The following is a 144,179-nucleotide window of genomic DNA, read 5'->3' as shown; positions in this document are numbered from 1 at the left end:
ACTGGACACCAGAGAAGCTCCTTCTACTTGCAAGGGTCTCCTTTGGCTTGGGGCATATGACACTATTCTCACTTCTTAGATACTTTCGTATACCCTTCCTTTTCCTCTATTGTGAACTGGCTTTTGGCGTTGTTTTTTCCCTCTTATAACACTCTTCCTCAGAGGAGAAAGACAAATAATAATAATAACAAAGTTGGCTTCGCTTTTCTTTTTATTCCAAGAAGGAGTGTCAAAAGAAAATAACCACATATATTTAAATTAATCCATCAATAGACTAGAAAATCCCGTGTGGTAGTAGTTTAAGATCAGAGGTGTCACAGAAAAAAATAAAACATAGATTTGGTATTTTTCTGAAGGAACAAATGGATCTTTAAGATATCCAAGATTACATTCCAACACTTATTGTATTGAGTTTAAATTATACCCAACAGCATTGTTAATCTCCCAAGACATCTAACAACTTTCTCCTACCTTAGACATTTACTCAACAACAACAGCAGCAAAAACATCTAACTATATTCAACATTCTTATAACCCAAACTCCTGCACAATCCCACAACTGTCAGTCCTTCTTTATTCACAGTCAAGCAGGTATTACATTCGATGGGCATGGGTGGCTCAAATGGAGACCATATGGTGGGAAAGGACACAGATTAAAAAGAGGACTTTCTTCAAAAAGAATAGAACAGGTTGTAGCAGATAGGGAGTAGGAAACAGTGAACTCAGTAAGAAGAAGTGTAAAATTGAGAAAGGTCAGAGGAAATTTGTGTGTGATTCCAAACCCAGAACAATTTAGCAAATTACAGCAAGGTGTGAATGTCTGGGGACAATGACTGTGTCTGTGACAGGTTGCATAGCTTAGAGGCTGATAGCACAGGGTCTGCAGACATGTGGCTTTGTTTTCAATTCTAGTTTAGCATCTATCAGCTGTGTAGCTTGGGCAAGTTACTTATCAGTTCTACGCTTCAATTACTTTATTCATATAATGGCAGTAGTAATATCTGTTTACTACTGCTGTGACAAATATTAAACATGTTAATACTGGTAAACTAATATGAAATAGTTAAGTATTAACTTATATTCCTAATAATATAGATTATATTAGTACTAACACCTAATACTAATTAATGTTAAAGCAATTTCTGGCACATTCACATTTGAAAACTAAATAAATTAACAAAAAATAATATAGCACTTTGCCATTAATACACATTTGTTCTTGGTCTTCTCAATTTCTCTGCCCTTTGGCTGAGCACTACCAGAAGGAGGAGGACTTCTCTCTGTTACCATAAAGTGATTTTCGACACTCCCTAACACAGGTAGAGGAAGGACACATGGGGAATTTGAGAATCTCCTACACAGAAAGGAAGGCAATAGTAGCAACCACCTCCCAAGTAAGTAGGGAGGAAAGCTTCAAACAGAATTCCTGGCCAGACACAGAGGCTCACGCCTGTAATCCCAGCACACTGGGAGGTCCAGGTGGGTGGATCATTTGCGGTCAGGAGTTCTAGACCAGCCTGGCCAACATGGTGAAACCCTGTCTGTAATAAAAACACAAAAAAATTAGCTGGGCATGGTGGAAGGCTCCTGTAATCCCAGCTACTCAGGAGGCTGAGGCAGGCAAATCGCTTGAACATGGGAGCCAGAGGTTGCAATGAGCCAAGATAGTGCCACTGCACTCCAGCCTGGGAGACAGAGGAAGACTCTGTCTCAGAAAAAAAAAACGAAAACAAAATCAAAACAAAACAAAAATCAGAATTCCTTGCACAACGCGTTTCTTCTGGGTCAGCATTGAAAGAATCCCAAAAGGACTGAATCACAAGCCTGTATCGATTCTTAGAAATACCAAATTACTTTAGTAGAAACAATTCCATGAAAAAAAAAAAAAGCTCATCTTGCTACATAACCAAAAGGCACCTTGGAATTATTTCTTTTGTCAGTATTCAGGATGCCATTTTATTCCCATTTTCATGCTGATAAAACCTGTGATGTACTATGTAGACAAACAAAAGAGGTTTTATTTGAAAAATAATTCCAAGTATACCAGAATAGAAAGCAAGGAAGGTTACTGCTTTCTTGAAGAAACAACATGTGGGTAAAAATAAAAAGGGATATGGAGTAATGTGGGAGGCAGTTCAGCAATAGGGGGCTGCATTATCTATAAAAAGTTTAAACATGATAATGTCCATTAAAAGTTGGCCTTTTTACCATCCCAATGCATTAGAAATCTTAAACAATGGCAGTGACATGATTTGCCTCCCCTTTTTGTTGTCCTAAGTTATAAATAATTTAGACACACATGAACTGGCCTGCACACGTTTGCTTAGAGAATAAGCTCCTCATTATTTTGAATCAACTGGATTATTTTTAGGTGGAGCTTATGTCTCTACTCCTGTGCTAAGGCACATTCTCATGTTTAAACAGTAGATGTGAGCCAAATAGTAGCATACTAATCCTAAAGAAGAAGAAAAAGAACTTTAATTATTCAAATTCTAACATTCTCAGTGCAAAAATGTTCCTGAACCATACCGAGTTTTCTCTTTTTGGAAGCATTTCTTTATGCAACTCTCCATCCTTTTTATTTTTTCAAAATACACATTAACGTGGTTAAAATAGTAACTAATCGCTTTTGTATTTTTATTTCATTTTAATTACTGGCTACACACACATACATACACATATTTCAAGAAAAGAAAATTTCCTTTCTGCATTTCCTCTCTGGATAAAAATATTACTTAGTTTTTCATGGAGAGTTTTCTAGGGCTACCATAACAAAATACCACAGACTGGATGGTATTTAACAGCAGAAATTAATATTCTCACAGTTCTAGAGGCTAGAAGTCCAATATTAAGGTGTCAACAGGGTTTAGCTTCTTCTGGGAGCTCTCTCCTTGGCTTGCAGATGGCCTCTTTCTGTTTGCTTTCCTTCTGTGTGCATCTGTGTTCTAATCACCTCCTATAAGAACACTATTAAGATAAAATTAGGACTCATCTGACCTAGACGACCTTATTTTACATTAGATACCTCTCTAAAAGACCTATCTCCACATCACATTCTGAGCTAAGGGGGGTTAAGACTTCAACATATGAATTTTGGGGCGACACCATTCAGCACATAACAAAGGGAGTGTTCAAAAAATGTCTAACCCAATTACGAAATATGGTAGGTATGCCACCAGTCGACTTCAAAGGAAACTTTCTTCAGTTTGTTTTTTCCTCAGAAATGATTTTCCTCAAAGCCAACATTCATTCTTCTAGTCAATTTGTTCTTAATATATTGTGCCAGGAGAATGCAAAATTATGTTTGTCCCAGTGGGGAGTCAGAGCAGTGGAGTTCCAGGTTACTTAATTATGTAGGTGTGCAATTGATACCCTCGAGTGCAGGAAGTGTGATGGAGCAGCTGAGACTTTAGAGCCAGGCAGCATCTTCCAAGTTATATAAGTTTGGCTAAACTAGGTGATTCCTCTATGCCTCAGTTTCCTCACTGGTGAAATGAAGATTCGTTCATTTAGCAAATATTTAGTAACAGTAAGCTATATGCTAGGCACTGTTCTAGGTGCTTGGGATATATCAATGTATTAAATATGGATTCTTATTCAAAAGGGATGCTAGGATGCCACTAAACTGTAAGGCAAAAAGCAAAAGAGTAAGGTATAGAAAACAGAACGGGAGAGTGACAACTTGACATAGAGTGGTGAGGTAAGGCTCATCTGAAAAGTGAAATTAGCAAACGGCCTGGTAAAAATTGCTTAAAATGTGAGCCAAATAGAAAAGTTGTCTCCTCACCTAAATAAGAAGGCAAATATATGTTCTATAATTTTTGCATGCTCCAATGATCCTAATGGTGAAGAGAAGGATTATGAGCCAGTGATTATTAGTTAATTGTTTGGAACTTGTCAAATAAGTCTCAGAATAAAAAACGATTAAACAGTTGGAGAAGTAAAGCCTACCTTGAGGTTATTATTTGTTTTGTTCCCCAAAATGTTACGTTTAATAAACGTTGGCAGATGGAGAAATGAAATAAAAGAGAAGTGAGCTGCGTAATAATACATAGGTGTATTTATTATTATTTTAAAGAGTACCTGTTCATGTATTCCACTGCGGAAAGCATGTGCTAGATGAGAAAGAAGGTATACACACTCCAGTGATTATGTATGCATGAGCCAAATATCAATTAACTATAACTTATAGTAAAAGAGCTCTGTAATTAGAAACAGATGAGAAAGGTGCTGAATTGTTAAAGGACTAATTCTCAGGTTCATTGAACTGAAAGAAAAATACCATTTTGAACCAACAAATAAATCTCTGCATTTTAAAAATAAAGCTTTGCTTTTGGATATGAATTATGCATTGCCTATAGGACTTGATTTGGTATGTTACGCATTTGCTCCTTCCGGCCATTTCCTTATCCAAATGAAAGATTGTAGGCTTTGCAAAGAAAAAAGTGAATAAGAAATAATCCACTAAATATTTCACCAGAGAAAGAAAACTCTTTCTTTTGTATATTAAAGAGAAAGCAAATGTTATATTTCGAACTTTGAGCATTTTCTCACCTAAGACTGAAATGCTCTTATTCAACAATTTGTAAAAGTGTAACTAGGCATCAGAAATATCTATAACACTCCTTGGACTTTAGTGAAAAAAAGAGAAATATCTATAACACACTTAATATAAGAACTCTTTTCAGCAGCAAATGATTGTGAAGTAAAACCAGTGATGACAGTAAATCAGTTTTTTATTAATCACATAGATAGTTGTGTTTTTAAGTGTTTTAGTATTCATAATTTATATTTGGAGTTTCTAATAAACCCAAAAACTATATAGGACAAAATCATAAATGTATGTATTTTAGATATGTCATAGATATATAGGAACTTCATAATACATTTAAAATTTCCCCAAAAGATCATTTTTCATAACTTTTATTTTTCCAACCTGTTTCTTCTGCCTGCAGAAATCATTAATGTATATGTCAGGTGGAAGAAATTTCTTTGATTCAGTTAATGAAAGCATATGTGTCTTATGTCATCTATCCTAAATATTCAGGCTTGTCTATTTTTCTGGTAATTTTTAGAAGTATTACGTTTTTACAAAATTTGGAACATTATTAGGACTGTCTAGCTAGACATCATAGCTGATAAATGACTATGTCATTTAGATGCATACAGAGCAATAAATCAAATGATATATTCTGTTTGTCAATAGATTTGAACATGATATATAGTAAAAGGGCTCTCACTCGATACATTTGCAATGGACAAGATTCTCCCTTCTTACCTATGCACTGTAGGCTCCAACTAAGAAGGAAAGATTCTATTTTCATCTTTGAAAGATTAACTACCACCTTTCAATAAGAAACATGCCTCCATCAAGTGAGTTCCAAGAAATGGCCTAAGTGCTGATATACACAGCTGTAGGGGGTAATGCAGAGCCAGAAAGGGCTGAACAGAGGGAGACCCTGAATGTGAATGGACAGATTATATCTAGAAAATTCTAGAAGTAGGTTTTTTTCTTTCTTTCTTTCTTTTCTTTTTTTTTTTTTTTTTTTTTTTGGTCATGTTTGGAGAGTGTCCAGTGGAATTTACTGGTCAGCAGTTTACTGAGAGAGATGCCAATACCCAAAGCTCTAAAATGCCAAGTCACTGCAATAGAGGGAATGTTGCTGCCTATACCCATCACACAGTAATGTCCTATAGTCAACTAACCCACTTGTCAAAGATTCATAACTATGAGATGATATTTATCTCATTTGTTATCTAAGTAAAATGTCAGCATATAAAATATCATTGGTGTGGATGTTGGTAATGGAAGAGACCATGCATGTGTGAGGGCAGCAGGTGCAGGAGGATCTCTGTACTTTCTGCTCAGTTTCCTGTGAATGTAAACTGCTCTGAAAATAAAATGTGTGAAAAAAGATCATTTCCCTCTGGCCTCTGGGAAGTTGTTGTAATAAATGAACACAAAAAGTTATTATGATTATTCATATTATTCATCTATATCCTTGCAAAGATGCTATTCTGTTTACTGTACACCCCTAAGATTCATATGTATGTGTGTACCTATGTATATATTTGTGTATGCATGTGCATGCTCCTGTATGTGTCTAGAGAAAAAACTTCCCCCTTAAAACAGAGTTCAAGATCCCACAGAAAAAGTCAATGAGAGGTAGCAGGGCATAACTGCTAAATTTGAAGTATTGGAAAAAATAGAATTTGGTTGAGTTCCAGGTCTGCCATTTGCTGATAACATAACCTTGAGGATCTCTCTTAGCCCAAGCTGTACTTCACTGTAATGAAAGCTGGGGATAACATGTGCCTCATGGAGCTGTTGTGAGGAATCAGTTGATTAATGTGTATAAACTGCTTGTGTTCTGTTGCTGCTTCTTTTACTATTTCATTTCCTCTAAAGTTTCTCTCATAGTTCTTAACATCCTCCTCATTTCTGTAAAGTGAGAATTCTGCATTCCAGCAAACAGCAGAGATAGATAACACAAATGACATTTATAAGCATCTCCCTAAAAGCTATTATGGAACCTGTGCGTATGAGGCTGGGAGATGAGGAAAGGGGTTTAGTGTAGAAGTGGGTTTGTATTGTCCTTTGTATGTTGCTTGATTCTTTTTCTAAGAACAAGCATGCAACATATATTATTTGAGTAATATTGAATAGATTAACATTTAGGGCAAAATAAAATTTATTAAAATTACTTAAACTATCCTTTGAACAACTTGTAATGGAAATGATATCACCAACAGAAAAATATGAAATTTTCAAACTAAGTATAGGATTGTCCTTTGGTTTCCTGATAAATTATATATACATATGCAAATGTAGCTATTTTTGCAGTATTCTTTATTCAGTTAAGATAATCAAAATATCTGCTGAAGCCAGTTTCAATTCTGTTTTCCTTATTGCTTACACATAGTTTTATGATTTGCTCATTGAGCAAATCAAAGGTCTAGGGAAGATCTTTATTTAGGAAACAATGAAATTAAACAGCAAAGTGGGAACTTGAAAGTCATTTAAATGATCAGATATTAGTCAGTTCTTGTGGTATATTAGGATTGCCAGGATTCCATTATCAGGAGAGAGAGATCTTTTACTATTAACTTCTAGGTAGCATATTTTTTAAAAACCTTCATTGAATGCTCTTGCTTCTCCACCCCCCCTGTCCCCCATAAGAGCACTAAGCCAGACAAAAAAAAGTCATTCTTTTTTTTGTTTGTTTTTGAATCTTCTAAAAGGACTATATCTGTAAATATCATACAAATAAACTGAGGGGACAAATAAAAAAATAGATGCCTGTGACAACTAAACAACCAAACACAAAACACTAGAAATGCCTTCTGAGTACTTCCAATGTGTCAGATGCTATATTAGGCGCATCACGTCGCTTGCTTTAAAAATACTATCAACTATTTAATGAAACTACTTTTTGGTATCATCCATTATTCATAAAGGAGGGAAATACAGCTTTGAGAAGTTTAGGCACTTGTCTGAGGTTGCATGACAAATAAGTGGCAAAGCCAATACTAGAACCTCGGAGTGTCTGATGCCAAAATAAATAAATAAACAAATTTAGATGTCATGTTTGAATTGATCCTGAATTTTTTTTAAAAAAGGCTATAGAAAATCATTCCCTTGAAACAACTAAGTTACTAGAAATGTTCAATAAAACATAGAACATAGATTATAGAACAAGGTTAAATAACTAGAAAATAGAATTAAATGCCAAAACTTTGGGTTATTTCACATTTAGGTTATATATTTTTAAAATTATGATCAGTTGACAGTAAAATATTTAAACAAATATTGCAGCAGTTACATGGAGTGGTCTATTTATTTTCAATATCAGTGTACATCAGTAAATAATTAGCTTTCTATTTTTATTTGGATAAACTGTCAGACTGACAGCTGTCTACTCTACTTAACTACTGATGGCAGTAGCAGCCCATCCAGAGTGACCACTGACATGATGCCAGCTGCGGTGGGGGAGGCACCGCTAGGCTGCCCACTCCACAGAGCTGGTGGAGCACCAATCTCTTCTGAGTCAGCAGGATGGGAGCTTTGTGCTCCCCAGGTGCAGCTGCAGCTGTAGACCCAGGCATCCCTGAGTTCTTAGGGCTGGCAGCAAACAAGAGTGCCACCTTCCTGGGCACAGCTGCAGCCACCCAAGCTTCAGCTGGGGACCCAGGCATCTCTGCACTCATGGGGGCTGAGGAAGATCCCCTGACCCTCGCAAGCTCGGAGGTGTCTGTTCCTGCTGCCTGACCTCTCCCTGCTCCCAGAGTCCACTCTGATCTCGGAACAAGGTTGGGACTTAGCCCAGGCATTGTCACAGCCCGGCTGGGTATGTGTTCACTTGGGGCAGGGCTGACATGCCAGCCCGTTGCTGCCGTGGCCCGCTTCAGACTTAGGACACTGACAAGCATGGGAGAGAGGCTGAGGGGGAAACAGGGCAGCTCGGCGCTGGCCTGCAGGTACACCTTGTCATGAACAGTCTGGGTGCCATGAGCCGTGGCAGGAGGCAGACAGGCTCCTAGGTGGAAGCGGGTGGACCCCCAGTGAAGCCCCACCTTCAGGCCGTGAGGGCCTGAAGCCTGGGGTTCAGGCTGCCGATCCGATGACCAGAGTGGAAGCTTACGGTGCTTTTTCCAGGCCCGCCCATGGCTGCCCATCGACCAACTGATACGTGCTTCCTCCCTTCTGAGGCCCATAGAAGCCCTGGACTTAGCCAGACTCCAGGAGATGATGGGACTACCAGCTGCGAAAGGAGCTTCCCACTCCAAGGGCTCCTCTCTGCTGACAGTTGAACACTGATCAAGACACCTGCCTGCAGTGAGGAGCTACTAAATGCAGGTCTCCTCTGAGCTATTCCATTGCTCAATAAAGCTCCTCTTTGCCTTGCTCACCCTCCAGCTTCTGCGTACCTAATTCTTCCAGGACGCAGGACAATAACTCTGGATGTGCAAAAGAGCTGCACAAAAACAGGGCTGAAACACATCCCTTGTTCATCATTCTGTGGGTGATAAGAAGGAGAAAAGAGCTCTAGCCCTTCTCAGAGCCCAGACCTAGGAGATCCTGAGCCAAGGCTGTGACACCCTCTTTGGGGCTCTAGGGTTCACGGTGCCTCCAAGCTTCTGGCCGCCACCGCATTCCCCAGTGCCAGCTGCGGAAGCTGCTTGTGGTATATTTGGCCCAGCCACAACCTCGCGGGAAACCGGCACCCATGCAGGTGCCTGTAGCTGCCCAGCCCACCGCAGTAGGCTTGCCTGGCTATGAACAGTGGCTAGCCCCAATGTTCACTCATGCATCCCTCACCTTTCCACTCCTGGCCTGCCCTTGGCAGGTATGGGATCCAGGGATCCAGCCCAGCCGACTGCAGTCTGCCTGGCCGAGTGGGCCGAATGAGCTTGTGGGACCAAGCAAAACTCAGGCAAAGGGACCACTGGCCACACAGGTTTCCAACTGGTGAAGTGACACCCGGAGAATCCATCCACTCTTCTTAAAAACTGAACCCGAGGGAAAAATTGATACCCTTAAACAGTGAGGGATAATGTAAGTTATTGTATTATTTAATGATTTTTATATTTATTACTACTACTTTACTGCCTGTAGCAGCGATTACAATGTACTGATTTATTAGGCTGCAGTTGGAAAACAATTGCTTCCCTTCACATTATAAATATAGCCTGGCAGTATATTTAAATCTAAGAACATACATGTTTTTAGTACTTAAATTTCAACTTAAGAGAGAAAAAAAGGGTGTTTATAATATGTTCTATGTTATACTAGTTTGACGGACTTTTTAATTAATAAACACTAATATGTAAAGATAATTCGAGGTAAAACGAAAAAATCAAAAGTTCATGTAGTAGTCAAAGCATCTACTCTGACTTGTTAAAAATAAGAATATCTTGATAATGATTTTCTTATTCTTTAACACTAAAGAGTTTTACCTTGGATTTTTAAATGAAACCTTCAACATAAATATTTGCAATGTGAGTTTCAGAGCACAGGCAGGGAAAAGACAAAAAGCTTAAGACATTCTTCAGACCATATTATCAGTTCCTATGTTAGTGTATAAGTTATATAATAAAATATTTTGCTATTAATGTCCCAAATACAAATACATGTGTGCATTTATAAATGCAGGCATATGAAAAGAAAGATAAAGTGTTTTTACTGTAAGATTTTATAGCAAGTATGCAAATAATGATTTCATGCCATGAAACAAAACTAATGTATGAAAAATGAGGCAGAAATGAAAAAGAAAAAAATGTTTTGGTAAATTCAGCAAAAGTCAACAGAAATAATTTTTTAAAAGACTGAAAATTTGAATATTGGAGACAGCAGATAAAAATATGAATTGCTGAGGATAAGAGGCATCCTATCTGAGGTCACACAATCAAGAGGAAAGCATGATTGGAGTCCAAAAGATTTGGGAACTAGCAAGGGAAAGACAGCAGTAACCATTGAGGCAAATCCTTAAGAAACAAACCCCTAGCTACACCACTCTAGACTAGTATGGAGTTCATGTAGGGGTAGAGGTGACTTCAAGCATTTGAGTCAAAAGAGGATAGACACAATTAGAACCTGGTGGGGTGGAAGGTGGGGTGAACTGAGGTGGGTGGCTGAGTGGAAAGTAAAAAATCACTTCTAGTTGCAGTGCTTCCTGCACGGTGAGTGCAATCTGAGTTGTTGCTTGAAAGATCACTTTAGAGTGAGATAGCAGAGAGCACTACTGGCAGATCATGGAGTGACCAGGGCGAAAAGAGCAACGTGCTATCTGTCCATGTGTCCGAGCAATACTATAGTCGGGTTAAGGCTTAGCATGTACTGGGGTTCTAAGACTAAAACTGTGGCTTGTAACTAACTCATACAAAGATTCTTTCTACAAATGTGTCTTCAAATGTATTGTTAATAAGTGTGTAATTTAATGGAGTGCTATGCTGGAGGTTACGGACAAACTAATTTGGTAATGGTATTGAATCAGTGGCTCTGTCATTTTATTCAAATTACATTAGGCAGCTAAAATTGGATGCTTACATTTTCTCTTCAAATTGACACTTTAGCAAAGCCCAGAATTAGGCATTACTTAGTGTCATGACTTGAATCTTTTTCTATAACTTTTCTCACAATTTGAAAATGATTTATTATACACTCTTATCTTTTCTTACAGCTTCAGAGACATTGGAGAAATTAGAGAAACTTATCTACTTCAGATCACTAATTTTACATGTAGAGAGTGAATTTATCAGAGAGAAGATGAAGTGAACTGCCGAAGTAACAGAGCTAACTAATAAAAGAGGCAAGAAACTAACCAAACCAACAGGTTTCTAGAGTTCTAGTTCTACATTCCCTTTGTATGGATATTAGGAGAAAATAAATGAATGATGAATAAATCTCTGGAGGTTGTGGCTTTAGACAAACTTTGGATAAATACACTTTTGAGGAAAGGAATGAAAAGCAGGGAACAGGCAATGAGTGTGATGCTGTGATGTATATCTTGCTTATGCTTTGAGCTTCAAAATCTAACCAGGTTCTGAATTATTTTCCTTTTGAAACAAGTGACTAAAATGGGGATCCTGGCAGTCAATTTGTTTTCTAAAATTGGTTATTTATGTCCCCCCACCAGAAATCCAAGATTCAATGCCCAAATTGTGCAACTAGCTTTTTTTTGGATCTTGACCCTGGGAGAATTGATGAGGAATGGGGATGGGCACCTCCATTTAGTTCTTTGCAATTGACCTCACAGTGTTTGCCACAGTCTTCAGTTTGATGGGCCAGTGTGGTTGGTTAGGGACAATTTATTTTCTATAAACTATTTACCCTATTTAGATGTACCAGCTAATTCTAGAAAGCCATCTACAACCCCTTGGACTCTCAAATTCTTCATGTATTATAACTATGTTTTTATACTTATCTCAAGAAGCTCTTGATTATCAAGAGGGTAAACTGACAAAAAAAGTTTTGCAAATAGAAAAAAACTATAAAGATGTATTTTCTATTTAATATTTTATATAGTCCTAATTATTAATAGTGTCTTATTGTGTTTTAAACATTACAAAACATAAAAAGATATTTTTACTTATTAAACATACTTCTAATAATTAGTAAACATATAAGGATTATATGAAGAATTCAAAATATGTATTAAAAATATAGAATTTGTTTTGAGAATTTTAAACTTGATTGACATGAAGAAATATTTTTTATTTAAATGGACTAATAAAGTTCAAGGATCTAGAACTAGAAATACCATTTGACCCAGCAATTTCATTGCTGGGTATATATTCAAAGGATTATACATCATTCTATTATAAAGACACATGCACACGTATGTTTATTGTGGCACTGTTCACAATAGCAAAGACTTGGAACCAACCCAAATGACTATCCATGATAGACTGGATAAAGAAAATGTGGCACATATACACCATGGAATACTATACAGCCATAAAAAAAGGATGAGTTTATGTCCTTTGCAGGGACCTAGATGAAGCTAGAAACCATCATTCTCAGCAAACTGACACAAGAACAGAAAACCAAACACTGCATATTCTCACTCATAAGTGGGTTTTGAACACTGAGGACACATGGACACCGGGAGGAGATCATCACACACTGGGGCTTGTCGGGGAGTTGGGGCATAGGGGAGGGATAACAGGGGTTGGGGAGATTGGGGAGAGATAGCATTAGGAGAAATACCTAATGTAAATGACTGGGGATGGATGCAGCAAACCACCATGGCATGCACTTGAAGACAGAAAGATCAGTGCGTGAAGGTGCAAAGGGCTACACCCAAGTCACCTTCAGTATACTTGGGAGAACAAGCAAGAACTACATATTTTCAAAAAGTAATCTAATGAATTGCAGCATTTGAGATAGGGTCTTAATACTTCTAAAGAAAATGAGGCACTCAGTGAGACTAGAAAAGCATTAATTCTTTAATATAACTGATTAACCAAAGATCTCTTTCCTACCTTACATATTCCCAACAATGAATTCCTACTCAGCCTGTTTCAAATAATACTTATGTGGTACGTATTTTCTCTTCTGCCAATCACACGCTGCTCCCAGTTGAGCTAGTTGCTTGTCATAGCCCAACTAGTTCATCTCTAACTAGTCCATTGCTCAGCACAATTATTTTAGACAGATTTTAGCAAGAGAGTGTTATGCCTCTAAATGAATTATTTTGCTTAAATTAGATTTTCCTTTCAGCAAATCAATGGGATTGATTTTGTGGCAAAACTTCTTTTTCACTCTCTGCCTTAATTTTTTTAAGATGAAATATTATTTAATAGGTGTTTCTGTAGAACAGTTGACAATAGACAGAGAGCAGCAACACTCACCTGCTATATACGCTCTCTGTGTTGCAAAGGTTCACTATTTTTTCAAATTACATTTGTCTTGGGCTCAAATGTGATACATTATTCAAGTGATCTAATTATCCAGTGTAAAGTATGAAGATAATTTGTTTAAAGTATTCAAAACGTTGCTTCTGTAAAAATTACTTCTTTATCAGAAAGTTCTCTTTCTTTAGCAGTAACATGGAAAATGTGGGAGGTGACGATGCAAAATGTTCATTTGTTTGGCAGGAGAAATGATGACCTCATAATCTGTGCTCTTTAACAATGATCATGCCACCATTTTTTTTCTAAAATAAACTCATCTGCAAGAAGATATTTGAAATATTTGGTAGCTATATTTTGATTGTCCCACCACAAGGCACTAATCTGTTAAAGTAAAAGATGCATTTGTGTAACTACTTGGATATTTGCCAGTGGGGAGTACAGTTGTAAATCCTTGCTGCACTATAAAGGAATCAAAAGACCCCATAGCATCATCAACAAACCTTAATATCTGCCCACATTGCTACAAAACAGAGAAAAAGGAAAGGGAAGAAAATCCAGGAAGGACCTAAAAATGAATAAAAGGAATTTAATTTCCTACTTGCAAGTGTTAAAAGATATTTAATCTAACAATCAAAGCCAGGAATTTGGTATAGAATGTGCCTTTATTCTATAGACTACTTATCACCCAGATAATCGGGTGATTGCTATGTTTTTACACTTTTTACTATCAGAAATATAGCAGTTCTTTTTGAAGATAGTGAATTTTTTAAAGTATGCATGTGTTTTGCCAGTGTGCCAAGAGCTCAGAAACAAGACATCTGGCCAAATTTAATAGCTAGTTTAAGGTCTTTGGCAAGGATATTTTATGTAGGTTTTAAAACTTCAGACACTTTTTATAACTTCGACTGCTTGATACACTATCAGAGACTAACTATCCAATCAGAAAATGTAATTTATTTCAATCTTCTTCCATGTGGTTGGTGCTACTAACACAGAGGAAGAAATTTACAAGTGTAAAGGAAAGAGAAAATGGGAAAGCAATTGGAAGCAAAGCAAAAAATGAGATGAACTCCAGAGTGTTTCAATTCGAGGAGCCCACATTGAGAGAAATAAAGAAAGGCAGAATACAGGTTAATAACTTAGGTTGAAAACTGAACCAACAAGTCAAACATATTTTAGGCTTGCTGCTGATTTGCCAACAGAAACTTCACTGAACTTTGAAATGTATGCAGGAGTATTTCAAAAATCTCAAGTTTTTGGTAGAAGTCCAGACAGTAGATTTGATTTCACTCTTCAGAAACAGACTCAATGGAAAGTGATGGGATATAAAAACTACAGAAACAGTTTAGCTAAAGAGAGATCCAACACCGAGCCCTGGGCTTCTCTGATACATAAAAAAGTTGAGGAGGCTGAGGAGGATATAGCAAAGTAAAACAAGAAGCTGAAGCCAATAATGGAATAAGAATTGAAAGAGAGTAATCTGCTAAAGGATATATGAAAAAATATTTAAGAAATTAAGTGTAATACCCTCTGTTAAATGCTGCTTGACATACAGAGTGAGGAGATTGAAAATGACCATTGGCTGCAGCAATAAAATAACAGGTGACTTGGATAATACAAGTTTCCATGGATGGTAAGTCCTATTGCCTTTGGCTAGAGAACAGAAAAAAAAAAAATACGATAAAATAGGAAACATTGATAACTCTTTCAAGATATTTCATTTTAATGGGATAATAAAATTAGGCAATGCCTGGAGAAGCATTCTGTGATTGTGGGATATTTAAGATGGAAATATAGCATGCCTGAATAGAGATAAGAATGAGCTAATTATGGGCAAAAACTGTGGATGAGAGTGTCTGAAAACTAGGCAAATATAATAACATTGAATGTAGCATTCTAGGATCCCTGGAAATTAGCAGCTGTAATTTAAATGTAGGCTGGTTGGCAGGGTCATGGGCATTTTGTTTGGCAGAAGAAATGATGACCTCACAGTCTGTGAGGTCACAGATTGTGAACCTCTAGTCTACAGTCAAATTTGGAGAAACGTTGTACTGAATGATGGGTTTGGCGATTTGTTTTCCTGCTCTCCCACCGATTCAACACTTTACAAAATGATCTCAGTGAGGAAGAATCTAATAAAAATTTCATTTTCCATTGTTTAATAGAATTTCCTGAAGATTACAAAAGAGCAAGATTATATATTTCATATATTAGCAGTCTTTTATATACAATTATATATAATTTTATTTACATTTATATTTACATACAAAGTGAAAAGTCTCCTAAGATTTTGGTGGCAACAGTCTCAGTATCTGTGACTTTAGAGGCAATGAGTTTAGCAAGATAATTACCAAATATTTGAGGATTTGTTGACTTATGTAGATGATTGCATTTATAAACTCAATACTCTTGCTTGGGTATTAGATAATTGAGATTTTGATACTTTTTTCAGAGATGATTTAATTAACACATGTCATCTCCCAGTGCCGAGACCAGCTTGGTCGTGGAGACCCCAACCCAGGCGGCATCGAAGGAATTAAGAAACAGACACAAAGATAGAGTGCAAAAGTGGAAAACTGTGGGACTTCAGGGGGCTGACAGCATTTCCCAGCTGAAAGCCCAGAGCAAACTCTGACCCGTATTTATTCTTTGCAAACAAGTGATTATTTTTAATAAGCAGATGTTCAGTGTTTTTTTCATAGAATAAAGATAGACTAAACAGCAAATAGTGTCTGTTCACCATTAAAATAAAAATAAACTAGAAAGCACTCTTCACAAATCAGCAATGAGGACAGGGTTATGTATCCTGTGTTTTGGGAACCTCTTTAACTAGTACATGACCAGTACATATTGCTCACTATTCTGTAACACCCGGAGCAGTTTTCTGCCTGGGGACAGCTCAGTGTTCCTTGCCATCGTTTCTCAGTAAACAATATATAATCCATCACACACACAACAAGACCTTTTCCCAGAATCCCAGCTCAGATATTTCTTCTGGAGTCACTTACCCTAAAAAATCTTTATTTTTCCTACTGTGAACCTTCATGTTTGTATGAGGTACTTATTTCAATCTCTTCCCTATTTTAGAAGCAAGGGAAATCCTTGTGACTATACCTAACTACTCTCTCTGTCTTTCTCTCCTTTGTATTTGTGGCAGATAGAGATTACTTGCACTCATATGAGAAAGAATGTCGCAGCCAAATGATTCAGTGCTTTCCCTCAGTTCAAATCCCCTAAAATACCATATTCTGTCACCTCCTACTTTTCATCACCTCCTACCCTCTCCAGAATGCTTGGCCATCTGGGGCTTCTAGCATATGGAACACAACAGCCGGTTATATTCAGGATGCTGCTTTCTGAGGGAATGGTTTGTTTTATAATCCTCTCATCATTTGCATTTTCTTTGTAGCTGCATTTTTCACATATTACACATATTTGGCTCCCAGTTTATGGCATTATTTAAATACAAAATTTTTGATATTTTTTATTAATAAAAATACAAATGCAATTTCCCTGGCTTTCAGAGACATGCAAATGTTTGAAAAAGAAATAGACTACAAGCAAAATCTAACCCTTTTGAATGGTGACCAAGGTCAGGTAGTAAGGGCAATAGGAACATCCGTTTACAAAAGGTTGGGATATCTTATTGACCCTTATGTAAATCCTTGCTGCTCTTCTTTGAGAGATTAATTTAAAGATGCCACCTATTTATTCATATTTTAATTTTTGATGAGGTGCCACCTGTCTCTATTATTCTTAGGAATTCTTGTATTTTATGCTTTGAATAGGTAATGAACACATTTCGAACATCAAGAAGTATTAAAAGGTGCACAGTGAAAATTTTCCTTCTGCTATGGATTGAATGTTTGTGTCCCCCAGCAAATTCATATGTTGAGATACTAATTCCCAATGTGATGATTGGAGATGAGGCCTTAGGGAAGTAAATGAATTTAAATGAGATCATGGAGATGAGCCCCCATAATGAGATTGGTGCCCTTTTATCAAGATAATAGGAAGCTCTCTTTGTCTCTGCCATGTGAAGATATGATGAGAATATGGGTGTCTACAAAACTGGAAGACAGCCGTCTCCCAACACAGAATCTTCTGACACCTTGATATTGGACTTTCCAGCATCCAACACTGTGAGAAATAAGCCACTTAGTATATTAGATCCTGTTATAGCAACCTAAACTAAGATAGCTTCCCACCCAATCTACTTAGCACCTCCACTCAACACATTAATATTATTATTTATTAGTTTGTTTTTTGCAATTACAGTTGTCACTGATCTTTTTTCTGTGTGTATAAGCTATACAGATATATATTGTTTTCTCTTCCCTTTTACACAAAGGTTAGTATACTGCATGCATTTTTCTGTATTTTTAAAAATCTGTTTTGATATTGCTTTTTATTTAATATATCTGGAACGCTTTTTTTCCTATTAAGACAGAAACAGAATTGTATTCCTTTACTTGTATACCGATTATCTTATTGTACAAAAATGTCTTGTGTCTCTCATTGTACAAAAATATCATATGTCTCTTAACTAGCACTAACTTCTGAATGTTAGAAATGATGCTGCAATTGAACTTGTGCATAAGCTCTTTTGCATATGCAGTGGTGGATGTGAACCAGAAACTACAAAATAAGATTTGCTGTCACAAAGAGGTATGCATATTAAATTTTATGGAGACTATAAAGTCATAATAACATATGACAATGCCAGCGCCTCCGCTGCCCCTATGGTGAGGACCTCCTTATTGCACAACTGCAGTTAAGTAGTGAACAACCATTCACAAAAGCTATAATATGAATGAAACCACTGGAAGAGGGCAGTCACTTGGTTCTGCCCACAACTTTACTAATGTTAAGGTGCTAAGTTAATAAACTTTTAGATTTTTGTCAGTCTGATAGAATAAAAGAAATGGCATTGTGGTTTTGATTTGTGTTTCTCTTATAATGAGCTAGATTTTGCATCTCTTCTATGCTTAAGGGCACACTTCCTTTTCTGTGACTGTTCTCTTATCTTTTGCCTGTTTTTTCTATTAGCTGTTGTGTTAGTCCATTTTCATGCTGCTGATAAAGACATACCTCAGACTGGGAAGAAAAAAGAGGTTTAATTGGACTTACAGTTCCACATGGCTGGAGAGACCTCTGAATCTTGGCAGAAGAACAAAGATACTTGTTACATGGCAGTGGCAAGAGAAAATGAGGAATATAGAAAAGTGGAAACCCCTGATAAACCATCAGATCTCATGTGAGACTTACTCACTACCATGAGAGCAGTATGAGGAAAACCACCCCCATGATTCAAATTATCTCCCACGAGATCCCTCCCACAACATATGGGAATTATGGGAGTACAATTCAAGATGAGATTTGGGTGGACACAGAGAACCAGACCATATTCGCTTTCTTATCTAATTGTAGATTTCTTTATATATTGTGAGTCCTTGTATGCAATATTAGTTATTGATATTTTTCTGTTTGGTCCTTATCTTTTGACTGTGTTTTTTGTCTTTTGTCATCTAGTAGTTTTTGATCTTTATATCATTACATTTATCAATCTTTTTTATGGCTTCAGAATATTTTTGTCAAATGTGTAAAGGATTTCCACTCTCTGGGTTTATGAAGGAAATCTCCCATGTTTCTTCTCTACTTTATGGCTTCTTATATTTAAATCATTACCACATTTTGAATTCATCTTTGTCCAAGTAGGAACGCAGCTTTTTCCCCAGAGCTCAACATATTCATATTTGTTGAATGGGACGTCTTTCCACTTCAGATTTATTTAATGTATTACGGTAACTTTCTGAGTATTTTGTTATGTTGCATTATTCTATGGACAGTTTTTATAACTGACATTTACATAGCATATTAATATGTAAAAAAGTCCCTCATTGGTTTTCTCTGCCAGAATTTTTATTTTTTGAGTATATAATTGTCGACTGTACCTAATAAAGATTTAAAAGATGAATTAGTATTAATTATTCTTCAAATATTTTGTAGAATTCATCCTAGAAGCCATCTGCTCTTGGATTTTTCTTTTTTGGGAGATTTTTGAATACTGGTACAATTACCTTTTTGCTTATTGGTGTGCTAAAGTTTTCTGTTTCTTCATGATTCAGTTTTGGTATGTTGTATGTTTTAAGAATGTATTCATTTTTCTAGGTTATTCAATTTATTGCTGTATAATTAATTGTTCATAGAAGTCTCATATGATTCTTATTTCCGTGGCATTAGTTGTTATGTATTCTGTTTCAATTCTAATTTACTTTATTTGAAGCTTACCTTTCTTCCCTCTTTAATTTAGTTAAAGGTTTATCAATGTTGTTTAACTTCCCAAAAAACAAACTATTTCATGAATCTTTTTGTTGTTGTCTTATTGTTTTGTTTATGCATCCTCTAATTTTTATTATTTTCTTCCTTCTGCTAAATTTTGGCTTAGTGCTATTTTTTTCTAGTTTTTTGAAATAGAAATTTATATTGTTCATTGGAGATGATTTTTTTAATGCTGGTGTTTATCTCTATAAACATCCCTCTTAATTCCACTTTGGCTGCATTCCATAAGTTTTCACATGCTTTATTTTTATTTTCATTTGGGAAATGGGATACTTGCTAAATTTTCATTTGTTTTGTCTTTGGTCCATTGGTTAAGACTGTGTTGTTTAATTCCATGTATTTGAGGGATTTTTCAGCTTACTTCCATTATTGACTACTATTTTATTCCATTGTGGTTGGAAAACACACCACTATAATTTCAATCTTAAATTCTTAAGACTTTTTGTGACTTAATATGTGATCTATGCTGGAGAATGTTCTATGAGCCCTTGAGAAGAATGTACGTTCTTCTGCTCTTGCTTGGAATGCTCTATATATGTCTGTTGAGGTTGTTTGGTGTATAGTTCCGTGCAAGTCACTGTTTCCTCATTAAATTTTCTTTTTGGATATTCTAAAATTCAAAGCTGGATATGGAAGTATCCTACTATTATATTTCTGTCTATTTCTTCCTTCAGCTCCATCAATGTTTGCTTTAACTATTTAGGTTCTCTGATGTTGGGTGCATATATATTTTTAATTGCTACACCTTCCTGTTTGATTGATCATTTATCATTATTTAATTGTTTTGTCGTTTATTACAAATTTTACATTTAGGTTATACATGGGCAGATTTGTCACATGGGTATATTGCATGATGCGTCTGATAATCGTGTTGCCCAAGTAGTGTGCAAAGTACCCCACGGGCAGTTTTTCAACACTTACGCTTCTCCCTTCTTCTCCTTTTTTGGAATTCCCCAGTGTTTACTGTCCCTATCTTTGTGTTCATAATGTTTAATTCCAATTTATAAGTAAGAACATGTGATATTTGGTTTTCTCTTTCTGTGTTAAGAATTTTGATTTTTTAAACAAATTCTGTAGGAATTTGGTATTAATTTGTGTAATTAATAAATGGCATATTAGTTGAGATCATGATTATTAATGTACTTGGAGAAGATTGTTTCTTTTTCCGTTTCTCATTTGTTATATTCAAAAATTTTTAGCGTTTTTAATATGGTTCTATATGTTCCTCATATGTTCCTAGAATTTTTAAGTTTCTGGAGTTTTTTTCCAAGTACATTTTCTGTTATTTTAGTTCATTTGACAATTATTGATTTGTCTAAGTTAGTGTTATACTCTACTGTATGCTGAATTACTGAATATATTGAGGAGTTTTAGTTGATCCCCTTGCCTTTTCTTTGTATATAATCATATACTCTGCAAATAGTTACAGCGTTATGTCCTCGTTTCTAACTTTTATGACTTTAATTCTTTTTCTTATCTAATTGGGTATATGGTAATAGTAGTATCTCAGATATTAGTAATAATAGTGTCTTAGAGGAGTGTTAAATAATAGAAGTTACAGGCGCTATTTCTTATCGTAGAAATTTTTTAAAAATATTTTAAAACTAAATACAACATTAGTCTTAGTTAAAAAAAGGTTTTTACTCCACTGATAGAGTTTCTATTATCTTTTAAAACTATTTTCAAATCAAGAATAAATTTTGAATTTTGACATTTTTAGAATATATAGAGATTATATTTTTCTTAGACTTATTAATAAAGATTTTTAGTGTTCAATTTTTTACTTACAATCCATTTTTCTATCTTTCAGTAGGAACAAACTATTTCACAGAATCTCCTTTTTTTATAGATAATCTCATTTTAAAACTTCTTATTCTTCTCTTACTCAGAATAAACTCAAAGCATGATTAAAGAGACATATCATGGAAATGTAATATGAATAGATGTGAATGTGTGTTTATTTCTTTGTTATTTTTTCAAGTTCTGGTTAATGCAGAGTTTAAAATTCTAAACATATGGAACTGAAGAATTAACTAGGGAAGCAGAAAAAAATCACTAATCAGAAGTGGGGAGAACATTTTCATATTGTGCTCTAGACCCAGGGCAAGGGGCTTCAGCAAATGGTAGGAGCAACAGTACATTTGGAAGGAAACATTCAGTTTTACATTAATGTGACCTGTGAGCCTTAGGTTTCTGGTGAAGAACAATCACCTTTACTGGATAGGAACATCTGTTAGAGTCACAATGTAGCAAATAAACAGCACTATCGTCATCATCAAATGGGTCTATGGAGTGGATAAAAGATATATTCTCTAACAACAGACTTTATAACATAGGAAGACAAACATCTTAAAATAACCATGGTAGAGCATTGGCAGGCAAAAAGCAAGGTGGGACAACAGAAACGCAAATGGTGATTTGTGTTCCCTGGGGCATGTGCCGGACACCGTTATGCTCTTCTACTTCCCACCTCCACATCCTTCATTCTGCAGAGCTTAATTGCTTCACAAGCTCTCAATACATAGTGAATTAAATTGAATCGAATAAACTGTACCTGAATATACTTAACATATTACCGGATTCCTGTTTGTCTCTTTGTCAAGTTTTTCAGGACAACAGATGTGACAGTTAAATATGAACAGTTTGAGAATGATTTACTAAAAGACTCACATATAAAGCTATAATCAGAGTGTAAGAAAGTCACAAAAAGTATCATCTTAGACTAGTGCAAAAGTAATTACTTTTAATGGCAAAAGCTGCAATTACATTTACACCAACCTAATACATCTGTGTTATCCCATTTTGCACTGGTATAAAGGAATACCTGAAACCAGATAATTTATTTTTAAAAAAGAGGTGTATTTGGCTCACAGTTTTGCAGTCTGTACAAGCATGGCACCAGTATCTGTTCAGCTTCTAGTGAGACCTCAGGAAGATTCCAATCATGACAGAAAGCAAACGGGGAGCCGGCATATTCACATGGTAAGACAGACAACAAGAGAAAGGCAGGGAGGTGCCAGGCTCTTCGAACAGCCGCTCTCATGTAAACTTATTACCACAGGGAGGATATCAAACCATTCATAAGGGATCTGCCCCCATGACACAAATACCTACCACTAGGCCCCACGTCCAACATTGAAGATTACGTTTCAACATGAGATTTGGAAGGGACAAACATCCAAACTAAATCCACATCAGTAGTAGTGGTAATAGAAGAGTTGCTGCCACTGCAGGTGCAAATGGAAGGGGAAAAAAGTGGTCATCATATCTTGAAAAACAGAATCCTGTAGAGAAGATTGGTTGAATGAAGCAACTGTAGTTGATGAACACAGGTAGCTTAAGCATGAGGGAAGCCAGAGGAACAACTATCCAACCTCACTCTATCTCCTAACTCATCTCTAGCTGGACCACACCATGGCCAACCAGCTGGAAATGAGAAGTCAGGGGAGCTCCCTGTTTGGTTTATAGAGCTCCTCTAAGGTGGAGGAGAGGACAGAAATTGGGAAAGAGATCTAGGGGGTAACCAGATGTGCTCACAGTCCATCTTCCCTGACTATTCTCAGAACCGACAAACAAGGACAGGTAACATAATATAAAATCATTATAACTATCAGCCATGATGGAACTATTTTTTTCTTCAGGAAGATGAAACCAGGCAATTACTGCAATGACTGAGTTGCATGTAATTTTACTTAATGTTAGTGAGGAAGTGGTTGGCAAAACAAAACATACTACTTCCTGTTCTTTTATGAGATGGAGTCTTGCTCTGTCACCCAGGATGGAGTGCAGTGGTGTGGTCTCAGCTCACTGCAATCTCTGCCTTCTGGGTTCAAGTGATCCTCCTGCCTCAGCTTCCCAAGTAGCTGGGATGACGGGTCCCCGCCACCATGCCTGGCTAATTTTTGTATTTTTAGTATAGACAGGATTTCCCCATGTTGGCCAGGATGGTCTCAAACCACTGACCTCATTTATGGCCCTGCCTCTGTCTCCCAACGTGCTGGGATTAAAAGTGTGAGCCACCATGACCAGCCAAAACATCCTACTTTCAAGAATACATTTTATAATTCTTTTCCAAGTATAAAAGGTTGCTTTATAAGTACTTCATATTTTAGGAAAGGTCTATGAATTACTTATGATAATGTGGTTTAAGATGTTTAAGTAACTATAAATAAAATATTCATAAGTTGGCTACCATTAAAGATTTCACTGCAGGATTTTTTTCCCAAAAATTTTTTCTTTTTCTATCAAAATCTCTGGTCCACCTCATGCTCAGTAGCCTAAAACATATAGCAAAAAATAGAAAAGTTAACTACCTTTAAACCTTCTCCAAGCATCCTTTACACATAATTCAGTGGAAACATATAATTGAAAATAAACTCTGTAAAAATGCTGTCTTTAGCATTTTCTCATATCTGCTACTAGAAATAACTCCTCCAATTGCTAGCAGAAATAATATGCCTTATCAGGAAAATAGGGAGATAAGCTAGTGATATATTTGGTTATCCTTTTGGGTATTGTGATATATAAAAAGAATTCAAATTTCTCCTTTGAAGTTTGTTTCTAGTCCCCAGAAAATGTTATGTAAATTGAATCAGTTTTAAATGTCAGTACTCTTTACAGTGTTCAAATGTGCTTCCTGAAATAAAAGACATACCTTTTTTACTAAAGGTACTTCTAAAAATACTGTAGTTTTTCAAGGATGAAAGCATAATAATTTTAAACAGTATTTTATGGTTAATTCGAAAAATTAGTAGATAAGGGTTCTGAAAATACTAGAGAAACATAGAAGTAATACTTGGTATTCACTCTGGAAACCAAGATAAAACCTGTCTCAACACTGATGGTTTACACTGCTCCAGCTGAAGTATGAAAGACTATAAACAAACCTCTCAAACACTGCACTGGGAAGGAAGTGGTGGTTTATTCAGCCTGGAGCTGCAGTGGGCCTGAATGCCCCAATAGCCAAGTTCCATGACTAGAAAATCCTGTCCCCTTTAAAGGCTCACAGTCTTAGAAATTACATGTAAAAAGTTCTTGATCCATGAAGTAGGCATGGGGTATGTGACTTAGGCAGGGGTCTGATTGTGTTTAAGCAAAAACAATGCCTTCCGGAAAGACTCCTCCATGCCATGCCTGCTATCTATAGGGGTGTGATTAACGGTGGTGCCTGGTCTGCTAGTTTTTACCTCTCTTATTGAAATGCAATGCAGAAGGCTAGGGGGAAGTGGTCTTAGAAGTTGAAGAGGATTAAGGGTTATCAAGGGTCTCTTTCCTCACTCTCACCTTTGAGAATCTCACCTATAACATCAGTAAGAGTTCTCACTCTCATTATTTTCCTGTTTTAGCGATTAATTTAGTAGGGCTGTTCCATTGTTGTGGGTTACAGTACTGAGTACTGTTATATAAACAGGTTCCTTTCTGTGTCCCTGCACATTCATAATAACTGTAGAACAAGAGTGGCAGTAACTTTCTGTCCTACCTCAGTAACCTGGTGCACACACTGAGAGTGTTCTTCAAAATTAATGTCCCTACTGTGTAAGTCCAAATCCTAAGAAGAAGTTCCATGATGAATTTCCTCATGCTTTGGCCATCTGTGGACCAGCCAGCTTCCAGTATGTGGCTGGAGCAAGGCTTGTTGTCCTTCTTAAGGTGATTCTGCCGTCGTTGTCTAGGTCTGGTCTAGCTTCCCAAGTTGCTGCAGATTTTGTGCTGCTGTGGTGGATCCAGGCTGGGATTCCCTCCACCTTTACAGCTGTGGTAGTGGTCAGGATCATGGTCTGGGGTCCTTTCCACTGTGGATTCAGAGGAACTACATTCCAGTCCTTTATCCACATATAATCACCTGGTGAGAAAGGGTGACCTGGAGAGAATAAGCATACAGGACCTGTTTCATTTACCCAGGTTGAAATATCCCGAGTGATTTTTTTCTAGAACTTGTAGCTGTCTTCCCAGCTCAATTTCTCCCCATTGTCAGGGAGTTCCCAGGAGTGCCCACAGTATGGGACGGGGCCTATGATATAAGACTTCATAGGGGGATATTGGGAATACATCTAATTTTGAATAATGCCAAGGGAAGGGCCTGCACCCACTTTAATCCTGTTTCCTGACATATTTTCCCTAAGCTACTCTTAATAGTCCAGTTCATCCATTCCACCATTCCAGAACTCTGTGGTCAGTAGTGCTACTCTTCCAACTGGTAGCTGGATCCATTCCTCTTTAATTATTTGCTCCCCTTCTGCTTAGAGAAAGTCCTTTGGTATTCACTAGAGTCACTACTGCATGGGGTGCTGTGGTATTTAAGTTTTGCCCCAGAGTTAGCTTATTAGCCTCTTGTGCTAGCAGAGCAGTTGCTGCCAGGGCCCTTAAACATGGGGGCCATCCCTTGGAAACTCTGACCAGCTGCTTGAAGAGATAAGCTACAGGCCTGGGCCAAGGTCTCACTGTTTGTGTTAGAACTCTGACTGCCATTTTTTTTTTCTCTTTCTGACACATGCAACATGAAGGTAACCCCGGAGCTGGGGTTGATATGAGTTTCTCTTTCAGTTCCTGAAAGGCCTGTCTCTGCTGGGATCCCCATTCACAAGGTTTCTTGTCTCCCACCTTAGTGACATTACAAAGGGGTTTGGCAAGTACTGCAAAGTTTGGAATCCAGTCTACACCCACAGCTCCCGGGAACTCTCTCACCTGCCTGTTAGTCTCAGGTCTTGGGAGGTTGCAAATGACTTGTTTCCTTTCTGCTACTAGGCTGTGCTCTCCCTGCCAGATGGTGAACCCCAGATACCACACATGCTGTCAGCAAATCTGGGCTTCTTTTTAGAAACTTTATATCCACAGTCCTCCAGGTGCCGAAGTAAGGCACCTGTTTCTTTAGCTTCTCACCCAACTGCCGTGGAGTGTCCCAATAAAAGTCCATTAGCATATTGGAGCAACATGCAGGAAGTTTCTTAGCAGGAAACTTCTGAAGGTCATGGGCTACTGCCTCCCCAAAGGTGATGGGAGAGTTCTTGAACCCCTAGGATAGCTGGATGCAGGTGTACTGGGTGGTTACACCTGTCTCTGGATTTTCCTATTGAAAAGCAAATTGTCTCTGACCTTCTGAGGCCAGTCCAATGCTAAGGAAAGCATCTAAGTCCAAGCAGGTGAAACAACTATTCTCCACTGGCAATAATCCCAACAGCATGTACAGGTTAAGTGCAGTTGGGTGCAAAGTCACTGTAGCCTGATTAATCAAACACAAGTCCTGCACTGGCCTGTAGTCTTTGGTCCCTGGTTTAGGAACAGGCAAGTAGGGGGGTGTTCCATGGAGACTGTCCGGGAACAAAAATTCTGTATGCCTTTATGTATTTTAGGTGGATCTGAAGCCTTCTAGGGCCTCCCTGGGAACTGGATATTGCTTTTGCCTAAATAACTGAACTCCAGGCTTGACTTAAATGAGCGCAGTGGCATGTTTGTCGGTCCCAGAGGACCATCCTCTGCCCAGACCATAGGCCATCGTTTTGCTAATGCAGATTTTATTTCCCAGTCTCGTTCAGCTAAGAAGAGCCTCCACTCTTTTTCACGAGGCACACTGAGGGCCATTATGACTCCAGTTTTAGGCAATGTCAGCAATAAAGTGCCACTCTTGGTGAAGGTGATGGTTACCCATAGCTTACTGAGCAGAGCCCATCCTAGCAAGGGCAAGGCACAATCAGGCATGTATAGGAACTGGTGAATCACCTCATGCCCCCAAACCTCACAAGTCCAGGGCAAGTAAAAAGACTGTTCCTCTGACACCCCAGTAGCTCCAACAATATCAACCATTTCTCTTGTTAGGGGCATTACAGGACTGTCATCCAGACCATGGGCTCTTTGGGGGCAATTGAGCCTGGCCCCCTTCAGTCCAATGGTCCTTCCATTGAATTGAACAGAGCTCCTTCACTTTAATCTGAAGCCTCATGCCTAAGATCGCCCTGTTTTCCTGTCAACTGGGGGCACTTGTCCTTCCAGTGTCCCACTTCCTTACAGTAAGCACACTGGCCATGCTGCAGGCACAGGCAATTAGATGGGGTAGCCTTCCAGGAGCCCCCCTTTCCCATCCTTCTGGGGTCACTCCTCTAATAGTGTCAGCTATCAAGTTGGAGCTCTGTTGAGCTTGACTCTCATTTTCTCCACAACTTTCCCTATGGCTTACTGCATCTCTATTCAGAAACACCTGGCTAGCTATTTCCAATAACTGTGAAGTATTCACGCCCAGAAATCCTGCCTGCTTCTGTAACGTTCACCTAATGTCTTCTGCTCACTGACTGACTAATGCCATATTTACCATAGGTTGGTGTTGGGGGCTCTTAGGATCAAAAGGAGTATACATGCAACAGGCTTCACATAGCCTCTCATAGAACTGTGCCAGGCTTTCCTCTTTCCCTTGAATGACCTCAGATACTTTATTAATGTTTGTATCCCTCTGGGCTCCCTTCTTCAATATTTTGAGTAAGGCCTCTCTGTACCAGACTAGACTTTGCATGCCCCCTAGGATGTTTGGATCCCCTGGGGGTCAGTCCCTGGTAACTGGACCCTGACATACTCTTGGGGGTTCTGGTAATATGCTGGAACATGCTCCTCCAACCATTTGGAAGCAGCTTGGAGTACTCTCCACCTTTCATCCATGTTAAAAAGATACATAAGCATTCGGTGGCAATCAGCCCAAGTGCGATTATGAGTTTGGACAATAGTTTGCAGTAGGTTAATGAGAGGTTGTGGCTTCTCAGTATAAAATGGGGTGTTATTTTGCCAGTTGATAAGATCAGCTGAGGTGAATGGTAGGTACATGAAAACACATCTTTCCACCATGTGGCCACTCTCATCCACTCCCATATATCTCTGCTCTCTTAAAGGCCTCTGTACACCTGCCTTGGGTCACACACAAGCTGCTATAGGAGGAGTTCTTCCTGGGAAGCAGGCAGCTATGAGAGGAGTCCCTTCACATTCTCTTGTCTACTCTGGGTGGTTTAGGGGTGTGCAATTCTGGTGGAGGTGCTGAGGTTTCAGGCCCAGGGGTGAGAAGTCCTTCCTCCAGATCAAGGGGAAGGGTATCATCAGCAAAAGCTCTTCCATCACTGGATCTGCCAGGACCTTGGGAGTCTGCATCCCTTGGCAGGTGGAGCAGGGTTTCTTCATAGCTGTCTTCCCCTTTGTCATCAGTACAGTTGCTACCTGTCCTCTTAACCACTGTGGAGGGTTTAGAACTAGCTGCAGCCACAAATCTATGTATGGAAATTGATCAGGGTATCCTGGCTTGCATTTAACATTATGTCATACTTTAGAGACAAGAGACCTGTCTAGGCTCCTTTCTGAGGGCCAATCCACCCAAATGCTGGCCAGTCTACCTCATATAAAATCCTCAGCTTTCCTTGTGTCAGAGTCACTCCACAATCCCCACTAAATCCCTTCTTGAGATTTTTCAGCATAGTCCCCAGAGAAGTAGGCTTACTATGAGTGTGTCCCATGTTTTTGGCACAATAAAACAGCACTCACAGGCAGTAAAGAGAATTTTACTCCACCCTCAGTTTCTCCCACCCTGCATGATACAACACACAGTCTGTTTCACTTTTGCTTCAGGCCAGTAGGATTATCTCCCTTTGGGGGAGTGTTTCAGATACTGCTTGGCATTGGAGAGTTCATTAATCCCCTCACACTACCTAGATTGTGAGGGCATCTCCTTCCAGCCATATGCAGATTGTCCCTAATCCCAGGCAGCCCCACAATTCTCCCAAAGCTTAGGGTGCTTTCTAAAGGACCTGCTGCTTCCACATTTCACAGCTGGTGAGTCCAATTGGACCCCTCCAATCACACACAATCATACACTTCCCCCAGTTTACCCTGCCCTGTATGACATGACACACTCTCTGTTTCACTTTTGCTTCAGGTAAGTAGGATTGTCTCCCTTTTGGCAAGTGTTTCAGATGAGAACACTTTGGCATCAGAGAGTTTGTTAATCCCCTCACAATATGTAGATTGTGCGGGCATCTCCTTCCATCCCTATGTGGATTATTCCTAATCCCAGCTGGCCCCATAATTCACCCAGAGCTTAGGTCCCTCTCTACGGACCTGCCGCTCCCACATTTCATGGCTGCTGAGTCCAACTGGACCCCTCCAATCACTCACACGATCACACTCCTCCCTCCATCCAAATTGAAACCGAAAGCAAGACTTTCAAGGTTAGTTACACACACAGAGAGAGAGAGAGAGAGAGAGAGAGAGAGAGAGAGAGAGAGATGAGTTCAAGAGTGACAAATCCAGCACATGTGAGTGATCAGGCAATGCTTCCACCTAAAGGAGGTTGCAAGTTTCTCAGGATTGATCCTACCATGTTTCTGTTTTCTGGACACTCATGGCACCTGTTCCTTCTCGGTATTCAGCCACTGGGTGGATCCACTGCAGGGACCTACACTGTGTTGTTCTGGCTAGGCATTCCACTGGGGCCAATACCTGCCTGGGAGCACACTCAGGACTCGTGTCTCCCAAGCTGGCTGGTTTCCTCTGCAGGGATGCTCCATAGGGCAACGAAAAACACCTGAAAGACTGTTTTGGCTGACTGCCTACTGAAACTCACTTTCCAGTCAGGTAACAAAATAATGAAGTAGAAAAGACTGCAAACAAACCACTCAAACACCAAACTTGGAAGGAAGTGGTGATTTATTCATCTGGGACCTGCAGTGGGCCTGAATGCCCCAATAGCTGAGCTCCGTGGCTGGAAAACCCTGTCCCCTTTTAAAGGCTCACAATCTCAGAAATTACATATGAAAATGCCTTGATCCATGAAGTAGGTGTAGGGGTACATGACCTGGGTGGGGGTTTGATCACGTTTAAGCAAAAACAGTGCCTTCTGGAAAGATTCCTCCATATCATACCTGCTATCTATAGGAGTGCAATTAAGGGTGGCACCCAGTCTGCTAGGTTTTACCTCTCCTATTGAAATGCAATGCAGAAGGCTAGGGACAAGTGGTCTTAGAGGCTTAAAAGGATTAAGGGCGATTCAGGGTTTCCTTCCTCACAGCCGCGCATGGATCTATCAAGTTAGCTCCATTTTAGCTTCTCAGTGAGATCTGTAAAACAATTTAAGATTAATTTCCAGAAAGATAAAATTATAACTGTCAATCAAACATAAAATATAAAATAGCAACATTTTAAAGGTTTTTGTTTAAGGCATTAGTTAATGAAGGAATGAGACAGATGTCAATTCAAATGAGAATTTACCCACATATTTTTACATTGTCTACCTGATAAATTTTGCTTGCATTGTCAAAAAGAAAAATCATCTGTGTTGTTATGGATAGGTAACACTCGCATGATAATTAGTTTTCTGCAACTTAAATTCTACGCCTTCAAAAATTTTAAACAGCCTGGTCATGCAGTGACATTCAAAAGTTCACACCCCTAGACAATCAGTTAATCCTGGGTGGATCCACTAGATACATACAGCATTCTACTGAACACACTCTCAGTTGTTTCCTTTTCTTCTTTTTTTTCTTTTTGTACATTTCTTGGATGACTTGTCCCAAAAACAAGGTGAAGTCAACCCCATCTAACAGACTTAGTGCTAAGTCATACTCCTGTCTTTTTAGAATTAAGTTTAGTTTTCTTTTAGAATGTTCTGTTTCCTGTGGTTATTTTACACACTGTGTGCTGATAGCAGCCAAAAGCAAAGGCGATAGCAAACATCTAGTGTAACCTTGAGTGTTGGAGCTCAGAGTCCAGTTGTCACTCTCTTTTTCAGTAAGTGAACGGCAGAGTGACATCTCATCTTGTTGAGATGGTTTTCTGCCCAGCTAATAAACTACATTCGTTTCAGCTGCTTTGTAGATCTGGGAAGCCAATGTCATGTAAACAGTGACAACTGCCTTGGAGCCGAAGAAAATTTCATAAACATGAGGCTGATAAGCAAGAAAACATTTCTGCCAGTAAACATTTCTACCAGTAAATATTCCTCTTTCTTCTACACAGAATGTACACTCGATGGCTGGATCAGAAAGAAAGAGTTTGGAACTTTAGTAATTATAGTAAAGCAGTTATACTATCTTTAGACTATTTAACTCTGAGTTTCATTAGAAGAAAAGTAAGTCACTATTATTAAGGGAAATGTTATTTTGTCACTCTGCTAGTGTCAGTTAAATGCAGTTATTAACTGATCCAGGATTACATTTCTATAAGGTTCTCTAAGTCATGCACACTAAGTGATTTCATCACCACTTAAAAACTACCTTTTAGAATAGAAATTCTGCCTTATTCTGATGTAAACAATGATGGATTTAAAAATTAAACAGATGGGTAGGGTAATGACAGCTATTTGGAGCAGATACTGAATACAGCTTGGCTGTGTTACATTTGTAAATAAGTTTTCTCACTCTCTCATGGGCATGCTGGCCAGTTTTCCATTTGTTATTGATTCAACCTTTGGTCCAAAACAAAATTCTGTGTTCTATACAGACAGTATGCAAGAACAAAATGTTAACCCACAATTCTTCAATAAGCCCCTTTTAATAGGCTTTCCAGTTTGAGTTAATTTCTTCCCACCATCTCCTTTTTTTAAAAACATTTAATTATGGAAAATTTCAAACATAAAGAATATAGTATAAAGAACTATGATGAAATTATCTCACATCAACAAGTACCAGTATTTTTCTATCTGCGGTCCCCTTTTCTTTCCCCTCTGGTAAGTCATTTGGAAGCAAATTCCAGATGTTTTATTTCATCCACATATATCTTAGCATGTATCTTTAAAATGAGAACACTCACTTCCTATTTTTTGACATAGCAGAGTTGCATGTTTTCACCTGACAATGAAAAAATTCTTTAGTATTCCTTGTTTCTCTTTCTTTGTCTTTTTTTCATCTTGATTGTTATAAAAACTGGGTCTTTTTCCTTCAGAGTTTCCCAGACTGAAATTATTGATTAAATCAACTTGGCATGGTTTTATATGTTACTTCTGTTACATATTTTTCTTGTAAATAGTAGTTGGATCTGGAGTATCGGTCAGATCTAGGACTGATATTTTTTGTGACTACATCGTAAGCCATTTTTTAGTGCTGTCGGAAGGCACATAATGTCTGGGTGACTCTTTCTATGGTGCTAGCCCTGGTGATCAATTATATCATTAGATCCATTATTTCATCAGATGTAGAAAAATGGTTATATTCTAATTTTATTATTATATTTTTTATTCATAAGTTAGAATACATCCATAAAGAAAATATCTACTTACCAACATTTGGTTAATTTGAGGTATTAGTCATAAAGCAGAGATAGAAAAAATGCTTGATTTTTATTTTTAGTTTTCAAAATAATGACTTAATGACTTAGAAAACAGATCAGCAAACTTTTTTGTGCGTGTAGGAAAAAAGAAACTTATTTTCTTCCCATCTCGTGTTCAGGGCTGAGAGCTTTATAACACAAGAGAGATTAACAATTGAAAAGCATAGAAAGTATTTAATAGAAGTTTTATGTGAGACAGATGTCTTTATAAGGAAATGAAGACCCAAAGAAACAGAGAAACCTGTGTGTTTCTATGCTGGGTCTTATGAAGAAGTAGTCAGATGGAGAGATGTATGATTGGACAAAAGGTGCATAATCTAATAATAAAAACTTGAAGAACTTAGCAGGGCTTTTTTGGTCATATCCTTCTGTGTCCCTGGGTCTTCAGAGATAAGGATGTTCCTCTTATTTGGGTATAGGGTAGGCACTTCTCACATGGTCTGAAGACCTACCTCAGAGGAGAATAGCAGGGAAAGGTGATCTTTTGCCTCTGCTGTCTTCTCAAATGCCAAGATGCTATATTTTGAAGTAATATGTTCTGAACCTACCACTTGCAAAGGGTCAATTGTACATATTTTAGGCTTTGTAAGCCATACAGCCTCTGTCACAGCTACTCAACTCTACTGATATAACCCGAATGCAACCATAGAAAGTAATGCAAACAAGTTGGTGTACTGTGTTCCAATAAAGTATTATTTACAAAATCAGAAAGTGTGACAGATTAGACTCACAGGTCATAGTTTCCAAACTCTATCTTGAAAACCAAGAGGTTTTTCATTTTTATATTGGCTTTTATTTAGTATTTTAGCAACTGGTTTCCTTCAATGTACAAGTTGTTATGATCTTTTTGGCTTTTTTTTAATAGTAGTTTTAGGTCCACAGCAAAATGGAGAGGAAGTTACAGAGATTTCCCATGCACCCCTACTCCCACACATGCCCAGCCTTTCCCATTATCTACAGCCCCCACCAAGTGGCGATTCATTACAATCAATTAACCTATATTGACACATCCATGTCACCCCAAGTTCACAGTTTACATTAGCATTCACTCTTGGTGTTGCAATGATTTGTATCCATCAGCATAATGCCATACAGCATTATCTTCACTGCCCTCAAATTCTTCTGTGCTCTGCCTATTCCATTTGTAAGTTGTGCATCTATCCCTCCTTTGGACAATAGAAGGCTCTCTAGCTAGCTACTGAGTCCTTTAAAACATCCTCAGTAGTGTTTGATAGCCTGATTTCTTATAAGGCAAATCATTCCAGATTACCTTGTATACTTTCTGCCCCAGATTTAGAATTGGCTATTTATTCCAGTATCTGAAGGCATCTGTATTTTTTTTTCAAGTCAAAGCCATTATGAGTTTTTTCAAGTCAAAGCGAACTATATCCCTGTACCAATATGTTTTCTTCACATTCAGTCACTCAAGATTTATTAAATATCCCCAGCTATTTTAAATCTGTTCCCCCTTTTTCCCTACCACAAAAAAGCTATTTTCCTGAGATTATAGACGCAAATTAGAAGTTCTTTCACAGTATTTCAGTACCTTACAGATGCACAATTAAATTATGCTATTTTATGCTCTTTTGTTTTAATTCTAATTAAAGCTTAGAATGGCAGGAATGATTAAATATTCTGTATTTCTCGTATCTAACCGAACCTCAATTTTGTTGTGTCTATGTGCCATGTTTCTAACTGAGTATAATTGAGCCTCAAACATAATTGGGCTTCTGTTAGTGAGAAAGAATAAGAAAATAGATGTTATGCAGTTAATTAAATGGAGTCAGCCACTTAAGTAAGTCACCCACTTACCATGAACCATAGCTCTGCTTATTTCTACTACCCTGTGATTGACTTAGTTAACATCATTAATGACTGCCCTTCTGGCTTCCCATTGTTACTACGAAGTTTTATTACTCTCATTTCATATTTATAAATAAATTATGTTACATCAAACATAATTTGTCTCATATTCCGCATTTGTCTCATTACCAACACACACACCACACACAGACACACACACACACACACACACACACACACACACACACAAATCTGCTTCTAATCATTATTAAATTCAAATATCCTAAAATGTTATTGTCATATTATAATTTTTGTTAATAGTAGAAAGTAGACAACTAGAAATATTTCTAAAAGTTTCTTTCATGATACATTTTTATCAATAAATATTTATACTTTTATCCATATTATCTAAGTTGTTTTTTATATGGCTGCTACAAATTAAAGAAAACAATATTTAACAAGAGAAATTATCTATCAAATCCTTGACTACACATCATGAAGAAAAGATGCAACACAATTTCTTTCTCAAAGGCCTTGCAATAAAATGCTGGAATTGAACAAGATTTAGAGAACTTACTCCTGTATTATCATCAGTGGCACTGACAAATGTGCAAACATTTAAATTTAAAGGAAACACATCCCTGTAGCACACAGCAATTTGAAAGGATAGATCTGAAGCTAGGCCCTCTGAATTTAAATCTAGATTCATTATTTTCTAGATGTGTTACCTTAATTATATCTATAAAGTGGGTATAATAATTTGAAGTATCTATAGAACCGTTAGGAGGATTAAATGTGTTAAGATATATATATATCTTAATATCTATCTTGAAATGACATCTGTTATGTTGGAGTTACTCAATAAAGATTAGCAAAATTATATTTTATTAACTAAGAAATGACATATATTGAATATGAGAGTGATATTGATTCTTTTATGATTATAAGACTAATAAAATAAAATAGAAATATTCTTCTATATATTAGGCTAGATTTTAAGATGCATAGTCACATTTCTCCAATACCACTAATTACTAATAATAGTCTTTTGGGTACATAAATTATTTATTGTTGAAAAACACAGATTTTTAGATAGGATTCTAATGAAAATAAAATATTTTGTATCAATTAAACCTATAGTTAACATCTCAAGAAATTCTTTTTTCTTATATAGGCACAATAAACTGATAGTAATATACCTTGCCAAACATAAGTAAGAGCTTATCTATGAGAGTCCTAGAAAATGTTTTATGATGATATTTTGGAAATAATAACATCAAAAACCACTCTAACGGATCTTTATCAAATCATTTTTGTTCTGTACCCAGCGAGATAAAGTAGATTTCACTTGTTCTCTGACAACTTAGAAATTACCATGATGGGTTGATGGGTGCAGCAAACCACCATACCTCGTGTATACCTAGGTAACAAACCTGCACATTCTGCACAGGTATCCCAAAACTTAAAATATAATTAAAAAAGAACAGAAAACCAAATGCCACATGTTCTCACTCATAAGTGGGAGTTGAACAATGAGAACACTTGGACACTGGGAGGGGAACATCACACACTGAGTCATGTTAGGGGTTGGGGGGCTACCAGAGGAATAGCATTAGGAAAAATACCTAATATAGATGTTGGGTTAATGGATGCAGAAAACTACCATGGCACGTGTATACCTACGTAACAGACCTGCATGTTCTGTACATGTATCCCAGTACTTAAAGTATAATGATTTTTTTAAAAAAAGAAATTACTATCAGGGTTATTTGTATTGTGGAAAGCATAATATACATCCTTAATTACAGGTATCTTCTCACTCCAATCAACACAAACTCCAGCACATATGACTGACTTAAAATAGCATAATTCTACAAACTAGACTGAAGACCCCTTTTAGGAATGGATATTTGACTGCCACAGATTGTGACATTATTCCAGTAGAAATGTGGATTGGGATTAGAAAAGACTGAGCTAGTGAACTGAGCCAAAAATTAAAATCAACCCTGGACTAAGTGCTGATGAGTAAGTTTATCTGAGGCATAGAGTTCTGCAACGAGAGGACATGGCTCTCTTTACTAACATTTACCATTCTTACTATGTTCCTGTAGCATATTTTTTGATTGACTTACTCAACATTTAGTCTGAACACCACATCCTCCTTTGTCTTTTTCTCTAATAGAATCTCAATTCTGGCATCACTGTAGGGTAACTACTGGCCATACGAAGATACTTTGAACTCCTGGTTTATACTCCAAATTTAACTTTAAATTAAAGGTCCTCCATATTACCCTTGAATTTGTGTTTGCAACATAAAGTCAAAATGAATATAATCCTATCCAGAAGAATCTGAATTATTTTTTCCTTGTCTCTGTACCAGTTTAGAACACCATGAAATGACTTCAGCTGTGTTCAGGTAGACAGAGATGCAATTAGCAACAGCAATATTTTAGAACAATTGACTATCTCCAATGTGACAAACACTGGAAAATCATTTGCTTGGTGTGGGTTGGTTGAGAGCAATTAACAATCAAATAATTTTTCAGTGGTGCATGTAGGGTGTTTTTCTTGTTATTTTTGAGTAGCAGCCATTTTAAAATCTCTTCAGCATCTTAAAATGTTAGACCAATTTACCATATTATGACACTCATAAACTTACACAATTGAGATCCCTGAACAAATTCTGACAAGAGTTAGAGCATTTGCACTTGCCCCGGTTTTCTCTTAAAGATTTTTCTTCACTGAGAATTTGCACATACTACAAAGAAATCAGCAATAGGCTATCAGTCTCATGCTGATTTTCTGGGTTGACATGAAACTATACCAAATCAATTATAATGTTAAATAAAAGGCCTATGGGTAAGTTATTATTTCTCCACTTAGGTAGTTCATAATTGTGTATATGTGATTTTTTAAGAGCAAAATATAATACAAAACAGTAAGCAAATCATCTTCAAATTAAAGCAAAACAGTGAATATAGTAATTCAGTAATACCATGTTATGGCTCCTAATGCCTTATACAATTTTTGGTAATATGTTTACCACATAACAGCAAAACCATACAAATAGCATTCATTTTAAAGGGTATTTTCCAAGGAAACAGCAATGAAGTCTACCATTTAACAAGCAGATGTTCAAAGCTCTGCTATCTACTATGTTAATAACCCCAACTGCAAAGCTTGATTTGTAAGTGGAATGCTTCTTATACCTGGTTGTTGGTCCCTATTCCCTACAGAACTATCTTACAAACATTTTCCACATGGAAAGAATGTAAGGTAACACATGGCTTTTTGAAACTCAATTACTTATAATTATGTTATTAAAGAAATCAAGATTATTAACTCTAAAGTCAATAATCAAAGGCTACAAACATTGCAAGTAGTTAATATATAAAAATTAATTATTTTTAGGAGACTTCATGTTAAGAAATATTGCATATGTAACACACATCAATAGATTAGAAGTTTTAGCTATATGATGCTTTTCTCCTAGAATGTCTTCAGTGGAGATTGTCAAAGAAAACTGGAATTTGACAGTAAACTGGTAAAAACAGATTTTATTCAGGAATTATTATAATAGAAGAAAAGAGAACAGCAGACCAGCACAGAATTGGAATCCACTTCAAATACAGCACGGACAAGTGAGGATTTATAGCCATAGGAGAGTGTTGGGGTTGATGGATGGAAAATTAGTAACAGGAAACATCAGGGATAAGAAGGCAAAGGGTATGGACAGAGGAATGCCAGTGAACCTCCCTTGACTACAGTCTTGCTGAAGGCAGATCAGGATGATCACACACCAAAGATGAGGGGATGTAGATCAGGTATTAAGGGTGCAGAATTTTCACTAAACAAATTTCACAGAATTTTTTCTAAAATTGAACAATGCAAATATAGGCAAGGAAGTCCAAGTGTTGAGGCCTAGTTGATAAGATGATTCAGAGGAACTTGACAAAAGTTTGGTCAAAGATAGATTCTTTGTCAAAACCCAATATATAAAATAGATAAAAATATAGCTGTGTGAGACAAGGGATAGGGACTAGTGATTAACCACCTATTTTAGTTCCTCTTCCTCTTTGGTGGCTTTAAGATCTCTCACCAGAAATTCCAGATATCTGTGGGTATGAGAAGTTTTGACATTTATTGATACTGCTGATTTTGAAATTACTCTTATTTTAAAATTATCTCTTCAGTTCTTATTGTATTGACTTAAATATACAGAGGCTCTAGAAATTCCAATTTCCTCAACAGTGAAATACAAATATTGTAAATAGCTTACATAGGGTTTGTAAGATGATTAAATCCAATAATTCATCAAAATATCTGATAATAGAACAATTTATATTAGTGGATTTTGTCAACATAATGACTTAAATATTGAGTAAAGAATTTACCATAAATATAGGCACACAAATTACTCTATAAAATGGTTATTTCAAATAAATTTTTTCAATAAGTTTGAATATATATTTAAAAAGTAAATTTGAGAAATGAAGAGAAAAAGGGATAAAGTTGGTTTTGTCAAACAGTAATAGTCACTAAACTAAGTGTAATGGATGGAAAAAAAGGCAGCATTAAATACAATGCATGTGTACTAGGACCTTGTACTATTGTTAGAGTCAATGTGTTTATTATAAACTGTTTTCCTGTTATATATTTAAAATGGACTGTGTTTTCAAAGCGTTTGTCCTCAAATGGGTTAAACATTTTAAAAGACACAATGTCATTTTAGCTTGGTAAGGACAAGCTAGAAAGTAATACAGCATTACATTACTCAAGAAGTCATATTACATCATGTAAGTACTTCTGTGGAGGAGGGCAAGCTAGAAAGTAATACAGTATTAAAACATCATGTAAGTACTTCTGTGGAGGAATTTCATAAAAGGTAAACAAATAATTTGTTAAAATATTGAATGAGATATCACCTTAGCCAAATTTTAAAGCACGAGTATGTCAATTAGGGTTTTTATGCAAAGAATGTAATCCTCTCTAGATTGTTCAAAAAGAAAGATTTATAATGAACAATTAAGTGAAATTTAATCATTAAGACTATTGATGAAATAGACTGTAGTCTGTGCTTCCAGAAAAATATTCTAAAACATTACAGAACTGGGTTGCCAATGAATTTACTACACTTGTCATTAACAGAAAGGCACCTGCGTGTCTGAGTAATGATCACTACAGATATCCACTCTAGAGCAATTTTTTTTTTCTACTCTAATCAGGAAGCTGCCTGAATCAGGAAGCTGATAATGCCTTTATATTATACAAATAAAAAATTCATGTTTCACAATTTGCTGCTTTTGCTCTCTCTGGTTGCTTCTCTTCTAAACTCAATATTTGCATGCCTACTAGACTTATATGAAAGTCAAAAGAGGAAAATATTTTAACTTTCTAGATTCTCTAACTCAAGAATTCATATTAGAAGGAAGTTGCAATAAATATTAAGCAAATACATACACTGTAAGAATTATCCATGAGAAATAAGAAGGAGGAAGTAACAAGGTGAAGGAACACCAAAGGTGTTAGAATATGGACTAGCACGGGATATGTAAAAAATGTAAGTATTGATATGATGACATTAAGTTCATCAGAGGAACTGAACACTTTTACAATGGAATAGGTTGGTAGAGGCTACATTAAATAGTCTGTAATACAAAATCAAAGCATTTTGTTCCATGGAGGGTTAGAATATTCTCATTAAGAATATATGGCATATAAGAGATACTATGTGTGCTGTGTTCTGAATACATGATTTATAAGGGAAAAATTATTTCCCCATTCATCCAATTCACTTTCATATTCTCTTTCCTTAATGATATTCTCTACCTACAACTGATACAATAGAGTGTTCATTGTTAATATATTTAATAGGATTCTGTTTTTAAGAAAAAGGGTCAACTTTAGAGTTTACACATCATTTGGATTCCTGATTTCACTGTATATTTAATCTCTGAGGATTTTAAACTATTTTTGCAGATTGAGTGAAGTGCTATTTCCCTCAACACTTTTAGAAAATATCATTGATAAAGTTTATAAAATATCATAAGTATAGTTTTTGGAATACATTTATAGAAAAATAAAAATATAATTGAAGAACATAGACTAAAAATCAACTAAGAGTTGAGAAGAGGAACTGAATCAAACTTTGATAAATGAGGAACCTACTAATTAAAATAAAATATTTCACTTCCAGTTAGCAAGCAGCAAGTAATGGTAGACTATTGCTCTCAGTGCAATTTAGAAAACATAGACATACTAAAAATAATATTTTGAAGACATGATAAATTTAGAGAAGCCACAAAGATGAGATGAATTCAAATTTTGAAGAAGAAAGAGACCCCTGAGATGAGCTGATGATTCTGGCTATTTTCTTCCCTGAGGACAGTTTTTGATGTTGGGTTCAAATTAAAGACTAATGTTGGCAGCCACTAAGATGACTTCCAATCATTGCTACCACCTGTATTTATTCATTTTTGTAATTACCTACCCTGAACGTGGGCTGGATTTACTGACTTGTATCTAAGATTTCGATACATCTCCCCCAATAGTGGTTAGAATAACTACTTAGAAAACTTGTAATGATACATAAGATTTGACCTACTTGGCCTAATTGACCTTTATAGAGCAATCCATTCCAAAATAGCAGAATGCACATTTGTACAAAGTGAACATAAAATATTTGACAAGATATATCACATCCTTTGTCATAAAATAATTCTTAATAATGCAAAACATGCAAAAAATCTTTTCTGCTTCAAATATAATTAAATCAACAAAATCAAAGTGTTTTGTTTCATGGAGTTCTAAAAATCTAGACTAATTAAACTAGACTTTTAAAATTTAGACTTTTAGTTTATAAAGTCTAAATATATAGAAGCTAGAAAATACACTTTTAAGTAACTGAGAGGCTAAAGAAAACATTAAAAGGAAAATTAGAAAGTATTTCATTTAAGTAAAAATGGAAACACAAATAAAAATTTGTGCAATCTGTTTAAAAATTTCTTAGGGGAAAATTCAGATCATTAAATGCATATATAAGAAAAGAAAAATGTCATAAATCATTATCTGAGTTTACCTGCTAGAAATTTAGAAACAGAACAAATTATATATATGTAAGCAGAGGAAAAGTCTTTATAAACGTTAAAACAAAACTCATGAAACATAAGCAAAATATATTGATAGAACATACATAAAATATTATTGCAGTATGAAACATTATGAGAATGTTCATTCTTTTCCAGGTCTCTGAGAGCTTCCTGAAGATATGTCTTACCAAATGTCAAGACTCGAAGAGGAATAGGACTATAGCAGAATCTAGCAATAGTCTCTACACAGAAACATCAATTTGAACAACTGTCCATGAACAAAAATACCTTCACAAGAGCTAAGAAAATCAGGTAAAAGACCACAGTACCTGGTCTTAGCACAATTATAAGGAAATATATATTAAAGATGGTAAAAAGGACAGTTTACATTATCCACACCACATGCCTCCAAACCCCAGGCAGCACGGTATGAACAGATACACCATGCAGTTGGAGAAAAAGAGTGAAGTAAGTATAATACTTTGCCTTGGACCCCAACATTGGGCCCACCACACTAAAACTCACCACCGAGAAGAACCCCATTATTCCAGGTTGCTACCTAAGAACTGAATCACTAGATATTCTCCAACACAAGGCAGAACCACACAGTCCCAGGATTCAGAACTGTATGGCAAAATCAATTTCTGGCATATAATACCTTTACACTAACATGAGAATCTGAGCTCTGGACAGCTCTCAAAATCAGATAGGCCTCAGCAGCCCTGGAATTCAGATAAGGTCCAGTACGATGCCAGCTGTAATAACCACCAGTTTATGGTTTGCTCAAACATCATATGTGCTGCAGTAGGTCCCAGATTTCTGGAAGCACCATGTCAGTCATGTCTGCTCTGGACTTCTGCCTGCCTTTGTGCCACACCTGTCACGGGAAGTTTTCAGATAAAGCTAGTGTGGAAATATTGAAATAAGTGCCTGCTGCTTCAAATAAACAGTCATCAATGCACAACCCCACAGTCCAGAACAATTAGGAAAACATGACATAACCAAATGAGCAAAATAAGGTGACAGAGACACTAATCCTAAATACATTGAGATGTAAGAAGTGCCAGGCAAAGAATCCAAAATAACTGTTTTAGGAAGCTCATAGAATTTGAAAGAATAGATAATTCAAATAAATAAAACAATAAATGATCAAAAAAATATTTAATAAACAGATAAAATAAATTTAAAAATCAAACAGAAATCCTGGAAAACACAATAAATAAAAATTTCAAAAATTCAATAGAAACCATAAATAGCAGAATTGATTAAGCAGAAGAATCTGTAAATTTATGACAGTTTATTTAGAAATACACATTCAGGGAAAAAGAGACAAAAGTAATGAAGAAATCTTGCTGGATGCATGTGATAACATCAGAAAAGCAAATATTTGAGTCATGGGAATTAAGTAACCTAGAGAATAAGAGAAAATACTCACAAACATGCATCCAATATAGGCCTAATATCCAGAATCTATATGAAATTTAACCAATTCAATAAGCAAAAAATTTAAAAACAGAAAAATGAAGCAAACAGAAAAAGACTACCACATTAGAAAATGGGCAAAAGACACGTACAGACACTTGTCAAAAGAAGACATACAAGCAGCCAACAAACATGAAAAAATTCTTCACATCAGTAGTCATCAGGAAAATGCAAATCAAAACCACAGTAAGATACCATCTCACACCAGATGAAATAGCTGTTATTGAAAAGTGAAAAACCAACAGATATTGGTGAGACTGTAGAGAAAATGGAACACTTATACATTGTCAGTGGGAATGTAAATTAGCCACTGTGGGAAGCAGCTGGAGATTTCTCGAATAACTTAAAACAGAACTACTATTGGATCCAGCAATCCCATTACTAGTGATATATTCAAAAGAAAACAAGTTATTCTCTCAAAAAGTCTCATGCCCTTGAATGTTCATCATAGCACTATTAATAATAGCAAAGACATGGAATCAACCTAGGTTCCCATCAACAGTGGACTGGATAAAGAAAATATGATATATACACACACACATCATGGAATACTATGATGCCATAAATAAAGGAAATTAACTTCTTTGTAGCAACACAAATACGGCTGGAGATCGTTATCCTAAGTGAATTAATGCAGAAACAGAAAAGCATTATCACATGTTCTCACTTATAAGTGGGAGCCAAATACTGGGCTCACTTATAAGTGGGAACCAAATATGGACATAAAGATGACAACAGACACTGGGAACTACTTGATGGAGAATGGAGGGAGATGGATAAGTGTTGAAAAACTAACCTACTTTGGTGACAGGAGTATTTATACCCCAAACCTCAGCATCCTGCAATGTACCTAGGTAACAAATCTGCATATGTACCCCTGAATCTAAAATAAAATTTTATTTAAAAAAAGTAAAGAAACAAATCTTCTTGGTATATTTAAAATAATAATGATAGTTACAGTAATTTATTAAGACATATGCATAAATGACTTGATGGTGCTGAAAAACACAGTTCAAGAACTTCATGAAACATACACAAGTTTCAGTAACAAAATTGATCAAACAGAAAAAGGATATCAGAGATTGAAGACTTAATGAAATAAAATGAGAAGGCAAGACTAGAGGAAAAAAAGTGAAAAGGAATGAACAAAGCCCCCAAGAAATATGGGATTATGTGAAAAGACCTAATCTACATTTGATCGGTGTACCTGAAAGTAACAGAGAGAATAAATCCAAGTTGGAAAACACTCGTCTGGATATTATACAGAAGAACTTCCCCAATCTAGCAAGGCAAACCAACATTCAAATCTAGGAAATACAGAGAAAATCACAAAGCTATTCCTCAAGAAGAGCAACCCCAAGGCACATAAGCATTAGATTCATTAAGGTTGAAATTAAGAAAAAAAATGCTAAGGGCAGCTAGTGAGAAAGGTCAGGTTACCTGCAAAGGGAAGCTCATAAGACTCACATTGGATCTCTCAGAAGAAACCCTACAAGCCAGAACAGAGTGGGAGCCAATATTCAACATCTGTAAAGAAAAGAAATTTTTCAACCCAGAATTTCATATCCAGTCAAACTAAGCTTCATAAGTAAAGGAGAAATAAAATACTTTACAGATAAGCAATTGCTGAGAGATTTCATTACCACCAGGCCTGCCTTACAAGAGCTCCTGAAAAAAGCACTAAATATGGAAAGGAACAACCAGTACCAGCCACTGCAAAAATGTACCAAATGGTAAAGACCATCAACACAATGAAGAAACTGCATCAACTAGCACGCAAAACAACCCAGCTAGTATCAAAATGGCAGAATCAAATTCACACATAGCAATATTAATGTTAAATGTAAGTGGGCTAAATGCCCTAATCAAAAGACACAGACTGGCAATTTAGATAAAAAGTCAAGACCCTATGGTGTGCTGTATTCAGGAGACCATCTGGCATGCAAAGACACACAAAGACTTAAAGGGATGGAAGACGTACCAAGCAAATAAAGAGCAAAATAAGCAGGGGTTGCAATCCTAGTCTCTTGATAAAACAGACTTTAAAAGAACAAAGGTAGAAAGAGACAAAGAAGGGCATTACATAATGGTAAAAGGATCAATGAAACATGAAGAACTAACTATCCTTAATATGTATGCATCCAGAGGGGAGGGGACTCAAGATGGCGCTGTGAGAACAACCCAGGATTGGAGCCCGCGTTGAATTCGCAAACGGTGAGTCAGTGCTGCATTTCCAGACTGATCTTTGTTGCCCACAGAACGGGGAAACTCCCAAGTATAAAAAGACACGGGACGCCAGGCAGTAGGTCTGCCTGGCGAAGCCGGCAGCCGGGGCGGCGGCGGCCGGCCCTACCCAGCAATCCCCACAGGGCGCGCTTGTCCGGGTGCCTTGTTGAACCGGCAACCTGAGACTTGAGAGGGCTGGACTTGAGACTGAACGAGACTTGCACAGTAGCCCAGCCCAGGGGATTGCAGGGACAGATCGTTTGGGATACCCAGTGGGACAAACAAAACCACGATTTCAAACTATCCCGGGCAGACGGTCCGAGACGCTCTGTGGGGGAGGGGCGTCCACCACTACTGAGGCAACCTGCCCCAATTGATATACACGCCCACTGCTGAGGCAGCCAGCCGTTGCCGAGGCAACCCGCCCCAACTGAGATACACGCCCACTGCTGACGCAGCCTGCCGTTGCTGAGGCAACACGCTACAACGAAGAGACTCCGCCGCAGGGCGTGGCGGAGACCACAGCAGAGCCGGCAGGAACAGCGCGAATCACACAACAGCAGGGCGGAGCCTCGGCAGCCAAACAGTGGCTAGTCTGCCTTCGAGCTGGGCAGGACACCTGATCGGACATCCAAAAATAAAGCCCAAACCCCTCAACACAGAGCAAAAAAAAAAGGGTTGTTTAATGAGCTGTGTTGCAGCAGAATCAAACATAGCAGCCTAACAGCCCTGAATGAACAACAGAGTGCACAGCTCAGCAATTAAACCCCTATAAAGTACAAACTGTCTCCTCAAGCAGCTCCCTGACCCCTCTATATCCAAAAGACTGTCATTAGGCAGGCATCATCCTGGGACAAAGAGAGCAGAAAAAGAAACTGGTAGCATCCCTCGCTGTGCCACGGCTACTAGAGGTGCACCCCAGACAAGCAGGGTCTGGAGCGGACCTCAACAGTCGTACAGCGAAGGGGCTAGACTGGTAGAAGGAAAACCAAGCAACAGAAATACTTCATCATCAACATTCTGGGTGTCCTCTCAGAGACCCAAACGAAAAGTCAGCAACTACGCAGACGACCAGCGGACAAATCCACAAAGATGGGAAGAAACCAGTGCAAAAAGGAGGAAAACACCCGAAACCAGAACACATCGCCTCCTAGAAAGGACCAAGACTCCTCACCAGCAAGGGAACAAAGCTGGACGGAGAATGACTGTGACGAAATGATGGAATTAGACTTCAGAAGATGGATAATGAGAAACTTTTGTGAGCTAAAAGATCATGTATTAAATCAATGCAAAGAAACTAAGAACCTTGAAAAAAGATTTGAAAAAAGATTCGAGGAAATGATAACAAGAAAGGATACCTTAGAGAGGAATATGAATGAATTAAAGGAGCTGAAAAACACAATACGAGAACTTCGCGAAGGAAACGCAAGTTTCAATAGCAGAATTGACCAAGCAGAAGAAAGAATATCTGAAGTCGAAGACCAACTCAATGAAATAAAACGAGAAACCAAGATCAGAGAAAAAAGCGCAAAAAGGAATGAACAAAGTCTCCAAGAAATGTGGAACTATGTGAAAAGACCTAACCTACGTTTGATAGGTGTACCAGAAGGGGACGAAGAGAATGAATCCCAGCTGGAAAATACTCTTCAGGACATCATCCAGGAAAATTTCCCCCACCTAGCAAGACAAGCCAACACTCAATTGCAGGAAATACAGAGAACACCACAAAGATATTCCGCAAGAAGAGCAACCCCAAGGCACATAATCGTCAGATTCAACAGGGTTGAAATAAAGGAGAGAATACTAAGGGCAGCCAGAGAGAAAGGTCGGGTCACCCACAAAGGGAAGCCCATCAGACTCACAGCAGATCTCTCGGCAGAAACACTACAAGCCAGAAGAGAGTGGGGGCCAATATTCAACATTCTTAAAGAAAAGAACTTTCAACCCAGAATTTCATATCCAGCCAAACTGAGCTTCAGAAGTGAAGGAAGAATAAAATCCTTTGCGAACAAGCAAGTACTCAGAGATTTTGTCACCACCAGGCCTGCTTTACAAGAGCTCCTAAAAGAGGCACTACACATAGAAAGGATCAATCAGTACCAGCCATTCCAAAATCACACTGAATGCTAAAGAGCTTCAACATAATGAAGAATCTACAACAACTAACAGGCAAAACAGCCACTTAGAATCAAAATGGCAGTATCAAATTCACACATAACAATATTAACCCTAAATGTAAATGGACTAAATGCACCAATCAAAAGACACAGACTGGCAAATTGGATAAAAATCCAAAACCCATCAGTGTGCTGTATCCAGGAAACCCATCTCACATGCAAGGATACACAAAGGCTCAAAATAAAGGGATGGAGGAAGATTTACCAAGCTAATGGAAAGCAAAAAAAAGCAGGAGTTGCAATTCTCATCTCTGATAAAATAGACTTTAAAGCAACAAAGATCAAAAGAGACAAAGAAGGCCATTACATAATGGTAAAAGGATCGATACAACAAGAAGAGCTAACGATCCTAAACATATATGGACCCAACGCAGGAGCACCCAGATACATAAGGCAAGTTCTTAATGACTTACAGAAGGACTTAGACTCCCACACAATAATAGTGGGAGACTTTAACACTCCACTGTCAATACTAGACAGATCAACCAGACAGAAAATCAACAAGGATACCCAGGGCTTGAACTCAGACCTGGAGCAAGCAAACCTGGTGGACATTTACAGAACTCTCCACCCCAAATCCACAGAATACACATTCTTCTCAGCACCACATCACACCTACTCTAAAATTGACCACATAATTGGAAGTAAAGCACTGCTCAACAAATGCAAAACAACTGAAATCATAACAAACAGCCTCTCAGACCATAGTGCAATCAAGTTAGAACTCAGAATTCAGAAACCGACCCAGAACCGCACAGCTTCATGGAAACTGAACAACTGGCTCTTGAATGTTGACTGGGTAAACAACGAAATGAAGGCAGAAATAAAGAAGTTCTTCGAAACCAATGAGAATGAAGACACAACGTGCCAGAACCTCTGGGACACATTTAAAGCAGTCTCTAGAGGAAAGTATATAGCAATAAGTGCCCATATGAGGAGAATGGAGAGATCCAAAATTGACACCCTATCGTCAAAATTGAAAGAGCTAGAGGAGCAAGATCAAAAAAACTCAAAACCCAGAAGAAGACAAGAAATTACTAAGATCAGAGCTGAGCTGAAGGAGATTGAGACACGAAAAACCCTTCAAAAAATCAATAAATCCAAGAGCTGGTTTTTTGAAAAGATCAACAAAATAGACAGACCACTAGCCAGATTGATTAAAAGTAAAAGAGAGAACAACCAAATAGATGCAATAAAAAATGATAAAGGGGAAATCACCACAGATTCCACAGAAATTCAAACCATCATCAGAGAATATTACAAACATCTCTATGCACATAAACTAGTAAACCTGGAAGAAATGGATAAATTCCTGGACTCCTGCGTCCTCCCAAGCCTAAACTAGGAGGAAGCTGAAACTATGAATAGACCAATAACAAGGTCTGAAGTTGAGGCAGCAATTAAGAGCCTACCTCACAAAAAAAGCCCAGGTCCAGATGGGTTCACAGCCGAATTCTACCAGACACACAAGGAAGAGCTGGTACCATTCCTTCTAAAAGTATTTCAAACAATCCAAAAAGAGGGAATCCTTCCCAAATCATTTTATGAGACCAACATCATCCTGATACCAAAACCCGGCAGAGACCCAACGAGAAAAGAAAACTTCAGGCCAATATCCATGATGAACATAGATGCAAAAATCCTCAATAAAATATTGGCAAGCCGATTGCAACAGCAAATCAAAAAACTTATTCATCATGATCAAGTAGGATTCATCCGGGGATGCAAGGCTGGTTCAACATACGCAAGTCTATCAACGTAATTCACCACATAAACAGAACCAAAAACAAAAACCACATGATTATCTCAATTGACGCAGAGAAGGCATTTGACAAAATTCAACAGCCCTTTATGCTAAAAACCCTCAATAAACTCGGTATCGATGGAACGTATCTCAAAGTAATAAAAGCTATTTATGACAAACCAACAGCCAATATCATACTGAATGGGCAAAAACTGGAAGCATTCCCTTTGAAATCTGGCACTAGACAAGGATGCCCTCTCTCAACACTCCTATTCAATATAGTACTGGAAGTTCTAGCCAGAGCAATCAGGCAAGAAAAAGAAATAAAGGGTATTCAAATACGAAAGGTGGAAGCCAAATTGTCTCTATTTGCAGACGACATGATAGTATACCTAGAAGACCCCATCGCCTCAGCCCAAAAACTCCTGAAACTGATAAACAACTTCAGCAAAGTCTCAGGATATAAAATCAATGTGCAAAAATCACAAGCATTCGTCTACACCAATAACAGACTTAAAGAAAGCCAAATCAAGAGCGAACTGCCATTCGCAATTGCTACAAAAAGAATAAAATATCTTGGAATACAACTCACAAGGAACATAAGGGACCTCTTCAAGGAGAACTACAAACCTCTGCTCAACGAAATCAGAGAGGACACAAACAGATGGAGAAACATTCCATGTTCATGGTTAGGAAGAATTAATATCGTGAAAATGGCTATACTGCCCAAAGTAATTTACAGAATCAACGCTATCCCCATCAAGCTACCATTGACTTTCTTCACAGAACTGGAAAAAACCACCATGAACTTCATATGGAACCAAAAGAGAGCCCGCATAGCCAAGTCAATTCTAAGCTAAAAGAACACAGCGGGGGGCATCACACTACTGGATTTCAAACTATACTACAAGGCTACAGTAATCAAAACAGCATGGTACTGGTACCAAAACAGAGATATAGACCAATGGAACAAAATGGAGGCACCGGAGGCAACACAACATACATACAACTATACAATCTTTGATAAACCTGACAAAAACAAGCAATGGGGAAAGGATTCCATGTTTAACAAATGGTGTTGGGAAAACTGGCTAGCCATGTGCAGAAAGCAGAAACTGGACCCCTTCCTGACACCTTACACTAAAATTAACTCCAGATGGATTAAAGACTTAAACATAAGACCTGGCACCATAAAAACCCTAGAAGGAAATCTAGGCAAAACTATCCAGGACATAGGAGTAGGCAAGGACTTCATGAACAAAACACCAAGAGCATTGGCAACAAAAGCCAAAATAGACAAATGGGACCTAATGAAACTCCACAGCTTCTGCACGGCAAAAGAAACAGTCACTAGAGTGGATCAGCAACCAACAGAATGGGAAAAAATTTTCGCAGTCTACCCATCTGACAAAGGGCTGATATCCAGAATTTACAAACAACTCAAGCAGATTTACAGGAAAAAAACAAACAAGCCCATTCAAATGTGGGCAAAGGATATGAACAGATACTTTACGAAAGAAGACATATATGAGGCCAACAATCATATGAAAAAATGCTCATCGTCACTGGTCATCAGAGAGATGCAAATCAAAACCACATTGAGATACCATCGCACGCCAGTTAGAATGGCGATCATTAAAAAATCTGGAGACAACAGATGCTGGAGAGGATGTGGAGAAAAAGGAACACTTTTACACTGTTGGTGGGAGTGTAAATTAGTTCAACCATTGTGGAAGACAGTGTGGCGATTCCTCAAGGCCTTAGAAATAGAAATTCCATTTGTCCCAGCAATCCCATTACTGGGTATATATCCAAAAGACTATAAATCGTTCTATAAGGACACATGTACACGAATGTTCATTGCAGCACTGTTTACAATAGCAAAGACCTGGAATCAACCCAAATGCCCATTGATAATAGACTGGATTGGAAAAATGTGGCACATATACACCATGGAATATTATGCAGCAATCAGAAATGATGAGTTCGTGTCATTTGTAGGGACATGGATGAATCTGGAAAACATCATCCTCAGCAAACCGACACAAGAACAGAAAATGAAACACCACATATTCTCACTCATAGGTGGGTGATGAAAAATGAGAACACATGGACACAGAAAGGGGAGTACTAAACACTGGGGTCTATTGGGGGGAAAAGGGGAGGGCCAGTGGGAGGGGGAGGTGGGGAGGAATAGCCTGGGGAGAAATGCCAAATGTGGGTGAAGGGGAGAAGAAAAGCAAAGCACACTGCCATGTGTGTACCTACGCAACCGTCTTGCATGCTCTGCTCATGTACCCCAAAACCTATAATCCAATAAAAAATTAAAAAAAAAAATATGTATGCATCCAATACAGGAGCACCCAGATATATAAAGCAAGTTCTTAAGAACCTACAAAGAGACTGCGACTCCCACACAATAATAGTGGGAGACTTTTACACTCCACTGTCAATATTACACAGATCAATGAGACAGAAAATCAACGAGGATATCCAGGACTTGAATGCAGATCTGAACCAAATGGACTTAACAGACATCTACAGAACTCTCCACACCAAATCCACAGAATATACATTCTACTCAGCACCACATCTCACTTACTCTAAATTCACCACATAATTGTAAGTAAATCACTCTTCAGCAATGCAAAATAATGGAAATCATAACAACCATTCTCTCATACCACAGTGCAATCAAATTAGAACTCAGGATTAAGAAGCTCACTTAAAACCACACAACTACATGGAAATTGAACAACCTTCTCCTAAAGACTGTTGGATAAAAAATGAAATGAAGACAGAAATAAAGATGTTCTTTGAAACCAATGAGAATAAAGACACAATGTACCAGTATGTCTAGGACATATTTAAAGCAGTGTCTAGAGGGATATTTATAGCACTAAATGCCCATATGAGAAGTAAGAAAAGATCTAAGATAGACACCTTGTCATCACAAATTTAAAAACTAGAGGAGCAAGATTAAAAAAAAAAAAAGCTAGCAGAAGACAAGAAATAACTACAATCAGAGCAGAACTGAAAGAGTTAGAGACACAAAAAACCCTTCAAAAAAATCAATAAATCCAGAAGCTGGTTTTTTTGAAAAGATCAACAGAACAGATATACTGCTAGCCAGACTAACAAAAAAAGAAAGAGAGAAGAATGGAATAGATGCAATAAAATATGATAATGGGGATATTACCACCTATTCCATAGAAATGCAAACTACCATCAGAGAATACTACAAACAACTCTATGCACATAAACCAGTAAATCTAGAAGAAATGGATAAATTCCTGGACACTTATGCCCTCCCAAGACTAAACTAGGAAGAAGTTGAATCCCTGAATAGACCAATAGCAAGGTCTGAGGCAGCAATTAATAGCCAACCAACCAAATAATGTACAGGTCCAGATGGGTTCACAGACAAATTCTACCAGATGTTCAAAGAGGAGCTGGTACCATTCTTTCTGAAACTATTCCCAACAATACAAAAAGAGGGAATCCTCCCTAACTCATTTTATGAGAGCAACATTATCCTGATACCAAAGTCCAGCAGAAACATAACTAAAAAAGACAATTTCAGGCCAATATTGATGATAAACATTGATGCAGAAAACTTCAATAAAATACTGGCAAACTGAATGCAACAACACATTACAAAGCTTATCCATCACGATGGAGTAGGCTTTATAGTGGGGATGTAAGGCTGGTTCAACATATGCAAATCTATAAATGTAATCCATCACATAGACAGAACCAGTGACAAAAACCACATGATTATCTCAACAGATACAGAGAAGGCCTTAGACAAAATTCAACAGCATTTTATGCTAAAAACTCTCAATAAACTAGGTATCCATGGAACGTATAACAAAATAATAAAAACTCTTTATGACTAATCCACAACCAATATCACACTAAATGGGCAAAAACTGAAAGCATTCCCTTTGAAAACTGGCACTAGACAAGGATGCCCTCTCTCACCAATCCTATTCAACATAGTATTGGAAGTTACAGCCAGAGAAATCAGGCAAGAAAAAGAAATAATGGGTATTCAATTAGGAAAAGAGGAAGTCAAATTGTCTCTATTTGCAGATGACATGATTGTATATTTAGAAGACCCCATTGTCTCAGTCCAAAATCTCCTTAAGCTGATAAGCAACTTCAGTGAAGTCTTAGGATACAAAATCAATATGCAGAAATCACAACCATTCCTATACACCAATAACAGACTTAAAGAGAGTCAAATCAAGAACGAATTGCCATTCACAATAGCTACAAATAGAATAAAATACCTAGGAATACAACTAACAAAGAATGTAAAGGACCTCTTCCAGGAGAACTACAAACCGCTACTGAAGGAAATAAGAGAGAACACAAACAAACGGAAAATCATTCCATAGGAAGAAACAATGTTGTGAAAATGGCCATACTGCCCAAAGTAATTTATAGATTCAACACTATCCCCATCATGCTACTTATGACCCCCTTCACAGAACTGGAAAAAAACACCTTAAACTTCATATGGAATCAAAAGAGAGCCTGCATAGCCAAGTCAATTCTAAGCAAAAAGAGCAAAGCTGGAGGCATCACCTTACCTGACTTCAAACTATACTACAAGGCTACAGAAATCAAAATAGCATGGTACATACCAAAACAGAGATATAGACCAATGGAACAGAACAGAGGCCTCAGAGGCAGTGCCACACATGTACAGCCATCTGCTCTTTGACAAACAAACCTGACAAAAACAGGCAATGTGGATAGGATTCCCTGTTTAATAAATAGTGTTGGGAAATCTGGTTAGCCATATGCAGAAGGCTGAAACTGGACCCCTTCCTTACACCTTATACAAAAATTAACTCTAGATGGATTAAAGATTTAAACATAAGATCTAACACCATAAAAACCCTAAAAGAAAACCTAGGCAATATCATTCAGGATATAGGTATAGGCAAGGAGTTCATGACTAAAACATCAAAAGCAATAGCAACAAAAGTCAAAATAGACAAATGGGATCTAATTAAACTTAAGAGCTTCTGCACGGCCAAAGAAACAATCATTAGAGTGAAATCATAATCAACAGAATGGGGAAAAATCTTCACAAGCTACCCATCTGACAAAGGACTAATATTGAGAATCTACAAAGAACTAAAACAAGTTTACAAGAAAAAAACAAACAAATCCATTCTAAAGTGGGCAAAGAATATGTATAGGCACTTATCAAAAGAAGACATATATGAGGCCAAGAAACATATGAAAAAATGCTTATCATCACTAGTCATTAGAGAAATGCAAATTGAAACCACATTGAGATACCATCTGATGCCAGTTAGAATGGCAATCATTAAAAAATCTGGAGACAACAGATGCTGGAGAGGATGTAGAGAAATAGAAATATTTTTACACTGTTGGTGGGAGTATAAATTAGTTCAACCATATTGGAAGACAGTGTGGCGATTTCTCAAGGATCTAGAAATAGAAATACCATTTGACCCAGAAATCCCATTACTGTGTATATAACCAAAGGATTACACATCATTCTATTATAAAGACACATGCACAGGTATGTTCCTTGTGGCATTGTTTACAATAGCAAAGAGCTGAAACCAACCCAAATGTCTATCAATAATAAACTGGATAAAGAGAATGTGGCACCATGGAATACTATGCAACCATAAAATAAGATGAGTTCATATTCTTTGCAGGGACATGGAAGAATCTGGAAACCATCATTCTCAACAAACTGATGCAAGAACAGAAAACCAAACACTGCATGTTCTCACTCATAGGTGGGTCTTGAACACTGAGAACACATGGACATAGGGAGCGGAACATCACACAGTGGGGTCTTTTGAGGGGGTGGGGGAGTAGGAGAGGGATATCAGGGCATGGGAAGATTGAGGAGGGATAACATTGGGAGAAATACCTAATGTAATGACCAAATGTAATACCTAATGCAGGAGTCTGGGGGATGGAGGCAGCAAACCACCATGTCAAATATATGCCTATGTAACAATCCTGCAAGATCTGCACATGTACTCTGGAAATTAAAGTATAATTAAAAAAATAAATAAATATAACAACATATTAAAAATACATAAAAATTAATATTAAAAAATTAAAAATTAAAAATACATAAATAAAACATAAAAATATTTTTATAAGATAGTAAATAAAATGAAACTACATTTCATGAACCTCAGACAACGTTAACTGACAACAACATAATTAGGATGATTTAATAATAAAAGACAGTAAAATATATTTTAACTATTATACAAAATAAAGTAGGAAATGTTATTAAATTTAAACTGATTGATCATTATTAAAATCAAAATGAGAATTAGAACATATTTGGAGCTGTCAATAGAAAAAGCATCTGGAAACCATCATTATCAGCAAACTGACAGAAGAACAGAAAATCAATCATCGAATGTCCTCACCCATAGGTGGGTGTTGAACAGCAAGAACACATGGACACAGGAAGGAAGCATCACACACTGCAGTCTGTTGGGGATGTCTAGAGGAGGGACAGTGGTGGGTGGGAAGGTCGGGAAGGATAACATGGGGAGAAATGTCAAATGGAGGTGACTGGGGGATGGAGGCAGCAAACCACCCTGCCATGTATGTGCCTATGCAACAATCCTGCATGATCTGGTCACGTACCCAGAACCTAAAGTACAGTTAAAAAAATATGATAGAATAAACACAGTTATACTTTTCTACATGTGTTACAGTTATAATATCAAAGTAAGACTTTTTGCAGGAGTTTTTCAAAAATAATTGCTCTCAATTCAACTGTTGGTGACCAAAAAAAAGATTTCAACCCACATAGAAATCTCTCTAATAGACTTACATAATTAAAAGACAAAACTTAAAGTGTTTGTAAATGGTTGGAGGGTGTAAATAATAAACATTTAAATTTTCAAACACATTTTTTCATGAAACTATGCTTTAGATAAGTTTTGGAATGCATATAATTCAATTATACCTTGCAAATTAAAGTCTGTCATATGATTTAACAGGACCTGTTTTTGCCAAAGTTGAAAGGACATATAATCAAATAATAAAGATCTACAATTAAAAAAAAAAGAAAAATCATCCTGTATCAACACTTGTCAGATACAGGTAAGGTAATGTTAAAAGGAATCACATAGGCTTACTATTAAAAAAAAAAAAAAGCTGAAAAGTAATGAATAAACACTGGGAAAGTAAAAGAAAAACTGTAGAAATTAATAAATCATAAAAGTTTATAATTAGAATCATATTAACCAAAATTATTCCTAAGTGTAAAATAAAATAAACTGAATCATCCTCTGACAGGGTTCATTAAGGCAAAATAAGTAATGGTGCAAATAAACTCCATAAGGAATGAAAAAAGTACATAATACCAGATACTGCAGAGATAAATATGACAAGAAAATTTTACTAACCTGATGTCAGTGCACTTTGGAACTTAGATGAAGTAGACAATTCCATTAACAAAATTAACTGAGGAAGAAATATGAAACCTGAAGGAGATAACAATTAGAGTAATCGAATCAGTAGTTTAGAAATCTTCCCACAAATAAAAAGTCACCCACAAATAGTTTTACCAGTGGGTTCCAAAAACATTTTTAAAATAAATAATGGTATACAAATTGTCAGGAGTAAAAACTGCGCAATTACCAGCGTATTTTATGAGACTAGCACAACATTGATGTCAATATCAGTCAAAAACATTAAGATAAAAGCACTATAGATAAAGCTCTATCATAAACACAAATGCAAAAATCTCAAGCAAAACATTATCTACTAAACAGCAACTTATTAAAAAATAATAATGGGGGAATGTGTTCTCTTTCTGGGTCCACAAGGGGGTGTAGTTTGAAGGGCAAGAACTTCCCAGCCCCATGCCCCACTGCCATCTCTCTCCAACCTGGAGATTTTAACAGTTTATGTTCAAATTTTGTAGGCGCGGGGAAAAAACTAAGGGTCAATCACCCTTGTGGAAGTTCTAAGGAACTCCTTTCATTGGCCAGGGTCCGTTTCTCTCTCCTGGATTTCCCCTTTGGGATCCCCTTCTACACTCTCTGGTGGAAGCCTCTCTTCCCCTCCTAAACTCCATCTTTCTCTATTCCCTTCCACTCAATGTGGAAGCTGATTTCCTCTCTTGGATTCCATCTTTCTGGATTCTCTCACTCAGTGTGAGAGTTAGCTGTTTCTTTCTCTCTCCTCCTGCTTCTCTCTCTCTTTAATTAAATCACTTTCTACAAACACCTTTGAGTCCTGCATTTAACGGCACTGCCGTGGTCCCCTCTCTCATTCTTGAGAGGGCAGGAGACCAAGAACCTGGAGAAATGTCCTCTCAGGGGAGCTGAGGGCACCCTGAACCCCTAAATCCCAATATAACAATAATATATCATGTTCAAGTTAGATTTAATTGCTGGAATGCACTTTTACCTATTAGAATATCAGTAAAAATTAAACTGTCATTGTTTTCACATGGTATAATAATGTAGCTATAAACCTACACGAAAATATGGATAAGTAATTAGTATTACTTAGCAAAGATTTGGACATAAATTTAGCATATAAGTTTACTTACATTTCTATCAACCAAAAAAATAGAGAATATAATTTTTTTAAAGGCACTATGCTACCAATCACTTTTTTTCCCCTCAATATTGAGGATTTAATCTAACAAAATATATATAATACCTTTCTGGATAAAAATAGTATTATAGGAAAACATTATAGAACCCCTAAATAGATCGTGTGTGTGTGTGTGTGTGTGTGTGTGTGTGTGTGTCCTGTACATAACAACAAAATATAACATTTAAAAATGGGCAAACTACCAGCCTGTAGTTCAAACTACTTGCTTCATCAAATAGATTGCCAAGAAAGGTTTGGAATTTTATTACAAGAAAAATTAATAGCACTGTGATGAGATACCATTTAATCACTGTACTGACCACAAAGTCTTACAAATACAAGGATGTGGCACAAGAAAATGCTCGTTCTTTCCTTGTAGTGTTGTAAATTGGCAGAAATATTGTAGAAAATTAGTTGCCATTCCCTAGTAAAGCTGAAAATAGTTCATACTTTACAATCCAATAGGTAGCTATATACCCAAAAAAACTATTGCAAGTTGTCAGAAGATATGGACATTCATGATCAATGCAGCACCTTGTATAATGTCAAAACCGGAAGCAATTCACTTAACTATGCAGTATTTCCCTTTACTAAATAATAAAGTATGGTGTGTTTATTAATTGAATCACATTCTACAGAGAATGCAAATGGTTTGTGGTCAATTCTATCAACATGGCTAAACTGTAGGGATGTAACAGAAAGGAAAATAAACCCCAAACTACTTACATGCATCACAAAGAATGAATAAACTATTACAGGATAAATTTTCTTTTGACAACCAAATTGGGATATCCATTTTTATATGGGAAATAAAATTAATGCTTTCTAAATTTTACATATGTATATATTTTTCTTAGCCTTAATAATTAGTTGGAAATATTTAAAGATAATTTAAATTCCTTTTACTGAGTGTATATTGATATTTAGCTCTCTTACTTCAACTCCTCCAAGTTTTACAAAGATAGAAAGAAAATCGTGGAGAAATTGGCATGATCGTTATAACCCACTAATTAAAGCCAGAGCTAAGATTAGAGTGAAGTTTCCTGATCCCACGTTAAATACTTCGTTTACAACATTATGCTGATATAAATGACTTGATTGGGAAAAGAATAGTAATTAAATTGATTTGTAGCTATCTTAATCTCTTCACTGTTCAAATATATTATTTGAGTTTAATTAGGGTTAATTTTACAGCTGTTTCATTTGTTCTTAGATAATCAATAGTTGACTATGGTTGCAAATTAGTTTTTTGAGGAAATATTTGTTGTTTTCTTATGTTGGTATTTAACATGATATTGGAAACTAAAAATACAGATGGTCACTGCCCATCAAAATTTACCTTTGGAAATTTTTATTTGAAATTCTCAAAACATATATATATATATATTGAAAAAATTGTGTGGCTTAGGATTTTAATTTTTTTATTTTCTTTGTTTTAGAGACTGTGTTTTGCTGTGTCACCCAGGCTGGAATGCAGTGGCACAATTGGAACTCACTGCAGACTTGAACTCTTGGGCTCAAGAGATCCTCTCATTTCAGCCTAGTTGGGACTACAGCCAAATGTCACCATGATTTTTTGTAGAGATGAAGTCTCACTTCACTGTCCAAGCTGGTCTTGAATTGCCTTCAAAGGGTTCCCCTGCTTTGGCCTCCTCCAAAGTGCTAGGATTACAGGCATGAGCCACGGCGCCTGGCCTAATTTAAATATTTTTGACATTGCTTTCTTTTTACATTTTTAAAGTTTGAGGATAATTACCTTCTTTAACTTTTCCAAGTCATCTCCTTTATCTCATTCAAGAAATCTCCTCTATAAATAAAACATCATTTTTAAATGTATTCAGTCTTTTTTTCTATTAAGAAGTTCAGCTACTGATATTTTAATATTTCCTTATATTTGTTTTTGCTCTTGACAATAATCATCTAGTTTTCAATATTTTTTGTTTATACTTTTCATAAATGTTTCACATCTTTTAAAGACATTTTCTTTTTTATTTCTGGTAATTTAGAGTTAATTTGTCCAAAAATTTGGCTATTAATTCTTAATTTTAATTTTCTACAATATCTGACAAAGGTGAAATAATAAATGTTTTTCTCCATTTAAGAAATTTTCTAATTTGAAATTCCTTTTTCACTTGTTCCTCTTTAGTACTCTACTCCTATTACTCTGGTTCATGACCTAATTGTCTCTTTCACAATGTTTCCATCTCTATTGCTTTCTCTGCACTCTCTGGGAGCAATTTACAAAATTCCTTTTACCTAATTAAAAAACCTTCAAGGCCAGGAGCAGTGGCTCACGCCTGTTATCCCAGCACTTTTGGAGGCCAAAGCGGGTAGATCACGAGGTCAAGAGATCGAGACCATCCTGGCCAACATGGTGAAATCCCGTCTCTACTAAAAATACAAAAATTAGATGGGTGTGGTGGCGCATGCCTGTAATTCCAGCTACTCGAGAGGCTGAGGCAGGAGAATTGCTTGAACCCAGGAGGCGGAGGTTGCAATGAGCTAAGATTGTGCCACTGCACTCCAGCCTGGAGCCTGGCAATGGAGCAAGACTCTATCTCAAAAAAAAGCCTTCAAAACCTTCCAGTTACCTCTAGAATAAAGTCCAACATTTATCCCAATATCCAGAGATATTTATGAGTTAGGGACAAATTCCTTTTCAAAGATATTTCATCCCACTTTTCTTAATATATTTTTTTATCTAAGCAGAGGAAAACATCTATTATTATCCATAGTATTCCTAAAAATTTTTGCCTTGTGATTTGCTTGTGCCTTTCCTGAACATAAAATTATCTAAGACTCTCCTCATTCAATTTTCACCATTGTTTCAAACTCAGTTCAAATAATTTTTATAACTTGTAATAGGTGATAGAACCAGACCTATGAAGTGAGACTAAACTGTTGTGCAGTGCCATATATCCTATTATGAGTGATGTAGATTTGGTCTATTAATTGACTTGAAAAACTTCTATTAATAAAATAGGTCTAACATCTATCATTTCTTTCAAAATGTTTTTATGTTAAATAAGAAAATGTACACATCTGGACTATCATTGGCATTTGATGTATCCGAATCCTCTTCTCTGGCTTTTTTCACTTACAGAATTACAATTTTCCAAGGAAAATGTAGGTGATAACTAATACCACTTTTCTAGCTTATTCCACATATAGTCTGTTATTTTAATTAATAAATTTATACATTTTTATAGAAATGAATTCAATACAGTATACTATCTGACTTTCATAGTCAGTGTCCAAAATAGTGCCCAGCACATAGTAGCTGCTCAATTAATGTGCTAATTGGAAGGACATTTATCTTTGCCATAGTTATTAAAAAATAATTTTGAGCACAATGTAAATTAATAATTTAGTCAGCTTTTATTTCTTTTGAAATAAAAAGAAATTATATTTAACGTGTCATTTATATTTAACATGTGCTCTGAAAATGTTAAGAATAATTGCTATAGAGTAAAATTTAAGTTAGCCAGAATAAAAGCAGAATATAGGTTACACGTACCAAAAAGCAATTAAAATGACACTAGCCTATATAACTGAAAATAATTTTAATGTAAACTTACTTAGCTAGAAATATATCCAGTAATTACAGACAAGTTTACTCTTCTATAAAGGTCATCTAAACATATAAAAATAATATATATACACAATGATTTAAGACAATAACATTACATACATTTATTGATGAGGAAAGGTCAAAGCTATCTGTTGTAATTTATATTATGCTCCCTCAAACAGCTCTGATTCTTTTCTAATACTAAACTTGAACTGAATTGAGAAAGGATGCATTCTGAGCTGGAATTTCTTATCCTTGTTCTTTTCCTACTATTCCTTTTATTTTCACAACTCTGGAGGTGTTAGTCATGCTCACCTCCACCTTGTCTTCCTTAGACTCCTGGCAGTATTCTTGCTCCTCCAGAAGCAGTGAACAGAAGGATGGGGCCCTCTTTGACCTGCAATATTTCTTTTTTTTTTTGACACAGAGTCTCACTCTGTCACCCAGGCTAAAGTTCAGTGGCAAGATCTTGACCCACTGTGAGCTCCGCCTTCTGTGTTCAAGTGATTCTCCTGCCTCAGCCTCCAGAGTAGCTGGGATTACAGGCCCATGCCACCATGGCCAGCTAATTTGTATTTTTAGTAGAGTGGGATTTTCCTCATGTTGGCCAGGTCGATCTTGAGCTCCTGACCTCAATTGATCTGCCTGCCTCAGCCTCCCAAAGTTCTGGGATTACAGGCATGAGCTACTACACCAAGCCGGACTTGCAGTATTTCTGACTGGCAATTATGTTTTTAGAAATGTTCAAGTCTATTCACATAATTTCGGTTAGGATTAACTGTAAATTTGGTCACTTCTGCTTATCCATAACCAAATGAAGAATTGACTATCTTTGAAAATGAGATGTTCTTAGAGTGCTTTTGTTCAATTTCTCCCCTGTGATCACCTTTCTGAATGGCATGTGCACAATTTAAGGACTGCAGCTGCACAAAGTATGTTCACTTAGCTTCAGGACGCTTTTATTTATGTAGTTCTCTGTACTTCAGCCAAATATTTATTTATATTCCTTCATTTTGCTTTAAAAACAAGGTGTTAGAAACTGTGGTTTCATTAGAACATTGCTAAAAATTAATCTAAAATGTACATTTTATGTGAAAATATTTGAGGGTTAGTATTTGAATAGAAAAGACATAGTCTGACTTCTAACTCAGGTTCACCTTGCTCTCTCACTCACACATGAGTAACGTGTCAGTGTTCAGATTGAAAGCCTCACAAATTCTTGACGTGCAACGCTTCAAAACTCTTATGATTACCTATTTTTGAGGACTGGAAAGAAAAAAAGTGGATATAGTTTAAGACTTGTTATGCGAATTTTTCTTTAAAATAATAATTTTCACCACCAATTTACTGAACTTAACTCTAGCCACCCTATCACTGACTCATTCTCAGGGAAAGAGATGGAAATAAATTCCACTATCACATTTAACTAGAGGCTTTAACTAATATCTGTCCAAATATGATAAAGCTTTCCCATAGACAGAATAGGCTTAGCTACAAAACAAAACCTTCCTTCTGTGTTTAAGTCTAGACACTCACCCGTAAGTGGCATTTGGCAGCCATCTCATCATTGTACTGTCTGCCCTCAGTCTGATCAGTTCTTAAATATGCTCCCTAGGAAAACCTAAAACAAAACAAAACAACCATTATATTTCTCTTCTACTCAAATATCTTTACTGGCTCCCCATTTTCTATGGTGAAAAAGTCTAATAAGTTTCACAAAGTCCATCCCTTCTCTTTATTAACAACCTCAACCACAATCCAAACATATCTTGCAATCTACTTACAAAAAAAATCACTTTTGTCTTCCAAGCATAATACCATTGTACACTTCTATACATCTGGCAATGCTATTTCTTCTTCCTAGATGTCCTCTAGTCCTCCACACCCTCAGTATTTGTATTCATTTGTCAAGACACAAGGAAAATAGCGCCTCCTCCACGATCTTCCGTAACATTATTCTCAGCTGATTGCTGCCTGTGTGTTTCTCTGTGCTGAGTTGCAACATTATTTGTATCTGTACAGTATTTATTCTATTTTACATTATTTATATATTTGTCCCCTGAACAATGAACTCCTCAACAATAGGGAAATTAATTATTGAGGTTAATTTTCTCAATGACAAATAATCAGGTATATATTATATTTTCCTAATTCAAAAACCTGCTTGAAAAATAAAATAAGAATGTGAAAAGCATATATTTAACATACATAAATATTATCTGTAGTCTAACAATGCATTACAAATAAATTACATATCACAATTAATAAGACCTTATGTATTTTAATATTTACAATACCAAATTGGCATTTTATTTTATCATATTAAATTCCCAAAGATATTAGCATTTTAAAGAGGATACACTAATATATTGACATATTAGTTATACTTTTTGAATAAGGGATTTTAAAAGTGGAAAGATTCTTTGTATCTTTAAACAGCATGCTTGATGTACAGTAATGGGCATTGGAATGTAACAATTTTTTAAACATAATTTTAAATATTTTATGATAAAGGGAGTCAAAATAGCATTTAATTTTATTTTTAAAGTGAATTAACATTATAACTCTGCAAGGATATAATGTCTAGAAAAATCTAGAGTTGGGGAGAGAGAGCATGAGGAGAAATGCCAGATATAGGTGATGGGGAGGAAGGCAGCAAATCACACTGCCACGTGTGTACCTATGCAACAATCTTGCATGTTCTTCACATGTACCCCAAAGCCTAAAATGCAATACAAAATGAAGACATGATAGAATAAATTTTTTATTTAAAAAAAGAAAAATCTGGCCGGGCGTGGTGGCTCACACCTGTAATCCCAGCACTGTAGGAGGCCGAGGTGGTTGGATCACGCGGTCAAGAGATCGTGACCCTCCTGGTCAACAAGGTGAAACCCCAACTCTACTAAAAATACAAAAATTAGCTGGGCATGGTGGTGCGCGCCTGTAGTACCAGCTACGCGGGAGGCTGAGGCAGGAGAATTGTTTGAACCCAAAAGGCGGAGGTTGCAGTGAGCCGAGATCGTGCCATTGCACTCCAGTCTGGGTAACAACAGCGAAACTCTGTCTCAAAAAAAGAAAAAAAGAAAATCTAATTGTTAAATACTACTTAATCACATCATAAAATCATTACATCTGCTTAAGTTTAATTCACTTTTATGAGTTGATACCGAAATCTTTATCTGTGTTAGCTGTGATATTCTCTTATTAGGCTGCATTTCTAGTTAGCTCTCCATAGAATTCAGTTCACAGTTTAGAAAAAGCAGCTGATTAGACTCTGAGTAAAGCAGAACTGCTTTATTCTTTGTGTGTGTTTGTAATATACACGAAAATGACCGTGAGAAAAAAGAAAAAAAAAGTATAGCTTCTTTATAATGATCCTACAACTGCTAAATCTATGTTCTCTCTCTATATCTATCTATAGCTATATATCTATCTATATCTATATCTATCTATCTATCTATCTGTATCTATCTATATCTATATCTATCTATCTGTATCTATCTATCTATATCTATCTATCGATCTAAATCTAGATATAGATCCCCTGGAGTTGTAAGAATGTGTTTTTGACTAAAAGTGGAGGACACGATGGGACTGGAGGACAGATGCCAGCATGAGACCGGCCCTAAATGTAAGAGAGGGTAACAACCGTGACAGACCTATAGAACAGAAATGATTGACCGTCAAAGAACAGGGATAGAAATGAAAGGGGCGCCTGACACTGCAAAGGGAAAGTAGAAAATCACAGGAAGTACAACAAAAGCAGGGGAATTCTTAATTCTAAGGCTCTGACTCTCATTCCAAGCTTGGTGTTTAGGTCTCACACTACTAGCAAAAATTTTAATAGCCTATATTAGAGTACAAGTTGACCTAGAATTTCGGTTGACCTGTCTCTTTTGGATGGGGGAGGTCATGTGGATAGAAATATAATCCCTCCTGTCCTCCCAGGGGGAACCTCCGCTGCTTCACTCATGGCTGGTTTTTTAAGCACAGAATTTTGCTAGTTTCTTTAAGAGAATCAAAGGAGACAGGTTGGGAAACTTATTCATGTCTGGATTTTAAGATGATATTTGTATTTGAAAACAAATCAGTCTCTTAGCACATTATTTAGATATATTGTTCTTTTGGTATTTATATTATTTTAAACAAATTTCTCTTTTCTCCTTCTCAATATCCTCACATCATTTATGCTGTCCTCTTCATTTTCTTACAGAGATTTTACTATCATAAGCTTCCTATAGAAAAACTGACCAAAAAAAAAGGGGGGGGGGAAGCCTGGATATTAGTGTTTTAATTGGAAAACAATGCACTGTAACACTGATATTCTAACATTGGCAGAATTTACTAACCCACATAATAAAACATTTTCAATAATTTAATATATATGTAGAGACTTCAGCAGGAAATAAGCTTCCTTCAGTCCAAATTCTTCCAGGAATCCTACTGCTTGTTTCTTTTTTTATTCTGAATACTTCACATGTGACTGTTATTAAATAAGGATAATCAAACATTTAAATACAGCAACACTCAGAGATTCTATCCCAGGACTTGATAACCATCACAGCTAGATTCAAAAAGATTGCCAGAACTCTGTAATTGTCCACATATGTACAACTTAGATAACAGTGTTCAGGTCCTTTTTATTAAGGAGCCAGTAATAACTGTTACCCACTGGAAAAAGAACATTTTTACAGAAGCCTTTACCTTATATTAGCTCTTTGCTTATAACTTTTCCTAAAGTATTATGAGTGCTTAGCAAAAAAGAAAAAGAAAGTATAGCTTCTTTCTAATGATCCTGCAACTGCTAGATCTATGTTCTTTAATAACTGTTTTTTCTTGTTTGTTTGATCAGAGAGGTTTTTGTTGTTCTCTTTGGCTATTAATTGATGTATTAATATTTAGAGTTATCACCTTTTTGAATGATTCCTCTGCACGTGGTGATCATGGGAGGCATTTAAAAGTCTTTGCTCTGGATAACTTCTCCATATTTTAAGCCCGAAAAAAAAAATAATGTAATTTGAAAAGTAGCTTGCAATATTAGTTGCTTGCACATATACTGTTATTTAGAGGATTTTCTTAAAACTCTTATGATTACCTATTTTGAAGGACTGAAAAGAAAAAGTGAATATAGTTTAAGACTTTTCATGCAAATTTTCCTTTAAAATAATATTTTTCACCACTCATTTACTGAACTTGACCCCACAACCCTATCACTGACCCATCCTCAGGAAAGGAGAAGGAAATAGTTTCCACTGGCACACTTAACTAGTGGCTAGCTAAAAATGATCACAAACAAAAATAAAATGGTTTGTATATGTTCAAAAATGACAATCTGCTTTACTAATTTTTTTATAAAGAAAGTCTCCAATCCAGTATAAGTTACAGCACTCCTATTCATCAATGGGTATTCCAAGCTGAGGAGATATTACCCCGGTACTCCTCCCTACCCTGCTTTTTAAATAATTGCTTTGAGGGTGATGCCTGTACCTACCACAGGAGCTAGAACAGGCACTGTCACCTTTGCAGACAGGACTGTGTTCTGTGTTTAACTTGTTATGATTTCTACTTGAAAGTAAATCCTTTTCATCAGTGATCTTTGGGGTGAAAATGATAGGACCATCACTGCTCAGCTACAGTCCAGAAGTTGTCATTAACTTGATATCCATAGCCCAGGTGCATCTGGAGGGGAAGCAAGCTTGGATTCAGTCATCCTTCTCTCAGAGTCCTGTAAACCAGTGCACCTAAAACCATAATGCACATATGACTCACTTGGAATCTTCTCAAAATGCAGAATCAGCAAATCTAGCCTGAGCTGCATTTCTGACAAGCTTCCAGGCTATTCTAATACTGCCAGTTGGCTCACCACAGCACAAGTAGCAAGCTTCTCAATGGAATCAAAAAGTTATCTTCTTTTTGTTTGCTTCTCAAATAAATGGGCTTAAAAATCATTCAGTGATATAAGGCATTTGCTTTATACAGGTGGACTAATAAGAATGGTAATAGGGTGTCTCTATAAATCAGTTGGCAACTCTTCAATTCTGATATGTTATGGTCTGTCCTATTAAGGGGGTTACAGTATCAAGATTTATAACTAGCTTATTTTCTAAACTGGGACATTTTGAGAGCAAAAGAGGACATTTTTAATAATTATGCTGGTACAACACAGCAAGCAATTGAGAGACATGTTCACCCTACTAAAAGTGACACCATGCTAAAAGAACTCTGAGCAATTTAACTCAGCTTTACCATACAGAAATGTATTTTTTAAATGACCCGTCTAACTGCTTGTATTTTGCAGTTTTATATACTTATAAACATTGTTGCTTTTTTTCTCCATATATTTTTTAAAATGTGTCCTCAAAAAGAAATTTTTAGAAATGCATTCCTTCTATGATCCCATTTTTCTAAAACATATACACATTATAATTTGGTCAAAGCTTTCATGCAATTATTGGGATTAGAGTATTCAATATTTCTAATTGATAATTAATGGAAATAGTAATTTTCCTTTAGTTGTTTCTACATTAAGAAAAATATGTGGCTAGGAGCAGTGGTTCATATCTATAATCCCAGGCCTTGGGAGGCCAAGGCAGGAAGATCACTTGAGGTCAGGAGTTCAAGACCAGCCTGGCCAACATGGCAAAACTTCGTATCTACTAAAAATACAGAAAAAAAAAATTAGTTGGGCATGGTGGTTGCCCTCACCTGTAATCCTAGGTACTTAGGAAGCTGAGGCATGAGAATTTCTTGAACCCTGGAGACAGAGGCTGCGGACGCTGTGATCACGCCACTGCACTCCAGCATGGGCAACAGAGCAAAATGGTCTTAAAATTTAAAAAAATGCATATTATCTTTATGTTCAAGTTAAAATATGGTGTGTTTTGATATATGCTTGGCAGGTGTTGTTTAGCATCAATCCTGGTGATCATTATGTCAGGATGATAATGAATTGCTGTTTTCTTGTACAGGTGCAGGTAGATGGTGTTGTGGTTATATGTCTAGCACTACCGATGCATTTAATATATTTTATAGACTGTCATTGTGTTGTTTTACACAGAATGGTTTCGCCTGGGGAATATATCTTAATTTCACAATAAATATTGATTTACATTCTTCCAATTTTAAAAGACTGCCCTATAGACAAGCTTTACATGCTCATAGTTTGCCTTGTGCACTTTAGATTTTGCTCTAAGTTCACGGTTCTTAAAAATCCAATAAAAAGGTTTGTTTAAAATCATCTTCATTTTATTTCCAGTGATTTACTTTTAAATCCTCTGGCTGAATTTTACGTGTATGGAATTGCATTGCATCAACTTTAATATCACACTATAATGCACAGTTTAAAATATTCTTTAAATCTTAAGAGAAACAATGGAAGCCAAATTAATTACCTGCAGGTGGCTTGTCAGTATAAATGAGACAAAGGCTGTTTTCCAGCATAATTAACTGGCTTAAAGCTGGCATACAGTAATTTGTATGCTAGTGATAACCCTTTATTAACACTTTTTAAAATATAGATTTAAGATAGTGTTGCTTCTTAAGTTGGTCATTCTATTTGTTTTCAGAACTATATAGGTTTTTCTTTTATTCACAATGACTAGTTAAATAAAGATTCATAGGATATACCTGCCCCAAATAAAATATTCCTTCAAGGTGTTTCTTTTACAGGCAATTGAGTAATTAAATTAACACTTTTTAGTATGCTTTCAATTTTCTCATTGTTCCTCATAAATCACACACACACACACACACACACACACAAACTCCACAAAGAACAAACAAACAAAAAACCTGAAGTGATTTTTTTTTGGCAAGAATTGAAATTTTTGTCCTTTGCAAAGCAAAATTACCATACGTATGGATATATTAAATCATATCCAAATGTGCTTTTTCATACTATAAAATCATTTTAAAATTTTACAAAGATATTTTTGGCTTAAGTTTATTTTCTTCATTATTTTTCAGTTCTTTTATTTATTTATTTATTTATTCATTCATTCATTCATTTATTTATTTAGAGATGGAATCTTGCTCTGTCATCCAGGCTGGAGTGTACTGGTGCAGTCTCGGCTCCTTACAACCTCCGCCTCCTGAGTTCAAGCAATTCTCCTGCTTCAGCCTCTCCAGTAGCTGGGATTACAGGCACGCACCACCACACCCAACTAATTTTTGTATTTTTAGTAGACATGGGTTTTTCACCATGTTGGTCAGGCTGGTCTCGAACTCCTGACCTCATGATCCACCCACCTCAGCCTCTCAAAATGCTGAGATTACAGGGGTGAGCCACCGCGCCTGCCTCCTTTTTTTGTTTTGAAGTAAAATCTGACCTACAATAAATTTGCAAAACATGTTAGAAGGAATGTCCACATGTCTAACTCCCAGCTACTTCAAATGTTAACATTTTCCATACTCACAGTTAACCAGGAAATTAACAGTGATATAATTCCATCAAGTAGTCTACAGGTTGGAATTTCATCAACTGTCCTTCTAACATTATTTTTGTACATCAGAGTAGAATCCAGTATACACGCTGCATATAGTTGCATCTTCTTTTATCTAGGATAATTTATTTGTCTTTCATGACTCTCCTATTTTTAAAAGCTCTGAGCAGTTATTTTTGTACATGTCCATCCACTTGGTTTTTTTCTCATCTAGTCTCATGACCAAATTTAGGTTATGCACTTTTGAAAAGAATCTAACTAAAGTAATGTGTCACCTTTCTCAAGCCAGCATGTCAACATGATATTGACTTCCTTTATTCTTGGTGTTAATTTTCATCACTTTGTATAAGTGGCATCATACAAGGGTCTCCACTATAAAGTTACATTGTCTCCTTTGCAATTAATAAAGATGTTTTGGGGAAAAAATTTGAGACTACATAAATGTTGTCAACCTACTAAATCGTATATTCTGCTTCTCATGATTTAAGGTTTTTATTTTTCACCTGCTTTATTTGTCTTGTGTTGGGAGTGTTATATAAAAATCTCCCATTATTAATGTATTTTTATCTGTCATCTTGCATCTCTTGTAGGTTTGTGCTTTATCCTCCTTATGAACTGTGGCTTTTATATTAAAATATGCTTTTCTTTATCATGTTTATCTTTTTTGCCTGATTTCTATTCAAAATAATGATTCCTGCATTTTTATCGTCTCCATTTACCTGTATACCTTTTTCTTTATTTTTAGCCTTTCACAATTCATTTCTTTTAAATGTTTTTAAACATATAAAATTTAGTTGTTTCATTGTGAGTTAAATTTAAAAACTTTTTATTGAGTGATGTGTCTTATGACATATTTGCTTCATTTCTCTATAAGATGTGTATTTTTTGTTTTTGACTTAGCTAATTTTCAATATTTAAAAAGGTTTATCATTTGGTTCTAATAATTCTGTTTTTATTTACATAATTTGACAGATTAGTAGTTTTTATACTCTAATTTTTTACATTGGTATTTACACGAATTTTAATGCTCTCAGTCCCATTTCATTATTTAACATTTTACAATTTAGTTTTCCAGTTTTTAATATCATTCTTTAATTCATACTTATTGCTTATACAATTTTGACAAAAAGAGTCAAACTATAAAGTACTTGAAGATATTTATTTTGGGCCAAATGTTAGTGATTAATGGCCTTTGATACAGCCCCATGAAATCCTGAGAACATGTGCTCAAGATGGTTGGGCTACAGCTTAGTTTTAAACATTTTAGGAAGACATAAGACATCGATTAATATATCTAAGTTGTACATTAGTTCAGTCCAGAAAGGCAGGACAACTCTAAGCAGGGGCTTCCAAGTCATAGGTGAATTCAAGAATTTTCTAATTGGCAATTGGTTTATTTTATTTATTTATTTTTATTGCATTTTAGGTTTTGGGGTACATGTGCAGAACATGCAAGATAGTTGCATAGGTACACAGGTGGCAGTGTGTTTTGCTGCCTTCCTCACCTTCACCCACATTTGGCATTTCTTCCTATGCTATCCCTCCCCAGCTCCCCCACCTTGCGGTCCCTTCCCTATTCCCCCCAATAGAGTTAAGTTATTGTCTCAAGACTTGGAATCAGTAGCAGAGAATGTTTAGATTAAGATAAGGAGTTGTGGCCTGGGAGCTGTGACTCATGCCTGTAATTCCAGCACTTTGTGCAGCTTAGGCAAGCAGATCACCCGAGATCAGGAGTTCAAGACCAGCCTGGCCAACATGACAAAATCCTGTCTCTACTAAAAATATGAAAATCAGCTGGATGTGGTGGCGGGCACCTGTAGTCCCAGCTACCTGGAAGGCTGAAGCAAGAGAATCACTCTTACCCAGGAAGTAGAGGTTTCAGTGAGCCAAGATCACACCATTGCACTTCATCCTAGGCAAAAAGAGTGAGACTCTGTCTAAACAAAAAAAGATCAATAGAAGGGGATGTTTCTTATCAGACTTACAGAGTCTGTTCTATCAGTCTTTTAAGGTCTCTGTTTTAATGTTAGTGCTTGTCGGCTGTGCCTAAATTCCAAAGAGAGGATATAATGAGGCATGTCACATCCCCACCCCACTTCCCATCATGGTGTCAACTGGTATATCAGGTTAACTGTGGAATGCCCTTGACTGAGGGAATGGTCCATCACTTGGTTGGGGGGCTTAGAATATTTTGTGTTTACACAACAATCAATAAAATTTTCTATTTTCTCCTTTTTTTGTCCTCCTCTTTTCCATTTTTTGTTACAATGTTTGTATCATCATCACATATTAGTATTCAACCCTTATCTTTTTTAGCCTTGTGTGCATGCACAAACACACACATCTGTGTGGATTTATGTATGCATGTACACATATGCATATACATAATGCTCAACAGCAATCCTGTTATTCAGGTTCTCCCAACCAACTCTTGTCTGATATAAACTCATCCTCCAGTAGATTCTCAAGAAGAGTTCGTACCTACAGGATTTTTTAAGTTCTTGCAGATTTAAAAACTGTTATCCTATAGCATTGATAATTGAAGAAATTTAGCTGGATATAAAATCTCTGTTTCATGCCTATAATCCCAGCTACTCAGGAGTCTGAGGCAGGAGAATTGCTTGAACCCAGGAGGTGAAGGTTGCAGTAAGCTGAGATCATGTCATTGTACTCCAGCATGGGCAACAAGAGTGAAACTCCGTCTCAAAACAAAATAAACAAAAAGAAAAAGAAATATTTTATCATTGTCTTGTTTTTTACGCTGATTTGAAAAATGTAATGCCTTTCTAATTATTTTGCCCTTGTAAATTATTTGATCTTTTTTTTTTCTTGGAGACTGTAAAAACTTTTCTTCATTGTTGTAGCCAAATAGTTATTCTACGATATGTTTCAGAATTAACAGTTTTGAGTTAATTTACTAAAATACACATTCCCTTGAATGGTTATATTCAGATAGTTTATTACTGCAAAGTTTTCTTTGACTGTAGTTTTGAACCTCCATTCTGCTCAACTGTTTTATTTCTTTTTCACAGTCTACAGTTATACAAATATTATTTATCCTTTGCTTGTCTTATATGCCCACATTTTTTCTCTGGCTCATTTAAACCCTTCTCTTACCTCCACTTTATTCTCTTGGATGTTTTCTTGCCTTCTTTCAATGATCTTATTAAATTATCATTTGAGTCTATTGTCCCTTGGTCACAATGTACTTTAGTAATCATTTCTCAGTTAATCTTGACTTTTATTCCAATTCTTTCTCATTTTTTTTTAATCTTGGTTTTCACCTGTTTTTTTAAAGGTTGCATTTCTTCCACAAGTATGAACCCACAAATGTTTACTTGATGGAATTTAATTTAGTTTGGAGTATTGTCCCGGGTTTTCTTGTTTGTTTGTTTTCTGCTTCATCATCATTTCCTTGGAGGTAGGGCAAAGGGAACTTCTTAGGTCCTCTTAATTTTATTCTCTTTTGTCTTGTAGAAACCTAATTTTTTTTTTTTTTTGCTTCATTACTTCTTCACCCAACTGTCAACAAGGAGAGTACCTCTCACCATTTCTGTTCTCCCCACATACCTAACCCTGAGAAGCTCTGGTTTTCAAAGACTGATATTTCAAATTACCTGCACTCTTCAGTTTCTTTTTTGCCATCTGTTCTCTGCTCTTCTGGGAATTCTTTCTGTGTTTTCCAACTTACAGTAGACCTAGCTTTTCTATCCCTGGTGTTATGTTAACCATAGGCTAATTGTTAGCTTCCTCTTTTTCCCTTAATTTTTCTTAGCCTATATTTGTTCTGTATAAGGATATGTGATAAGATAGGTGTCTGAGTGGTTGCCACATATGATTTAGTGTGATTATTTTTTCTACTTCTGATCATCATCATCATTTTGAAGTTTATGCATTCTTTGTCCTTACATTATGTGGAAGGCATGTTTAGTATATGTTTATGTGTATGTTTTATGTTATTTTTTCTCTTCTGTTTTGGACAAAATATTTGCAGAAGTGAACCTGGGAGCTGCCATTGCCTACAGCTACCCAGATGTCCAATATATCTTGATTTCCAATTTCAATGTGTTGCAGAAGTATTTATATCAAATTAATGATTTTAATTTACTATTTGCAATGACTGACTACTATTTTACCCATGATAAACAAATATAATACAAATGCTAACAATTTTTTTTTCTGAGCTGGAGTTCAGTGGTGCTACTTCAGCTCACTGCCACCTCCACCTCCCAGGTTCAAGTGAATCTCTTGCCTCAGCCTCCCGAGTAGCTGGGACTACAGGTGCCCGCCACCACACCTGGCTAATTTTTGTATTTTTAGTAGAGACAGGGTGTTGTCATGTTGGCCAGGCTGGTCTTGAACTCCTGACCTTGTGATCCGGTTGCCTAAGCCACCCAAAGTGCTGGGATTACAGCCGTAAGCCAACACACTGGCCAACAAACTAAATTTTTATCTTTGATGTGTGACCCTGGGAAATCTCAGCAGTTAATTCTGGCATCATATTTATTGCAAAATGATTATAGAACGTGTTCAGCTTGGCGTCTGGCTGACTGAATTCATACCAACTACTTAAACCTGTGTTGGTTTGGGCAAGTTCTTCACTTTCACTCATCTTTATTTGCTCCATCAAATGAGAATAGTAACCTTCTCATTTCATAGAATTGTCAATAAGGATTAAAGAAGATTATGCAAATGAAGCAATTAAGACAGTCTCTAACTTAAAACTATTACCTACAAAAGTTGACCCTTCTTAGTAATGTGTGAAGCATATTGGAAAATATCTTTTCATCTACATCAATGTAATTTTTCTCACTCAGAGCCAGTTATTTAAAACTTTAAAAATATTGGTGCTTATTATTTTATTCCTTTCACTCTTAGAACTTGCCCTTATTTCTCTAGTTACTCTGATTAGTCAGCACTCTTAAATAAATGTTGTAATTAATTCACAGCTCATAAACTTAAAAATAATTAGTATTTGTAGGGGATTGTGGTTAGCATTAATTAAAACACAGGAGCATGCAGAGTTAATCATGGTTATGTTAGTTATAAACTGTTCTCTGTTCTTTCAATAAAACAAACACCTTTAGAACATCCAGTTAAGAAATGCTGACTCATGCCTGTAATCCAAGCATTTTGGGAGGTTGGGGCAGGCAGATCACATGGTCAGGAGATCGAGACCAACCTGGCCAACATAAGGAAACCCCATCTCTACTAAATAAATAAATAAAAATAAAAATAATTAGTCAGGCATAGTGGCATGCATCTGTAGTCCCTGCTACTCAGTAGGCTGTGGCAGGAGAATCACTTGAATCCAGGAGGCAGAGGCTGCAGTGAGCCGAGCTCCAGCCACTGCATTCCAGACTGGGCAACAACAGAGTGAGACTCCATCTCAAAAAGAAAGAAACAGGTGGACTGAATAACAAAATGCATTCAAAAAATTTTTTTTTTTTTTTTCATAAAAATCTAGGCTGGAAGGTGGAATAGTAGGAAGCATTCATAAAGATTTCTGAAGAAACTTCCCTAAATTGTTATTGTCATACTGAGTGTGATTTCTAGTGTTATCTTGAGGAATAGATATTTTAATTGTTTTGTGTATTTTCAGAGAAAATGTAGACAACATTTGTCAAAGAATAGATTGTTCGTATAATAAAATTTTCAAAATAATAGTTTCAATTATCCCAATAGTATTTTGTGCCTGCAGAATTTGTGTCTCCTTTCAATAGGATGACTTTTATTTTGTGTATTTTAGAGTATAAAGAACACATGGTTGATACATGGAGGAAATAATTCCATTCACTTGAACTGAGATGTATTGATTTAATAAATATTTATTAGTCATAAATAGTGTTCAAAGGATGTTATCAAATGTGATATGACAATATCATCCACTGGAAGAAATATGAAAAATATACTTATAAACAACTAATAGTGTGATTCAATGCACAGTAAAACCAGGACTCCAATAGACTAATGAACAAAGGATGAAAGGAGTCCAGAAGTACCTGAAATAAGCTTGAATATGCCTGAACAATCTGAAACCTTTATGAAGTCAAAACTATTCAGTTAAGAAATAGTTCAAATGTGCTAAAAGTCATCTCATGTAGCAATGGCTTTGTATGCCAGAGGATGACAGAAATAGCAGTTCTGCAAATTAATATATATTTAATTTTTATGGAAGGATAATAAATGCAATTCTGTTATTTTAAAGCTTACATGCATATTATTAAGTCACAACAAAAGAATTTGGGGCTAGAGAATACAGTTATTGATATTATTTAGAATTGCCAATATGTTTTGGTTGTCTTTATTATGTTTTAAAATTTGTTCAGATAATTTTTCTTCGAATTGCTCCCACTCTGGGTGAGTCAGCTCCAGACATTATTATGTCTCTGCTAGTGTGATTCAAAAAATGTTATATCTTGTATACTAGGGATAGAGGTTCCTTGAAATGCAGAGGAGGAATTTATGTACTGTTTCCAAGTTAGGGAGGGACTGAAGTGTAGAGGACCTTGAATGTCCTACCTCTCACAATTAACTACTTTAAAATCACAAACAATTTCAGGAAATTTAATAAAAATACAGTGTAAGAGAACACATGAATAAATTTTGCTTTATTATCATACAGGTGACATAAACATCCATGTTAGTTCATTTAACTGTAAAATTTAAGTGGTTGTTCAGAGCTCTGCTAACAAAGAATGCTAATTTCCTCACTATGGATACTGAAGAGGCAATCTGCATAGAGACAATTGCAATATTCATTGTGTTGATAATGTAGCATGTAGAGTAGGATCAAAATATTCAGTGGATAATCATTCTAAAGAATAAGACATTCACAGCATTAAAAATTATACCATGCCTAATACCAGGATATATCAGAATCTGGTTCTAATAAGTTAACATTTCAACAAAATCACCCTTAATCATGATGATTTTATCCCTTCAGGGCCACTCTTTATTCTAATGTGATGTTTTATTAATTTATGGCTTTAATGTATGCCCAGCTGTTTGAACTAATGATAATTGGTATTTGCTTTCTTATTTAACTTAACTCTTTATATTTACTAAAGAACTTTTAATGCTTAGTAAAGTAGAGCCAAAGGAAATGCAAAACCAATCAAATAAAAGAAAACTCCATTACTCAAATTTATTTATACATTTTAAATGAAATATATTTTAGTTTGTATGTGCTACAGAATTGCAATTGAGTTTAGTGTTAGAACAAACATTTCTTTCTCTTGTTTGACTTCCTCTTTGTTTTATTAATTTATTTTATTTTCTTATTGCATTTTAGGTTTGGGGGTACATGTGAAGAACATGCAAGATAGTTGCATAAGTACACACGTGGCAGTGTGATTTGCTGCCTTCCTCCCCTTCACCTATATCTGGCATTTCTCCCCATGCTGACTCTCCCCAACTCCCCACCCCCCACTGTCCCTCCCCTATTCCCCCCAATAGATCCCAGTGTGTAGTGCTCCCCTCCTTGTGTCCATGTTTTCTCATTGGTCAACACCCGCCTATGAGTGAGAACATGCGGTATTTCATTTTCTGTTCTTGTGTCAGTTTGCTGAGAATGATGTTCTCCAGGTTCATCCACGTCCCAACAAAGCACATGAACTCATCATTTTTGATAGTTGCATAATATTCCAAGGTGTATATGTGCCACATTTTCCCTGTTCAGTCTATCATCGATAAGCATTTGGGTTGATTCCAGGTCTTTGCTATTGTAAACAGTAGCACCAACATTTTATGTCACTGTAAATAATAAATTATTTGCTCAAATAAGACCAAGTATTTTAAATATAAAGTTCATTTTTATTTGGATGGCATCATGCAGAAAGCAAGCCTCTCAGAATTTCCTTGATAAATGTCTGAATGCTTTCGCTGATATACCCTAATAGTCCTTGTTAGTCTGTGTATTAATTTTTCCTGATTTTCTATAGAACCCATAGTGACAGGTGCCACTTCTTACTCTCTTAACAAGCACTTTAATTCATAAAATTATTCAATAAATATTTGTGGAATAAAATTGATAAACAAGTTTGATTTACAGAGGCAGCTCTCCAGGCAAGAGTAGTAAACTGCTACTAGCAAAATACTTCAGAGCAGCCAGCATTATAAATTATATTGGTAAAAAATAATTTATGCACTTGATAAGGGGTAGACACTACAGGTTTTACATTATTGACTCAGTTAATCTTCACTGCAATCTTAGATTTGTTCTAATGTGTATCTCATTTTATGTAAAAGAAAATTGAGACAATCATATGAAAAAATGCTCATCGTCACTGGTCATCAGAGAGATGCAAATCAAAACCACATTGAGATACCATCTCACGCCAGTTAGAATGGCGATCATTAAAAAATCTGGAGACAACAGATGCTGGAGAGGATGTGGAGAAAAAGGAACAATTTTACACTGTTGGTGGGAGTGTAAATTAGTCCAACCATTGTGGAAAACGGTGTGGCGATTCCTCAAGGCCTTAGAAATAGAAATTCCATTTGACCCAGCAATCCCATTACTGGGTATATATCCAAAGGACTATAAATCGTTCTACTACAAGGACACATGAACACGAATGTTCATTGCCACACTGTTTACAATAGCAAAGACCTGGAATCAACCCAAATGCCCATCGATGATAGACTGGATTGGGAAAATGTGGCACATATACACCATGGAATATTATGCAGCAATCAGAAATTATGAGTTCGTGTCGTTTATAGGGACATGGATGAATCTGGAGAACATCATTCTCAGCAAACTGACACAAGAACAGAAAATGAAACACCGCATATTCTCACTCATAGGCGGGTGATGAAAAATGAGAACACATGGACACAGAGCGGGGAGTACTAAACACTGGGGTCTATAGGGGAAAAAGGAGAGGGCCAGTGGGAGGGGGAGGTGGGGAGGGATTGCCAGGGGAGAAATACCAAATGTGGGTGAAGGGGAGAAAGCAAACAAAACACACTGCCCTGTGTGTACCTATGCAACTGTATTGCATGCTCTGCACATGTACCCCAAAACCTAAAATGCAATAAAAAAAAGAAGAAAAATAAAATAAAATAAAAAAATAAATAAAATTTACCCTTTAAAAAAAAAAAAGAAAATTGAGACAAATAGAGGTCAGGTCAAGTAAATTAGCTATAAGTAGTTTTTGCTCTGGATCTTGGACTGATTCAGACGAGATAGTTGAGAGGCTGAACAACACTTTCTTTCTTTCTTTCTTTCTTTTTTGGTGACAGAGTTTCACTCTTGTTATCCAGGCTGGAGTGCAATGGCGCGATCTCGGCTCACCGCAACCTCCACCTCCTGGGTTCAGGCAATTCTCCTGCCTCAGCCTCCTGAGTTGCTGGAACTACAGGCACGCACCACCATGTCCAGCTAATTTTTTGTATTTTTAGTAGAGACGGGATTTCACCATGTTGACCAGGATGGTCTTGATCTCTTGACCTCGTGATCCACCCGCCTCGGCCTCCCAAAGTGCTGGGATTACAGGCTTGAGCCACCGCGCCTGGCCTGAACAACACTTTTCACAGCCTCACTAGCCTAGAAGAAATACAAATTGAAGTCCAGATTATACCCAAGAGTGAAGCTTTGGTAAATCTTCCAGTATAAACACTGGAAACTTACAGAACTGCACTCTGGGAGAAAAGGTAAACTACAAGCAAACCTTCCCTTGCCAGATCACACCCACATTTGAATCATCTGAGTGGTCTTGTATATCTTGAGTCTAATTCTGAATGAAGATGATGCCAGATTTATAGTCTATTTAGGCATTGGCAGAAACAAATATAAATACTCTCAGAAAGAAGACAAGATCCATCATTCTGGGCCTCAACTGTTTTGTAAAATAATGGCTTTTTGATTCAAAGTCTAGAACACAATCAGCAAGAATATAGACCTATGATGATATATAATGACATAAATGAGAATCAGTGTAAATAACAGTAGAAAGATTATATTCTCTCCAGATAATGAAATCATTATATACAGACTAAAAAGCTAATGGATATAAAAAAGTTTAAACTTTCTATTTTAGCAAGGAAATAGAAAGTATATCGTATTTTTGAAGTCAAAAAGACCTGGATAGAAATAGAACTTTAAAAATACAAAAAGGAACATTAAGTATTTTATTGATGGTTTGTGAATATATTGGAGACAAGTAAGAAGAATGGACTGGAATATAGATCAGGAAGAATATCCAAATTAACAAAGGATAGTCAATTGAGTAAAACATAGAAGATAAGAAAGATTTAGAGAGAAAACAAGGAGATTTCTAATATGTGTTTATTTGTATCCCAGAGGAGAAGAAAGAGAAATGATGGCAGAACAAAATGTACTGAGATACTAAAATAATTACCCAAGCTAATGAAATATATCAAGCCATGAAATTGCCAAGCTAACACATCCTATGAGGATTTAAAAAAAAGGCAATTTACAGGCAGAGCAAGATGGCAGAATACAAAGCTCCACTGAGAGTTCTCCATACAGCCCCTGCAAGGACACCCGGAAACAACTATCTACACAAAAGAAGAAAACAAAAACCTTCCTAAGAACCAGAAACTTAGGTGAGCACTCATAGTGTTATACCCGAGCGAATTTAAACAGCAGAGTTTGTTGAGAGTCCACCTTTATTTGGCCGGCGTCCGAGTGTCAGCTAGAGCTCAAACCTCTCAGCCCAGAGCAAAGGGCGGTCAACATTTTTATACCAGTTTAGGATCAGGAGATGGTAAGCAGATTATTATAGAAGCAGAAGGAGCAGGTTAGGGGAGAAGGGGGTCCTAACAAAAAGTTCAACTTAAAATTGTTTTTCTTTTTTTTTTTTTAATTTTTTATTGGATTTTAGGTTTTGGGGTACATGAGCAGAGCATGTAAGACAGTTGCATAGTAACACACATGGCAGTGTGCTTTGCTTTTCTTCTCCCCTTCACCCACATTTGGCATTTCTCCCCAGGCTATCCCTCCCCACCTCCCCCTCCCACTGGTCCTCCCCTTTTCCCCCCAATAGACCCCAGTGTTTAGTACTCCCCTTTCTGTGTCCATGTGTTCTCATTTTTCATCACCCACCTATGAGTGAGAATATGCGGTGTTTCATTTTCTGTTCTTGTGTCAGTTTGCTGAGGATGACGTTCTCCAGATTCATCCATGTCCCTACAAACGACACAAACTCATCATTTCTGATTGCTGCATAATATTCCATGGTGTATATGTGCCACATTTTTCCAATCCAGTCTATTATCAATGGGCATTTGGGTTGATTCCAGGTCTTTGCTATTGTAAACAGTGCTGCAATGAACATTCGTGTACATGTGTCCTTATAGTAGAACGATTTATAGTCTTTTGGATATATACCCAGTAATGGGATTGCTGGGTCAAATGGAATTTCTATTTCTAAGGCCTTGAGGAATCGCCACACTGTCTTCCACAATGGTTGGACTAATTTACACTCCCACCAACAGTGTAAAAGTGTTCCTTTTTCTCCACATCCTCTACAGCATCTGTTGTCTCCAGATTTTTTAATGATCACCATTCTAACTGGCGTGAGATGGTATCTCAATGTGGTTTTGATTTGCATCTCTCTGATGACCAGTGATGATGAGCATTTTTTCATATGATTGTTGGCCTCATATATGTCTTCTTTCATAAAGTGTCTGTTCATATCCTTTGCCCACTTTTGAATGGACTTGTTTGTTTTTTTTCCTGTAAATCTGTTTGAGTTCTTTGTAAATTCTGGATATCAGCCCTTTGTCAGATGGGTAAACTGCAAACATTTTTTCCCATTCTGTTGGTTGCTGATCCACTCTAGTGACTGTTTCTTTTGCCATGCAGAAGCTGTGGAGTTTCATTAGGTCCCATTTGTCTATTTTGGCTTTTGTTGCCAATGCTTTTGGTGTTTTGTTCATGAAGTCCTTGCCTACTCCTATGTCCTGGATAGTTTTGCCTAGATTTCCTTCTAGGGTTTTTATGGTGCCAGGTCTTATGTTTAAGTCTTTAATCCATCTGGAGTTAATTTTAGTGTAAGGTGTCAGGAAGGGGTCCAGTTTCTGCTTTCTGCACATGGCTAGCCAGTTTTCCCAACACCATTTGTTAAACAGGGAATCCTTTCCCCCTTGCTTGTTTTTGTCAGGTTTATCAAAGATTGTATAGTTGTAGATATGTTGTGTTGCCTCCGGTGTCTCTGTTTTGTTCCATTGGTCTATATCTCTGTTTTGGTACCAGTACCATGCTGTTTTGATTACTGTAGCCTTGTAGTATAGTTTGAAATCCGGTAGTGTGATGCCCCCCGCTGTGTTCTTTTTGCTTAGAATTGACTTGGCTATGCGAGCTCTCTTTTGGTTCCATATGAAGTTCATGGTGGTTTTTTCCAGTTCTGTGAAGAAAGTCAATGGTAGCTTGATGGGGATAGCGTTGATTCTGTAAATTACTTTGGGCAGTATAGCCATTTTCATGATATTAATTCTTCCTAACCATGAACATGGAATGTTTCTCCATCTGTTTGTGTCCTCTCTGATTTCGTTGAGCAGTGGTTTGTAGTTCTCCTTGAAGAGGTCCCTTACATTCCTTGTGAGTTGTATTCCAAGGTATTTTATTCTTTTTGTAGCAATTGTGAATGGCAGTTCGTTCTTGATTTGGCTTTCTTTAAGTCTTTAAAATTGTTTTTCTATTCAGGATATGGGGTAGCAACGTGGGGTAACTGTTACACAGTTGTAGATACAGGATGTAAGGGCTGGTGGGCCCTGTTACTCAGAAAATTGGTTACAAAGATGCCAGGTGTCTCAGACGGCAAGCTTTTGGAAGAAAATGTCCTACGTAGCTCAGGGTGGTAAAATGGAGTTAGCAGGATTCATTAAAATATATTCATTATAGCCAACCTTAAGCTAAGGTTTCAATAGTACCTGGTTTTAACTTTGTATCACTGAAGGAACGGAAAAAAAAAAGTCCTGAATCGCCAATGCCATGCCTTCCTGACCCCTGGCAGCAGTGGTGTGGTGCAGAGAGCTTCTCTGAGCACTAGGAGAGGGGGAACACAACAATTCTGAGGCATTGGTCTCAGAAGAACCAGACCAAATTCAGCTGATGCTTTTTCACATAGGGAGCATTTAAACCAACCCTAATCAGAGGGGAACCATGGATCCCAGTGGTCCGAGATTGAGTGCCTGCAAACCTTGCCACTGAGCATCAAAGTGCTCTTGGTTTCTAAGTAAACTTGAAAGGCAGTCGAGACCATAAGGACTGTAACTCTTTGGTGAATCCTAGAGCTGAACTAGGCCCAGACACAGTGAACTAGGGGAGCATGTGACATATTGAGACACCAGCTGTGACAGCCGAGGGAGTGCTAGTAAAACCCCTCCCTTAACCCCAGGCTTCACAGCTCATGACTCCAAAAGACACCCTTTCCTTCTACTTGAGAAGAGCCAAAGGAAGAAAGGGAAGGCCTTTGTCTTACATCCTAGATAGCAGTTCAGCCACAGCAGAATAGGGTACAAGTGATAGCCATGAGATCCTCATTCCAGGCTCCAGCTCTTAGACAACATTTCAAGACACACCCTGGACCAGAAGGTAACCCTCTGTCTTGAAGGAAAGGACCCAGTTTTGGCAGCATTTATCACCTGCTAACTGAAGTGTCTTTGGGACGTGAATAATCAGCAGTGATATCCAAGTATGACATTGAGAGCTTTGGTGGGTCTCTGAGACTTTCTGGTTTAAGGTAAGCTCAGCACATTACCAGCTGTGGTGGCTGTTGAGCAAAACTCCTTCTGCTTGAAAAAAGCAGAGGGGAAAGAAAAGGGGACTTTGTCTTGCACCTTAGGTAGCCACACTGCCACACGGGAGTAAGCCACCAAGAGGGCTCTTGGGGTCTCTGATTCCAGGGCTCAGCTCTTGGATGGCATTTCTGAACTTTTCCTGGTGCAAAGGGGATCCCACTGTCCTGCAGGATGAGTCCCAGGCCAGGCAGCATACACACAAGTTAACTTAAGAGAACTTGAGCCTTAAGGAAAAATCAGCAGTAGACTGGCAGTACTCCTTATGGCCTGCAGTAGCAGTGGCTATGGGGTGAGGCTCCTCTGCCATTGGAAAGGGAAGAGGAGAATAGAAAGGATTGTGTCTTGTGGTTTGGGTGACAGCTCAGCTGTAATACAATAGAATACCAGGTAGACTTTTAAGGGTTTTAACTCTATTCCCAACTCCTGGACAGCACTATTGGACTCACCTACAGTGCTTGCTTCCCTGAAGGAAAGGACACAGGCTTCGCTGGCTTTGCCACCTGCTGATTGTAGTGCCTCAGAGCCTTGAGTGAACATAGGCAGTAGCCAGGGAGTGTTTCCAGCAGGCATTGAGTAAGACCCAGCATTGGGCTGGCTTCAAATGTGAACCAGCACAGTCATTGTAGCAGTGTACACAGGAGTGCTTTTGTCAATCCACCCCCAGCTTTAGGTGGCTCAGAACAGAGAGAGAGAGAGAGAGACTCTGTGTGTTTGGGAGAAAGTAAGGGAAGAGAACAAGAGTCTCTACCTGGTAATCCAGAGAATTCTCCTGGATCAGGTCTAAGATGATCAAGGAGGTACCTCTACAAGTCTGCAAGAACCACAGTGTTACGGGCTTGGGGTGCCCCCTTAAGAAGATCACAACACCAAAATATTTTCAAATATGTGAAACCCTTCCCAAGAAGGATGGCTATGAATAAGTTCAGACAGTGAAGTCCATAATAAATACCTAACTCTTCAATGCACAGACACTGAAGAACATATACTAACATTAACACCATCTGGGAACACATGACCTCACCAAGTGAACTAAATAAGGCACCAGGGACCAATCCTAGAGAAAAGGAGACCAGTGATCTTTCAGACAGAGAATTCTAAATAGCTGTGTTGAGGGTATGCAAAGAAATTCAGGATAACACAGAGATGGAATTCAGAATTCTATCTGAATTTAAAAATCATATTGAAATGATTAAAAATAAGCAGAAATTCTGGAGCTGAAATATGTAACTGACATACTGAAGAATGCAGCAGAATACTTTAATATTGGAATTGATTAAGCAGAAGACAGAATTAGTGAGCTTGAAGATAGATTATTTGAACATGCACAATTAAAAGAGCCAAAAGGAAGAAGAATAAACAACAATGAAGCATGCCTATGAGATCTAGCAAATAGCCTCACAAGGACAAATCTAAGAGTTATTGGCCTTAAAGAGGGAGTAGAGAAAGAAATAGGAGTAGAGAATTTATTCCAAGGGATAATAACAGAGAACTTCTCAAACCTAAAGAAAGATATCAATATTCAGTACACAAAGGTTATAGAACACCAAGCAGATGTAATACAAAGAAGACTATCTCAAGGTATTTATTAATCAAGCCCCCAAAGGTCAAGGATAAAGGCAAGATCCTAAAAGCAAGAGAAAAAAAAACAGTCAACATGCAATGGAGCTCCAATACATCTGGAAGCAGATTTTTTGGTGAAAAACTATACAGGCCAGGAGAAAGTAGCATGACACATTTAAAGTGGTGAGGGAAAACACACACACACACATACACACACACACACACACACACATCCTAGAATAGTATATCTGGTGAAAATATTCTTCAAACATAAATGAGAAATAAAGACTTTCCCAGACAAACAAAAGCTGAGGGATTTCATCAATACCAGAGCCATCCTACAAGAAATGCTAGAAGGAGTACTTCAATGACAGAAAAGAACATTAATGAGCAAGCAATAATCACATAAAAATACAAAACTTACTGGTAATAGTAAGCACACAGAAAAACAGAATAATATCACACTACAACTCTCATGTGTAAACTACTCTTATTTTAAGTAGAAATACTAAATGATGAATCAATCAAAAATAACTAAAATAACTTCTCAAGAATAGTCAGTATAATAAGGTATTAATAGAAACAACAAGAAGTTAAAAAGCAGGAAGATGAAATTAAGGTAAATTTTCCTTAGTTTTCTTTATATTTGTTTGCTTGTTCATGCAAATAATGTTAAGCTGTTATCAGGTTTAAATAATAGGTGATGAGTATTTATCACCCTCATGGTAACCTTAAACGAAAAAACATACAATGAACGCACAAATAAAAATCAAGGAATTAAATCATATCACCAGAGAAAAGCATCTTTACTAGAGAAACAAAGGAATGACAAAAAGGAAGGAAGAAAAGGCCACAGAACAGCAAGAAAACAAATAACAAAATGGCAGGAGTAAAGTCCTTACTTGTCAATAATAACATTGAATGTAAATGGACTAAACTTTTCAATCAAAAGGCATAGACCAGCTGAATGGATGAAAAAAAAACAAGACCCATTGATCTGTTGCCTTCAAGAAGCATACTTCACCTATAAAGGCACACATAGAATGAAAATAAAGGGATGGAAGAAGATATTTCATGCCAATGGAAACCAACAAAAAGCAGGAGTCACTCTACTTACATCAGGCAAACGATTTCAAGACCAAAACTATAAGAAGAGACAGCTATAGGAAACTATGAGAAGGCCCACCATATGAGGAAAAAATGGGTCAATTCAGCAAAGGGATATAACAATTTTAAATATAAATACATATTCACACAGCACTGGAACACCCAGATATACAAAGGAAATATTATTAGAACTAAAGAGAGAAATGGGTCCCAATACAACAATAGCTGGACACTTCAACACGTCACTTTCAAAATGGACAGATCTTCCAGATAGAAACTCAACAAAGAAACTTAATACACACTAGTGACAAAATAGATCTAACATATATCTTTTATTACAGAACATTTCATCCAAGAGCTGTAAAATACACATTTTTGTCTTCAGGACATGGATCATTTTCAAGGATAGACCATATGTTAGGTTACAAAACAAATCTTAAAACATTCAAAAAGATTGAAAACCCAAAGAAGGCCATGAGAAAACTACACAAACAAACCTACATAAAAAAGGTAAAGAGAAAGCACGTGGTGAGATAGCAGATATGTATCTTTAAAAAAGTGTTTATATTAAATATTTGTGAACATAATTATCTACTCAAATGATTTGTAGATAATTACATAAAAATTAGTTAATATTGAGTGTTTACAAGAGAGATATCAAAACATGAATTTACCAAAGGTATACAGTAAAACAATAGAGAAAAGTATCTTACTTAACCTGAACCAGAAAGAAGGTAATATTGTTACATTCACATCAGAGAAAATAAACTGCAAGGCAAAAACAATGCATTATTAGTTATAAAGGGTTATTTCATATGGATGGAAAGTTTCTTATATATTAGGAAGATGTATAAATTCCAAGCCTATATGCAATTAATATGGGGGCATTGAAATATATAAAACAAAATTACTGAAATTTCAAGGAAACAGCACAAATTCACAACATTAAGAGGTATTTGAGGGGAAGAAACAGATCGAAATCAGCAACAATATAATAAATAACCCAAGAAAAAATTTTGACGAAATGATTATGTATTGACTACTGAAGGCAATAACTGAAGATGATACACTTTATTTCAGGCAGACAAAATATTTTTGGTGTTCGATTTGTTTTCAGATTTTCAGTGTTCAATAACCTCTATGGCTAGTACCTACTAGATAAGACAGTGCAGTTCTAAATAACTCACATGCCTTTCTTCATATATAAAAATCAATTTTTTGTGTAATATTATCTTAACTCTTAATTTACTATAATTTATTGAAGTATATTGGGGAATATATATCCTTGTTAGCTAAAGATGATAAAGATGCTAATTACATTTAAAGTACTTTTTTTTTTTTTTTTTTTTTTTGAGACAGAGCCTCACTCCATCACCAGGCGCCAGGCTGGAGTGCAGTGGCGCGACCTCGGCTCACTGCAACCTCCGCCTCCCGGGTTTAAGTAATTCTCTTACCTCAGCCTCCTGAGTAGCTGGGACTACAGGTGCGCGCCACCACACCCAGCTAATTTTTTTTGTATTTTTAGTACAGACGGGGTTTCACCATGTTGGCCAGGATGGTCTTGATTTCTTGATTTCGTGATCTGCCGGCCTTGGCCTCCCAAAGTGCTGGGATTACAGGCGTGAGCCACCGCGCCCAGCCCCATTTAAAGTACTTTTAAAAAGCTGTTCATGCTCCAGTGTTTTTAACCCAGAGGCATTATTTTTATGTTAATAAAGCACTGTAAATATGTAAAAATGTTTATACCTCTTATGCAAAAGATACAATAGAAAAGTATTTACCAAATACCCATCCAAATGCTTGAAAACCAGGAGAAAAGTAGTCACTTACATTGATTAGAATTTAATTGAGAGAGTGTCACCATCTTTTTTTTTTTTTTTTTGCCAAAGGCAAATATTCTGTGAGTCTACTATTTGACATCTATGGGGTCTGAATAGTTTGTGGTCTACATAAATGATCGTTTGAAGGATTGCTTTACAACTCTATTTTTAGTAATAAAGTCAAGAATCGGACTTGTTAGACACTTTACAGCAGAACCACAATAATTTCAAGCTGACTATATCATTTTCATTTGGAGATGCATTATGTGTAGAGAAAAATTTTTCAGTGGACTAACTTGGGCTTTACTGAGATTCTTCAATCTATGACTTCATGTCTTATGTCAAATTTGGAATAATCCCACTTAGTATTTCTTTAGGCCTATATCTGCATTTTTCTCTCCCTTTGCTTTAGTTTCAATATTTTTCTATTATCCTCTCTTTGAGTTCACTAACTCTATTTTTAAACAAATTAGTTCTGATTTTCTAATATCATATAATGCAGTCCTAAAATATTGACTGGATTATTTTTATAGAATCAGTTCCTCTTTTGAAATGATTTAGGTTTTAATCTATTCTCAATTATCTATTTCTTCAGCTATTTTGAAGTCCTTTATTGCCAATTGTGACATCTAGATCATTCTTGAATCTACTTCTATTAATTTATCTCTTAATTATCTGTCACTTTTTTACTTCTTAGTGTGATTAATAATTTTTTTGTTATGCTAACATACTGTAGAGACACTGAGTCAGGATGTCTTCTACAGAGAACTATCAATTAAATTGTGTAAATTCTCTTAAGTCTTGATTTTAGTCCTCATTAAACCAGATCTCTTTCAGTTTCTCCATTACTTCTACAATTTATTCTTTCCTAGAGCACAGCTACAATTTATAGGGACTAGGCTTTCAAGGTTCTCACTTGAAAGGTGTGTGTACTTTAGCTATGCTAAAATCCAAATTTAAAAAAAAAATTCTGCTTGTATGTTTTTTCCACACCCCCCTGCCCCAGATATCTTAGAATCTCAGTATATGTAACTACAATGTAGAAGCTGACTAAAGACTATGATTTTTGCATAGATTTTTAGTACTCCTTTATAGCTCCTATTTCATGGGCACTGTTCTCCCAAATTCAAGTTGCCATGGAAGACTCATACTGATTACTCGTTGTATTACTCAGGGCTGTTGATCTCACTATTTCTACTATGATTTGGAAAATACTGTCAGGAAGAAAATATTTGTAACTATGGAGCTCATCTCAGGATTCCTCTCTCAAGGAATGTTGGTTGCTATCTAAGAATGCTGACATTGTTTTTAAAACTTTGTCCAGCTTAAATAGCTTCTTATAATGACAAAGTAAAAGCTACACCAGCTACTCTGTCATGGTGAAACCTAAAGATCTTTGCAATGAATTTCAATACATCTATTTTTTTTCTTAATTTCTGAAGTTCTATGACAAATCAATACAGATTCGCATATTGTGTATACATTTTTATGTTCTTCTATGGCTTATAGCTTATGTAGTACTTATATATTTGACACTGTGTGTGTGTGTGTATATGTGTGTGTGTGTGCATGTGTGTGTGTGTGTGTAGAGAGAAAGAGAAGGAAGGAGAGAAAGTCAAAGAAATTGGGTAAGTATATAAATGTGTGCATACAATACAATTATATTTTTTTCTACTCAAGCAAAATGATTTCAAACATTAAATATTAGCAGAAAGCTCTTAAAGGTCTTATGAAAATATATCAGATTTGGGGCATCTTTATACAGATACTTATTTCAGGAAATCATTTTTAAGAAACATCTTCTGCAGGTAATCTGCAGTGGCCAAGCAAAATTTCTAGAGCATTAAATGTCTTCTCAAATACCAGAAACTTTCCATTCTCAAAGATATTGTATATTTGACTTAAAATAACTGAATTTTGGATCCACAAAGTGATAAAATGGATAATTGCAATCATAAATAGATTTAATTATTTCTCCTGGGAACCAGTTTTGCTATGATTATATTCACTTCCATTGCTGACAATGGAATCTTATATATCCAGAGTAGACATTCTTAGAACTTTGAGTACATTCAGGGTTTCAATTTTAAAAATGCTATCAAATCAGAAAAGCAACTTTATAACTCATCTCAAAACCATATAGTTTGCCAATGAAGTAAATAAAATGCTAGGAGTATAATTTCTTGAAGCCAGAGCCTTTGTTTTATTGTGAATACTAAACAGCTGTCATTCAATAAATGTTTTGAATACATAAGAAATGAACTCAAAAAAGCCTTTACAATTTAAATTTTTTATATTTCCAGCAGAAAAAAAATATATTTTTTTCTAATATTTTGCATGACATTTTTGCAATACAAAAGTCATAGTTAAGAGCAATTGCTCAGGCATCTGCTTAGTTACATTTTCTCACTGCAATGCACCAGATGTCAAAATCCATTACTGTCATGGTGCCACTTTCATAATTTTAATGAGTGAGATTCTATAACAGATATAAACACTGTCAGAATTTTCCAGCAAATCAAGTCTTATCCAAATTTACTTCTTTTAATAGTTGAGCCTTTTAAAAGTATTCCATTCACTTTTTCTTATCTAAAAACTTTTAACAAGCCAGACAAGTAAGTGGCATGAAGCTTTTTTCTATAACATTATACCAAGTTTTACATTTGTGAACTGATAATTTGACCTACTGGAAGATTGTAGCTAATGTTTTATTAGGATTCTGGAGCTAGGTGTTTTGGTTTGCCTTCTTATCTCTGAGACAGCCAAAGATGAGTGGATCACGAGGTCAAGAGATCGAGACCATCCTGGTCAACATGGTGAAAACCTGTCTCTACTAAAAATACAAAAAAATTAACTGGGCATGGTGGCGTGTGCCTGTAATCCCAGCTACTCAGGAGGCTGAGGCAGGAGAATTGCCTGAACCCAGGAGGCGGAGGTTGTGGTGAGCCGAGATTGTGCCATTGCACTCCAGCCTGGGTAACAAGAGCGAAACTCCGTCTCAAAACAAAAAAGAATTAGCTGGAAAAATTTTTGAGAGTTTTTAGTTAATACTTTGGTAAATAAAAACAAGTGCTTATGCCTGGAGACAATTCTTAGGGTGAAAGTAAACTACCCAAACTAGCTATCAGTTTCTAAGATAGCAGCATTTCAGAACAGAGGAAATATAAGGCAGATGATACAGACACAATGAGTGACGTAAGATGGAACAAAGAAAGAATGAAGTTATTTTGAAACCTGTGTTCTTTCTCAGGGATAGTTTCTGAAGCTTCAAACTACCAACTTGAAACACACTGGCTGAATAGGTAAGCCAAAGTGGTGAATTCCACCTGGGTGGAACCACAGACATTGCCCCACAGGTGTTAAACACCTGTCCTCTAGTTTCCCTTCTTCAAATTAAGTATTCTACCTTGATCCACTTGGGAAAAGCCTGCCTCTCTCTCTCAAAATAAATTATGTTAAAAATAGACAAATAATATAACAAATGTAAATCATTTTGCACGAATTTTGGTCTGTCGGTGATAACTAGAAAATTGTTTTTTTACTTTTGTTATTTTTTTAACTTATTTTATTAGCTTTTTCCCATACTCACTTGTGGTGGTGGGAGCGGTGGGCAAACTGGGCAGATGGCAGTAACTCATTCCAGCTGCTACCTTCGGCTTCTAATGACTACCTAGAAACAGGTTTAAAAAGCCCCATCTTCTTCTGACTTGTACCATTTCCCCCAGATGTTCAGATCTAACTCAATCACCAGTTATTCTTTTGCCCCACTCTGGGAAACAGTAAAGCTAAAAATAGGTCATAAGTAGATTATTAGTGTGAAGTCCAACGTTAGTATCCTCATAAAATAATCAAGCCAGAATTTTTCCTGAATGAGTGCTAAAAGGGAGGGTCATCTTAACAGCACAATAATTTAGTAAGCATTTGCAACATTAAAGATTTTTCAACCTGGCCCCACTGTTTCCAATAATCATGAAAACTACTTTCAATATAAAAAGCCACAAGCACAGGGTGCTCTTAGCTGATTTCTGCTGCCAGGACATCTATAGCAGAGGCTCAGTTGCCAGGAAAAGAGCCAGTGAAGTTTGAGCTGATTAAATTTCAAACGAAGATTTATCACAATTGTTTAGAGTTTTATTTCACTCAAATAATGGAAATACTGTGCGATAGAAAAGCATTGATGAATTTTGTATTTCCATCCTTGGCACTTAAAAACAATTGTAAATATAGTCCAAATACCAATCTCAGACCATCCCTAACACATGTATAAGAGGTTTGAGATAGTGTGAATATATATACCTTCCTACATTGCTTTATGTGGGGCCCGTGAGAGATACTTGGTTAGGAGGCAGAACCTTCACAGCTTTGTGCTGTCCTTTTCATAGTGACTTAGTTCTCCTGAGATCTGGTTAAGGGTGGCACCTGCCCCACTCCCACTTTCTCTCACTCCTACTTTCCCTGGGTATCCAAGCCCCTATTTACTCTCTACCATGAGTAAAAGATTCCTGAGGCCTCCCCAAAAGCTGAACAGATACCTGTACAATGCTTCCTGTAAAGGCTGCAATGCCGTGAGCCAATAAAACCTCTTTCCTTTATAAATTGCATAGTTAAAGGTATGTATTTATAGCAAGGCAAAAACAGCCTGATACAAGATTTCTCTTGTTAAACAAGGGTAAATTTTTAAAAGCACCTAAAACAAAACAAAACAAAACAAAATTTAAGCATAGAAGGTAAAATGTATAGGAAAATCACAAAATGTATATTCAGCCCTGCCACGGAGAATTCTTATATTCTCTAAGGAATAGTACCCAGCTGAATATATTCGGCATCTACCGGCCAAGTGGTCCCTAAGAAAGGGAGGGAGAACTTAATAATTTGCAAAATGTCTTTAGTTACTAATGATCTAAATCAATCCATACATTTCTCAAATGCTCCAGTTAATCAAATTGGTCGTGTAAGCATGGCTTAAAAATACAAAATTAGTACATATTTATCTTACCACACATTGCCTTCTCTCTATGTTAGTATGATTTTAAGTCTGAATAGTCACTGGAAAAATTGCAATAAATTGCAATGAATTAAATTATACTGTTGGTAATTCACCTATTTCTTTGGTACTACTTAAAAGCTATAAAAATGTCAGTGGAAAGATGAATGAATTCAGGAAATGAAAATATTTTCATCATTTTTAATATCTTTGATACAGAAAATAAACATGGAAAACATGACACTTATTATTATCATATAGTTTCCAGTGTTTTCTGAAATCATTCTTTATCAAGCAGGCTACAAGTGCTTCTCAAAAATTGACTTTTCAACAATAAATCTGTAAAACATGCATGATTTACAAATTGTTGAGCTAAAATAACACCTTCAATAATATTCCTTCCTAAAAATTTGGGATTTATTCTCAATACATTTATTAAAATCAACCCTTAAAACTATGACCCATCTTTTTCTGCCTTACAGAAGGTTAAGATGACACACACTTAAAATGTATCTCTGGATACAATTTGTTTTTCTGACAAAATACATAGATTTACATATAACTTAGTAAATATTTAGAAGCAAAAAAAAAAAAAAAAAAAAGGCTAAGCACTGCATTTTATGTAAAGCCTTAAAAAAAAGCAGAACAGATTTTAAATCAAGAACATAACTTGTACAATTTGGAGTTTTGATTTGTTAGGTTTTATTTATCCAAAGCACATGATAGGGAATGGAATCAGGTAGTTGTCGGTTTGGATCCTGGCCTTTCCATTATGGTCAGGAAATCCTGAAAAAATTGCTTTCGATTCAAACTGCAGCTCCTTATTAACAAAAATAGGCATTACATCTACACATATTTACTGTTTTGAAACGTAAATGAATATGACAGTAGAATTGTAATTTTATAACTAACATTTAATGGAGGCATATGATGTGTTAGATTGTTTGATAAATATTTTAAATACATTGCCTTATTTAATTCTTAGAGAACTCTATATAGAGATATTATATTATCTGTATTTTATGCGATAGAAAATATAGAGGTAAAGTTGAAAATGTTAAGTAATTTTGCATCAGATAATAATTATTACCTCTGTAGCGAAGCTCTCATTCAGTGAAAAAAAAATTTCTGCTCTCAAAGGGGCTAGGACATGATTGGTGTTCAATCAGTTGTATTGTCCTAATTTTAAAATTTATAATTTTTTTTTTTAATTTAGGGGAATGGATTATTACATTGGCTACTGGAGACAGATCAAGATTCAGTCCCTATTTTGACACTCGGGGTGACACCAAGTCATCTAAGCTTCAGTTTCCAAATCTGTGAAGATGGGAGAAAACACATGTTGTAAACTAATAAAAAAAGAGATTATTGGATTTTAATTCTTACTAGAGAGAGAGAGAGAGAGACATGTTAACCTTCATACTATCAGAGTTTTGACCCTTCCTCAAAAGATAAATAAAAATAATTTGGTGCTTTAGAATATAATAATCTTGAGATCTGATATTTCTAACAGCTAAAGCCATGGAAATCTGTGCCTGTTTCCCAGGAGATTCTGGAATAATCAGCACTTTATGCATATTTTAAAAGCTAGATAAAAAATAATGGTTGCTACAAAAATAGATTTTCTTTCCTCCCACAGAAGGGCTTATGGGCCAGCTACATTTGTTCCTCTTATCATTTGGAAATCGTTCTAGTTCTGAATTTGCCCCAAATCTAAATATTCTCATCAGTTACTCCAGAGCTTATTCATATTACATTTACATTTCTACTCTAAGTAGTTCAGATTTATAGGTTTGGTTTCATTAATATTATTTCATTTCTTATATCTGATGTTAGAACCAAATTGTTTTTTAAAAATTTCCCATAGTCACTAATCAAATCATTTTTCTCAATTTTGATATTTTTGAAAAATAGTAATAATGACTATTATGTCATTATTTTATGTCATTATCATTGTAATGACATAAAAATTAGTTGCTGATTTCAATTTCTGCTATAAATCAAGATAAATAGGATTAATTTTTCATCACATATATGAGTAATATCTTATTTTTGTTTCTCTATCAATTTCAAGTTTATAAAAGGATTTGGTAAAACTTTTCTCAGCAGAACTAGTATGAAGAAAACATGACAGTGAAAGGAAGGGTATAGAAATACTCAGCAAACTTGGAAAAAAAGCTAAGGCAAAGAGGGAATTTTACACTCACCAATAGATCTCATTTTGAAAAATATCTAATACATGAAATAAGTATTTATTACGTAAACAATTGTTAAAGTTGACTTCATGACATTTCATTTATTTAAAAAAAGAATGAAGAAAGCAAATGCAAATGTAAAAGTAGCTTGCTAGCTGGATGTCGCCTGTAATCCCAACACTTTGGGAGTCCCAGGCAGGCTGATCACAAGGTCAAGATATTGAGACCATACTGGCCAAGATGGTGAAATCCCATCTCTAAAAAAAAAAAAATATATATATATATATATATAAATTAGCAGGGCATGCTCCTGTAGTCCCAGCTACTCAGGAGGCCAAGGCAGAAAAATCACTTGAACCTGGGAGGTATAGGTTGTAGTGAGCCGAGATCGTGTCATTGCACAGAGTGAGACTCCTCAAAAAATAAAAAGTACATGTTATTTAGCATCAATATACTGAAAGTGTTTGCCCACTCTTTGAATCAAAACGGTTTTACAATTAGAAGAAAATTCCACACATAGCCTTCTGATAATATTTAGTGAAAAAAATAGAATAAAAATGTCATCTTATATAATGCTTTTGTGTTATAGTTAAAATACCAGAACTTTGCGGGATATATGTTTTACATGAATGTAATTTGTATAAAAGTTTAATCTGAAAGAAGTTTTAAATCCACTCATCCTAGTTCCTGTGCCTTTGTTATATTTCCTGACAGCACATCTATTCCAAAGCCCCAATTTTATCACTCATGTTGTCTGACTACAAATTGAATTTCACTGTTAATTGTCAAATGCCCTGAAGGTTTGGTGCTAGACCCAGGGCCACAACCTTTGTAAAGGTAATTTTATTATATTATGCTTGGAATTTGAGAAGTGATATTTGTCACCCTATAATGAATTATATGCGTATAGTAAAGGTCTTTGTCTTTCTCTATTACTTCAAATTTTTTCTAAAGATGCCCTCTCGAGTGGTTGATCCTAAATATTTTGAGAATTCAAGTTCAAAAAGAATGTCATAAAATGTTGTAATGTTGTGTGCTTATCAACACATTTACCATCTTAAAAAAGACTTGTTTATCTCTGTAACATAGCACTGAGACTGAAAAATCCAGGCAATTACACAACTGGTAATAGTAGTCTCTTGCTACGCAAAAGGTGGTCCATGAAACCGTGATAGTGACATCACTGGAGCTTGTTGCATTTGCGGAAACTCATCCACATCCTGGACTTACTGAATCTGAATCTGGTTTTAACAATGTGCCCAGTGGTTTGAATGTATATTACATTTTGAGAACACTGCAAAGTCATAGCTTTAGTGAATCTCAAGGTTTTGTGAGCTCAGATGGGCAGTCCTGAAACACCAGTTATACCAAGCAAAGTTTATGGAGCTTCTGAGCAAAATGTGGATAGGTTGGCCTGTACCTGTAATATTGGGGTTCAGGGTGCCCTCAGCTCCCCTGAGAGGACCTTTCTCCAGGTTCTTGGTCTCCTGCCCTCTCAAGAATGAGAAAGGGGACCACGGTGCAGTGCACAGTAAATGCCAGACTCAAAAGTGTTTGTAGAAAGTGATTTATTTAAAGAGACAGAGAAACAGAAGGAGAGAGAAAGAAAGAGCTAACTCTCACACTAAGTGAGAGAATCCAGACAGATGGAATCCAGGAGAGGAGAGCAGCTTCCACACTGAGTAGAAGGGAATAGACAGATGAAGTTTAGGAGGGGAAGAGAGGCTTCCACAAGAAAGTGTGGAAGGGTACTCCAGGGAAAAATCCAGAATAGAGAAAAACAGCTTCCATGAAGGGAGTGTTTGTGGAAGGGGATCCAATCATGGAGTCCAAAGGGGTGTGGAAGAAGGGGACTTTTAACCTGGGAGGAACCCCCACCCTCTCTAAGACCCCTGGGCCAATGAAAGGAGTTCCCTAGTACTTCTGCTGGAGTGATTGACTCTTAGTTTCTTCCCGCTCCCACGAAATTCAAATATAAACGGTTAAATCTCCTGGATGGAGAGAGATGGGAGGGGGGGCATGGTGCTAGGAAGTTCTTGCCCTTAAAACTACGCCCCCTTGTGGACCTGGAAATGATACACATTTCCTCATACCAATTGTTAGATGTTAAAATTATACTAAAAAATATTCTCAATGTTTTAGTAGGTGAAGAACATTTAATTAAAATAAGTTTTTACAAAATGTCAAGTGTTATATTCAAAATGACACTTATTAGCTTTCACTGGCACTCTTCATTCAGGTATGTAGTAAGGACTCCACATAAACCTGAAGAAAATTGTTAGTGTTCGTGTGCTCCAAACTAAAGTGCAATTCATAACCTGGGCATTACCATCCCAAAACAGTGATAGCTCTCACACCTAGCAGACAGCATCAAAAACTAAAAGTACTTTATGACACAACGGACATATTGACTGATTGAAATCTCTACTCTTTTTAATTCATCTTTTTAGAAATGTTGTAAACATATATAATAAAATAGTGGTACATAAGTTAGGTGCAAGAATTAAGTTTTAGCTCTGAAGCTATGGGAAAACATTTCACGTTTCTTTTAATGTTCCATGTTTCTCAAAACATTTGTTGCCAAAGTTTTATTTTGCTTTTCAATTTTAGATGTTTTTCTAGTTACCTTCAGAAAATTTTATTTTTACAATATAAACTACATGATCACAATTCATCTTCTAATTGTCCACCTAAGTTTAGTAATAGGTTAAAAAATATCAGTTTAGTTTCAACTTTGAAGTTGAGAATGTAAAACAAAAATTTGTTACTAAACAATAGATATGCAGATCCCAAATACAAAGAAGATTTAAGCTACTAAAATAGCTTCATTCGTTTCATTTTTTAGGACATTCAAGCTTTTATAAATAGCAATGACATGAGGATAAAAATTCCATGATATAAGAATTTACAACACTAGCAATATATTCCTATCAAAATATTGACATGGAGAAATATCGCTTTCCAAAATAGATACAGCATCTTAAAATAATGAAAATCAAGTTCTGTGGTTCTAAGAGCTTTAAAATATCAGGGATTAAAAACTCTGCTATGATAATATTTGTATAACATAAAATATTATGATAACTTAAACATAATTAATGGTCTGGCTGACCTTTCTGACTGACCATTTTTGACCAGGAAACCGTTGATTAAAAAAGCTGCTGTTAAATGTACTGTTCTCATTCTATTCCAGTCTAGAGAGAAAAGAATCAACTATAATATTTTTGGTGACCATTTAAGTGTAGATTAAAATTCAAATGACAAGGAATAATTTTGTTAAAAGCATATACAGTTGGCCTTTTTTATCCATGAGTTTTGCATCCATAAATTCAAAAACATGTTTAAAATTGCATCTGTAAAGAACATGTACAGATCTTTCTTTCTTGTCATTATTCCCTAAACAATACCATGTAACAACCATTTGCATACCACTTATATTGCATTGGGTGTTATAGGTAATCTAGAGATTAAGTGAAGGATATGTGAATAGGTTCTATGCAAATACCACACCATTTTACATAAGGACTTAAGCATCTTTGGATTCTGGTATCTGTGAGGGTACTGGAAGCAGTCCTCTGTGGATATAGAGCAATGATTGTATTTGAACTTGGAAAACACTAGTAAGAAGTTTCAGTGATTAAGACTTAACTGGGAATTTCAGATGCATATAGAACATTCAAGAGAGAGAAATTTCTAAATATATTTTCAAATTTATTATTCAGCTAGGACTTTATTTTTATTGCATTTCAGGTTTTGGGGTACATGTGCAGAGCATGCAAGACATTTGCATATCAGCTAGGACTTTTTAACATGACCCAAATGAAAGTTAGGACATTTAAGGACTGACTTAACAATGTAATTCTGCAACTAAATAAAACTCTGCAGTCCCGGTTGTACTTAACCCGTCTAGATTACCTGACAGAAACAAAAAGTAATTGTAATTTTTCCTCATCTAATTGTTGGAAATGTAGTTAATAACATCAAAAACTCCATGGGCTTAAATAACTGTTATGAGTTCCAGTATCTTAAAGGCACTCGTAGATGCAGGATTTTAGATTTAGGAGATTTCAGGTTTTGTTTATAACTATTCTTATGAACTGAGTCCTGAAACAATATTTTCCTAGACCAGAGTTCTCAATTACAATGTTTCAATAGAATCACTTGGGAACTTTAAAAAATATTTATGTCTGGGTAGCACTGCTTAGGGATTCTGATGATTAAAAACGGCAGGTTCGGTGGAACGCGGTGGCTCATGCCTGTAATCCCAGAACTTTGGGAGGTCGAGGCGGGTGGATCATGAGGTCAAGAGAGCGAGACCATCTTGGTCAACATGGTGAGACCCCGTCTCTACTAAAGATACAAAAAATTAGCTGGGCATGGTGGCGCTGCCTGTAATCCCAGCTACTCAGGAGGCTGAGGCAGGAGAATTGCCTGAACCCAGGAGGCGGAGGTTGCGGTGAGCTGAGATTGCGCCATTGCACTCCAGCCTGGGTCACAAGAGCGAAACTCCATCTCAAAAAAAAAAAAAAAGAAAAAGAAAAAAAAAAAAAAAACGGCAGGTTCAGAACTTTGGTATTTTTTTAAAAAGCTCTTTGGGTAGTTTCTAATGTGAGGCCAATCTTGAGAACCACTGGTCTAGAGTGGTCTAGAACTATTCTAGTCTAGTGTTTAAACTGTCTCAAAAAAGACAAGGTTTATTTTCAGAGCAATTTTTTCAACTTTAATCCTCATCATTTGTTTATCAAACATTTATTGAACAACTTCAGTGGGAACTTATTGGGCTATGTTCAGAGGGTACAAGAGTGTAAAATATAATGAAATAATCCCTGCCCTTAATCTATTGACAGTCTAGTGGAAGAGCCATTTAATAAAGAAATGATCGCGATATAGTGGTAGGAAAGGGTTAGGAATGTGTTATAGATTCTCCAGAAGGAAAGAGGCAAAGAGAGGTAACAATGGTGGGGAAAGGATGTCAAAGAAAAGATGAGCAAAGACCTGCAGCAAGAAAGATCTCCTTTATTGAATAGGAGTGGTGAGAGAGGGCATCCTTGTCTAGTACCAGATTCCTATTCAATATAGTACTGGAAGTTCTAGCCAGAGCAATCAGGCAAGAAAAAGAAATAAAGGGTATTCAAATAGGAAAGGTGGAAGCCAAATTGTCTCTATTTGCAGACGACATGATAGTATACCTAGAAGACCCCATCGCCTCAGCCCAAAAACTCCTGAAACTGATAAACAACTTCAGCAAAGTCTCAGGATATAAAATCAATGTGCAAAAATCACAAGCATTCGTCTACACCAATAACAGACTTAAAGAAAGCCAAATCAAGAGTGAACTGCCATTCGCAATTGCTACAAAAAGAATAAAATACCTTGGAATACAACTCACAAGGAATGTAAGGGACCTCTTCAAGGAGAACTACAAACCACTGCTCAACGAAATCAGAGAGGACACAAACAGATGGAGAAACATTCCATGTTCATGGTTAGGAAGAATTAATATCGTGAAAATGGCTATACTGCCCAAAGTAATTTACAGAATCAACGCTATCCCCATCAAGCTACCATTGACTTTCTTCACAGAACTGGAAAAAACCACCATGAACTTTATATGGAACCAAAAGAGAGCCCGCATAGCCAAGTCAATTCTAAGCAAAAAGAACACAGCGGGGGGCATCACACTACCGGATTTCAAACTATACTACAAGGCTACAGTAATCAAAACAGCATGGTACTGGTACCAAAACAGAGATATAGACCAATGGAACAAAACAGAGGCACCGGAGGCAACACAACGTACATACAACTATACAATCTTTGATAAACCTGACAAAAATAAGCAATGGGGCAAGGATTCCATGTTTAACAAATGGTGTTGGGAAAACTGGCTAGCCATGTGCAGAAAGCAGAAACTGGACCCCTTCCTGACACCTTACACTAAAATTAACTCCAGATGGATTAAAGACTTAAACATAAGACCTGGCACCATAAAAACCCTAGAAGGAAATCTAGGCAAAACTATCCAGGACATAGGAGTAGGCAAGGACTTCATGAACAAAACACCAAGAGCATTGGCAACAAAAGCCGAAATAGACAAATGGGACCTAATGAAACTCCACAGCTTCTGCACGGCAAAAGAAACAGTCACTAGAGTGGATCGGCAACCAACAGAATGGGAAAAAATTTTCGCAGTCTACCCATCTGACAAAGGGCTGATATCCAGAATTTACAAACAACTCAAGCAGATTTACAGGAAAAAAACAAACAAGCCCATTCAAAAGTGGGCAAAGGATATGAACAGATACTTTACGAAAGAAGACATATATGAGGCCAACAATCATATGAAAAAATGCTCATCGTCACTGGTCATCAGAGAGATGCAAATCAAAACCACATTGAGATACCATCTCACGCCAGTTAGAATGGCGATCATTAAAAAATCTGGAGACAACAGATGCTGGAGAGGATGTGGAGAAAAAGGAACACTTTTACACTGTTGGTGGGAGTGTAAATTAGTTCAACCATTGTGGAAGACAGTGTGGCGATTCCTCAAGGCCTTAGAAATAGAAATTCCATTTGACCCAGCAATCCCATTACTGGGTATATATCCAAAAGACTATAAATCGTTCTACTATAAGGACACATGTACACGAATGTTCATTGCAGCACTGTTTACAATAGCAAAGACCTGGAATCAACCCAAATGCCCATTGATAATAGACTGGATTGGAAAAATGTGGCACATATACACCATGGAATATTATGCAGCACTCAGAAATGATGAGTTCGTGTCGTTTGTAGGGACATGGATGAATCTGGAAAACATCATCCTCAGCAAACTGACACAAGAACAGAAAATGAAACACCGCATATTCTCACTCATAGGTGGGTGATGAAAAATGAGAACACATGGACACAGAAAGGGGAGTACTAAACACTGGGGTCTATTGGGGGGAAAAGGGGAGGGCCAGTGGGAGGGGGAGGTGGGGAGGGATAGCCTGGGGAGAAATGCCAAATGTGGGTGAAGGGGAGAAGAAAAGCAAAGCACACTGCCATGTGTGTACCTACGCAACTGTCTTGCATGCTCTGCTCATGTACCCCAAAACCTATAATCCAATAAAAAATTTAAAAAAAAAAAAAAAAAAAAAAGAAAGATCTCCTTGAGTCCTTTTGGGTCAGCTCAGTTCTGAGTGCCACTTTACTTGGGGTCACTCCTTTTATTCCAAGCAGCTCAGCATAATGGCAACAACAGTTAGGAAGACCTGTGCTGGTGGATCAGGGTGGCCAGGAAATAAGGAAATAAGCCCCTCAAGAAAAGAAGTCTCCACTGTCCCTCCACCCCATTCACATTAAGGGCCATGGGTTCTTGGAGAGGGTTTCAGATGGGCACATTAAAAGAAAGAAAGAAAGAAAGAAAGAAAAATATCATAGCTAGACCACTGAGAACTGAGCATGGTCCTGGGAGTGTGAGAGGCTTTGTAGACTCTGAGTATAACTTTTTATTAGATACAACAGAATATCATTAAATGATTATAAGAATAGCAAAAAAATGAAAAATTAGTATTGTTTTGCTATGCCATAGTTAATAATAATAGAAATCACTTACACAATTTTAATAATATATGGATTTCTTTTAAAATAATTATGTATTACTAAATATATAGCTTATTCTCCTTAATGAGGGCAAATATCACTTAAAATATTTTTAATGAATTCATTTATTTACTATTTCTCTGTTTTTACAGATGAAGAAACGGTAATAGAGAAGTTAAGTGACCCTGAAGGTCACATAGTGTGTTGGTTTACTCTTGCATTGCTATAAAGGAATGCCGGGGACTGGGTGGGTAATTTACAAAGAAAAGTTGTTTAGTTGGCTCATGGTTCTGTAGGCATATTAAGAGCATCTGCTTCTGGCGAGGGATTCAGGAAGCTTACCATCATGGTGGAAGAAGGAAGCCAGCATGTTATACGGCAAGAGAGGGAGCGAGAGAGAGAGAAGGGAGAGGTTCCAGACCCTTTAGCAACCAAATCTCCAGTGACCTGAGCAAGAACTCATGTATCACAAAGGGCATGGTGCTAACAATTCATGGGGGGATCTGCCCTTGTGATCCAATCACCTTCCATCTGGCCCCACCTCCAACATTGAGAATCAAATTTCAGGATGAGTTTTGTAGGGGACAAACATCCAAAACATATCACATAGTAAACAAATGGCAGAGTCAGAATTAAAACCACAGAATGACTCTAGGGCCAGCATTACCATGCTAATAATGACTCACATTTTAAAAATTTCATTTTGTGATTTTTTTTTCCCAAAACTTTTATTATAATTTCATGTATTATTAAGTAGATAGTAATATTCCTGTATTAACTATTGTTGGCAATTTACATGTTAGGAAATGACTTAAAATATTTAGTTTTTATATTCTCATTTCCTTAAAATATTTATTTCAAATTTATTATTATTTAATTATTTTCTTCAGAATGAAAAGACAGAAATAGGATTTTTATTATCCAGAATCATCTTAATATTGCATTTTTTTCTAGAAAAATTGATAACCTTTGATTGCAAAATTTAGTTACCCCCTCATTTTTCATGGATTAATTTTATTTAATTTTCATTTTATAAAACATGAAGACTTATTTTATCAAATATGAGGAGTTAAGAGGTTGAGCAAGAGCTGCTACCAGAAGAGTCCCCTATCCCAACAGCTGAGCTTTCCTGGAAGGCAGGAAGAGGCACCATATCCTTGTGAAGCTATCCTCACAGAAAGACAGCAAAGGAATTGTGGCTGCTCTGACTCTGTTTCTCCCCTTCAAAAGAGGTTTCATTGGAAATGAAGTCATGGTATGAGCTGAGAAGATAGACCAGCTACTTTCTCCTCTGTGCCTAGGAGGGAGCCCTTGGCAGGAAGAACCTTTTTCATTCATTCCAGACTGACCAAAATCTATGCAAGTAGTAAGATTGTTTCAAAAAGCATTGGCAACAAAAGCCAAAATAAACAAATGGGACCTAATCAAACTCCACAGCTTCTGCACCACAAAAGAAACAGTCACTAGAGTGAATCCGCAACCAACAGAATGGGAAAAAAATTTTGCAGTTTACCCATCTGACAAAGGGTTGATATCCAGAATTTACAAAGAACTCAAACAGATTTACAAGAAAAAAACAAACAAGCCCATTCAAAAATGGGCAAAGGATATGAACAGACACTTTACAAAAGAAGACATACATGAGGCCAAAAAAATATGAAAAAATACTCATCATCACTGGTCATTAGAGAGTTGCAAATCAAAACCAAACTGAGATACCATCTCATGCCAGTTAGAATGGTGAGCATTAAAAAATCTGGAAACAACAGATGCTGGAGAGGATGTGGAGAAATAGGAACACTTTTACACTGTTGGTGGGAGCGTAAATTAGTTCAACCATTGTGGAAGACAGTGTGGCGATTCCTCAAGGCCTTAGAAATAGAAATTCCATTTGACCCAGCAATCCCATTACTGGGTATATATCCAAAGGACTATAAATCGTTCTACTATAAGGACACATGCACACGAATGTTCATTGTGGCACTGTTTACAATAGCAAAGACCTGGAACCAACCCAAATGCCCATTGATGATAGACTGGACTGGGAAAATGTGGCACATATACACCATGGAATACTATGCAGCAATCAAAAACGATGAGTTCGTGTCCTCTGTAAGGACATGGATGAATCTGGAGAACATCATTCTCAGCAAACTGACACAAGAACAGAAAATGAAATACCACGTATTCTCACTCATAGGCAGGTGATGAAAAATGAGAACACATGGACACAGGGAAGGGAGTACTACACATCAGGGTCTATTGGAGGAATGGGGAAGGACAGCGGGGGCAGGGAGCTGGGGAGGGATAGCCTGGAGAGAAATGCCAAATGTGGGTGAGGGGCAGGAAGGCAGCAAAACACACTGCCATGAGTGTACCTATGCAACTATTTTGCATGTTCTGCACATGTACCCCAAAACCTAAAATGCAATAAAAAAAGAAAAAAAAAGAGACAAGGGTTAAAAACAAAACAAAACAAAATCCCTTTGCTGGAAGTTCACTTCAGGTGTCTCCTCCTCTAAGGTTCTCAAGGCAGAGATCTTATCTTGATTGTCGCTGGTCCCCAGTAATTAGAGTGCAATTACTACTTTGAAAACAACTGGAGAAAAGCCTCAATGTGTGATGGTAGTGAGAGTTCAATGGCATCCCACAACAGTTCCTAACGAAGTTTATGAGAAGCAAATTGGTGCACTTGAAGAAGAGTGTTTGGGCAGAAAGAATAGGATATGCAAATGTCTTGTGGGTAGGAAACGTGGAAAAATGCATGGAAGAAATTAGGTACGAATATGTGTGTAAGTTATAAAGACACACTCTTGAGTGTAGATAGCTTTCCTAACCCCGAATGATGTTTGGTTTTCTTCTTTGATATTGGAAGCTCCAATCCAACTTGCAAATAAATAAATAAATTTGTTTTTAGAAAGTTTTGTTATGTATGTGTTCCCAGTTTTCAGCTGGTGTGAGTGATTGCCTTAGTCTATGAGGGCTCTTGACAATTGTTACTCACACTGGCACGTGACTAATGTGAATTAATGTTGATTTCCTTGGGCTCTCACTATTTACCTGAGTCATTCTTCACTTATAAATTGTTTTCTCTATCTACCATAATTTATATCAGCAAGAAAAACATAAAATGAAGAAAAAATTTGTGGATAAAAGATAAAAATCACTAATGAAGTAATTACACTATTTCTTGTGACTGCTTTATGTTATTTTTCTCCAAAAATATTAATTTACCACTTCTGCTTTTACAAGAAAAGTAGTGGCAGATTTCTGGATCAGCCAAATCATAGACTGATGCAATCAGCAATGACACAATTCATGATCCTTCAAATAAAACTGTGCAACTTCAAATTATTTCAAAAGTATCTTCACATTATTTCAAAAGTGTTTTCTTTATGTACAAATCATTATTGTTCTCAAACATTTTACTGTTATTTCTCTTAGTTAAAATTATTATGAATTTTTTTCAGTAGCATGTAATTATACATTTTAGAACTTTTCTAAGCAAACCATTGAGAAAGCATAGAAACGGGCACACATTGACGCTAATATCTCTCTGTATGCATGAATATTGCCTATAGCTGGAACATTAAATTCTGCTAAGAAAGCAGTTCTAAATATAAATGCCGTCTTTTAAATAGTGGCAGAACCCACATTTTCCACATGCTTATGAGAGTTTTTCTCAATGCTTGTCAGCATTCTCAGAATTAATAACGTAAGTTCTCTAAATAATTATTGGGGGAAAAAAAGTTCATTGCAGGTCTTAAATCATTTTAATGAATTATTTCAGCCTCTGCTATAATTCCTCAGGATACAAAGAAAAATTTCAAGGAAGCATTTATGGTTGTAATTTACTGTCTACATTTCTGATCTTTTGTGCTCCTTCCCATCGCAGCATTTCATAGGAAAGTTTTTTAATATTCTGCAAAGTTTAGACACTGATCTCAGGCCACTGAGTCACTACTGAAGATTATCATGGAGGTTGCCAACCTATGAGAACAACATCTGTTATGTAGTCCTTTAGATCTGATCATTTTTCTCAGGGAAATTGACCAAAGACCTTGTGGATTTCATTCCTTTTAGCCAAACAAAACTCTCATTCCTCTAACAAAGGTAACAGAGGCAGCTTAGTGGCAAAATGAAATAGCAAGCATGAGTTATTGTCCTAATCATCTTGTTTTTACCATGAATATAACTATGCTTTTAATTTGTGTTTATAACAGAAAACTTGTGACAGGATCCATTTCCATATCAGAATAAAAAGTCTGTACAAAATGGTGCTTAAAGTACTATTTATTTATAGACCATTCAATGTGCTACTTCCACTTATTTCCTATATGTGAAAACAATAAGCAGTCATCTGATGTGAAAACACAGACCTTGCAGATAAACTGTTCACCATATCTAGTTCCAGAGTTCCAGAAAGGGTGCTACAGGCTTGGACGAACTGCAAGTGGTGTATGTAGGCAGAAAGCATGAATTCAATCTACCTAGCAACAGACTGTGACATCCCATATTGTATGCACACGTGGCTCAAATTCATGCTGCTGGCTGATGGGCTCCCTACATAGAAGCATTTCATTGTCAATATTATACACTTACAATATTCAGCAGTGTAAAAGTTAACAGAAAAAAATGGCCTCAAGTCTAAACTGAAATGTGATTTAGACAGAAAACATGACTGTGTGACAGAGGCAGAAGCCTCTACAAATGGAACTGGGAAGGAATTGACTGTGAACAACTGTTCGTTGTGAGATGGCTTGGGAAAAAACCCTGAGTGAACTTACACAGCCATGGAAATAAAAAGTGCTGCAGCATCACAAGCTATGGCTAAACAAATGCACTGTAGTAAAGCGGCCTTTTGACATAACTGTTCTGTTCTCACAGCTTTGCTTTTTGGAATGTTTGTACAATGTCTAAAATCGTTCCCAACAAAGTTTTTATGGAAGAAATATTGGCTGGAGAAAAAAGTCTTCTGACTAGTATTGAAAAGGAAAAAGAAATAATTGCTTGGCTTAGTTATATGCTAGCTCCTGGAGAACTTGTTCTTGAACAGTTTCTGGTACTTAGTAGATATTCAGTATTGAATAGATGAAGGAATGATGGTGGGTAGTTCTATTACATGCTTATGAAGAATTAAGATAATTCTTGCAATTGTTAATGAATCAATACCAACTGTCAAAGGGTCAGTAAAAGGAAAAAGATGAAGGTCTGTAGGAGGAAGTGTTCATCTAATGATTCACTCTTGTCATCAGTGTGCCCCATGGATGTGTATTTAATGCATCCTGAACAGCATGTGTGGAGACAATGTCTCTGAAATTCACTATGGTAAAGTCCACTACAATTGCCTAACATTTTGTGTTTCTCTATATTGATTCCTAAACGTTGAAATAAGGTGTATTTCTTAATCCTTAAATTATGTTTGTGGTTTGATGGAGTCTAGCTAGTCAAATCTCTACTTCTTAGACAAGGGAGATGAGTTACTCAACATGTATTTGATTGTGTATGTAAAATTTATGTAAACTACATGTAAAATTATAAGCTTAATGCCTGACAATATAAAAAGCAATCAATTGTAGCTATCTCTTTTTATTCTGGTTATTGCCAATCCGCAATTACAATGATTTTTGTTTGTTTGTTTGTTTGTTTGTTTGTTTTTTGAGAGAGAGAGTCTTGCTCTGTCTTCAGGCTGGAGTGAAGTAGCACGATCTCGGCTCACTGCAACCTTCACCTCCCAGGTTCAAGAGATTCCCCTGCCTCAGTTTCCTGAGTAGCTGGGACTACAGGTACATGCCACCACACCAACTAATTTTTTTATTTTAGTAGAGATGGGGTTTCACCATGTTGGCCAGAGTTCCTATACAGACATGGCTCTTTTTTGTTTCTATGATATTTCAGACACACAAAATATTATATATGTGTGTGTACATATATATACACACACACATATTTTTATAAGTAGATAAATGGAATTTAATGATTAAACAAGTTAAACATTGTTATTTCCACCTCTGATTTAAATATATATATGAATTATTTTACCTTCTGTTATAATTTTTCAAGATGCAAAGAAAAATTTTGAGGAAGCATTTATGGTCATAATCTACTGTCTGCATTTCTGATCTTTTGTTCTCCCTCCCATTGCAGCATTTCATGTGAAAGTCTTTGATATTCTGCAAAGTTTAGACACTGATCTGAGGCTACTGATATATATATATATATTGAATGTATATATCCAGTAGAGCTGTCTTCCCTCCTGTTCATGTTCATTGATGATGTCTATGCCTGTTCACCAGCATGCTAGTTCATGTCTTCTGCCAATTTTTTCAACTGAGTTCCTTTTCATTTTCTTATCAATTTGCAAATGTTCTTCATATAGTCTAAATATTAATATTTTAATGTAAATTTGAAGGAAATATCTTTTGCAAGTTTGTAGCTTATGTTTTAAACTTTTTTTTAAGATACAGGGTCTAGCCCTATTGCCCTGACTAGAATGAAGTGATGTGATCATAGTTCACTGCAGCCTCAAAACTCCTGGACTTAAGCTATCCTTTTGCCTCCACCTCCAGGGAAGCTGAAACTATAGGCATACACAACCATGTCAGTGTAATTGTAACATTTTTTGTAAAGCTGGGGACTCACTATGTTGGCAAGGCTAGTCACAAACTCCTGGCCTGAAATTATCCTCTCAACTAAGCCTCCCGAAGTGTTGGGATTACAGGTATGAGCCACTGCACCTGGCCTGCTTTTATACTTTTGAATGATGTATTTTGATAAACAGAATTTTTCTTTTAATTATTAGAATTTATCAATCTTTTTCTTTATGGTTTATTCTAGACACTATTTTTTGAAGAAATCATTTCTTATTCTGATTTCATGGAGGCCCATATTTGTTCAAATAATGTATTGAGCTACAATCATGTATGAGGCATTCTTCTAGTACTTTAGGCACATCATCAAACTAAATTCCTGCGTCTTCCTTTTTAATACTTAACTGTTTGATTTACCTGCAATTGAATTTTTTATGGTGTGAAGTTTGATTCTATTTTATTTATCTCTGATGTATGTCATCAGTTATCAGAGCTATTTTTAGAAAGTGTATCCTTTTTTCAGTGAATTGTGATGCCATCCCTGCAACAAATAAGCATTCATGCAGAAATATTTCTATGCTCACCACTTTGTCCAGTATCTCTCTTTTTTATCCTTATTTCAATATCACACATTCTTAATTACTTTAGCATTAAAATATCCATCGTATTTTTTATAAAAGTCGTTCTAATATGTCATAAATATTTTGTATATTTGGAGCCCTTTGCTTTGTTATATAAGTTTTAGATCAGATTATCAGGTCCTATACAAACAATGTTAGAATTTTAATGAGAATTGCATGTTAGCTATAAATCTACTTGAGATGAACTGTCACATTTATGATAACCATGAACATGATTTGTTTCCATCTATTTCAGGTCTTTTAAAATGATGTCAGTATCATTGTACAGATGATTTTCAAAATATTTTACACCATTTCTTATGCATTATTCCTAGATATTTTCACTGTTATGCTACCTATATTGCATATTTTATTTAAATCTTTTATCATTGTTGCTAGTATTTAGAAATGCAGTCTACTTTTATATGCCTTGTCACATTTTAAACTCATGTTAATTCTAATACTTTGTAAAGTGGACTTGCTAATGTAAGCGTCCATATCATTGTAAATAATGAGAGCTACATTGCTGTTTTATTTATAATACATACTTACTTGCTTTTGTTTCTTTGACTTTTTGAGATGGCTAGAACTCCAATTCAATAAGTGGTATATTTAGATGCAATTATGTATCCTTGCCTTATTCCTGATATTAAACAAAAATGTGCCTAACATTTTACCATTAGTATTTTGTTGGTACATTCCTTTTGGTAGGCTCCTTTAATTGGGTAAGGATGCTTACTTTATTTTGTTTTACTGTCATTTTGTTTTTCTAGCACAAATGGGCATTGAATTTTACTGCAAGCTGTTACAGAACAATTAGGTTGTTTGTTTACATTTTAGCCTTTAATTGGTTAATGTGATAAATTACTAAATCAGTCAGAATAGATCAAATTTCACTATAATAACAACCCCCATCTTAGTCCTTTAGGGCTGCTTTAATAAAGTAAATACCATAAACAAAGTACCCTATAACAACACAAATGTATTTCTCATATTTCTGGAGGCTGGCAAGTCCAAAATCAAGGCAGCTTCAGTATCTGATGAGGGCTCATTTTCTGCTTCCTAGAAAACCTTGCCCTCACATTGTAGAAGAGGCCAGGCACCTCTCTAAGGCCTCTTTTTCACGGACAGTAATCTCATTAATGAGGACTTTGCCTCATGTCACAAACATTCAGACCAAAGCACCCTCAAAACTCAGTAGCTTAAAACAATAAAGGTTTATTTCTTGTTCATGTTACATCACAGGTTGGCTGCAGCCCTACTCCATGTTGTCTGCAATCCAGAATTTATGCCAATAGAAGAGCTTATCTTAATACAAATCAAAATCACAATGAGATACTGTCCCACACCAGTCAAAATTGCTATTATTAAAAAGTCAAAAAAACAACAGATGCTGGCAAGGTTGTGGAGAAAAAGGGAGTGATTTTATACTGTTGGTGGGAGTATAAATTAGTTCAAACGTTGTGAAAGACAGTGTGGTGATTCCTCAAAGACCTAGAGGCCATTTAACCTAGCAATCCAATTACTGGGTATACATCCAAAAGAATAGAAATTACTCTATTATAAAGATACAAACACAGGTATATTCATTATAGCATTATTCACAATAGCAAATACTTGGAATCAACCTAAATACCCATTAGTGATAGACTGGATAAGAAAAAATATGTGGTACCTATAAACCAGGGAATACTATGCAGCCATAAAATGGAATGAAAGTATATCCTTTGCAGGTACATGGATGGAGGTGGAAGCCATTATCCTCAGCCAAGTAATGCAGGAACAGAAAACCAGACACCACATGTTCTCAGTTATAATTGGGAGCTGAATGATGAGAACACATGGACCCATGGTGGAAACAACACACTGGGGCCTGTCTGGGGTAGTTAGAGGAAGGAAATCATCAGGAAAAATAACTAATGAACACTGGGCATAATACCCAGGTGATAGGATAATCTGTGCAACAAACAACTATGGCACACATTTACCTATGTAATAAACCTGCACATCCTGCTAGTGTACCCCTGAACTTAAATAAAAGTTAAAGAAAGAAATATTTTTCTTTGTTTACAAATGGCAAAGTAAAGAAAAGCCTCTCTCTTGAACATTATTGGTTTTATGAAAGAAAAAATAATAATCATTAAGAAACTATGATGACTCTTGAAGTTTCTACCTGTTACTTGTACTTGTATTTCATCAACTAAAACAAATTACATGCCTAAGGCTAACATAAATATGATGGGAAAGTATAACTCTATTCCAAGTTTGGATGACAATCAATGGAAAAAATAATACTGTCTGTCACAATATATTAAGACATTTTATATTGTTGAACCGGTCTTGCAGTCTTCTAATATTGGTTTAACTCATGTTAATATTAATACATTTCTGAACAATGTGGTATTATTCTCTGGATTTTTAAAAAATCTATGTCCCTGAGTGAAACTGTCCTGTGTTTTTAATTTTGGAGAAGTTCTGTTTTTTATTTTGAAGACTGGGATTAAACTAGCCTCCTAAAATTCACAGACATTTTCTGGTTTCCAGGAAAGTTTCTACAAAATCTGAATGATTGCTTCTTAGAAAGAAGCAATGGGGCAAGTTTTCTTTTGTAAAGAATTTGAATTTTGTTATCTAGGTAGTAAGCCTAGTACAACAAACCCCCATGACAAGAATTTAACTATATAACACACCTTCACATATACCCCCAAATCTAAAATTAATGTTAGAACAAAAACTTTAAATTATTGTTTATTTCTTTTATGATTATGAAATATTTGTTTTCTAGTTTTTTTTCTGAAGTCATCTTAAAATTATATTTGTCTAGTTCTCTGTTTACATTTTAAATGTTATTGCGACAAGGTATTTTATTGCATCTCCTTTTTGTATTATTCATTCTTTAATTTTATACATTTAATTCATTCTCTTACTTATTTGTGTATTTTGTTTTTGCTTGATCATTCTTGGTCTAAGATTAAAATTTTTACTATACTTTTATAAATCACCTTATTTTTGCCCTAATTAATAATTTCTTCTTATTCTTTGCTTTCTATTTCATTAAATTCACTCTTATAATCATCATATCAATTGCTTTACATTCTTCGATATATATATTCCTTTGAATACCTCAATATAATTTTAATCCTTGTCCTTTTCTGCCATTTACATCTATATATTTTTTCACTTTCTAATTTACCTGCATTATAAAGTTGCAATATGTTGGTAGTCTTTATTTTTGGTATTTCTAAAACATTTTAGTTAAAATGATAAAGAAGACCTATGATTCCTTATTTGATCTATATATTGAATTTTTATAGTTCTGAATATATTAAAACTTTCATTTTGTTGTTATTGATATAAAATGTAATTGCATTGTGATTATGATCAATCATTTCTGTAATACAAATTCTTTCGAATTTGTTTTATACTTTAGTTCATGTAACTTTGAAAAAAGTTTGTATGCACTGAAGAAAAGTGTTATTTAATTGTTACACATGTTTATACCTATGTCTAGTAAATCAAGTTTATCAATTATACTTATGAATTTGTGTATGAGTTTTAGTCTTTTGTTGGTCTTTTGACTTTTTAACTAAGATACTTGTGTTAGAATTTTTTAATATAATGAAAAATATGCCAATTTATTTTTGTAGTTATACATCTTATAGATTCATATGGTTAAATATATTTTTAAGGTGCATAGCATTTCAAAAAATTATTTTTCACTCATATATTTTAAAGTTTATCCTGCCAGTCAGGCATGGTCACTCTTGGATGTGACAGGCACCGTGCTAAGCTCTGCATTACTAATTTTGTATTTGTGTTTTTAGATAAATTTCCTTTTGTAGGTATAATCTGATGTGATCAAAGGGGGCTTTAAAATTACTTAAAATATACGGATATAAAATAGGAAAATAATATTAGTTAACAGTGGGAGAGAAATAGAAAATAAATGTAAGGATATAACATATAACCTGCCTGAAATATTGGTCTTAAATCTTAAAAACTTATCGCTGGTAATAATAACATCAATAGCAAACAACTTTGCATTTTATTAAGCCTGCCACAATTTTAAGTGCTTAGTGCATACATAAAGTGAATACTTGCACCAACCTGATAAAGGAGGTACCTTTTTCTATTTTTCAAATGAGAAAACTGAGAAGTAAAAAGAACCAAAGGAAGATCTCACAGCCATTAAGAGCTATTAAGAGTATGCAGAATCTATATTCTTAACAACCTTTAAACAGTTAAATATAGGTATTGTGCTATTTCATATATTCAGGTCATGATTTCTACACGTAAAAAAAAATTAGCCAGAACCAGTTAGCATAAATATACAAGATGAATGAAAATATGCATAAGGAAATTCAATATGCATTTATAAACTGCATGTGACCTTTATAAATCTCACTGTTTTAAATTTCAAATGTTGTACATATATGTGCTAAACCTTGAGCAAACTAAAACCTGAGCATTTCACTAATAGGACAACTATGTACAATTGACATTTATTCTTTTCAATAAATAAAGAGAACATGTGATTAATTATAGAACTAATTTTCATTATTTTTAACTTTGTAGAAAGCCCCAAACAAATGTTTGTCATGAATAAAATATATGAGGGTTGCTAAAATTGAGAGACAATATAAATGAGCTGATAATAACAAGAAGCTGTGAGTTATTTATTTGCGTTTAAAAAATGCTCACAAATATTTAGAATGCTAGAGTAGCTCTGGTTATTAACTAGGTGAGTAACTTTCTCCTGGTTGCATATGTTACAAGAACCTCAAATTTCCTCATTTGTAACACAAGAGGACTAGATTAAATCATTCTTTCTAGATTTCACTTATTTCCTCAATGACTTCCTGGCCCAAAATTCTAAAGAAAAGGTTAACTTGCATTTCTAAAATCCTGTCACTTATACTGGGGACTTCGTGGGAGTTTGGGGGTAGACAAAGAAAGCCACATTTCCAGGTGTGCCTTCATACTTTAGTGGACCATTTTCAAATCAAAGTAATTAGGAAGATGAACAGTTAGATTCCAGCCATTTGTTCTATTGCTTTTTTCTTTTTTCTTTTTTTTTGAGACGGAGTTTCGCTCTTGTTACCCAGGCTGGAGTGCAATGGTGCAATCTCGGCTCACCGCAACCTCTGCCCCCTGGGTTCTGGCAATTCTCCTGCCTCAGCCTCCTGAGTAGCTGGAATCACAGGCATGCATCACCATGCCCAGCTAATTTTTTTGTATTATTTAGTAGAGATGGTGTTTCACCATGTTGACCATGATGGTCTCGATCTGTTGACCTCGTGATCCACCTGCCTCAGCCTCCCAAAGTGCTGGAATTACAGGCTTGAGCCACCGTGCCCAGCCTGCTTTTTTCTTTATTTATTATTTTATTTCTCCAAATTTTAGAATACCTTCTAGGTACAGAGCTCTATGAACCCCAGAGTTGGTCAATTATAAGTATTATTATTCAGACTTCATGGAACTGGAAATGAGGTAGTACAATAAAAGAGAATTACAGAACTTCTCCCTGCCCTCCCCCACATTCTAATTAGACATAGTCCCTCATAGCAAGTCACCTAATATTTCTCAATGCCTTGTTACAAAAGAAGAAAATGTCTGCTGGTTGCAAATGTTATATGAAAACCTGAGTTCTGAAAATTTGACTGCTTCCAGAACATTGTAAGAGTTCTGGCTCACTGAATAACAGATGCTCATCTATAGAGGTTTTATTTATTTATTTATTTGTTTGTAAAAAATATTCTTCTTGGTAACCTGATATTTTTGAACTAGTTTATTCCCTAGAAAATGTGTCTTTCTTTTTTCTCTTTCTTTTGTTCTTCTTAGAAGGAGAAATTGCTAGACATCTATAGGTATGCTTAGACCTACATCACATTTTTTTCAGATCATCTCAAGCTAAACAACTTTCATTTATCTTACATCTCCTTAATTTTCCTTCAATTGTCTTTAATTTTGTCCTAAAAATATTTTAATTATAGCAGGATCTAGACACACTTTTTGGCAATATGAAAAAATCAAACCTAAAAGTTCAGCTTGTAATGACACATAAAGATCAAATATAATTTATCACACTGAAGAAATTGAACTGACCTCAATGATTTCGGTTCTAATTTCACATGGTGTGGCCTGCAAAAGAACATGACTTTATATACTTTCCTTGTCTCTGTTAATCTTAACTATTTCCTGGAGATTTAGGAGATAAAACACTGATTCTAAGCACTTTGAAATCAAAACACATGCTTTGGATAATTTTCCAAATGTAGCAGAGTAATTTAATTTCCCTTATGTGTACATTTATTCAGGAACTTCCATCTAGTCACTGGTCCCAAGTTGTTGCATTAGCAATTAGCACTTTCCTTCAGAACCAAGAGAAAGCGTAGTTATCTTTTATTGAACATGTTTTATCTCTAGTAAGCACTTCATTAATTGGCCTTTTGTTTGGAATGCGTAAGTTGAGACTCCTTTGAATTGATCTTTTCTCTTTAATTTTTCCCATTGGTATTATTCACTGACTAATGTCAGTTTGGCTTCATATTCTTAATGTTGCTATTATTACCTGAGTGTGGGATGTACAGACCCATGGGGCAGGAACAATACTGTTAGCCTGCCCTCCCTTGCTTCACAACACCATCAGTGATCTGATCATTTCCACTTTAGTGACTAGGGTTCATAACAGAACGTGACAGTAAAAACTAGAGCACTGAGCTTACACTGTAATCTAATTGTTCCTGAGCATTGGTTTAATATTATAAAACTTCAGAAATACAATATCCCATTGCACTTAGAGACATTAGGAAGAGCACTTTTTTATTGTTGTCACTGTTATTACTATTATTGAGATGAGAAATTTGAAAACATAAGAACAAGCTGAAATAATGCATGTATCTTATAAATTTTCAAACCTATCTACTGGCCAATAAACATTAATTAAAGTCAAATATATACCCGAGTCTCATAACAAATAAAGTGTTACACAGAAGGTGCTGCTGAGTTGTACAACAGGGAACACATTTACAGCCTAGAGTCTAGTCAGAAGTGGTTCTTTCTGGGAGGGAGTGGAATATAACCTCTGATCATTACAGCAGAGAAACATGCTAATACTGCCAAAGGTGCTAGATACAGAAACAGATTCTCAATCAGAAAGATGGCTACTGTGCCACACAAACTGATAACATGGTTCTTGGGATTAATACATTAAACATGAACCCTATGCTTTATGAAGAATATAGGAAATAAACAGAAAAATCAATAAATTAAAACTTGGTTCTTTAACTGAATTTTGAAAAGATTAAGTTCAATTTAAAAATGAGGTCTTCACACACTAGTGAGGTAAAAGAAAATGTTGGTTTCTAAAATAGGAAAAATGTGAACCAAGGGTGAGGATAACCAATGCCTGATGAATATGACTAGATGATTCTTGACCCATTTTGGGTAGAGGGCCTGAAAGCTGGCATGAGAACACAATGAGTTGAAGTGATAGGCCTATTTTTTAAAAAATAATAATTATTATTAACATTGTATTGTTAGTAAATTATGTACAGTGAATGTCGATTCTCAATGTGCTCAAGTATTTTAAACAAATTTTTTCTTTAATTTCCTTTAAATGCCACATTGAAAAACTGTTCTAGTTTTTAACTACACCATGGCTAGATTATGGAATGATGAATTAACTAGACCTTACTTTTCTGAGTACTCTGCAGTGAAAATTGTGTTACAAATTTCTATCCACTATTGATGATTCATCGAAAGATATATCTTAATCTCAAGAGAATATGCCTTTTTCACTGCCATGATCCACAGCTTAGCTTATTGAACTAAAAAAAAAAAAATTATAATATCTGGCTTATAGATGTGATTTACATTTTGTAACACAATGTAAATAAAACATTCTGTAGTGAAATCCAAATATGTCTTCTATAAATGGTGCTAGTCAAATCCTATAACTGTATGGACAAAATTGAACCAAAACTCTTATCTCTTACCACCTTAATTTTAAATGGACCATAGGCCCAAATGTAATAAGTAAACCAATAAGGCTTCTGGAAAAAAATTAAAATATAGAAAAATACTTTTATGCTATGGGATTAGGAATACCTTTTCAAAGAAGTCATCAAATAAAAAAATTCTGGGCCTAATTTTCAGCTCAAACTGAGCTGTGGCTGTAGTGGAAGAGAATACTTTTGAACCCATCTAGACAGGCCCTCTGTCTTTCAGATAGTCCTTGGGTTGGTCGTTACTAGTCAGGACCTGGAGGTTGAGATTGCCTACAGATTCACATTGCTTTGGGATAAGTAAATTAGACCCTCTGATCTCTAAATCAGTTATTGAATGTAGGTCACTCCCTGGGAAAAGGGATGATTTTACCTAATTTCAGAGATCGAGGTGGGGAGGAGCTCCTGTGGTCCTATATTATAGCATGAAGATTTTCTCTTAATACCCTTTTTCAGCCCCATGTCAGTGCCATTCACTGGTCCTATTCTTTTGATGATTCTTGTCCCAAAGATTCGTGGTGAACCATCACTGGAAAACAAGCCTCTCCTCTCCTGCGTGGCTATGCATTTGGTATAATAGGAAACTTCGTTCTGAACTAGAAAATAAAAAAGAAATAGAATATTAAACATCAGGGAAATTCTCTAAATCACTCCACTTTCAAATGCAAATATTTTAAAAGACATTTCAAGGTATGAAAATGAATTTCCATTTCAGTATAATAACCATCATTATATAATCAAATACTTCTGGCTTATTACAAATGGATATCATGAAACAAATGTTTATTTCCTCCATTTTATTTTCCTTTATGGAGACAGGATCTTACGCTGTTGCCCAGACTGGAGTGCAGTGGTGTGATCATAGCTCGCTCCAGCCTTGAAACCCTGGTCTCAAGCCATCCTTCAGCCTTGGCCTCCCAAAGAGAAAGGACTACAGGCAATGGTCACTGCACCTGGCCCTGCTCCATTTTTTAATTTGTCAAGAGATTATGACCAAGAAAATTTAGAATAATTTACCATTCTAAATATATAAAATAGTATTTATTCTCATGCAAGAGAATACACCTACTCCAAGAAATACACACACTCACCCACAGACACACACACATTCACATTCACTCTTTACTTCCACTAAAACACACTCTTGTCTCAATTTTAACTGTAGTTAGTATCTCCTGTAGAGAGGTTATTTAAAAGAAATTAAAAGAGCTTTACACCTCAGCATTAGACAAATTGTGATAATAAAGTGAAATTACACTTTCTACACATGAAGGTGATATGACTACTATAGTTATTATAATATTTCTCATGTGGTTAATTTAATGCAGTACTGAAAAGACAGTTTGCTAAAACACTGGGTGAGAATTCATCTCAAAGCCACAGGAGAGTCAGAGCAATAGCATATGGCTGATTTCTGGAACGTTAGCACAATTTATTTTGTCAAGGAAGAAATGTATCAGTATAAGTTTCAACTCAATTAAATATTAACACTTCAGAAAGAATCAATTTCACTTATCCACAAACAACTTTTGAAATAATAAATGCTGAAATTTTTAAGTGCCGTTAATTGATCAAGAGATTATTATTTTTGACTTATATAATGAAGAAATATTCTCTGTTGTATCTTCTTTGGGAATATAAAAAAATGATTATTTTTGAAAAAGCTATTGGTTAAAAATTAGTAATAGATGTAGAATTATATTTTTATTTATGTGATTTGTCTTTTTAAACAAGTCATCCAATGTCTTTTCTTATAGGGGCTTTTTATAAGTACCCTTATAAGAAAGCCGAGAGGCCACGCACTGTGGCTCATACCTGTAACCCTGGCACTTCGGGAGGCTGAGGTGGACAGTTCAAAAGGTCAGGAGTTTGTGACCAGCCTGACCAACATGGTGAAACTCTGCCTCTACTAAAATTAGTCAGTGTGTTGGCAAACACCTGTAAACCCAGCTACTCAGGAATTTGAGGCATGAGAACTGCTTGAACCCGGGAGGCAGAGGTTGCAGTGAACCCAGACTGCACCACTGCACTCCAGCCTGGGCGACAGAGCAAGACTCTGTCTCAAAAAAAAAAAAAAAAAAAAAAGACAAGGTTTCTGGTCTGGTGTTTACTACACTTGATCATACCCAAAGGCCGATGGTCTGGTCTTTTCTTATAAGGGCACTAATTCCACCATGAAGTTCCCCCTCCACTCTCGTGTTCTCATCTAAATCGAATCATCTCCTAAAGGCCCAACCTCCAAATATCATCACATTGGGGGTTAGGGCTTCCACATTTTACTGCAATGGGAAAGGGAACACAAATATTCAGTCCATAGCAGTAGGATAACAGGCAAGGAATTTGACAATGTAATTTTGAAAGTGGAAACAACTTTTCCCAGGGTTGTTTTATTTACCATTCTGTACCATTGTGAGAATGGTAGGGTTTTGCACACTAAACTGTTCTGGTATCATAGTCATGGTGGGCTTTACGGGTGCAACATTATCTTATATTGTCTCTGATTCATGATTGCCCACAACTCAGGTTATTACAATGAGGGGAGCGTGGCTAGAACTGACAAACTCTAGAGAACCTTCTAAAAGAGCTGTATCCTCCATTTGATTTAATCTCTTTATCTTATATTGGTATGGTCCTATGTCACTGCAGAAAGGTCACTGTCACATTTTATTGCATTGGAATTCCCACGTAATCTTGAAAGATTTGTGACATAATTTTACAGATGACTAATCTCATACTTAAAGAACTAATGTCGGAAATGAGAAAACATGTATTTAGACTCTTGTTTTACTTTTGTTTTGCTTTAACACTTTGCTTTTCTCTGCACATAGGAAGAAATAGAATTATATGTACCAGAAATGAATCAGAAATAATTTGTAGTATGTTCTAATATCTATATTAATATGTATTTCCCCATGTAACTTTTCTTTTTCTATTTCCTTATGACTTCTATGTTTATTTTTCCATATAAATTGTACTATTCACCATTCTAATTTCATAAGGAAACTTGTTGGTTTTATTAGTTAGATTGCATTAATTTATAAATTAATTTGGAGATATTTCAAATGTTAACAATGTTAATAAGCCTTATCCAAAAACAAGATATCTGTCGATACATTCAGTGTACATTTGGGCCTTCAAGAAATGTTTCACAGAGAGAGATCCATGATGGCCGATTACTAACTGCTCAGGATTGTAGCTCCCAGTAAAAGCACAGAGAATGAGAGGACAACACACTTTCAGACGAATTTTTGTTGCTCACAGACCAGGATATTCCCAGCAGAGGAGCCCCAAGGGTCACCAGCACGACTCTTGTGGCTGGCATGGTGGTTTTCTGGCACCTCGGTGCAGCAGTTCTTGGTGCAGAGTAAACAGGACTGGGTCCCCTTTGTGGTCGATGTTTGGAGCTCTGCGAAGGCAGAGTTGCCCATTCAGCTGATTGAAAAAGGGACTCAAAAGGGAAGTCAGACCGGAGATTCCTGGGCAGAAAAGCACCATGAATCTTAATGCCGCTGTTTTAGCTGGTGCAGTGGGTTGCTCAGATTGCAGCACTGGGAATCAACAAGTTTTATGTCCACTCAGAGACCTAATTTGAAAGTCGGTAATTACAAAGATGACAGGTGGATAAATTTACAATGATGGAAAGAAACCAGCATTTTTATGGCTGAGAATACCCAAAATCAGAATGCTTCTCCCTCTACAGGGGATCACAGTTCCTCATCAACAAGGGAACAAGGCCTGATGGAGAATGAGTGCATTCCATTAACAGAATTAGGCTTCAGAAGGTGGATAATAAGAAACTTTTGTGAGTTAAAAGAACATGTTCTAGCCCAACATAAAGAAACTGAGAACCTTGAAAAAAGGTTCGACAAAATCCTAACGAGAATAGACAATTTAGAGAGGAATATAAGTGAATTAATGTAACTGAAGAATACAATATGAGCACTCTGTGAAGTATGCACAGGTTTTAACAGTCGAGTTGATCAAGCAGAAGAAAGGATATCAGAGGTCGAAGACCAACTTAGTGAAATGAAACAAGAAGAAAAGATTAGAGAAGAAAGAGTAAAAAGGAATGAGCAAGTCTCCAAGAAATATGGGACTATGTAAAAAGACCTAATTTACATTTGATAGGTGTACCTGAATATCGTGAAGAAAATGAATCCAAGCTGGAAAATATTCTTCAGGATATCATTTAGGAAAACTTTCCTAACCTAGTAAGGCAGGACAATACTCAACTCCAGGTAATGCAGAGAACACCACAAAGATATTCCTCAAGTAGAGCAACCCCAAGACACATAATCATTAGATTCACCAGGGATGAAATAAAGGAGAAAATTCTAAGGGCAGCTAGAGAGAAAGGTCAGGTTACCCATAAAGGGAAGCCTATCAGACTCACAGCAGATCTCTCAGCAGAAACCCTACAAACTAGAAGAGAGCAGGGGTCAATATTCAATATCCTCAAAGAAAAGAATTTTCAATCCAGAATCGCATATCCAGCCAAACTAGGCTTCATAAATAAAGGAAAAATAAAATTTTTCATGAACAAGCAAGCACTCAGAGATTTCATCACTACCAGGCCTGCTTTACAAGAGCTTCTGAAAGAAGCATTACACACAGAAAGGAACAACCAGTATCAGTCATCCCAAAAACTTACCAAAAGGTAAAGAGTATCTCCATAATGAATAATCTATATCAACTAATGGGCAAAATAGCCAAATAACATTAAATGACAATATTAATCCTAAATTTAAATGGATTAAATGCCCCAATCAAAGATACAGACAGGCAAATTGAATAAAAAGTGAAAACGCATCGGTACGCTGTATCCAGATCCGTCTCATAAGCAACACACAAAGACTCGAAACAAAGGACTGGAGGAAGACTCTCTAATCAAATGGAGAGGAAAAAAAAAAAAAAAAAAAAGCAGGAGTTGTAACTTTTGTCTCTGACAAAATAGACTTTAATAGTAACAAAGACTAAAAGAAACAAAGAAGGACATTACAGAATGGTAAAAGGATCAATGCAACAACAGGAGTCAATGATCATAAATATATATGCACCCAATATAGGAATACCCAGATACATAAGGCAAGTTCTTAATGACTTATAAAGAGACTTGGACTCCCACACAATTATAGCAGGAGCCTTTGACACCACATTGTTAATATTCAAAATGGATTGACGAGATAGAAAATTAACAGGGACTTCTATGATTAAAACTCAGACATGGAACAAGTAAACTCAGTGAATATTTATAGAATTCTTCACCCCAGATCCACAGAACATACATTTTTCTCAGCAGCACATTACACCTATTTTGAAAGTGACCACATAATTGGAAGTAAATCACTCTTCAGCATTTGCATAGCATTTCACAGACTTAAATGAAATATTGGCTGTTTGTTATTTTCTTCCCTTATTCCTTCCTGTCTCTGCTGTTAAGCACAATTATTGGCATAAAAGACTTTTTTGATACCTATTTTTAGATTGCATTCCAGCCTGGGCAATAGAGCAAGACTTCTGTTCTCTCTCCCCCTTTCTCTTCCTTTCAAAGAAAAAAAAAGAGAGAAAATCAATCAGGAATGATCAAAACACAATGTGTCCAAAAAAAAAAAAAGTTGTACTTGCTCACAAAAAGGTTAACTTAAAAAAAAAAAAAGAAATGTTTCATTGTCTTTATATTGGTTTTGACTAGTTTTTGTTAAGATTATTACTAATCACTTTATATTTTTGTTGATATTTAAAAAGATTTTTTTCTATTATATTTTCTGATTATGAATACTATTGATATTTTTGCATATTAATTTTATATTTCATTGCTTTATTAAGGTATTTCATTTGATTGTTTAGGGGTTTTCCTAGTGATATCATGAATATCACGTCATCTGACAATACTCATATTGTTTTTCTTTTTATCTTCAAATTCTCATGTTTCCAGTAGTATGTGGGTTAATCTTTGTTTATTGTTTTTCCTTTACTATTGGGTATGTCTTCTTTGCATTTTTCCTAGAATTTATCTTTGTACTTATGTTTTTAAAAATTTTGCTGTTTGTTACATTATTCCTTCTCAGAATATGTAACACTTAGAGTGCATTCTTGTACCTATATCTTAAACTTTATTTTAGTCTTAGTTGTACATTTCAATACATATCAAACATTCATCATTAATCCCCAGTCATTTCTTGGAAGGGTGTAGCTCACTGTTTTGTACATTCTTCAGAAAGAATACATGTATGCCATAGTTCTTGAGTTGTTTCATATTAAAAAAAATTTTCAATAGCATTTGTATTTGAACAATAGCTGGACTGAAAATCAAATCTTATACTCACAGTTCCTTTTATTAAGTTTTTTGAATATGCTATTTAGCCTTTGACTTCTTAGCATGTTGATCTTGAGAAATATGATGCAAAACCAGATTTGTTATTTCTTGAACCATTTAATAAGAGAGTTTGTATTTTGCTTATTGAGTTAAAGAGTTATTAAATAAAATCCTTTTGACATTTTGGGAATTTATACACAACTATTATCTGAAAAAAATCAGGTCTTGTTTAATGGAACTTTAAATTTACTATTTTCTTCCAATGAAAGTGAATGGGTTAGACAACATGCCATTAAAATTGACAAGTATAAAATAAGTCAATTCAATTCATTATAAGTGATTTATTAAGTAGTTCTGTGTAGAATGAGAATATATATGCTATTTATTTTAGGATTTCATATATTGCTCAATTTAATAATATCCATTATTGTAAATTAATAATTTTGTAGTAAGGCCACACAGATTACTCAGCTGATCAAGATGTTTTTAAGTTTAATTTTATGCCTTCTGTATAAAGAATTATTTTTTTTCTATGCCTGCCTACATAAAAATACCAGGAAAAAATAGGAATTACTACATAAGATATAAAGCAAAATCTTGTCGTATCAATATATACAGATGTAGTTTTTTTGATAGTTTAGTAAAATGCATTCTAGTTTTCTAAAGTATTTCCACATTTCAAAATATTTATTTTTCTCTCTTTCCCGATTGGAAATGGTGCAGCAATATGCATCCCTATGTCTAAATCCTTGAGTATATCTCAGGTTTCTGCAGTATTAACCAGACAATATCCCTGAATTCTTTCCTCAGCAAAGGTCAAAGTAATCCTAATCCAGGTAGCCACCCTAGTAAATGCAATCACCTCAAATGCATTCATATGTATGATAGATGTGTATGTCTGTGTATGTCTGCATGTGCATGCAGTTAGCTATAAATGTCACCAAATTGTCATCTCATATAGCTTTTTCGCTGAGAATAAGATACATTCACCAATTAATCAACAAAAGCCTTTGAAATTCTTAGACAATTGCAGTTATTATCGTGACAACATGGATTAGAATTACATTGGGTGTTTCGGGTTTTTTATGGTCTTACTTTTTTTTGTAAGTTCATGTGCAGGATGTGCAAGCTTATTACATAGTTAAACATGTGTCATGGGCGTTTGTTGTACAAATTATGTCATCACCCAATTAATAAGCCTGGTATCGATTAGTTCTTTTTCCTCAATCTCCTCCTTCTCTCACCCTCCTCCCTCTGATAGCCCCTAGCCCCTATGCATGTTGTTCTTATCTATGTATTTATGTTTTCTACCTTTTAAATGAATAAATAAATAGTTTTGCTTGGAGTCACCAAGGATTTTATTATATATCTGTATGCCAATTTGTGTTCTTAGAAGATGATTCAAGTTGGTCATTCCAGTTTAGTGCACCTAGATTAACAGTGAACTTTGCTAATATGTAGATGTATATTATTTCTTATTTATAGAAATTTTTCTTGGATTCTACTGTTAAACATTAATTCTGTTTGATTTTTGTTTCTATTATATGAATATTAGACCTTCTGTGTCTGTCTTCATTTCAACTACTTTCAGCTACTGACTCTTTTTACTTTTTTCTTCATTTTTTGTCTTTTTTAATGCTTATTTTTTCTGTTTCCCTTTTTTACATTATCATTAAAATCTTGCAACTTGTTCTACATTTCTGAGATGATTAGTCTTTTCCTGCATTTTTTCCCTAAATTCATTCAACTCGTTGAATTTAATTTAATTCATTTCTCTTTTTATTTGCATTTCTGGTTTTAGGCTTGCCTTTTAAATATTTAAATCTTCATTAGAATATATTTAGTTCAGATTGGCATGTTGTGTTTCAGTATGCTTCATGTTAGGTTCCTTTGGGAGGAAGTTTATTTGCTAAACTGCTATGATTTATATTTTCTTTTTTCTTCATAAGATGGCTTTCTGTGGTGTTGGTGCATTTTGTTGATAAGTTTCTTGGTTCAAGACTATCTGTTGTCAGTATAATAACATGAAGCTATTTAATGGATGATGTTCTTGACAGTGGTCTGGGATAAGGAGAGATTTTGGTGTCTCCTTTCTTTTATTTTGAAAGCTCTTTACTTTTATTCTATTCTTTCCTTCTTTCCCTTCATACACATCTCTAAGGGTCTCCAAGCTGTAATAATTAATAAAGACAGAATCTAATCCTGCACTGGTGCAACTTGCCTCAGCCGCCTCACCTTCATCCTGGCACCATGAGAACTAAGAGAGCCTGTCTTTATTCAAAATTCAATATTCTGTTAATAATGAATTCTTTGCATTAATTTTGATTTTAAACCATTGCATTAAGTTATTATTTACCTTTTTCTGTTTGTTTGTTTCAGAGATGCAGTTTCACTCTTGTCACCCATGCTCGAGTGCAGCCTCTGCCTCCTGGATTCAAGCAATTCTGCCTCAGCCTCCTAAGTTGCTGGAATTACAGATATACCATGACTGGCTAATTTTTGTGTTTTTAGTAGATATGGGGTTTCGCTTTGTTGGCCGGGTTGGTCTTGAAATCGTAATCTCAGAAGATCTGCCCACCTCTGCTTCCCAAAGTCTGGGATTACAGGCATGAACCACGAGGACCAGCGTATTTTTGTTGATTACTAAGGCTCTGGGACACACCTAAATTTCACTGCAAGGGTCGTGTCTCATTTACTTCTACCTAGTCCTAACCCTAGCATTGTCAGAATTGAAGCATTACTCTAAATGATTTAAAGTTTATGGTTTTTTTCTCTTTTTTATTAATGCTAGCAAGGTGAGCTGTGTATGGTTTTGTTTGCATTCCTTTTTAATTTTACAAATTTTGAGAAAGATATTTGAAAAAAATTATCATATGACCACTGAAACCTTAGATTTTAATTTAAAAACATTTTACATATAGTCAATAATAAGGGTAGCTATAGTAATTTGTACACCAAAAAGTTAGAAGCACTTTGAATAATACACACACTTATTTATAAATAATTTCTCTACTGTAAAAAATCAGTTGTTTTTATTGCTATTTTGAAAATGCAATTGTATATCTCTATGTAGTTGGAACATGCTTTTTTCTCTCAAAGCATCCTTGTGTATGTCTGGGCACTTTTAAAGTAACTGTATCAACAAATGTTTGACATCTTCCTATAATACCATATGAAACTAAAAACAATTCAAATAAGATGCACAAATATAAAAACAGAGATATTTGTGACATGTTCTTTAAAAGCCAAACAATTAATTTTAAATTGCATGTGTTATATTTCTACTCAAACTGTAAATTTTCATACTCTTTATTTGTATGATTATAGACACTTTAGTCATAGTGTAGGATGGATAGCTGCCCCTTCTTATGTGCTCACTTTCTCATTCTACTCACCAAGTTCTAACCTCTGTTTCTTCCCCAAACATACTCTCTATTCCACTAATTTCATGCTTGACATCTTAATATAGCTTGCTAATAAAGTCCACTCTGCACCCAGCCTCTCCATCTTGCTGTTTGATTTTTACCAATTAGTTCCCATCCCATACTACATGCTCAGGTAAATACCACTCCAGATATGGAATTTTTCTGTGTCAATTACAAGTCTACTCATGGATGCATGTAATTACAATGCATTTGTGAGATAATAATTTGCAATGGAAATCCATAAATTTTATAGGAAAACAATGCATATATTTTTCACTATTTTTTGTACGTTTCCTCTAGTCTCTACTTAGTTTACATTTCATTGGAATCTAATTTGGCAGCATAGTTCACATAATACAATTGTAATATTTATGTAGAAATTGAATGATCTTGATCCAAGACTGACTACTGTATATAGTATACATACACAGCACAAATATGTACCATATATATACTTGTCTATATAATATATGGTATATACTACATATATATTTCCATATATATTTATGTATCCTTAGGACCTATAAAAATGGGTATAGAAAGATGAGTTTTTTTAATTTTTATCTTTCATCATAAATATTTGCAATCCAATTAGCTTACCTTAAAAAGTATTAAGTTAGGTTGAAAATTATAAGTGTTAACTATTGAGATAGGCATTTGAGATTCACGAAGTCTCAACAATAAGCAATGTGTTCTAATACCAAGGAATTTTGATATGATTTTCTCCAATTTGTGGTCATTTTATTAAAGTTACTAATATTCTATTATATATTATATCCCAGACATGTTATACTTTCAGAAGAAATAAAGATGTAAAATATCTTAAATATCAAAGCAGAGTTAAAAATCCAAAAATTAGTAAAGAAATAATGGTGTAGTAATAAAATTTCAAAACTGGACTTAATTATTCAAGATCATTTAAGACAATAGGTAGTATAAAAGTAAATTTCTCTCTCTTCTATATCCATATGAAGACACAGAAAAGAGAAGGTTTTACATTTTCCAATTATTACATACATGCTTTGAAGAATAAAAATACATCTATGCAGAAATGTGTCTGTTTGTATACACATTTCTCAAAATGTATTGTTTTCTTTGTATAATATAAAGTTATATATTAAAATATCTGGATAATTAATCATAGTTATATTTATCATATTTTATCTAGTTAGTGTTGTAACTGAAATGTAAAGGGCTATGACATGGCCAATGTATATTTATTAATTTTAAAAGGTTTTATTTCAGAAGTCTCTATAATGTCTCTAAGGCTTGCATAACTTACAGTAGAGCCAGTTATCTTTGCAGCTGACATTATCAATTAAAACATTAACCCAAAGTTTAAAAAATAGGTTTTGTAAAGAAAAAGTAAAAGCAGTATTTTTGCTAATATTTTATCTCTTCTCTGAAAAATAACCAAACATAATTACATATTTGTATAATATCATGTATATATGGCACACAGACATATTTGTGTGTATCTATGTATACATACACCTACACAAACCTTCCTAGTGTGTGACACTACAAGGCAGTAACCCCAAATGTTAAGGTGACTTCCAGTGAGAAAGTTAGATGTGAGTTTCTCCTTTCAACAAGCAAACATCCTGTGTAAGTTTTTCAGTACTGACACTCTCCTCCTTCTTTGTGTGATGTTTAACTGCATGAAGCTGTAGAATTTTCCACCTGGTTGCTTATAGAAAATTAATTCTATAATTTTTTATTATATTTGAATGTGTGTGTGGGGGGCACTGTTTCTCAAAATGAAAACTTATAGTGAATTTCAGTAGGTAAAAGAAAGAAATTTGTAGTGCCAGAATTAGGAGGGATAGGAGATATACAAAAGACATGTGAATATCATGAAAGTGGTATAGACTTAGTGTGCTCATGTCCAGCCTTGCTGCCTCTCAATGCCTTGTACATGGTAAGTGCCCAAATGCCAGCATCCTTGTAGAGCCAGTTATTTCAGGGTAAACTGTAAGTAACTTCTTCACAGCACTGCAACTTAATGTGGGAAATTCATTCTAGCTCACATAATTTTCCCTTTCCCAGATCCTGCATTTGGCAGCCCACCACACAATCTATTGTTGCTTGGTGCTCTTAGGCAGCCTACCAGCAAGACATCTCACGCCCAGCTGGTTTTCATTGCCACTTAACCCATGGGGGGCTAACAGTCCTTCTCTTGCCAAATGACGGGCATGCAGACTGCTTCATGCTGCCACTTCTCTCTGCCCTGCTGGCTCTCTCTCACTCTCTTTAATCTTTAGTCACGGAGACAAAATAAATAGATCATAGTTTGGTAAAAGCATACAGCCAAAGGAAAGCGAAATATTTATCCCTCTTAGTTTTAGACATCCCCATTTCATTGAATATTTTTGAGACATACTGAGTAGGATTTTTAAGGAAGAATAAATCCTTCTCTTTTAATGTAGGAGGAAAAAGCTGTGGTTTTCCCTTCAGGAATCCAGTGACCATCCTTCCTGTTTTTCTAGTTACACTCACTAGGGAGAGGGAGTCTGGGACATTGACTGAGTATTGTAAAAACAATTCAGTTGTTAAGTTTTTAAGGGATATCTTCTCCCTAAATATGGGCACTGATACCTTTATTTCAGTATTTGACACTTCAAAATTCAATATATTCAGAAAATACTTTTGAAAAAGTATGTTTTTATTTTCGAATAAAAATTTTTTCCCTGATAGTCAATACTCATAGAAATTTATATGCTTACTTCATTTTTTATTGAATCAAATAAGGACTTTCAGAAAGTAGATGGCATTTTTTTCCCAGGAATGAGCTCCATGTTTATTTATATATCTTTTATAGTGTGGGTGTATGCCTGTGTGTGTGTGTGTGTGTGTGCATTCATGTGTGTGTGTTTATTTCAAGAATTGGGTGTCTGTTTAGTTTAAGACTATATCTAATTTGAAGATTACTCTGGGAAGCAAACACTAATTTTCATGTCTGTAGAGAAATAAAACACAGTAAAACATAATCACTTATTTTTTAAAAAACATAATGCTTTAAGTTTTATGTATATTTCACAAAGTGTTATAGCTCCTCTGCTACCTACATAGGTATCAAGGTACATTTTACTTTTCAGATAAATTTACATATCCTCCAATGCAATGCATGAAACAGCTATAGATGATCTATCATCATTGGATATCATTATATAGTCACTTTTTAACCAACTGCTCTTAAATAACTGAGAATACAGACACTGCTCTCTGTAACTTCTAAAGCTTAACAAGGCTAGTTCTCTAAGGTAAGGCTATTCTATAAGTCATATTCTAAATACATTTTACTACTGTGGAGAATTTACCGTATTATACATCTGTATAAAGTGAAAGCCTATTTTTATTAGAGAACAATGAGATATCATAGTAAAACAAAGAACATTTTATGAATAAATTTATGCGGCAAAAATGGAGTTAGTCACCTAAAATATTGATGACTGTCAGGCAAAAGAAACATATCACTATTTCTTTTAAGTGACTCTTGTGGTCCCAAATAAAAGAAATAATACAAACTAAAGCAAGACTGGGTACTCAATATGAATAACTATAATATCAGCAAAACAAAACACCTTTAGAGGAACTAGTACACAGAAGGATTTTACACTAAAACTCATAATTTCAACATTTCTTTTGTTATAATGAATGTCAGAATAATATACTGACACTATGTGCTAGAAAATTTAAGGATAAAGAGAATTCTCATTGACATTCATGTGAAAAAGGACCTTTTTCACAAACAGGATGTACAGTACCTAACTAGTAATTTTCAGTCCTCTGCTTTCCATTTTTGCCAACATCTATATAGAAATAAAAGCCATCTCCCCCACAAACCTCCTTTTCTTTTCACACTCAGCCAGAGCAAAACATATCAAGCAGCCACCTCACTGGTTGACAGTAGTCAACTATAAAAGCAAAAATGTTCAATTAAAGTTTCATTTTAAAGCTGTAGAAAAATTTCAAGAATATGGAGCTTATTCAGTATGTGGTTCATTCACTTATTATTTACATAAAATTACTTCATTTGATTTATGTAGTTGGATTATATAGAAAAACTAGGGTTTGATTCCATGCTGAAATTTTAATGAGTTTAGCCTCATTATTTTCTTGGTAGTCAAAAGAAAAATAGATATTTCTTTTCACTCTTAAAAGCTTTTGTGGCTGAGTCTGTTTGAATCTCAACTATTTCACTTTTAAAATGAAGAACAGAGGGTTATTGTTGATAGAACTGCATGTATTTGGATCACAATTCTATGTTCCCCTATGATATATCTTCAAAGAAATTAGACCACCTGAATTATTCTATGGCCATATGTATTAGACCATTCTCTGATTGCTATAAAGAAATACATGAGACTGGGTAATTCACAAGAAAAGAGGTTTAATTGACTCACCATTTTGCAGGTTGTACAGGAAGCACGGTGACGTCAGCTTCTAGGGAGACCTTGTGGAACTTGAAATCATGGCAGAAGGTGAAGGGGGAGTGAGGCACTTCACATGACTGGAACAGGAGGAAGAGAGAGATGGGGGAGGTGATACAACTTTTAAACAACCAGATCTCATGAGAACTCACTATACAATACCAAGGGGAGATGGTGCTAAACCATTCATGAGAACTCTATGATCCATTCACCTCCCACCAGGCCTGTATTAGTCATTTCATGCTGTTAATAAAGGCATACCCAAGACTGGGAAATTTACAAAGGAAGGAGGTTTAATTGGACTTATAGCTCTATATGGTGGTGGAAGCCTCACAATCATGACAGAATGCAAGGAGGATCAAGTCACATCTTACATGGATGGCAGCAGGCAAAGAGAGGAGCTTGTGTAGGGTAATTCCTCTTTTTAAAACCATCAGCTCTTGTGAGACTTATTCACTGTCACAAGAACACCACAGATAAAACTTCCCCATGATTCAATTACCTCCCACCAGGTCCCTTCCTTAACACATGGGAATTCAAGATGAGATTTGGGTGGGGATGTGGCCAAACCATACTATTCTGCCTCTGACTCCTCCCAAATCTCATGTACTTGCATTTGAAAACTAATCGTGCCTTCCCAACAGTCCTCCAAAGTCTTAACTCATTTCAACATTAACTCAAAAATCCGCAGTCCAAAGTCTCATTCAAGACAAGGCAACTTCCTTCTGCCTATGAGCCTATAAAATCAAAAGCAGGTTACTTACTTCCTAGATACAACGAAGGTACAGGCATTGGGTAAAAACAACCATTTCAAATGGGAGAATCTGGTCAAAACAAAAGGGTTACGGGCCCCATGCTAGTCCAGAGTCCTGCGGGGCAGTTAAATCTTAAAGCTCCAAAATGATCTCCTTTGACTCCATGTCTCACATCCACACTGATGCAAGAGGTGGGTTCCCATGGTCTCATGCAGCTCTGCTTCTGTGGCTTTGCAGGATACAGCCTCCCACCTGGCTGCTTTCATGGGCTGGTATTGAATGTCCACAGCTTTTCCAGGAGCACAGTGCAAACAGTCAGTGGATCTACCATGCTGGGGTCTGGAGGACAGTGACCCTCTTCTCACAACTCCACTATGCAGTGCCCCAGTAGAGACTCTGTGTAGGGGCTCCACCCACATTTTCCTTCTGCACTGCCCTAGCAGAGGTTCTCCATGAGAGCCCCACCTCTGCAGCAAACTTCTGCCTGGATACTCAGACATTTCCATATACCCTCCGAAATCTAGGCAGAGATTCACAAACCTTAATTCTTGACTTCTGTGCACCTGCAGGCTCAACACCACATGAAAACTGTCAAGGCTTGAGGCTTGCACCATCTCAAGCCATGTCCCAAGCTTTACATTGGTCCCTTTCGGCCATGGTTGGAGTGGCTGTGACCTAGGGCACCAAGTCCCTAGGATGCACACAGCATGGGGACCTGGGGCTCAACCCAGGAAAGTAATGCTGGTCCTTTCTGGACTATATTATACATCATTATACATTATATATAATATAATATAATATAATATAATATAATATAATATAATATAATATATAATATAATATAATATAAACAGCTATATAAGCTATACATTATAATATACCTATGTTTCACAAAAGAAAGAAAAAGCACCTGAGTTCTGAACTGTCTAAATGACAGGGCCAGGCATCTTTGGAGATACTTCTCATTTATATTTGGTCCACAATATAGTCTTATATTGCGGTTAACTGGTTAACTGATTGGATTTAATAATCATTAAACACACACACACACACATATTTATGTGGATAATGTAGAGCAGTGATTTGACTTCAAAGATCAAGTTTGTATTTTCTTTAGTAGACATTAGGGAATAATTACATGTTCTCAGCAGGAAAATATTAAGAAAAAAATTCTGGCAACGTTATTAGAAGAGATTGTAAAGGGCGAACTAGAAATGAAGATATTAGAAAGTAGTGATTTATTTCTGCCCTGGCAGGATTAGGCATGCTGATCGATACCAGAAGTAAGAAAACTATAATAGTGTTCAGAGCTTTTGTGAAGACTTCAGCAGCTGTAGAATTCCAAAACATGGATGACTGGTACTAGACACGGCTGGACCAGAACCTTGTAAAGTATTTTGTGCTTCATGCATAAAGCAATAGAAAGCCACTGGCAATTTTAAGGAGTAAGTACGAGTCAGTATTAAGTTAGGAAACTAGAAAACAGTCTATGTATTTCAGACAGAAGCTATTTTATACAGGGAAATAATTACTAACAAATCTGTTAGAATAACTGAAAGAGCAAACTCCAGAAAAGACCATCATTATCTTTCAGGTGCCCTCAGTCTGTGCTACAGAGGTTTTCTTTTTATGTTAAAGAAAAAAAAGTTGCTGTAAAACAGAGGTCGGTAAAGTTGAAAAAGCAACCACCAATGTCAACTCAGCCCTATGACCTCAAAGAGGGAAATAAAGTCAGGTTAATCACTGCAAAATCTCATGCATGCTCCAGTCCACTTGTCCATTGCCTCTGCCATTAAAGAATGTATTCTACTGCTCTGCTTCTCTAGTCCTGTAAGGCTGTATCATATGGGTAGAATCTAAGTAATTTCTGAACCCTTTTGGCAAAGACATCTAGGAAATAGTCTCCAGTTTTCAGGCTCTGGATAGGTGTGAAAATGGGCAACAGCCAATAGAACTGAAAAGAAATTGTCATGATAGGATTTATGTTTTAAAATGTTCACTCTGGTTGACTTCTGAAGATAAAGGAGAATAAAAAGTCAACACCAGTTCGGATGATAAGTAAAGTAAGATGAATAAGATAATTGAACTAAAGGGGTAGTGTTGGAGATAGAAAAACATGAACATCAGCAGATATTTAAAACACATAATAAGCATATTTTAAATCAGATTGTTTTTCATGCTTTAATTTTATGAACTGTAGAACTCTACAGGTTTCTGTGGATTTTTCATTTCCTACTCTATTTCTCAATTAAGCTTGACTAAAAGAGAATATTCTGCAATAATAAATATTCTGTAAATTATCAAAGAAGGCAAATAATTTCTTTTGCAGTTTTATTACTTAGTGATATTTTAATATTGCACCCTAATTAAAAACCAAGTCATAAAGAAATGCCATATGATTACAAATCTTATTAACTTTACAGAGCATAAATACTTGCAACTAATGCTAAAGAATTGCAGAAAATCTATTTAGCACTTTAGATTTAGATTATCTGACTGCCACAAAATAAAAATAGGGAATTATCTCTTTATATATTAATTTTGCAAATAATCTATATATTAGCACCTAGTTCATCTTTTTGAAGTAATGTAATGAAAAAGAATATTGTTGCATGAGAATTTTATTATTAAAACAGTCAATGTATCATTCAACATACATTGACCTTTGAAAAGTCATATGTGCAATGGAATTTGAAGCCTCTGTAAATGGCTTACATGTGACTAGATGTGAAAATGTACCCAGTCACCTTCTACCCAACTTTTTAATTATATATATAATGAAATGTAGAATATATAGTACATTTAATTAATATAATATTAATTTATTCTATATACATATCAACATATACAGAAATAATAATTATATATAATTATATACAACAGAATTTAAAATAAAAGATTGAAAACTGAAATATCCTTCTAATTTTAGAGGACTGAAATTTCATTCTACAGCATTTTGAAGTCCCAGATTGGTACTTTTTTTTCAGTTTCTTACATTTCACTTTTTTTTCTTATAGATCAATACCAGAGAGATCTGATGATGAAAAATATTCATTGTAATAAGGTCTAAGATAGGATGACATGTGCAACCTCCAGATGAATTCCTTATGCATTACTATCAAAATTCCAATAAACAGATTCTCATTTCTTTGTTAAAATACTCTCAGATATTATAATAAAAGTAGAACTCAACTCATATTATTAAACATAAAGACTCTTAAGAGTAGAAAGACCTTTAGTGGAGTTTGAAAAGGGGATGTGGTAGCACTGATGGGGGAACTTAATCAGCAAAAACAAATATAATCTAATTCACAATTTTATTGAGCACTATGGGGATCTCATAGGTATAGTGGCATACCATGACTCTTCAAGGGTATTTTTAGCAGTACAAATTTGGAATTGGTCTACAGAATTAACAGGTTTGTAGTTATGTGTGACAGGCAGGCCTTAGAGAGATTTATGAACTAAAGACAGACAAGCAGTGATATAAGTAACAAACTCCAAAACCTCAGTGGTTTAACACTTCACAGGCTTTTTTCTCACTCATGCTACACTTACAATTCAGCTCAGGCTACTCCCCAGGCTCCTTCTCCATGTGTATTGGCAATCCGGTTTTGTTTTGCTTTTTTCCGTCCCTTGGCTTAACCATCTCATCATTTGACTGCACAATCACTATTGCAGAGGAAGAGAAAATGTAGAGTACTCTCAGCTGCTCTATAACCCCTAAATGACACATCGGACCTCCTTTCACAGGTCATTGACTAGAACTACTCATACCATTCTCAGATAACCTCACAATAGGCTAGAATATACAGTCTTTCTGTGTTCTCAGGGAGGAGATGGTAAAAAAGAATTTGGTTAAAGCAAAGCTGTAACCAGTTACACGCAATAGGAGGAAATCTGACTGTACAGGAGCGTGATGTGCAGAATTTATGATGGCAGGAAATAGGTAATAAGCAATTTTGCCCATCAGTGATAGAGTTTGTCTTGGAATATAATTGAAGAATAGATATAAATCGGCTGAAGGTACTCTGTATAAAAGGACACAGGCTGACCCAGCAGCAGGTGCTGCGTCTCTAATAACGGAAGTTAAATTACCAGGCAGAACTTAAATCATTGTGGGGAACTGAAATGAAAGTGGCAGTCTCTAGAAATCTTGAGTGGGGCAAGAATAAAATATTTATTCCTGAATTTGGTCTGGAATATATATTTGACACTTGGTATCTGAATCAGGGATTAAACCTAGTTATTAGAGTATAAAACAAGACACAGAATTCTTGATTCAACCATTGGATAGATTCTTATTCTTATTTTGAGATGGAGTCTCGCTCTTGTTACCCAGGCTGGAGTGCAATGACGCGATCTCGGCTCACCGCAACCTCTGCCTCCTGGGTTCAGGCAATTCTCCTGCCTCAGCCTCCCGAGTAGCTGGGATCACAGGCACGCGCCACCATGCCCAGCTAATTTTTTGCATTTTTAGTAGAGACGTGGTTTCACCATGTTGACCAGGAAGGTCTGATCTCTTGACCTCATGATCCACCTGCCTCGGCCTCCCAAAGTGCTGGGATTACAGGCATGAACCGCCGCACCCGGCCCTGGGTAGATTATTTTAAAACATATAAGACAGAAACAGACTGAGGTCACCTTAATTTTTATTTTAATTTTCCAAGATCTCATGGCAATGCAAAAACAAGATTTAAAAATATAACTACAGCATAGCCAGGACTCACTGAGACTGGACTGCAACACAGGAACCGTAAGGATGTCTAGAATGTAAGATAATTTTAGGCACCAGGTTACAATTGTGATCCCCCAATACATTTGCTACCTGGACGATTTTTGCATATTTTAATGTTTCAATATTCAACAATATAACTCAGCTACATTTTTTCCCTCCCTTAACTCTTTATTTCTATTCAATGTTCAAAATCCAAAAGAGACTTCAGCTTCTTTCAGTGTGAGAACAGATGATATTATGTTCATTTTAGAACACTTACAAACAACAGAACAAAATGATCACAATTACCATGCTCACATTTGTGGAAACAATTCTGCATGTTATTCTTGCCTTCATATAGAAACAGTTGTTCTAAAGTCTTCACTCTGGCATGGTTTTCTTGGCTTTGCCATTCAAAAAAAAAAAAATCACACAGATTTGAAAATAATAGATGTAAATATAAATTTGATATATGTGTTTGTGTGTGAGAGTGTGTGGGTGATTTATAAAATCTATATGCTCCTGGTATCACCAAAGCATGAATAAAAATCACAATTTTAACACTATTAGAGCATGTGGTTTCACCCATATGTCAGCAAGTATCTTAGCTGAAAAAGTCCTCCAGTAATTTGGGGAAGATTCTCATAGTATTTCCTCTTGTATATTCCAAATATGTCCTCAGATATTTCCACTTTGCTGCTTTTCTTTGTCAAGGAGTTTTTGGGGGTCACTCACTACTCTGGTCTCAGCAGTCCTCTATAGATGGCTAGCCCCTATTTCACTAACTGACCTCTGCACGAGGAAACTTCTTTCCTCTTTGTGGATTTGTGTGAAGAATGGTTCTATCTTAGTTTCTTATAGTTCAATTTAGGCCAGACTTATTGAGATCTTCACCCTATCTGAGTATACAGTTCTGTGAATTTTTACAAACTCATGCAGTTATGTAACCATTGCAACCACAAGATACAGAGCAATTCACTCACTCCCCCAAAATTCTCTTGTGTCCCTTTATGTTCAACTCAATTAACTGACCTCCTGGCTCAGGTTACAGTTGATGTATTTTCTGTCCTAATAGTTCGTTTTTCCAAAACATCAATAAATGGAGTTATGCAGTTCATAGGCTTTGAATTTGGGATAGTTCACTTAATGTAATTCAGTTTAAAATTGAATATATAATTTTTTTCATTCTTTTTATTGCTCACTCATATTCCACACAACTGGCTTATCTGTTTACTAGTCAGTGAACATTAGAGTTGTTTATAGTTTGAGACAGTTATTAATAAAACTTCTATTAACTTCCTTGTAAAGGTTATTCTGTGGATGTACATTTTCATTTTTCCTGAGTGAACCCTTGAAGTGTGATTGCTGATTCAAAAGGTGAGAGTATGTTTAGCTGTACAAGAAACCTCTCAACTGTTTCCAAAGTAGCTGTGTCATTTCACATTCCCACAGTGATTAAGAATCCACTTGCTTCCCATTATCATCAGTACTTGGTGTTACCTATTGTTTTGGTGAGGGGTGGGTTGTCTGTGTTTGGTTTAGTTTGCATTTCTCTAATGACTAATGATTTCGAGCAGTTTTCATTTACTTATTTATTGTCCACAAATAAGATATCCTCTAATTTACTGCAGCTGTAAATGTTGAAATCAAGTGGTGTGAAGTCTCCAGAATTGGTCTTACTTTCCAAATTGTTTTGGCTATTCTAGTATTTGTGCTATTCCATATAAATTTAGAATTAATCTTGTCAAAAGCTAATAGATTTTCATTTGTTTAGGTCTTTTTTTATTACTCTCATCAATATTTTGTATTCATCAGTGTACAAAGCTCTAAAATATAACTCATAAATGGCTTTTTCATTGCTAGTCTATAAAAATACAGTTATTTATTTTATTTTATTACTTGAAACAACTATAGACCCACGGGAACTTGTAAAGCTAGTTTTTAATTATAATGAAGTCAAAATTGTTTTATCAATTTATTTTTCTTTTACAGATCACGACTTTGGTATCATGTCTAAAAACTCATTAACTAACACTGTATCAAGAAGATTCCTCTTATGTTCTCTTTTGTAAGTTTTAGAGGTTTTTTTTTTTTTTTTTTTTGAGACGGAGTTTCACTCTTGTTACCCAGGCTGGAGTGCAATGGCGCGATCTCGGCTCACGCAACCTCCGCCTCCTGGGTTCAGGCAATTCTCCTGCCTCAGCCTCCTGAGTAGCTGGGATTACAGGCACGCACCACCATGCCCAGCTAATTTTTTTTTTGTATTTTTAGTAGAGACGGGGTTTCACTATGTTGACCAGAATGGTCTCGATCTCTTGACCTCATGATCCACCCACCTCGGCCTCCCAAAGTGCTGGGATTACAGGCGTGAGCCACCGCGCCTGGCCGTTTTAGAGTTTTTACATTAGATCTGTGATCTGCATTGAGTCACTGTTGGTGTAAGGTATAAGGTATGTGTCAAAGTTTTTTTTATTATTGATGTCCAGTTGTTCCAGATCATTTGTTGAAGAGGCATCCTTTCTTTCTTGATTTGCATTTGCACTTCTATCAAAAATCAATTAAATATATTTGTTTAGTTCTATTCCTTGGTTCTCTATTCTTTTTCACTGATTTATGTGTGTATCCCATTTCTAGTCCTCCACTGACTTAATTATGGTAATAATATCTTAAAATTTTATAATGTAAGTACTCCAAATTTCTTCCTTTAAAATATTTTTCTAGCCATATTAATTTATGTACCTTCTTGTACACATTTTTATATAGGCTTGTATATATCCTTGGAAAATTCTGTTGGGATTTTGATAGGAATTGTGTTGCATAATTGATTGTTAAATACTGACATTTGCCTTACAGTTCTTGTCTTTACTCCTCTGTATGTTTTTATCTCTATCTGCTTTCAAGATTTTATTTTTTATCCTTAGTAATCACTAGTTTGACTATAATGTGTGTAGGTATTTTTCTTTGTTTTCATATGTACCTTTCTATGGTGTGCTCTGGCTTTTTGGATCCATAGATTGATGGATTTTATTCGTTTTAGAAAATTCTCAGTTATTACCTCTTCAAGCACTTCTCCCCTAGATTCTTCCTCGCTTCTTCCTTTGGGATAATAATTACTCAAATGCCAGACAGTTTAATATTTTCCTTTATATCAGGGAATGCTGTATTCCTTTTGTAGTTCAATTTTCTTAAACAGAACTAAACTTTCTTCTGGTGTATTTGCCCTAATGTTGAGCCCCCAAAAAGGAACTATTCATTTCTAATATTCTGTTTTTATTTCTTGCATTTCTATTTGACATTTTCTTTTCCTGTAGTTCCTATCTCTATTTCAATCCCCCATCTGTTATCTATTTTCCACCAGACTCTTTAACATATTAATTAAGGTTTTAAAAATTGTCTTTCTGACAATTGCAACATATGGGTCATCTGAGTTTGCTTTCTTGACTGTTTTTACTACTGACTATAGAATTTTCTTTCCATTTTCCCTCATACATTTCGATTAAATACTAAATATCATGTATACAACAGTAAAGACATACAAATAATATGCATGCTGAAAATGGGCACTTTTTTCTTTGTCAGGCTGTTAGTGAAGGAGTTAAGTCAACGTTGTCAGAGATTAAACTGTTTTCAGTTTTATTGTTGCTCTGGTTACCAGTAGTACACAAATGCTTGAAATTCATCTGTGATTGCCTTGAGGGATGGGCCTGGCATGCTGGTTTTGTGGGTATGTGTGTTTTCAGCATCTGTGATTCACTGTCAGTTTCCCTGCAATGACAGTTTCCTTGCGTTTCCCAGCTGTCTCTGCGCACCTGTGCTACAAAGGAAGTTGCTCAGTCCACAATTGCACTGCCCCCAGTTGTAGATTGCTATTAGTTGCTGCTTCCATCATGATAGGCTTGTGATGGAGGGCCTTCTGTTATCTCAGTCTTCTGCCAGTCTTAGGCAACTCCCTGCGTCTGGCCTTTGTATGTGAGAATTTGTCAAGATGCCTGCCACTCTTCCTCACAGCAACCAAGCTCTCTTATGTCTGTGGTGTGTCTTACGTGGGAGACAGGCTCCTGCTTCAATCCCAATAGTAAGAGCCATACAATGTTAATGGCAAAGGCATATGGTCTCAGGATTGTCCCTCTTTGCAGTATGTTGGGTTTGGCTACTTCTGCTTTTCCCCAGTTAAAATAGCTATTCTCCTTTACTTGGAGGTGAGAGCATTGGACATCCCACCTCAAGCAACTTGAGGTTTTATGCAGTGGCAGGGCTTTCTGCCTGCAGCAGTATTCAGGAATGTGGGGAGATTTTGGACAGCTGTGAATTCCCATAAGTAGTAGTGATGGGATGTCTTGTAAGTTGCGGGAGAGGGCTGGAACAAAAGAAAATGAGCAGCTTATAGTAATATTTCTGATATGTGGCCCACGGACCCTAGACCTTGTAGAAAGAAGAGACCATTTTCTCTTATAGGAGAAACCGCTTTATTTATATCACTAACGGTAGGACCATCAACCATCTGAAGAAGTATCCTATTTTAATGTCATCTGCTCCAGTCAGGAAAATTGTACTACTACTACCAAAAGACATTTCCCAGCATCCCATTGATTTATTTTTAACTCATGAACCATTGTGAAAACCAGAACTACATTTTCTTGTTGATTGCCCACAGATCCAGTTCTTTTTACAACCTCTCTTCCATGTTCAGGCAAGGAGAAAACAGAGCCTGCATGTGCATCTGACTGTAGTCCAGTATAAACCATTTTTCTCCTAGAGCTAGAGCTGGGACAATAGGAGAATACCACACACACACACACACACACACACCCTGTGCTACCACACACACAGATCTATACGACACCCACTCAGGTCAACAATTTAACAAGTTTTAGGTTACGGAAATACAAATAAGCATTAAAATTAGACAAAAAACTAACTTCTAGGGACACACTTTTGATTAAATATTTACATATTTCATTTTTGTAGAAAAGTTAAAATCTTGGTCAGAAGTTTCTTGGCTGCATTCTGTCAATTAACTTTTCCTGGCTCACAGTTCTATAATTTAAGGAGCTCACTAAAGGAGCTTTACAATTCCTCCTTCCCATCCCCTGGTAAAAATAGTCCTCTGCCTCAATGGTAAATCTGAGTTTCCAAATTAAAGGGGAAATTTACAGTTTCTTAAAAAATCTTTAAATCCTTCCTTCAAAGGGAACTGCATTGCGTTTCTGGTAACATTGAAATTCAAATTATTTATTTTGATCTTCTATTTATACGGGGAAACAGTATTTGGAAAGTTTTTAAATGACAGAGAAAAAAAGACTTCTATGGAGTCCATTTCTCTCCAAAATTACATTTTGTTTGGCACCTCTGAATTGCGACGTCTTTGTGTAACCACCTTTTTCATTTTCTCACATTGACACATCCGAGAATCATGGCATAACTCTATTCTCACATCTTCACCACAAATTAGGGTTAAGAAATTCTGTCGTAGTGAGAATTCCCATAACAAGATGAACTTTGGCATTTCATGGACCAAAGAGAGGACACTTTCAAAATCTTCTGTGAAGATGTTATAAAATATGTTTCTTTGCAGGCAGAAAAGCAGGATAATTTTGCATTCTACCCTAATAGCATTACGCATATGTGTTTACTTTAGAGAGCAGTTAAGAACTAATTTCTAAATAACTTTCATAAAATAATGATATATCTAAATATGAGGTTATAGGAAAATACTGTAATGCACAAATTGTATATTTACTTATGGCAAATGTCAATCTTTCAAAAATACAGAAAATAGTATATCAGACCCTTTGTACTTGCATAGAGATTTTAAAGGTATTAATATTTTTCAGTGTTTGCTTCACACCACTTTCTTCTTATTAAAAACAGTTACAATAGTATACTGCCAGAAGAACCTTTCACCCAACTGCTAGATAAATAGCATCCTGAAGTTCATGTGTATGAATCCTGTACGTTTTGGTATCTTTACTGTGTATGCAGATATGCATAAAAATGTACGTACTATTAGTCTCCATGATTAAATTTTATGTTAATGGGAAACATACAGTTTCTATCACATTGTAAACTTTTTTAGATCGAACATAATGTTTTTAAGTTACATACATGTTGATACCATAAAGTGGTTTTTA

At 35.9% G+C, this 144,179-nt stretch overlaps 2 long non-coding RNA genes across 2 annotated transcripts; both read right to left on the bottom strand.

Moving 5' to 3' along the window:
- Positions 1-30,370: 30,370 nt before the first annotated feature.
- On the bottom strand, positions 30,371-103,784 carry LOC118152055 (uncharacterized). The gene is made up of 4 exons (XR_004740404.3): positions 103,529-103,784; positions 63,250-63,334; positions 56,942-57,019; positions 30,371-30,779 (listed from the first exon to the last, which is right to left on the bottom strand). It is a non-coding gene; the product is annotated as an uncharacterized LOC118152055 (long non-coding RNA).
- An 11,204-nt stretch (positions 103,785-114,988) lies between these two features.
- LOC118152167 (uncharacterized) lies at positions 114,989-137,065 on the bottom strand. The gene is made up of 3 exons (XR_004740579.3): positions 136,890-137,065; positions 132,550-132,656; positions 114,989-118,998 (listed from the first exon to the last, which is right to left on the bottom strand). It is a non-coding gene; the product is annotated as an uncharacterized LOC118152167 (long non-coding RNA).
- Between the last annotated feature and the right edge of the window lie 7,114 nt (positions 137,066-144,179).

The sequence above is a fragment of the Callithrix jacchus genome, chromosome 3 (assembly GCF_049354715.1).
Source record: "Callithrix jacchus isolate 240 chromosome 3, calJac240_pri, whole genome shotgun sequence".
NCBI classification, from domain to species: domain Eukaryota; kingdom Metazoa; phylum Chordata; class Mammalia; order Primates; family Cebidae; genus Callithrix; species Callithrix jacchus.
The sequence above is the reverse complement of the archived record's forward strand: the minus strand, read 5'-3'. Positions and strand labels throughout refer to the sequence as shown.